Here is a 144,179-nt window from a genome sequence, read left to right on the forward strand (position 1 = left end):
TATATATATATATATGTATATATATATATATATATACATATGTAGCGCATTTTCCCCCACCCCCTGGGAGATATGATGGCTACGGTGTATGTGGTGCGTTACCTGCAGCTCACAGGAGACCTGGGCCTCCGCTGGTGGTAGCCTGGGGTGTGTCCAATCCGTCGGGTGACAAAGCCTCCACATGTATGGGATCCTACTATGTGGGATAACCCTGTTACTGGACCCCATGCAATAATAAACACACCGCTGAGTAACAGTTTTTACTGCATGCATAGAATAATAACGGTAACAGTCCCACCAACTAGGCCACGCACGACTGTACCCTCACACTGTCCTCCAACACAATGTCCACCCTGAATGGGTTTTCCCCCAAAGTACTGAGGGGTCCTTGGGCACCCAACCACCCTGGTGTCCACAATTAGCAACCCACCCAAGTGTGTGAGAGAGCGCTGCCCACAAATAACGTGTGTACAGTCGGTGCACTTGTTGGTACCTGCCGGGTACTCCAGCACCCGGTAACTCCACAACGGAATGATAGGATCCACTGATCCAGCGACTGTTGATGTCAACGACGACGTCCGCCTCCACATGGGGTGACCTCCTGTGTGGATAGTATCACTGTTGAAGATAGTCCCTCAATATGGTGGTCTGGTCCCAGCAGGGCCACCAACAGAAATCATGGGGCCCAGGACAAATGGAAGGAGCAGGGCCCACCCCCCAACCCATAGCGCACCATCCATGAAAAAAATTTTTTAGCGCGCAACTTTTACTTAACCACCCAATACATATAAAAAAATTCACCCCCAATACAAATAAAAATCAGACTTACCTGGTGGATAGGGGGCCGGTGGCTGCTACTGGGTGGGGCACCGGTGGCTGCTACTGGGGGGGGGGCGCCGGTGGCTGCTACTGGGGGGGGGGCGCCGGTGGCTGCAGGATGGCTGGGGGCGGGGGGAACGCGGCTAGGGTTGCCAGGTGGCTTCTCCAAAAATACTGGACACAATGCTAAAATATGCAAGACCCTCCCAATACATATAAAAAGTACCCGACACCCCCAATACATATAAAAAAATACCCCTACCCCCCCAATACGTATAAAAAAAATACCCCAACCCCCCCATTACATATATAAAATACCCCAGCACCCCCAATACATATATAAAATACCCCGACCCCCCCAATACATATATAAAATACCCCAACCCCCCCAATACATATATAAAATACCCAGACCCCGCCAATACATATAAAAAATACCCCAACCCCCCAATACATATAAAAAATACCCCAACCCCCCAATACTTATAAAAAATACCCCAACCCCCCTGCCCCCCCAAACATATACAAAAATCAGACTTACCTGGGGTATGGTCTCAGGTCAGGCTTGGTGGCTGGGGGGGCAGTGTGCCGGTGGCTGCAGAGGGCTAGTTGTTGGGGAGGGGGCAGTGATTGGTGGTACTGGGGGTTGGAGGGCCGGCGGAGCCCGTTGCTGCAGGGGGCCAGGCCAGTGGCTGGCGGTACTACAGGAGGGAGGGCGGCCACCGGGGATGGTGGTGCTGGGGGGGGGGGCCGGTAGCACCCTGGCAGCACTGCGTGGGCCCGGCGGCGCTGGAGAGTGGGCGCCACGGTGGTGACAGTGCTTCAGGGACAGCCTGGCGGCACTGTGGGGGCCTAGCGTGGCACCTAGCGGTGCTGGGGGGGGGGGGGAGCGCCACGGTGGTGACTGCTGCGGTGGCAGGAGCACCCTGGCAGAACTGCGGGGGCCCGGCAACGCTCGGGGAGTGGGGGGGGGGGGGGGTGACAGTGCTGTAACGGTGCTTTGCGACGCTGCGGGGGCCCGGCGGCAAGCACCTGTCCCACGAGGCTGCTCTTGCATGCACCAGGCCTCCGTCTCACGCTGGCGCACCGGAAGCTTACCCAGCTACTGACTTCCGGCGCTGCCAATAGGGAGACCCGGCACAGAGTGGTTTTTTTTACATTAACTGGCGAACTGGCGCCCGTCCGCTCAGGGGGCCCGTGCCGCCGGGCCTCCCTGACACACGGGGCCCGGGACACCAGTGCCCTTTGTCCCCCCCTCTTGGCGGGCCTGGGTCCCAGACCACCGGATCGCCAGGTTCATCGCTGGCTGTGTCCCTCTCTCTGGTACTTCAGGGGCCGTGTCCCTAAATTTATGCGCTGGTTTCTGCAGCAACCATAAACTGAGGGGAGTCGGGGCCTAGCTGGGGCCTAAGGGGGTCTCTGGCCTAGTGCAGGGGTCACTGACTCTCTGCACATGCACAACCTACCCCTTCCGCGTCCCAGCTCCAACTGGCGTGCTCCCAGTGTGCGAAATGTATCTATAGTACTCTGCAGGGGAATACTGCCCTATTGGCTGCAGTGTTGCATGTGAGCTGCAACCCCATGGGCTTCTGGGGCTTGTAGTCCCCACGGTGGATCTGTCCTGCTATTGTCGCCTCGCACCCTGTACTGCGCATGTGCGGCCGCATCCAAGATGGCGGCGTCCTGCAAGGGGAGCCTCCGGTAAACTCCAGTGATCGAGACGCCTGCCGCAGCCACCCCACAATCTCCCCCAACCTCCCTGACAGGCGCAGCTGCAGCCAGAGGTAGGGGGACTAGGGGGGCCCAGGCTATACTATATATATTATATATGTATGTATGTGTATGCACATACTGTTGGCTGTATTGTTCCATACAGGAACTCTGGTTTGTCTAGGTCCCTATTGTATAACAATAGAAAGTATTCACACTGTCATTATTGTAGCCCCTCTTCCCGGGGCCAATTGCAGATTGCCCCCCCCCCCCTCTGTACTAGGGTCTGGCTACATGTATATGGGTGGTGCATACCTGCTGGCAACAGGAGGGCATGAGTTTTCCGCGATGGTATGGGGGATGACAGGATCAGGTTTCTGGGGTGAATGCCTTCGTCTCATTTAATGGTGCAGCGCCTCCATCTCTGGTAAGCCCCAGGAACGCGGGGTGGAATCCTTCCAGAGAGTCCCCCACTCAGGGACGAGAGATTCCAGTCTCACACAGTCTTTCTTAAAAGCAGCAGCAACTCTATATTATCACAGCAGCAGGGATAGCAGCAGGATCACAGTCAGGTACAGATTCTCTCTCTCCTCCAAACTGCTCTCCCTCAGAATGGTATCTGTGTCCTTGCAACCACCCCAGGTCAAGGGCACCCAGGGTGGGGCTAGCTCTTCCCTCACCCCCTAAACAGGGTGAGAGGAATTGGTCCACCTAGCTACTATACTTCTAGCAGCTCTACTCAAAGGCCGCAGAATCTCCTTCACCAGCTGTGCACTCCATGCACTTCAAACTATTCACACTGAACTCTGACAGAACTGACTCACTAAATAGCTGTGCCCTGCTCTTTATGACTTTGGCAGGCCCCTCCCCTGTGTCTCTTGCCTTGACACTGGGTCAGGTGACCTACCTCCACCACTCAGTGCAGGGCTTGAAGTGGGGGAAACCCATGATAACTTTTGGCAGCCTGCCCTTAACAGGGCGTATACCAGAAGGAGGAAAGACCTATAGCCCAATTTCTTACCAGGGCTACATAATATCACACATTCTCTCAATATCCATTGTAATTTTATACCATCCCTACTACAACCATCTCTATCACTACCATACCGGATGAACAACCCTGTGAGGGACTACATCTTTTAATTTATCAATTGTGTTGGTCCAATAAAAGCTATCCTATTACGTTCTCCTTCTCAGTCTTCTACAGCACATGCTTTTATTTGCGGTTGATTACCTGCTTGACTAGCTGTTTCATTAGTTATGGACTTTTACCTTGCTAGTAAAAGAGCACTTTATTTATTTATTTATTTATAGGGCTATAGAGCAGTGATACACACTCTGATGGGTGAACGTGCCGAAATTCAGTTTGGAGGTTTTTTTTGTAAACTTTCTAAAATGTTAAAAAAAATAAAAAATATGTAAAATGTTTGATCAAACTTTTAAACTGAAAATTTCTCACAAAATGTTCCCATTTCACCAGTCAATCTGTTTATAAAAAATAACCAAAAACTGAAATAGGGCTTTTGCAGGAGAGCAGAGATGAGGAGACAGAGAACTATAAGGGGACTAGCCTAATTTAAATAATTTGAGTATATTTAGCATATTTAAATGAGCATATTTCCCAGGTATTTCAGGTGGATCACCAGGTATCTCACCCTCTAAATACAGTAGGTCTCTCTTTCTCATCATATCTGGAAAAGGTGGAATCCATACGTCAGAACATCCCCTCTGTTTCTTCCTCCCATCCTACACCTCTTCCTAACTCTCCTCCTGCCTTCCTTGACTCTTTTTCCACTGTCTCAGTGGAGGATGTGTCGCTGTTGATCGCCTCTTCTCCCTCTACCACTTGCCCTCTTGACCCCATTCCCTCCCATCTCCTAAAACCACGCACATTTTTAACTCCTCCCTCTGCTCTGGAACCTTTCCATCCTCCTTCAAACATGCAACAGTCATACCATTACTCAAAATCAGCAAGCTTGACCCTACCTGTCTTTCTAACTATCGGCCTGTCTCCCTCCTGCCTTTTGCCTCTAAACTCCTTGAACGTCTTGTATTCGCTCGCTTGCTCCATTTTCTCAACACCTATTCTCTCCTAGATCCTCTACAATCTGGCTTCCGCACTGCTCACTCCACGGAAACAGCCCTCACTAAAATAACTGACGACCTCCATGCTGCCAAAGACAGAGGTCATTACACTCTGCTCATATTACTCGACCTCTCTGCAGCATTTGACACCGTGGACCACCCTCTTCTCCTTCACATTCTCCATACTCTTGGCATTCGGAACAAAGCTCTATCCTGGGTCTCATCCTACCTCTCCCATCGTACTTTCAGTGTCTCTTCTGCTAACACCTCCTCCTCCTCTATTGATCTCTCTGTGGGGGTACCCCAGGGCTCTGTCCTGGGACCTCTTCTCTTTTCTCTGTATACACTCTCTCTAGGTGACCTAATAACATCTTTTGGGTTTAATTATCACCTCTATGCTGACGACACACAAATATATTTCTCAACACCCGACCTTACACCTGCTGTACAAACCAAAGTTTCTGAATGTCTCTCTGCTATATCATCCTGGATGGCCCTCCGCTGCTTTAAACTCAACATGGCTAAAACAAAGCTCCTCATACTTCCTACCAAACCTGGTCCTACTACCTCCTTCCACATTACTGTTGGAACTACGATAATTCACCCAGTAGCCCAAGCACGCTGCCTTGCGGTCACACTCGACTCCTCTCTCACATTTGCCCCTCACATTCAAAACATTTCTAAAACCTGTCGCTTTTTCCTCCGCAATATAACAAAGATACGCCCTTTCCTCTGTTGCTCGACTGCTCAAACTCTGATTCAGGCCCTCATTCTCTCCCGTCTTGATTACTGTAACCTCCTGCTGTCCGGCCTTCCTGCCTCTCACCTGTCTCCCCTACAATCTATCCTAAACGCTGCTGCCAGAATCACTCTACTCTTTCCTAGATCTGTCTCAGCATCTCCCCTCATGAAATCCCTCTCCTGGCTTCCGATCAAATCCCGCATCTCACACTCCATTCTTCTCCTCACTTTTAAAGCTTTACACTCTTCTGCCCCTCCTTACATCTCAGCCCTAATTTCTCGTTATGCACCATCCAGACTCTTGCGTTCTTCTCAAGGATGTCTTCTTTCTACCCCCTTTGTATCTAAAGCCCTCTCCCGCCTTAAACCTTTTTCATTGACTGCCCCTCACCTCTGGAATGCCCTTCCCCTCAGTACCCGACTAGCACCCTCTCTATCCACCTTTAAGACCCACCTTAAGACACACTTGCTTAAACAAGCATATGAATAGCACTGTGGATATTCTGAACACATGATACATAAAGCTTGGCCCCCTGCAGACGCACTTACCAGAACTCCCTCCTACTGTCTCTGTACGTTCTCCCTACCTACCAATTAGACTGTAAGCTCCTCGGAGCAGGGACTCCTCTTCCTTAATGTCTAAAGCACTTATTCCCATGATCTGTTATTTATATTATCTGTTATTTATTTGATTACCACATGTATTACTGCTGTGAAGCGCTATGTACATTAATGGCGCTATATAAATAAAGACATACAATACAATATCTCTCTCCCTCTCCCCCTCCTCCCTCTCCTCCTCTCCCCCTCTCCCCCTCCCCCGCTCTCCCCCTCTCCCCCTCTCCCCCTCCTCTGTGTCTGGATGGGAGTAATAACAGCTCTGACTGTGAGTTTCTGCCCAAAGTTCAGGAATGCTGTGGAAGTATAAAAACGTGCATTTACACATTTGAACTTTGAAACATTTGCCCATTTCTACTATTTGTAAGGAATTAAATTCAAAGCTAATTGGAAAAGGAACTTACAGTGTATGTGAATGATACAATGGTCCCTATTTAGTAAGAGATTAAGCCACCTCCACCCTGCTTGGGAAGATCTTCATTCAAATGATGGGAAGGTTTCAGCTCAATTTAAATTATTAGGGCCGAAATATTCCCAAGCAAGGAGAAGATGGCTTCGTAACCTATTGCATACTGGCTTTTGTACAGCACTGTGTATTCTGTCAACACTGAGTAAAAATGAATGAAAGGTATAGTGACTACCTGCACTAAAGAAAATGCGATCTAATTTTGTGGGCCAAGAGAACAAGGGCAGAAAATGACTTGCCCAAGGTCACAAGAAGGGGGCAATGTCATTAGAAACATGTTCCCCAGCTCCTTGGTGCTTGTCTTCTACTACAGCATTTTATTGTACATAGTGCTGTACATTAGATTCTGCAGGCACAAGTACCTGCCCTAAAGAGTATAGAAGTTTGGTGCCTGAGGCAACCTTACAATGTCTGATGTCAGCTACCATCAGGTTGTAATCAGTGGCTGCCAACCACATCTCAGCTCAGGTTCCATTTATGATGTCCCAATCCCAACGTCACATTTATGATGTTGTAGTTGCCAATCACTAGCTCTTAGAGCAGGGTCATTTCCCCTCTATCTTGGTGAAGTGAAACACTTAATAAACTTTGAGATTTGTGTATTTCTGAATGTCTGGTTACACAGCCGAGCATGTGTCCTTCTATATACTACAACAATGTTTTCTCAATATGTCTTGGAAATACTGTAGCTGTTAATAGGCGGTGTCATTGATATTATAATTAGTAACACACTTCATGTCTTGTCATCCAAGATTTGAAGAGCGCACAATGTGATTGGCAAAAAGAACACCATGTTATGAGGTTTTTTTTTTTGTGTTGAGTTTAATCATCCATAAATAAGTGTCATTACTTCTTTGAACTGTATACATGGGAACAAACTGTTCCTTGTTAGCGAGAGAGAGCCTAACACTGCACGCAGAACATTTTTCATCCCAATTATTATTGTATTTGATGCACAGACTATCCGTACAAACATATTTTTTTTAACCACAGAACATATTGGTTCATATTACACCAGAATGTGTACTGTTTCCTATTACCATTATATGCCAATATTCTTTTAAAGCACATTCCCCTCAGAAATTCATCCAGGGGGAAAGTTCCTATTACCTATATGAACATGTATATTACTGTATGATGCATAACAATCATCATCTCTTTTTATTTTATTTTTTAATTCCTCAAGTTGGCAGAGCAATTTAATTATTATTTTTTTTGGCTTCTGGTGTTTCCAGGGCAATCCCTGGTCATCATTTTAATCTGTCTGGGGGTCATATTTTTGGGGACTCATTATCTCGGGTTTATAAAATGGTGCAAGATACAAAAATCAGAGTTTAAGAGTTGTATCCCAATTTTAAAAGGAATCAAAGGAAACCTCAACATTAGAGAAGAACAGTTGCTGATACCGGACTGATGATTTTTTCTATCCAGCTAATAAAGATGATAGTACTAGATACTGTATTCCTCCGCTCTTGTGCTCCCTACTCCCCCTGCTATATTCCTGTCCACATTTCCAAATTCAGACCATGTGAGATAGCCAGCAGCTGTAGAGCAATGCCAGGATGGATGACATATCACACCATGTCTAACCCTCCCAACATAGTTATACTGGTACTCTGGCATATGGGTGCTTTCCATGACTATTTTGGGAACCCCTCCCTCGAAAACCAAGGTGGTACAAACTAAGGGCCCCTACCAGTAATGCTAATAACAGTAGTAATAATAATAATACATAGAATAGTAAATAATGTAACCGTACAGTCCTCATCAGCCTATTAACCTCGACAGAGCTCACGGCTCTATCTGCGTTGCATGCCCTAATATTACTGATGTTCTCTATTGAGAATCGAAATGTTTTTTTTTATCCTCTTGCTGTGATATATATATATATATCTTCAGTATTAGATGATACCTTTTTTATTGGACTAACAATTTGTCATAGGACAAGCTTTCGAGAGTTCTCCTCTCTTCTTGAGGTCAGCAATACTTGCTTGACCTGAAGAAGTGCAAAGAATTCATGGATGGCGGTGCATCTGCGTGGAAAAAATAGCGTGGGACCAAACTTGCAGGAACTGGGTACAAAAGAAATTTATTGGCACATAAAAAACAGCAACAGCAACTCTGACGCGTTTCAGCTGCACCGGGCCTTTGTCGGCTGAAACGCGTCAGAGTTGCTGTTGCTGTTTTTTATGTGCCAATAAATTTCTTTTGTACCCAGTTCCTGCAAGTTTGGTCCCACGCTATTTTTTCCAGGTAGATGCACCGCCATCCACGAATTCTTTGCATTGCATACCACTTCGGTAGGAGCACGCCCCACAGCACCTGGATCTTCAGTGATTTGTGAGTTATCCCTGCTTTATTCACTTTGTACCAGTGTACCTCAGCCAGTGACACCCATACAAAATCTACCTCTTACAAAGGTTAGTGGGAGTCCACACAGAGTGGCTTGAAATAGGTTTGGTTATGGATTACAACGCTGTGTGTATTTGGAAAGACATTTGATTATACATTATTGATATATGGACGTTCCTTGTGAGCATTACATAGGAGTTTGAACTCCTATTCTTTCACCTTGACCTGAAGAAGAGAGGAGAACTCTCGAAAGCTTGTCCTATGACATAAATTGTTAGTCCAATAAAAAAGGTATCACCTAATACTGAAGAACTAATTTATTCTGCACTATCGCAACTGGACTAACACGGCTATTTTCTGCTATATATATATATATATATATATATATATATATATATATATATATATATATATATATATATATATATATATATATATATATATATATATATATATATATATATATATATGAATAAAATATATAATATGTTTTCACTATTCTGATACACATGCACACGTTTTAGTATTATAGTATTGTATGTCACTTTTTGGATTTGCACAAATATATATGCTATGCTCTATAAATAATCGCCTGTGACAATGTCAACACAAAAAGGTTCTGGGCTGCTCACGCCCTCACTCAGCTATGTATGAGGACGGTACAGATGCTATGGACATTAAAGTAGGTCTGTGCCCACCTTTTGAATGTAAATATGAATTAAACATGGATTTTAGCTGCATGATATCTTTCTTATTAAGACTCTTATTTGGGAACATTTACAATCAGTGGTGAAGGTTTTTCCTTAACAAGATCGATGAGAGCAAAGGAGCACTGCAGGTAAGAGAATCCACAAGAAAAATTCTTATAGAAAAAATAAAGGGCACAACTGCATGACTAAAACTGAGGGTAGTTTATTCCATGAATACACAGGGACAGAGACACAGCCCACGCACCAACGCGTTTCGTCCCGTGGGACTTTATCAAGGTGTAACATGTATACTAACCTTCTAACATTTATAAGCCCCGTTTCGCGCCAAAAGGTCCGTGAAGACACACTGTGCATGCGCGCCAGTGACGCATTGCAACACTGTGACGCCAGCTCATAAACCAGCAATCAGCTAAATCCCTGAGGTGACGTCACTCGTGTGCGCCCGCTTCCAGCCTGGAACGCATGGCACTGCTACTCCCACCGGGCTAGAGGCGGAGGGAAGTTAAAAGTATTTTTTCTTCAACAACTTTATTAGTACTCAAGAAAACGGACAAACTAACATACCTATCCGAAAATCAATATAATACACAAAAAGAACTTAGACTGAGAATACGACGAAATAAAAACACAAAAGATTGAAAAAAACCTTACTTGATAAATAAAAAATACATCATAATGCAAGAAAATGTTAAAAAATGTTAAAACAATCACAAAACCCAAAATTGACTGTAGTAATCAGATATTTAAATAACATAATGTTCACTATATGAAATATTTATATACACATATTAAATACACATTAATTTAAGTAATAATTGAGCTCAGACCCCATAAAGGATAACACAGACTAGGTATAAGTGATTGCCATGGACATAGTACATCATATGGAGAAAATATATACGTATACACTATCATATATAATATTTAATATAATATAATATTATTACACCAATATTAAACTCCATATATGGATGAAACAGATAGACACCATTGAATGAAATATATCAATAATCAATATCATAAACAATTTAATTGAATTCCCAAAAGCATGGAACATAACTGTAATAAAGAACCCTTGCCCACGATAAAAAGTGGGAAAGGTCCCAATCAATATTTATGCCGTGAGGCACTCTGGTCCTTAAAGTAAAGATCCAGAATGCCTCACGTTGGTCCAATTTTTTGATCCTATCACCCCATCTGGGCAGTGGTAAAATAAACTCAATACCTTGAAAATTGACATTTTTTAATCCCCCTTGGGGACAGTTGGTGAAATGTTTGGGGACTGGATGATCCAAATTCCCTTTTGAGATCAATCGCACATGCTCCATAATGCGCACTTTCAAATTCCTAATGGTTCTTCCAACATATCGGCTACCACAACCACAAGTGATGAGGTAGACAATATATATCGATTTGCAATTAATAAATGATCTGATAGTATGAGATCTTCCAGTTTGACTGGATACAAAACTATTGGATTTTTTCATATAACCGCAAATCTTGCAATTACTGCAAGGGAAAGAACCATTAGGAAATACATTAATCTGTTTACTTTGTGATGAGAAAAGACTTGGGGACAAAGAGTTCGCTACCGTTTTAGCTTTCCTATACACTACATTCGGACCTGAAGTTATATATTTTTGCAGAATAGGGTCCAGAGAAAGTATCGACCAATGTTTCCTCAAGATACATTTTACCTGTTCGGCCTGAGCACTAAACGAGGTAATAAACAGTGGTGTTTCATTTAATCTTAAACCCTTCTTTGAGCGATGAAACAAATCCGATCTTTTGATAGTGGAGACTTCTCGAATGCTTTTACATAAATCCTCTGGATCATAACCACGTTGCACAAAACGATTAAACAGATCTTTAACCCGTACATCATAATCTTCATCATTTGAACAATTTCGTTGAAGACGATTAAGTTGACCTTTAGGGATTCCTTTAATAAGGGCCCTTGGGTGACAGCTGTTAGCACGTAAAAACGTGTTCCGAGAATTGGGTTTACGATAAATATCAGATTGGATAGATGAATGAATATCAATATATAGATATAAATCTAAATAGTGAATGTGATGGTGATTAAACGTATAAATGAAATTTAAATTATAAACATTATTATTCAAAGTGTTGATAAAAGATATAAGTGAAGTGACATCACCCTCCCAGATAAAAATAAGGTCATCTATAAAACGTTTGTAAAAGAAAATGTGCTCCCTAAACATGTTCCCATCTCCAAACATGTGGACAGACCCCAACCACCCCATGAAGAGGTTGGCGTAGGAAGGAGCAAAGCTCGTTCCAATGGCTGTACCACGTGTTTGGAGATAATGAACCCCATCAAAAAGAAAATAATTGGGAGTTAACAGAAAGTGAATAGAATCTAATAAAAATGTGGTTTGTGCAGGTGAAATATCTGTGCGGGAATGAAAGTGACCAACAGCTGCCAGACCATGCTGGTGTGTAATCATAGTGTACAGGGATGTCACATCTAATGTGACCCAAATCATATTAGGTTTCCATATAATTTGATCAATATATGTCAGGAGGTCTCCACTATCAAAAATGAAGGATGGCTAAGATCTGACAAGGGGCTGTAGAAACCGATCAACGTAGCGTGAAACACCATCCCCCAAAGACCCAATGCTAGATATAATGGGTCTCCCAGGAGGGGAGACCAGCGTTTTGTGGATCTTTGGGAGATGGTGAAACACTGCCGTGGTCGGTGTCGCATTAAACAAGAATTCTCTATCGTTTTCATTAAGAACACATAACATAGTTCCCTCCTCGAGAAGTAGCTTTAATTCACCCTGAAATCTATTAGTGGGGTCGGTAGGCAGTACAGCATAGGAACTGGTGTCACAGAGCTGCCGAAGGGCCTCCCTTTGATAGTCATCCCTATGCTGCACTACGACCGCTCCCCCTTTATCAGCATTCTTGATAATTAGATTTTTATTTCTTTTCAACTCATTGAGTGCAACAATTTCACCCCTTGTTAGATTATCCTTGTAATGGGCATGATTGGTGGTTTATGAGCTGGCGTCACAGTGTTGCGACGCGTCACTGGCGCGCATGCGCAGTGTGTCTTCACGGACCTTTTGGCGTGAAACGGGGCTTATAAATGTTAGAAGGTTAGTATACATGTTACACCTTGATAAAGTCCCACGGGATGAAACGCGTTGGTGCGTGGGCTGTGTCTCTGTCCCTGTGTATTCATGGAATAAACTACCCTCAGTTTTAGTCATGGAGTTGTGCCCTTTATTTTTTCTATAAGAATTTTTCTTGTGGATTCTCTTACCAGCAGTGCTCCTTTGCTCTCATCGATCTTGTTATATACCCTACCAGGATTGCACGCAAGTGGAACTTACCTACTAGATGATCTTTGGACTTCAAAGTACCCCCGTGGTCAGGTAATGGGCAATAGCCCTTATACTTTTACCTTGAAGCCTATATGGGGAAGTGTGGTTATTAAGGGGGGTGTGCGGTTGGATCATATCTGCGGCAGTCTGGCTGACTGACCGCTTGGTCCTTTATTTTTGCCCCCCCCCCTTAAATTGTTATTACATACATGAGGATATGGATTCATGAATAGTTCCGTCTACTTTTATGTCTACAGCATTTCTGTGAGTCTAAACACTTATATTGAGCGTCAGTCTCTATATCAATATACAAAGGTTTTTCCTTTGAAAGATTAAATCCCCTCTCAAAGTTTACTTTACATTTGATTCCTGTGAAAAATGAATATGTTTTCCTTGTCATTAATTAATTCTTAGGAGACACTTCTTGTTCTTCACTATCTTTTTTTGGCTAACGATGGAAGCATAATTACTTTGCAAACAAAGAATAATAGGAACACCCTTAGAAATGGCAATTTACTTATAGATTCCCATGTCCACAATCTGTGTTATCACACAAGAGATTAGATAAAGATAGCAAACCCCGCTCCCCCAAAGAATTTGGTTACCATGAAACCGTTAAATGTTTAAAATATATATTTAATACTTGTCTGATATTTTTTTCTGAAAGGTGCCAAATTAACTACAGTTAACCTATTACGTGCGTCACTGCCATTAACTTTTGCTCTTGGTGGGACTGCTCCTTTAAGAATGTGATCCTCTGGACTTTTTGGCTATCCACTGTAAGTGGGTTCTTCTTGTGCCTAGAACAACCTCATCTGACTAATGGTTTTGAGTGCTGAAAGCTTTGAACAGCCTGGAATGAGATTAGCAGTATGGTCCAGTGGGACAGCTATAACCATACATGGGGACTTTATCATCAAGTCAAATTCATTGTTTATTGGTTTTTCTGTCTGATGGCAGCAAGCAGGACTGCCTCTTATTATTTTTTAAGGTCACTTTGGGATGTGTGTTTTATTTGTGTAATGTATTTCAATGGTAATTAACTGGCCATTTGTATTTGCGGTTCCAGTCATTACTTTTCCTCATCCTACCTCAGTGTAAAAATGTTAAGCCCATGGTAATGTCTCCAAAGAATCATAACAGGTATCACAAAGGTCTTTTGGAAGTGCATCCGTTGGGTTTCTAAAGGAACTTTGTTTGCCTGCCAAACCCTACTAACTTGTTCGGCCTTGCTCTCCTTTGGGGAGAAACCACATATATTAGCGGGTCTTTGGAGGGAATAATAAGTAAAGGATATGTGTCTTGAAAAAGCCAGGAACAACATTAAAAAAAAAAAAGGCCTTGGAAAGAAATCATTGTTTATGTAACTGAATGCAGTTGTACTTTGCATGTATAGTGCTTTTTCTTTTACATGGCCCTGGTTTGCTTAAAATGCTTTTTTTGTTTTGTTCTAAAACTCTCAGGGGGATAGTGGTGAACTTAACTCAAGACAAGACTGGGGGCAGTAGAAGTTTATGGCTGTCTGGAACAGCAGTTATAAACATAATGTGCTATATGTGCACCAGTTAAACACTAGCCTTTTGTATTGCTGTATTCTCACTGACACATTAGTGGGTTTGTCTAGGAAACCTACTGCACAGGGAAAGACTTGGTACCAAGCAGAGCTTTTCCTGCTCTCAACAACATGGTTTCATTTTTGGCAACAAAATTGCCTAATTGGCTTTTTTTTACATAGTGCATTGGAGTTGTAGAATAATTTTAAATGCTGCAATCTGATTATTAAGCAAAAATATTCAGCTATTAGTTAAAGCGGCATTTCAGCCTGGAGTTGTGGTCGAGAGGAGGGTTATTGCCCCAGGTAGGAAGCAGGAGGTCCCGGGAGCTGAACCGTACTAATTTCAGCTCTGGGGACCCTCTGCTTCCTGAGATACTTACTTCGGAAGGGGCTGCCAGTAGCAGTCCCAGCCGGGCATGCAATATGGCTATTTTAAGGTCCCAAGTTACGCAGGCCAACAGGAAGCCACGTCATCCCTTGCGGCTTCCTATTGGCTTAGTGATGAGAGACATTGAAACCTGCATTAGATACCAGCATGACCTTTAGGCCTCGTCCAGGGTAAAAGTAAGCACGTTGGTGCTCGAGCGCCGTGACGTCGCGCTCATGTTGCTCGGGCGATTCCTGGCCAGCTAGTTGAGCGCATAGGGGTAGTGCAGTGGGGCGTGCCCATGACATCACGTGAGCGGTTCGCCCTCATTGGCTGAACCGCGCATCTGACCAGGGCAAGCGAGACAAATACAAGCATCGCGCCTCCCATGCTCACGTGAACATGCAGTATGGACGGGGGGATTGAGTTTCATTGTTTTGATCTCGAGCGATCGCGCTCTCACCCTGGCCAAGGCATTAGAGATCTGTATCTCAGAGAGCAGGGGATCTCCGTAGCTGAATTTAACACAGTTCAGGTCCGGAGACTTCCTGCTCCCCAGCTAAGGAAGAATATCTAATAGAAAACAAAATTATTAGCAATAGTCAGCATGGACTTATGAAGGATAGATCATGCCAAACTAACCTTATTAGTTTATATGAGGAGGTAAGTAGGAATTTAGACCAGGGTAATGAAGTTGATGTGGTCTACTTAGATTTTGCAAAGGCTTTTGATCCGGTTCCACACAAGAGGTTAGTGTACAAAATAAAGCAAATTAGACTCAGTAAAAATATTTGCACATGGATTGAAAACTGGTTAACGGACAGACAACAGAGGGTTGTCATAAATGGATCTTTTTCAGGTTGGGCTAAAGTTGTGAGTGGAGTATCTCTGGGATCAGTACTGGGACCCCTGCTTTTTAACTTGTTTATTAATAACATTGAGGTTGGCATAAGGAGCAAAGTGTCCATGTTTGCTGATGACACTAAATTGTGTAAGGTAGTAGAATCAGACCAGGATGTAATTTCTCTCCAGAAGGACTTGGTTAGAGTGGGAACTTGGGCAGATAAATGGCAGATGAGGTTTAATACAGATGTAAATGTAAGGTTATGCATGTGGGAAACAAGAATTAACAGGCAATTTACAAATTAAATGGGGATAAATTAGGAGAATCCTTGATGGAGAATGATTTAAGAGTGCTTGTAGACAGCAGGCTTTAGCAATAGTGCCCAAAGTCATGCAGTAGCTGCAATGGCAAACAAGATCTTATCTTGGATTAAAGGGGGGAATGGATGGAAGGGAAGTAAACATAATTATGCCCCTCTATAAAGCATTAGTAAGACCACACCTTGAATACTCAGTACAGTTTGACTTAGTACAGTTTGGGGCACCACTTAATAAAAAATACATTATGGAACTAGAAAAAGTGCAGAAAAGAGCCACCAAATGAATAAAGGGGATGAATACTGTAATCTGATTTATGAGGACAGGCTAGCTAATTTAGATTTATTTACATTAGAAACGAGGAGTCTAATAGGGGATATGATAACTATATACAAATATATTTGGGGACAATACCAGGAGCTTTCAAAAGAACTATTCATCCCAAGGGCAGTGCGAACGACACAGGGTCCTCCTTTAAGGTTGGAGGAAAGGAGCTTTCACCAGTAACAAATGAAAGGGTTCTTTACAGTAAGGGCAGTTAAAATGTGGAATTCATTACCTATGGAGACTGTGTGATGGCAGATACAATAGAGATCTTCAAAAAAAGGCTGGATGTCTTTTTAGAAAGGAATGTTATCCAGGGATATACCAAATAAGGAAACATGGGAAGGAAGGATGTTGATCCAGGGAGTAATCTGATTGTCAATACAGTATTTGGAATCCAGATTAAATGTATTTTTCATTTATGAGATGTCATTAGATATTTCACTGGAGTTTTTTGTTTGCCTTTCTCTGGATCAATATACTATAAATACAAATATAGAATAAAGTATCTGTCATCTAAATTTAGCATACAGTGTAGGTCGAACTTGATGAACATATGTCTTTTTTCAATCTCATGCACTATGTAACTACTAGGATGGGGGCCAGAGTCCACCTCCCCTGTATTGGAATGAAAGTGGTCAGACAAGATAAGACGACACGTGTCTTTTGGGGCAACAATACTTTAAAGGACTATAAATGTGAAGTCACACAATCAGTGTGACTTGGCTCTGAGGACCCAGATAATCGACAAATGGTATTATACACACATAGGAGCCTGACACAAGTAACTATCGCTGTGCTAGTGTCTGACAATGTCACAGATACAATCCCTGTGCTGGCACGGCGGTGGAGCTTGTTGATGTAGTAAGGAGAGTTATATTTGCAGGCCTGTACTTTGTAAAGGTATAGCTGGCATGGGATGTGTGCATGCATATAGGGTACCACCGTGTGGTAGGGTGGACCCCTGTACTTTTATACGTTCGGAGTACTCACTGTATCAGGCCCCCTTGCTTGATGGGATATCACTACCACACTCCCCACTCGGGACCTCTGGCTTTTCCTCAATCTGGAGGCAGCTCTGCTTGGGACGGGGACTTCCTCAGTGTTTCTCCTCTACAGCAGCTTTGCCTCATCCGTTCACATCCTGCCCTGTATCGTCCTCTTGGCTCCACCTCTTGTGTGTCACCCTTCTCTATTACCCAATCACATAAAACCCTGAAAGGGTTCACAGTCATTGGCCAGAGGGCCTGTCCATAATTGCCCCAGTTATCCCTGAAAGAGGGGTTAAACTCTCCCCCCTACTGAAAGTATTGATGTCTGTATAAATCTCGCCATGGTATATATTTTGTAAATAACTGAATATAACACAACATTTCTAAACTAACCCGATTCCTCTCTAGGTACAGATTAGTACAGGCACAGTTGAGGTCATACAATTACAATTTCCACATAATGAGGCATTTTTGCACCACAAAGCAATACACTTTACACAACAAAAACAGCTTGCTCCTATAGGGAGCTATGACTAACATCGGTCTTTAGTCACTATCTGAGGGTTGGGGAGCTAGGCCTCTTACCAACGACAAAGTACAATACTTCAAGGTTGAGGTCAGTTACCTTTGGGCCACAGCATTCTCCAATCTGGCTAGGAGGGGGGGTAGGGAGAGGGAGGGAGAAGAGTCCCAGTACAGGTTTCTCTCCACAGCAGTCCAGGGTCCAGTACTTTCCTGGATTAGAGAGATGTAGTCCTTGCATTATCTGTTCAGCAGTCCAGGGAGACTAGAGATCCTCTTAGGACTGAGAGCTTCAGACTTTTTAAAGGACTAACGAGCCAGATGAGCAGGTTAATTAGGACAGTCTGCTCTAATTAACCTTCTCAGGTCTGGGCTCAAGCTCACAACACAGGTTTCCTAGCAAAGCTATTTAGATAGGGAAGGCACCCTGTTACATGGTTATATTCACGAGAGGGGTGGCTCTCCTAGGGAGTGTCTTCCTTGGCACACATCGACCACAATTCTTACAATACTCTTCAATGTCCCTAGCCATATGGGGCCAGTAGAAGCGGTCTCTGACCAGTCCCAGAGTTTTATCGACTCCCAGGTGACCATGGTTATCATGAAAGGAGTTACATACCACTTGACAGTATTTGAGGGGTTACCAACAGCTTGGTGACTACATGCTGAAACTTCTTGGCAATTCTGAATAACACCCCACTCTTCATTATCCGATTATGCTATTGTCTTACTAGCAGATGAACATCAGGGCGCACCTTCCTAATGGACGATACAGGTTTCTTTTGATTAAAGGATGACCACACTAACCTATGCCAGGATCAATCTGCTGCTCTTTACTGAAATCCTGTCGGTTTAGTTTGGGCTGACCGGAGATGGTTAACTCCGCCAGATAAGTGTATGTGTTGAGTATAGCGGAGTCGGGTATCCCCAAACTATCTGCTATTCGGTTTATATTTGCTTTCATCACCCATCTGACAGCTTCGATCAGTTTACACCGAGTCCATACTCCTGTGGCCGTAATCTCTTCCCACTGACCATCAGATTTCAGGATATCCCGGAGGATCCTGGACAATGCATCAGTGTGAATATTCTGCTTTCCCAGTCTATATTTCAGACTGAAATTGCACATGGCCAATGCAGCTAGCCACCTGTGACCAGTGGCGTCCAGCTTAGTGGAAGACAGTATATAGGTGAATGGATTGTTATCCGTGTGTACCACAAACGATGCCCCATATAGGTAGTCATGCAGTTTGTTGACCGCCGCCCATTTTAATGCCAGAAACTCAAGTTTGTGTATTGGGTAGTATATTTCCAAAGAGGCTAGCTGCCGACTCACAAATGCCACAGGCCGGAGTCCATCCGAAAGTTCCTGATACAGTAAAGCTCCCAGTCCTTCCAGGCTGGCGTCTACATGTAGGACTTCTGTGGATCAGCAAAAGCAAATACTGGTGCACTGGTGAGATAGGCCTTTGTGATTTTAAATGCATCCTCACACTTGGGGGTCAATCTGTCTTTGATTGGCTCATTTGTTTTAATATAGTCCTGGCTGCTGGCACCCAGGGCCATAATGCGTCCTCGAACCGAGGAATAAACTTTAGTCAGTATGTTCATGTCTGTACTATGGCCGAGAAATTGTACACAAATCTCAGGTATTACCCACAGAACCCAAGAACAATCGTAGTTCAGTTAACTGCCTAGGCCGTGGCCAAGAGGCGATTGCTTCCAGTTTTGACAGGTTACATAACTAATCTTTACAACATTTAATCTTTGATTTTTATAGTGTAGCACATTATAGATATAACTGGCTATTTACAGTACTAAGCTCTTGCTGTTTTAGTAAAGCTAGGAGAGGCATTGTGAATGTGAATCTCAGCAAAATGCATCATCTTAGTTTGCTAATATATATATATTTTATATCTTTAGAGAGTTTATAAATTCACAAATTATCATGATTTCCTGTAAGTTGTGATATCTTTTGTCAGGTTAACTAGAGCTCTTCATACACTACTGTAGGACATGTACCCCCACCCTCTGGAAGATACGGTTGCGGCTACAAGTGTCAGTGGTGCGCATACCTGTGAGGGTCCAGGAGAGCTGAGCTGTCTGCGTTGTAGTGTAGACCAGGATAGGCTTTTGGTGTCATCCAATGTTCTTTATCTGGTGATCAGCGCCTCCAGCCTCAGTGGACTCCAGGGTTTCTGGAGGCAGTCCCCACCGAAGCAATAATATACACCCCTGCCCAACAGTCTGGAACTCAGGCAGGAGTATGTAGAATAGAAAGGATTTATGAAGCAGTCACTGCAGATGGTTCAATACAGCGGATGCAGTGTCGCAGAGGATTCTAGGCCTCTGGATGGTGCAGGCTCATCCGTAATGCAAGGCCTATGATCTTCCTGTAGCTAGCCATGAGGGCATGGCCGGCCTCTCTCTCCCAGCAGGGAGGAGACGGCCCACACACCTCCACACTCTTGGAAGGGTGGGAGACAACTCACTAAATTTGGCACTAACTCCCTGAGGAACCAGAAGGGGAGGGCTCAAGGTCTGTACCCTGATAGGCTACACACAGACCACGAGTCACCATCACCACTGCTGTCACTCAGAGAGGAGCATGAGGGGGATTAATTACCCACAGAATAGCCTGTCACAGCTTAGGCTGCTAAGGACTTATGTGACAGGGGGAAAGAGAGGCAGGGTGGACTAACCATGTTACATTGCATTAAAAAATAAAGAAATAAGACAATGTCTTAATAAACACCACTATATTCTCTTTTAGACTTCTAGTGATTGTTAAAAGTGATTGACTTTATTTGTTGAACTGTGGTTCATTCACTGTACAGTATGATTCTACTGTATGCATGAAGCAGAAAGAGCATCAGGACCATGATGGGGCATTTGTAACATATTTATTACATTTCCTTTGAAAGATTCAATCACCCTTAAAGTAACTGTCTTATTTATTTATGATATCTTGTGCTCAATGAATATGAATGAGTTCTTGTAGGGAACACTGAAGCCAAGCCTGAATCAGTCTCAAAGTCTATCTGTTTGACTAATGATGGCACAATGATTACTTTGTAAACAAAAGAACTAAGCGATGTTAATGACTGTATAATTTCTTTTGGTAATCAGATAATTTGCCAAACGTAAAAACCATTTGTTTACCATGGAAATGTTGAAGGTTGTCAAATTAATATGTTTAAATACTTACACTTGCTCATTTACAATTTTTTTTTAAAGGTGTCTTTTAACTACATCTAACTTATGTAAACCTGTCCTCGGTTCAATTTCATCCTAGGTTGAACTGCCCCTTTAACTGTGGAGAAACAGACCTGATAAATATTTGCATGATGGAGTGTGTATATCTGCATATACAAATGAATACAAATGTTATGTGTGCATTGTTAAATACATATGTTGTGGGGCCTCTATAGCAGGAGTGCGCAAACTGGGGGGCGTGCAAGATTTTCCAGGGGGGCGCGAGCGGTTGCAGAGGCCCCGTGCTCTTCCCCAAGGCATTTAAAGTAAATGCCAGGGGATAGCATGAGGCCTCTGCAACTTCTGTTACCTTGCCTCCTTGATGCCAGAGACAAGGTAAGGAGGGGGTGGGGGGGGAGGGGGGGACAGCAGGCAGGGGGGCGCAGGGGGAAATGTTTGCGCGCCCCTGCAAAAAGGACCAAGCTGCTTATAAGCATCTCCAGCCTGTGTCATGCAATGTGTGTGTCTCACGCATTAGAGCTGTGTCTCAAAGTCTCACGCAGCATGAGGTAAATCTTATGGTGTTCGGAGACCCCGAGGGCCGAGACATAGTCCTAACCCTGCCCCCATATGTTGTGACCCCAACCCCTTACAGACCCAGCTCCCGTACATCATTACCCTGCCTCCAACATCACAGACCCCTTCCCCCGGCAGATGCTCCCCACCTCTCTCTGCAGTCACGAATCTCCTGATGCAGGGATGAAGAAGGGTCTCACTCAAATCTCACGTATGTGTGAGTTCCAGTCTTATGCTGGGGAGGGGGGGAGAGGGGAGAGGGGGGGGGACCCTGCACCTCCACCTCCATTCTGCACTGAGATCGTGTAACTAATTCAAGTGTTACGTTTCTCCATTCACTGGCCACCACTGACCCACCTCTTAGGGCTCGTTCAGGGAGCCAGCTGAGGACTCGGAGGGAGGGCGTGAGGGAGGCAGTGCTGGGAGTTTGCTGGGCGACATGTGATTATCCCCCAGCAGACTTTTCAGCGTTGGGGAGGGGGCGGGGCTACAGACGGCAGGGTAAGTATCCAAGTTGCAGTCATGAAATCATTCTGAAGAATGATTTCATTGGCTGCCTTGGTCCCTGTGACGCTGCTTCAGCTCCAAGAAACGAAATTTTCGTTTACTGAAGCTGTCGTCAGCGGCAACTCCTGGCTTCGGAGGCAGGGCAGTTGCTACCCTGACAACAAGTATTCAAATTGAATACTTTGTTGCTCACGGCAGCACGCACGTCAGCACGCCCGCCCTCCGAAGCCAGCACCTTGAACGAGGCCTTACCTTTTCGAAGAATGGAGAAGCAACTTCAAGTGGCCTTGAATGGTTGCCTCTTAAAATGAACGTCAAGTGTACTGTATTATTTCTACCCAACCACTTGTCAGTTTTCCCTTGACAAAATAGAAAGTGAAACGGGGGGAAAAAAAGTAAAGATCAAAACTGCAACGAGAGAAAGCTTTGAAATTCTTTCATAATAACCTTCTTGTTTTGTGACTCTGAAGCTCTGTGAGCCTTCCACATAAGACAATGAGACCAGTCAACTGGAAATATGTGCTGGATACTGAAAGACATTATTCTTCCAGGAGTAGAGCAAATAAAATTAAATGTTTAAGTAACAATTATAATTCTGGGACTTAAATTGCTTCTCAGAATCCCAGTGGAGAAGTTGCATATAATTTTCCACATTTTGCCTTAATTGGCACAGGTAATTCTGTAGAAGGGTTCACGTCCAGGTCACCCATCATCACCCAACAGGATGCTGCACAGCCGCGCTTAACTAACCAACGTTTGGATGATTTGTGACTATGATGCCAATTAGGAAGATGCGGTGTACATTTTTAACAGTTTCCATAAATTATATTGTGCCCATAAATGCAACACACAATATCCCTAAGACCAAGGTGAGTTTTTGTTTTTCATTTCTTCATTGTGTTCACTTCTTATTGCTTTTCTATGCGCATAGGTTTTACGTTTGTCTTATACTTTCGCATGATTTTTTAGGGCAGGTTTGTAGCTCTCATACGTTGACATGCTAGATAGTGCAGTAATACCTTTTTATTTATTTTTTAATTAAATATATATTTTTAATGTTGATAAAATATTTTTTTTGTGAATGGTTCTGGTTTTCAGCTTTTTCGATTTGTTATATGTGCACCAGCTAATAGCGCCCATCTTGCTAATCCTAGTGGACAGCGTAGCGCCTGCTTTTTCTATATTTATTGTTTTTTACGCATATTTTTAACTTTTTTTTAGTTTAATACAGAAAATAAAATCCTAAGTTTGATAAGTAATTTGTTCTTGTTGAAATCATTAGAGCAATTGCACCTTTAAAGAGAGAGATCATAAACATAAAGTCCCCAGTTAAATATAGTGAGAAGCAGGGTAAGGCACAGTTAGTGATACATTCATTTGTATTCAGTTGATAAATAATAGTGTGGAGTGTGAGGGCAACTAATGTCTGTAAATAAGGCCGTTATAAGTACTAATTTGCAGATCCTCATAATGGCCAACGTAAAAACTCCTATCAGGGGGATTTGGGGCCCAAATGCGTGAGGTTTCTAATATTTCTATTGATTTACATTAGATGTGGGAAATATTTTTAGGGATAAATAAATATATAACTTTTCAGCTGAAAATCATGGTGTCTTCCTGACAGATAGGGGCAGTTGTGCTCTATACCTGAATTAACTTTTTTACAGGAGGTTACCATCACTTTTTCTATGATGCTCTTTATATTTTCTATGCCCTTCACATTTTGCTTCAGCTGCATAGCAAATGATTATCCTGGAGAATAAAGTGACCCCCAAATTTTGACAGCCATGGACCAGCACAGACGTTCTGAATTCTATATTTCTGGGCCCAATAGATTTTCACTAGGCTGAGAAACGACACTAAATACAAACTTATCAACTCTCGCTGATTTCTGCGAGTCTTTTTGGGGTCAGTCGCACTAATTTGTACTGATTCCACGATTATAGATTTCAATGAAGCCTCATTGTTCTAAGTATCTTTTTTTCCATTAAAATGCCATTTTTTTGTTTACATCCCCCAAATCGCACCAATTTGCATCTTTGGAGGTTGCCATCTGTGCACATTCAAAATTGACTATAGCTGCCCCCACTGCCCCTCTAGCGGGAGTAGGAACCAGAAGGAAGTAGGAGCAGGAATCAGTAGGAACTTCAGATAAGGACCAACTCTAATATCATCCTAGCCCCTGTCACTAGTTTCAAATATCTGGGCACATGGTTTGACTCCCATTTAACATTTGAGTTGCACAACTGACACCCTGACTGCCAAAAACCTATGCCAAACTAGGTGTATTTTATAGGAACAAATCCTCCCTTAGACTGCTGGTCAGAAAGCACATAGCACAGCAGATGCTAATACCAATGATAGACTATGGGGACATAATATATAGCACAGCACCCTAAACACTCCTTAGCAAACCAGACACCTTCTACAATTCCATATGCTGCTGTGTCCTCCAATGTAACTACAACCCACATCACTATGAAATGCTCAAATAACTAGATTGGCCATCACTTGAGTCTAAACGCAAAGTTCATCTTTCCTGTCTTCCCTTCAAATACTTCTTGGTCAAGCTACCCGTTTCTAAACAAGCTCCTCACCCCTACCATACGCAGGCACTTATCACCTCAGATCAGACTCCAACGGACTTTTCACGGTCCCAAGGATCAACAATGTATCCGCCCGCTCCGCCTTCTCTTACCGTGCACCTCACAACTGGAACAATCTACCCAAGACTCTCACAGCCACCGCCAGTCTAAATTCTTTCAAAACTAAAGCTGTCTCACATTTTAATCTGGTCCGTAACTGTTCCATACGCCTATAACATATATTATATTTAACTGTGTGTAACGGTGCTTCCCCCACCCTCTGGGAGATTCTACCATTGCTGGTCGTGTGGTGCATGATACCTGCTGGTAATAGGAGGGCTGAGCTGTCCGCCAATGGTAGTGGAGACACAGGACAGGTTTCTGGGGTAGATTACCCACATGGTTCTCTAGCAGTGCAGCGCCTCCATCTGTTGTAGGCTCCAGGTAGGTGGAGATGATCTCCTACAGTAGAACTATCACCTCTCCCCCCAGTAAGATCACACACTAGGCGGGATTATAACAACAGGAACGGTTTATTGTTTCTCTCTGTGCAGCACAGTACACGGCAGAGTTCTGCCCAATGCAGCAACTATCAGCTACTCACTGAAGGATGGTCCCTGGAACTTCACTACAGCCCAAGGGCACCCGCAGCAGTCCCAGCTCTTCCCTGCCCCTCTAGAAGGGACAGAGGTATGGTACACACTCACTCTCCCCCGAGGGGAGAGGACCGGAGAAGGCCCAATAGTCAGGCTCTTGGCTGTGTGATCTGCCTCTCTCAAGGAGATAGAGGCACTGCTAAATTTAGGGTGGTACAGCCCTTAAGTACAGCTATGAGGAGGGCACTAGATCCGTTCAATTATTGGACATGCTCAGGCCGGATGTCACCGCCTCCCACTGTCACTCAAGTGCAGCTCCAGTGAGTGGGGAAACCCCATATTAACTACTGGCAGCCTGATTCTAGCAGGACTTTCTGCCAGGAGTAGGGCAGGTTATTAGCCAAAGGTGGCATGGCTACACGTGCATGCAATGTTTTTTTTAATATAATGTTTAATCCTTTTCATTTAATGTAACCATGTATTGTCCTCATAACTCTGTGCCCTGCCCGGGACATACTTGAAAACGAGAAGTAACTCTCAATGTATTACTTCCAGGTAAAACATTTTATAAATAAATAAAGTATTCCAAGACATGCTGCTACCAGCACCGTTTAACAAATCAGCCCCTTTACTGCCAGATTACATGCTGTCTATTAATGAGGGAGACTCCCCGAATGTTATCCGTAAAGCTTCTCATGTTTCTGATGTGTCCCTAAAAATAATTCCCTTGTCCCAATGCAAGCCAGTGCAGGTTTTACAAATCTCCCTGAAAATAGCTTTGAGATGTCGGCCAGTGTCCCAGATCCTGAGATGCTTTGCAATGTGTTTATTGCCCCACAAAGGGTTATCAAATCAAAACTGCAAGGAAGCCAAGGGGTCATTCAACCAATTTAAAAACTAACAATTATACCAGATAAGTGTTTTTCCAGCAGTAAAGCTTTTGAGCTCACTTTTACGAGTCTGATAAGAGTTGACCAACTTTATTGCTCTTATAAAATTCTCAAAAGGTTGCAGAGGTTCAGTTAATGCTCAAACAGTCTTCCTTCTTTAATGAATAACATTGTCTGTTGTTAAAATAATATTATCAGTTGTAAGTATAGCTACTGTAAGCTTATGTAACCCTGCTTCCCCCCCTCCCCCAGACTCTACGGTGGTGTCTAGGGTGCATGAGGGCAGATTACATGCGGTGTGGTGCGTACCTGTGAGGAACAGGAGGGCCTGAGCTTCCCGCGAGGTTGTGGGGGAGCCAGGACCGGGCTTCTGGGGTGGTAGCCTCCATGATCTCTTAGTGGTGCAGCGCCTCCATCTTCTATACTCCCAGGAATATGGGACAGGACCGGTGTAGAAGAACCCTTTGGATCCCAGGGTATTACTTTCCAATTCACACACAGTCTTTACAGATGAAGAATAGTCTCTTTATTTGACAAAGCAACAATATTCCAACGATAAGGGCGTCCAACAGCCGCAACACAATAGCCAGGACGGGTTATACACCGCTCGCCTTCGCCCAGATAATTCCTCCTCTCCTTCCCTCCAAGTCACTCTTCCGGCAGGATGGTCTGAGCTAGGGCTTCAATACCTTGTGGCCCACCCCCGAGGTTAGCCTCGCGGTGGGTCTTGGATTTTCCCCATCACCCCTGGCAGTGGGGTGAGGGCATTGGTCCACCAAGTCTATAACTCTATCAGCTCTACTAAAGGACGCTGATTCTTTCCGCTCTGCTTTCACCTGCACTCTGCGCAGGGGAACTTGTAGGCCCCTCCAAATCCTCGGACCGATCCGCAGGATTTATTGACTCATGGCCTGTTAGCGGCACTGCATACTCCCGGCATAACTAACCGGCAACTCCAGACTCTGACTACTCTCGAACGAAGAACTCCTACTCACCGGAGTTGGCTGCTAAATATAGAACTAGCCCCACCCCTCATGATGTCAACAGGACCTCCCGTCGTGCTCACGCCTGCAGCAGAGTCCAGGCCTGCGTCTATCATTCAGGATAGGGCTATTAAGGGGGAAAACCCAGGATGATTACTGGTGCCTGACTTAACAGGACTTACCACAGCAGAAGGAAGATATATATAGCCTGTGCTGTTTACAGGGGGTTACACTCTCCCTATGGTGGAATCCAATGGTCCCCACTTGGACCTATCTTTAGCAGAACCATCCTGCGGCGAACCACCTGAGAAACAGCACACATAACATTGTCATAATACATGCATAATGAGGTAGGTTAATACAAGTACACCCAGGTACTCCCGACATGGAGAACCTTACAGATAATGCCTTGGATCAGGCTTTCTTACCTGTCGTCCATTAGGATCAGTGACAGTCACAGCGAACGACTGAACCGGCCCATGCTCAGGCCTGTATGTAACACCGTGCATGTAAATACACCTACCGATGCTCCATATGCGTACTAGCTCACTAATCTTATCCTCATTGTGATACCCCGCCCGACCGAACTTGGTCCGAAGGTACTTTTGGACTGCCTCCCTAAGCCAACTGTCTCGGTTCTCTTCAATCTCTCTCATGATGGGCTCCGGCACGTAGGGATATTCATACCTGTGTGACTGCCGGTATCTAGCGACTATGGCCCGGTCAGCTCGACTTAGCTTGGTAAGTGTGCGGTGCCCTGCCCTGCCCTGCTTGGCAGTACCCAAAATACAGGCTCCTCTGGAGCTACCTCGTCATACAATATACTGGGGCCTTGAGGTACAATACGTTTCTGTTCTATCTCCCTAAACCGGTGATCTAACTCATCCTCCATCTCCTGTGGAGTGAAAGAACCAGCCGCCCACCAATGATCTACTACATCGTTCTTAATTAACAAGAACTGCGTACGGTCCATCCCCTCGTGGTATCCGGTGAACAAAGGCGCCCACCATTTGTCACGGTGTTCGTACTCTGCGGCCTGACTAGTGCGTTCTACATCAGACTCTACCTGTGATGATACACCGGACGTACCCGCATCAGTAGATAGCGAGCAATCTCTCCTTCCCTTGGCATTATAATACCTAGTGGGGTTCATTTTGTGCACCACTATGCTGGTAGACCCAGCCTCTACTGGAGTGTGAGACCCACGGTCCCTCCCTCTAGCTGCAGGAGAAAACGGCACAGGGTTACTGTAAGTACAGGCATAACACTTGAATACGGTATCTCCCCCTCAGACCCTTCTTCACTCAACTCCCAGTCCCACAAGTCATTAGCGTATTTTGGGGGATTTACATAATTTATCCCTGGTAGGTCCCGGTGGCACCACTTGTGACGGGGCAGTGGCCGGGGCAGTGGAGCTATGGGCCGGGGCTGGGGAAACGTCCAGAGCATTGTCCAGCAAACGGGTGACACCACGCCCAATGAACTTTTTCTTAGCGGCACTCCCCCTCATACTTTGGGCTTCTCGGGTGGGGTCTCGATTCTGTAGGTTAGCCCTGGCCATGACAGAGGCTATGTGTTGAGGGGAGAATATCCCTCCCAGACTTGTCTTCTTCCCAGTGGAACTGGAACCGATGTTGTCCGAATCGCCTGCAGAGTCCCCATCCGGTACACGGTTGAACAAGTAGGCCTCAAGCCTCTCTTTCTCGTTCACCGTGAGTGCGGTCTGTGCCTGGCGGGAGTAAGGGGGTGGTGGGGTCTCCTTACCACTCCGCTGCTTTTTGATGACATCGGGCTCCTCTAGGATCGTCTCGGTCTCCGTAAAAGTTCCTGGAGAGGCACCCCACGGCGTTTCGAACAAATCCCGCGGCTCGGTTGGCCAAAGGTAAAACGTGCCACATTTAGGGCATCGGGCCTTGGTGCTTGGTACCGCGCCCGGTAGCCCGCAGTGCACACACAAACACCGAACGTATGCGTGCTCAGCTACCTCCGCTACCAGTAGGCCTCCCGGTACTTGGTGAATGGAAGTACTCATCTTGGACATGGTTCGCTCAGAGTGAAGACAGCTCAGTGTTCCAGCTCCTTGCTCATCGAATGCCAGACAAAAGTGACGCTCTTCGCTCAGGTCTCGGTCCCTCCCTTCGCGGGGAAAGACTCTCCTGATTGGCTCTCCTTGGGCCCCCTCCGTCTGGTGGAATCCAGAAGCGGGATCTTTTCCTTGTCAGCATGACATGGCCGGGCTTTTCGACCATTCACTACACAGGTGGGTGGGCTTTCGGCTTTCGCGCCGCTCCGCTCCACTTGCCAAGAATCGGGGTTTGGCGCCAAATTGTTACACATGTCCCGCCACATTCTCCTGATTGTCTCTGTGCACAGCGCACGTGCTTGCTCCAGGCTTGGCGGGAACCGCCATCTTAGATCACTGTCCTTGCTCCACGGAGTGCATGTGGAGATGGCCGCCATTTTGGACGATTCCTCCAAATGTTCATGTGCCCTATCGTCAATGTCTAACGGGTATCTCGTATCTAAAATACACTGACGGACTGTCACTTGTGTGCTCTGCATTCTGTTTCTCACTAAATTGAGGTGGCTTGTACCCCAGGCTCAGCGGAAATCCACTCCTTCATGCACTATACTCGATGTTTACCATGCAAGTGTTCTGTGGTGCGTGTATGTGGGTGGTAGCTATGGTACCTCTTGCCTAGGTACGGGCATCTCCTGTTTTTGGCCACTCATAGCGCGGACCCTGGGCCATGGTCCCTGGACTGGTTAACAGGCTGACCCCCCCCCAGTTGCCTCACGCTACCTGCCTCAAGGGACTTGGTCAGCTCTAACTATCCACCCTTCCTACGCCACCTCCCATGGGCGCCCAAGGCGTACTGTGCGAGAGTCTACGCTCCTCCTGACTACCCTCGGCATATGCAATTGCGCCCATCCTTCTCCAACACTTGCGTGGAGAGTGCTTCTCACTCTGCCTGTTCCGCCTTGCTATAAGCCGGTCCTGTTCTGACATATATCTCAGCAGCACCTCCAAATGTAACCCTGCTTCCCCCCCTCTCCCAGACTCTGGTGGTGTCTAGGGTGCATGAGGGCAGATTACATGCGGTGTGGTGCGTACCTGTGAGGAACAGGAGGGCCTGAGCTTCCCGCAATGTTGTGGGGGAGCCAGGACTGGGCTTCTGGGGTGGTAGCCTCCATGATCTCTTAGTGGTGCAGCGCCTCCATCTTCTATACTCCCAGGAATATGGGACAGGACCGGTATAGAAGAACCCTTTGGGTCCCAGGGTAGTACTTTCCAATTCACACACAGTCTTTACGGATGAAGAATAGTCTCTTTATTTGACAAAGCAACAATATTCCAACGATAAGGGCGTCCAACAGCCGCAACACAATAGCCAGGACGGGTTATACACCGCTCGCCTTCGCCCAGATAATTCCTCCTCTCCTTCCCTCCAAGTCACTCTTCCGGCAGGATGGTCTGAGCTAGGGCTTCAATACCTTGTGGCCCACCCCCGAGGTTAGCCTCGCGGTGGGTCTTGGATTTTCCCCATCACCCCTGGCAGTGGGGTGAGGGCATTGGTCCACCAAGTCTATAACTCTATCAGCTCTACTAAAGGACGCTGATTCTTTCCGCTCTGCTTTCACCTGCACTCTGCGCAGGGGAACTTGTAGGCCCCTCCAAATCCTCGGACCGATCCGCAGGATTTCTTGACTCATGGCCTGTTAGCGGCACTGCATACTCCCGGCATAACAAACCGGCAACTCCAGACTCTGACTACTCTCGAACGAAGAACTCCTACTCACCGGAGTTGGCTGCTAAATATAGAACTAGCCCCGCCCCTCGTGATGTCAACAGGACCTCCCCTCGTGCTCACGCCTGCAGCAGAGTCCAGGCCTGCGTCTATCATTCAGGATAGGGCTATTAAGGGGGAAAACCCAGGATGATTACTGGTGCCTGACTTAACAGGACTTACCACAGCAGAAGGAAGATAGATATAGCCTGTGCTGTTTACAGGGGGCTACACTCTCCCTATGGTGGAATCCAATGGTCCCCACTTGGACCTATCTTTAGCAGAACCATCCTGCGGCGAACCACCTGAGAAACAGCACACATAACATTGTCATAATACATGCATAATGAGGTAGGTTAATACAAGTACACCCAGGTACTCCCGACATGGAGAACCTTACAGATAATGCCTTGGATCAGGCTTTCTTACCTGTCGTCCATTAGGATCAGTGACAGTCACAGCGAACGACTGAACCGGCCCATGCTCAGGCCTGTATGTAACACCGTGCATGTAAATACACCTACCGATGCTCCATATGCGTACTAGCTCACTAATCTTATCCTCATTGTGATACCCCGCCCGTCCGAACTTGGTCCGAAGGTACTTTTGGACTGCCTCCCTAAGCCAACTGTCTCGGTTCTCTTCAATCTCTCTCATGATGGGCTCCGGCACGTAGGGATATTCATACCTGTGTGACTGCCGGTATCTAGCGACTATGGCCCGGTCAGCTCGACTTAGCTTGGTAAGTGTGCGGTGCCCTGCCCTGCCCTGCTTGGCAGTACCCAAAATACAGGCTCCTCTGGAGCTACCTCGTCATACAATATACTGGGGCCTTGAGGTACAATACGTTTCTGTTCTATCTCCCTAAACCGGTGATCTAACTCATCCTCCATCTCCTGTGGAGTGAAAGAACCAGCCGCCCACCAATGATCTACTACATCGTTCTTAATTAACAAGAACTGCGTACGGTCCATCCCCTCGTGGTATCCGGTGAACAAAGGCGCCCACCATTTGTCGCGGTGTTCGTACTCTGCGGCCTGACTAGTGCGTTCTACATCAGACTCTACCTGTGATGATACACCGGACGTACCCGCATCAGTAGATAGCGAGCAATCTCTCCTTCCCTTGGCATTATAATACCTAGTGGGGTTCATTTTGTGCACCACTATGCTGGTAGACCCAGCCTCTACTGGAGTGTGAGACCCACGGTCCCTCCCTCTAGCTGCAGGAGAAAACAGCACAGGGTTACTGTAAGTACAGGCATAACACTTGAATACGGTATCTCCCCCTCAGACCCTTCTTCACTCAACTCCCAGTCCCACAAGTCATTAGCGTATTTTGGGGGATTTACATAACTTATCCCTGGTAGGTCCCGGTGGCACCACTTGTGACGGGGCAGGGGCAGTGGCCGGGGCAGTGGAGCTATGGGCCGGGGCTGGGGAAACGTCCAGAGCATTGTCCAGCAAACGGGTGACACCACGCCCAATGAACTTTTTCTTAGCGGCACTCCCCCTCATACTTTGGGCTTCTCGGGTGGGGTCTCGATTCTGTAGGTTAGCCCTGGCCATGACAGAGGCTATGTGTTAAGGGGAGAATATCCCTCCCAGACTTGTCTTCTTCCCAGTGGAACTGGAACCGATGTTGTCCGAATCACCTGCAGAGTCCCCATCCGGTACACGGTTGAACAAGTAGGCCTCAAGCCTCTCTTTCTCGTTCACCGTGAGTGCGGTCTGTGCCTGGCGGGAGTAAGGGGGTGGTGGGGTCTCCTTACCACTCCGCTGCTTTTTGATGACATCGGGCTCCTCTAGGATCATCTCGGTCTCCGTAAAAGTTCCTGGAGAGGCACCCCACGGCGTTTCGAACAAATCCCGCGGCTCGGTTGGCCAAAGGTAAAACGTGCCACATTTAGGGCATCGGGCCTTGGTGCTTGGTACCGCGCCCGGTAGCCCGCAGTGCACACACAAACACCGAACGTATGCGTGCTCAGCTACCTCCGCTACCAGTAGGCCTCCCGGTACTTGGTGAATGGAAGTACTCATCTTGGACATGGTTCGCTCAGAGTGAAGACAGCTCAGTGTTCCAGCTCCTTGCTCATCGAATGCCAGACAAAAGTGACGCTCTTCGCTCAGGTCTCGGTCCCTCCCTTCGCGGGGAAAGACTCTCCTGATTGGCTCTCCTTGGGCCCCCTCCGTCTGGTGGAATCCAGAAGCGGGATCTTTTCCTTGTCAGCATGACATGGCCGGGCTTTTCGACCATTCACTACACAGGTGGGTGGGCTTTCGGCTTTCGCGCTGCTCCGCTCCACTTGCCAAGAATCGGGGTTTGGCGCCAAATTGTTACACATGTCCCGCCACATTCTCCTGATTGTCTCTGTGCACAGCGCACGTGCTTGCTCCAGGCTTGGCGGGAACCGCCATCTTAGATCACTGTCCTTGCTCCACGGAGTGCATGTGGAGATGGCCGCCATTTTGGACGATTCCTCCAAATGTTCATGTGCCCTATCGTCAATGTCTAACGGGTATCTCGTACCTAAAATACACTGACGGACTGTCACTTGTGTGCTCTGCATTCTCTTTCTCACTAAATTGAGGTGGCATGTACCCCAGGCTCAGCGGAAATCCACTCCTTCATGCACTATACTCGATGTTTACCATGCAAGTGTTCTGTGGTGCGTGTATGTGGGTGGTAGCTATGGTACCTCTTGCCTAGGTACGGGCGTCTCCTGTTTTTGGCCACTCATAGCGCGGGCCCTGGGCCATGGTCCCTGGACTGGTTAACAGGCTGACCCCCCCCAGTTGCCTCACGCTACCTGCCTCAAGGGACTTGGTCAGCTCTAACTATCCACCCTTCCTACGCCACCTCCCATGGGCGCCCAAGGCGTACTGTGCGAGAGTCTACGCTCCTCCTGACTACCCTCGGCATATGCAATTGCGCCCATCCTTCTCCAACACTTGCGTGGAGAGTGCTTCTCACTCTGCCTGTTCCGCCTTGCTATAAGCCGGTCCTGTTCTGACATATATCTCAGCAGCACCTCCAAATGTAACCCTGCTTCCCCCCCTCCCCCAGACTCTGGTGGTGTCTAGGGTGCATGAGGGCAGATTACATGCGGTGTGGTGCGTACCTGTGAGGAACAGGAGGGCCTGAGCTTCCCGCAATGTTGTGGGGGAGCCAGGACTGGGCTTCTGGGGTGGTAGCCTCCATGATCTCTTAGTTGTGCAGCGCCTCCATCTTCTATACTCCCAGGAATATGGGACAGGACCGGTATAGAAGAACCCTTTGGGTCCCAGGGTAGTACTTTCCAATTCACACACAGTCTTTACGGATGAAGAATAGTCTCTTTATTTGACAAAGCAACAATATTCCAACGATAAGGGCGTCCAACAGCCGCAACACAATAGCCAGGACGGGTTATACACCGCTCGCCTTCGCCCAGATAATTCCTCCTCTCCTTCCCTCCAAGTCACTCTTCCGGCAGGATGGTCTGAGCTAGGGCTTCAATACCCCGTGGCCCACCCCCGAGGTTAGCCTCGCGGTGGGTCTTGGATTTTCCCCATCACCCCTGGCAGTGGGGTGAGGGCATTGGTCCACCAAGTCTATAACTCTATCAGCTCTACTAAAGGACGCTGATTCTTTCCGCTCTGCTTTCACCTGCACTCTGCGCAGGGGAACTTGTAGGCCCCTCCAAATCCTCGGACCGATCCGCAGGATTTCTTGACTCATGGCCTGTTAGCGGCACTGCATACTCCCGGCATAACTAACCGGCAACTCCAGACTCTGACTACTCTCGAACGAAGAACTCCTACTCACCGGAGTTGGCTGCTAAATATAGAACTAGCCCCGCCCCTCGTGATGTCAACAGGACCTCCCCTCGTGCTCACGCCTGCAGCAGAGTCCAGGCCTGCGTCTATCATTCAGGATAGGGCTATTAAGGGGGAAAACCCAGGATGATTACTGGTGCCTGACTTAACAGGACTTACCACAGCAGAAGGAAGATAGATATAGCCTGTGCTGTTTACAGGGGGCTACACTCTCCCTATGGTGGAATCCAATGGTCCCCACTTGGACCTATCTTTAGCAGAACCATCCTGCGGCGAACCACCTGAGAAACAGCACACATAACATTGTCATAATACATGCATAATGAGGTAGGTTAATACAAGTACACCCAGGTACTCCCGATATGGAGAACCTTACAGATAATGCCTTGGATCAGGCTTTCTTACCTGTCGTCCATTAGGATCAGTGACAGTCACAGCGAACGACTGAACCGGCCCATGCTCAGGCCTGTATGTAACACCGTGCATGTAAATACACCTACCGATGCTCCATATGCGTACTAGCTCACTAATCTTATCCTCATTGTGATACCCCGCCCGTCCGAACTTGGTCCGAAGGTACTTTTGGACTGCCTCCCTAAGCCAACTGTCTCGGTTCTCTTCAATCTCTCTCATGATGGGCTCCGGCACGTAGGGATATTCATACCTGTGTGACTGCCGGTATCTAGCGACTATGGCCCGGTCAGCTCGACTTAGCTTGGTAAGTGTGCGGTGCCCTGCCCTGCCCTGCTTGGCAGTACCCAAAATACAGGCTCCTCTGGAGCTACCTCGTCATACAATATACTGGGGCCTTGAGGTACAATACGTTTCTGTTCTATCTCCCTAAACCGGTGATCTAACTCATCCTCCATCTCCTGTGGAGTGAAAGAACCAGCCGCCCACCAATGATCTACTACATCGTTCTTAATTAACAAGAACTGCGTACGGTCCATCCCCTCGTGGTATCCGGTGAACAAAGGCGCCCAAGATTTGTCGCGGTGTTCGTACTCTGCGGCCTGACTAGTGCGTTCTACATCAGACTCTACCTGTGATGATACACCGGACGTACCCGCATCAGTAGATCGCGAGCAATCTCTCCTTCCCTTGGCATTATAATACCTAGTGGGGTTCATTTTGTGCACCACTATGCTGGTAGACCCAGCCTCTACTGGAGTGTGAGACCCACGGTCCCTCCCTCTAGCTGCAGGAGAAAACAGCACAGGGTTACTGTAAGTACAGGCATAACACTTGAATACGGTATCTCCCCCTCAGACCCTTCTTCACTCAACTCCCAGTCCCACAAGTCATTAGCGTATTTTGGGGGATTTACATAACTTATCCCTGGTAGGTCCCGGTGGCACCACTTGTGACGGGGCAGGGGCAGTGGCCGGGGCAGTGGAGCTATGGGCCGGGGCTGGGGAAACGTCCAGAGCATTGTCCAGCAAACGGGTGACACCACGCCCAATGAACTTTTTCTTAGCGGCACTCCCCCTCATACTTTGGGCTTCTCGGGTGGGGTCTCGATTCTGTAGGTTAGCCCTGGCCATGACAGAGGCTATGTGTTAAGGGGAGAATATCCCTCCCAGACTTGTCTTCTTCCCAGTGGAACTGGAACCGATGTTGTCCGAATCGCCTGCAGAGTCCCCATCCGGTACACGGTTGAACAAGTAGGCCTCAAGCCTCTCTTTCTCGTTCACCGTGAGTGCGGTCTGTGCCTGGCGGGAGTAAGGGGGTGGTGGGGTCTCCTTACCACTCCGCTGCTTTTTGATGACATCGGGCTCCTCTAGGATCGTCTCGGTCTCCGTAAAAGTTCCTGGAGAGGCACCCCACGGCGTTTCGAACAAATCCCGCGGCTCGGTTGGCCAAAGGTAAAACGTGCCACATTTAGGGCATCGGGCCTTGGTGCTTGGTACCGCGCCCGGTAGCCCGCAGTGCACACACAAACACCGAACGTATGCGTGCTCAGCTACCTCCGCTACCAGTAGGCCTCCCGGTACTTGGTGAATGGAAGTACTCATCTTGGACATGGTTCGCTCAGAGTGAAGACAGCTCAGTGTTCCAGCTCCTTGCTCATCGAATGCCAGACAAAAGTGACGCTCTTCGCTCAGGTCTCGGTCCCTCCCTTCGCGGGGAAAGACTCTCCTGATTGGCTCTCCTTGGGCCCCCTCCGTCTGGTGGAATCCAGAAGCGGGATCTTTTCCTTGTCAGCATGACATGGCCGGGCTTTTCGACCATTCACTACACAGGTGGGTGGGCTTTCGGCTTTCGCGCCGCTCCGCTCCACTTGCCAAGAATCGGGGTTTGGCGCCAAATTGTTACACATGTCCCGCCACATTCTCCTGATTGTCTCTGTGCACAGCGCACGTGCTTGCTCCAGGCTTGGCGGGAACCGCCATCTTAGATCACTGTCCTTGCTCCACGGAGTGCATGTGGAGATGGCCGCCATTTTGGACGATTCCTCCAAATGTTCATGTGCCCTATCGTCAATGTCTAACGGGTATCTCGTACCTAAAATACACTGACGGACTGTCACTTGTGTGCTCTGCATTCTGTTTCTCACTAAATTGAGGTGGCTTGTACCCCAGGCTCAGCGGAAATCCACTCCTTCATGCACTATACTCGATGTTTACCATGCAAGTGTTCTGTGGTGCGTGTATGTGGGTGGTAGCTATGGTACCTCTTGCCTAGGTACGGGCGTCTCCTGTTTTTGGCCACTCATAGCGCGGGCCCTGGGCCATGGTCCCTGGACTGGTTAACAGGCTGACCCCCCCCAGTTGCCTCACGCTACCTGCCTCAAGGGACTTGGTCAGCTCTAACTATCCACCCTTCCTACGCCACCTCCCATGGGCGCCCAAGGCGTACTGTGCGAGAGTCTACGCTCCTCCTGACTACCCTCGGCATATGCAATTGCGCCCATCCTTCTCCAACACTTGCGTGGAGAGTGCTTCTCACTCTGCCTGTTCCGCCTTGCTATAAGCCGGTCCTGTTCTGACATATATCTCAGCAGCACCTCCAAATGTAACCCTGCTTCCCCCCCTCCCCCAGACTCTGGTGGTGTCTAGGGTGCATGAGGGCAGATTACATGCGGTGTGGTGCGTACCTGTGAGGAACAGGAGGGCCTGAGCTTCCCGCAATGTTGTGGGGGAGCCAGGACTGGGCTTCTGGGGTGGTAGCCTCCATGATCTCTTAGTGGTGCAGCGCCTCCATCTTCTATACTCCCAGGAATATGGGACAGGACCGGTATAGAAGAACCCTTTGGGTCCCAGGGTAGTACTTTCCAATTCACACACAGTCTTTACGGATGAAGAATAGTCTCTTTATTTGACAAAGCAACAATATTCCAACGATAAGGGCGTCCAACAGCCGCAACACAATAGCCAGGACGGGTTATACACCGCTCGCCTTCGCCCAGATAATTCCTCCTCTCCTTCCCTCCAAGTCACTCTTCCGGCAGGATGGTCTGAGCTAGGGCTTCAATACCCCGTGGCCCACCCCCGAGGTTAGCCTCGCGGTGGGTCTTGGATTTTCCCCATCACCCCTGGCAGTGGGGTGAGGGCATTGGTCCACCAAGTCTATAACTCTATCAGCTCTACTAAAGGACGCTGATTCTTTCCGCTCTGCTTTCACCTGCACTCTGCGCAGGGGAACTTGTAGGCCCCTCCAAATCCTCGGACCGATCCGCAGGATTTCTTGACTCATGGCCTGTTAGCGGCACTGCATACTCCCGGCATAACTAACCGGCAACTCCAGACTCTGACTACTCTCGAACGAAGAACTCCTACTCACCGGAGTTGGCTGCTAAATATAGAACTAGCCCCGCCCCTCATGATGTCAACAGGACCTCCCCTCGTGCTCACGCCTGCAGCAGAGTCCAGGCCTGCGTCTATCATTCAGGATAGGGCTATTAAGGGGGAAAACCCAGGATGATTACTGGTGCCTGACTTAACAGGACTTACCACAGCAGAAGGAAGATAGATATAGCCTGTGCTGTTTACAGGGGGCTACACTCTCCCTATGGTGGAATCCAATGGTCCCCACTTGGACCTATCTTTAGCAGAACCATCCTGCGGCGAACCACCTGAGAAACAGCACACATAACATTGTCATAATACATGCATAATGAGGTAGGTTAATACAAGTACACCCAGGTACTCCCGACATGGAGAACCTTACAGATAATGCCTTGGATCAGGCTTTCTTACCTGTCGTCCATTAGGATCAGTGACAGTCACAGCGAACGACTGAACCGGCCCATGCTCAGGCCTGTATGTAACACCGTGCATGTAAATACACCTACCGATGCTCCATATGCGTACTAGCTCACTAATCTTATCCTCATTGTGATACCCCGCCCGACCGAACTTGGTCCGAAGGTACTTTTGGACTGCCTCCCTAAGCCAACTGTCTCGGTTCTCTTCAATCTCTCTCATGATGGGCTCCGGCACGTAGGGATATTCATACCTGTGTGACTGCCGGTATCTAGCGACTATGGCCCGGTCAGCTCGACTTAGCTTGGTAAGTGTGCGGTGCCCTGCCCTGCCCTGCTTGGCAGTACCCAAAATACAGGCTCCTCTGGAGCTACCTCGTCATACAATATACTGGGGCCTTGAGGTACAATACATTTCTGTTCTATCTCCCTAAACTGGTGATCTAACTCATCCTCCATCTCCTGTGGAGTGAAAGAACCAGCCGCCCACCAATGATCTACTACATCGTTCTTAATTAACAAGAACTGCGTACGGTCCATCCCCTCGTGGTATCCGGTGAACAAAGGCGCCCACCATTTGTCGCGGTGTTCGTACTCTGCGGCCTGACTAGTGCGTTCTACATCAGACTCTACCTGTGATGATACACCGGACGTACCCGCATCAGTAGATCGCGAGCAATCTCTCCTTCCCTTGGCATTATAATACCTAGTGGGGTTCATTTTGTGCACCACTATGCTGGTAGACCCAGCCTCTACTGGAGTGTGAGACCCACGGTCCCTCCCTCTAGCTGCAGGAGAAAACGGCACAGGGTTACTGTAAGTACAGGCATAACACTTGAATACGGTATCTCCCCCTCAGACCCTTCTTCACTCAACTCCCAGTCCCACAAGTCATTAGCGTATTTTGGGGGATTTACATAACTTATCCCTGGTAGGTCCCGGTGGCACCACTTGTGACGGGGCCGGGGCAGTGGAGCTATGGGCCGGGGCTGGGGAAACGTCCAGAGCATTGTCCAGCAAACGGGTGACACCACGCCCAATTAACTTTTTCTTAGCGGCACTCCCCCTCATACTTTGGGCTTCTCGCGTGGGGTCTCGATTCTGTAGGTTAGCCCTGGCCATGACAGAGGCTATGTGTTGAGGGGAGAATATCCCTCCCAGACTTGTCTTCTTCCCAGTGGAACTGGAACCGATGTTGTCCGAATCGCCTGCAGAGTCCCCATCCGGTACACGGTTGAACAAGTAGGCCTCAAGCCTCTCTTTCTCGTTCACCGTGAGTGCGGTCTGTGCCTGGCGGGAGTAAGGGGGTGGTGGGGTCTCCTTACCACTCCGCTGCTTTTTGATGACATCGGGCTCCTCTAGGATCGTCTCGGTCTCCGTAAAAGTTCCTGGAGAGGCACCCCACGGCGTTTCGAACAAATCCCGCGGCTCGGTTGGCCAAAGGTAAAACGTGCCACATTTAGGGCATCGGGCCTTGGTGCTTGGTACCGCGCCCGGTAGCCCGCAGTGCACACACAAACACCGAACGTATGCGTGCTCAGCTACCTCCGCTACCAGTAGGCCTCCCGGTACTTGGTGAATGGAAGTACTCATCTTGGACATGGTTCGCTCAGAGTGAAGACAGCTCAGTGTTCCAGCTCCTTGCTCATCGAATGCCAGACAAAAGTGACGCTCTTCGCTCAGGTCTCGGTCCCTCCCTTCGCGGGGAAAGACTCTCCTGATTGGCTCTCCTTGGGCCCCCTCCATCTGGTGGAATCCAGAAGCGGGATCTTTTCCTTGTCAGCATGACATTGCCGGGCTTTTCGACCATTCACTACACAGGTGGGTGGGCTTTCGGCTTTCGTGCCGCTCCGCTCCACTTGCCAAGAATCGGGGTTTGGCGCCAAATTGTTACACATGTCCCGCCACATTCTCCTGATTGTCTCTGTGCACAGCGCACGTGCTTGCTCCAGGCTTGGCGGGAACCGCCATCTTAGATCACTGTCCTTGCTCCACGGAGTGCATGTGGAGATGGCCGCCATTTTGGACGATTCCTCCAAATGTTCATGTGCCCTATCGTCAATGTCTAACGGGTATCTCGTACCTAAAATACACTGACGGACTGTCACTTGTGTGCTCTGCATTCTGTTTCTCACTAAATTGAGGTGGCTTGTACCCCAGGCTCAGCGGAAATCCACTCCTTCATGCACTATACTCGATGTTTACCATGCAAGTGTTCTGTGGTGCGTGTATGTGGGTGGTAGCTATGGTACCTCTTGCCTAGGTACGGGCGTCTCCTGTTTTTGGCCACTCATAGCGCGGGCCCTGGGCCATGGTCCCTGGACTGGTTAACAGGCTGACCCCCCCCAGTTGCCTCACGCTACCTGCCTCAAGGGACTTGGTCAGCTCTAACTATCCACCCTTCCTACGCCACCTCCCATGGGCGCCCAAGGCGTACTGTGCGAGAGTCTACGCTCCTCCTGACCACCCTCGGCATATGCAATTGCGCCCATCCTTCTCCAACACTTGCGTGGAGAGTGCTTCTCACTCTGCCTGTTCCGCCTTGCTATAAGCCGGTCCTGTTCTGACATATATCTCAGCAGCACCTCCAAATGTAACCCTGCTTCCCCCCTCCCCCAGACTCTGGTGGTGTCTAGGGTGCATGAGGGCAGATTACATGCGGTGTGGTGCGTACCTGTGAGGAACAGGAGGGCCTGAGCTTCCCGCAATGTTGTGGGGGAGCCAGGACTGGGCTTCTGGGGTGGTAGCCTCCATGATCTCTTAGTGGTGCAGCGCCTCCATCTTCTATACTCCCAGGAATATGGGACAGGACCGGTATAGAAGAACCCTTTGGGTCCCAGGGTAGTACTTTCCAATTCACACACAGTCTTTACGGATGAAGAATAGTCTCTTTATTTGACAAAGCAACAATATTCCAACGATAAGGGCGTCCAACAGCCGCAACACAATAGCCAGGACGGGTTATACACCGCTTGCCTTCGCCCAGATAATTCCTCCTCTCCTTCCCTCCAAGTCACTCTTCCGGCAGGATGGTCTGAGCTAGGGCTTCAATACCCCGTGGCCCACCCCCGAGGTTAGCCTCGCGGTGGGTCTTGGATTCTCCCCATCACCCCTGGCAGTGGGGTGAGGGCATTGGTCCACCAAGTCTATAACTCTATCAGCTCTACTAAAGGACGCTGATACTTTCCGCTCTGCTTTCGCCTGCACTCTGCGCAGGGGAACTTGTAGGCCCCTCCAAATCCTCGGACCGATCCGCAGGATTTCTTGACTCATGGCCTGTTAGCGGCACTGCATACTCCCGGCATAACTAACCGGCAACCCAGACTCTGACTACTCTCGAACAAAGAACTCCTACTCACCGGAGTTGGCTGCTAAATATAGAGCTAGCCCCACCCCTCGTGATGTCAACAGGACCTTCCCTCGTGCTCACGCCTGCAGCAGAGTCCAGGCCTGCGTCTATCATTCAGGATAGGGCTATTAAGGGGGAAAACCCAGGATGATTACTGGTGCCTGATCTTAACAGGACTTACCACCGCAGAAGGAAGATAGGTATAGCCTGTGCTGTTTACAGGGGGCTACACTTATATGAATCCCCTTGATTGCAAACTCTCAGGAGTATGACGTTCATTACCTTCTGTATTTGTTTGCACTTGTCTGTCTTTACTTGTATGTCACTCAGTTTATGTAATTGATGTTACTCTGTACCTTGCACTAGAATATGTTGGCGTATTTAGGATAATAATAATGATCATCATCACCATCCATGTTAAAATGGACAAAAGGTGAAACACTGCGTGTGCGCATTTGCATGTCATTACCCAGAATCCCTTGCTGCAGTGGAAGCACTGTATGCAGGGTTGCAGACCTGTCTGAGATGTGAAAGTGCTCACAAGTGGTATTTTTATTTGCTTTAAGGATTTGGGAATTCTCTTTATAGAAAGGTTTGTTACTGCGGTATATTGAGGGCCCTTTTTTAACCTCAATGCATTTCATGCGTCGTTGGCAGCGAAGCAGAACATTGATTTGTAAAAATATTGACATAGTATAGAAAAAAGAAGTCATCATAAAATGTTTGGAGGTGTTTTGAGTTATACTTTATTTTATAATGCATGTTTTTGTTGCTGTAGCACTTAAGATATTTTATGCTTCCACAGGGATTCTTTCCTTTATTGTTATGCTATAACACACCAGAGATATCTGCATGTGTTTTATATGTTTTTTGAAACTGTACACGTGTGTATGCATATTTTTAATTTTTATCATGCTCAACAGGAACAAAGGGCATTCACAGAACAGACGTTGGAATACAGGGAGGTATGGTATCAAGTATCAATCCTGTATACATGAAATAAAAAAGAATGACTCCCTGAAGAACTTACATTCTAAGCAATGTGTAAAAGTCTGCCTTTTCTCTCATAAAGTAAATACATTTTTTTGCTTAAATGCATATTATTAATACGTAACATCTCCAGAACAATAATGCAATTCATTTTCAAAAGGGATTTGAGTTCCAATATTTTTTTCAATACTGGAATATACAGACAGGGGAGAGAGCTTGGAGAAGAGTCCTGGGCCTGGTGGCTCTGGGGGAGGGGGGGGGGGCCCAGATGGCCTAGACAGGAAGTTGGGCCAGAGTGGAAGTCAGGCATAACTTCCGCAAACGTCCCCACGACCCTGTGTGACGCCCCTTTCACCTCCGACGCCTGGGTTATCCTGCTCCCCCCCGAAACCTGTGTGGGGCCACCTCCCTCCAGCGAGCAGGTGGGCTCACTCATCTCTGGTACCAGGGGTGGGCACGCCTCCCTTCAGCACCCGTGTGTTTCCGCCTCCTTCCAATGCTTGGGTGGGCCCGCTCCCCTCTGCCGGCTCACCTCGGTCCACTCTGCAGGGCCAGAGATCTATCCCGCCGGTGGAATTGTAGTTACTTAGGCCCCCCCATCGCTCAAGAACCCGGGACCCTGGTCAGTATTCCTGTGCCGCGTAAATGCTGTCATCAGCCTGTATGCATCACCCATATGATCCACACTGTATTCCCAAAGTCCTTGTATCCAAAAGTCCCAAGAGTCCCGCAACCCCACCCACGTGTGGGACAGCGCTGCCCACTAAGATGAAATGTATAGATGGTGCACTTGGTGACTTGAATAATACCTGCCCGTCTCTCCTGCAACTGGGTACCGCAGAACTGTGGAAGAGGACCCGTCTGTGTCCAGCGCCGAAGCCTCAGCGATGGGGGTCTCTTCTGAGCAAGCTCACCGCTCAGACAGTTTTTGTCTCTGCTCTGCAGAGAATGATTCACAGCAACACTGACCTTTCTTTGCTCAGAGCACAAAGCACTGCAGCTGTGTCACTGACTAAACTCACACTCAGCTAAGGGCAGGGTCCCTACCTAAGGGGCCGTCCCTATGAACTTACCCACTAACCTAGTGGGAAGTGGTGCCTACCTGGGGCCTAGGGGTTTTCTGAGGCCTAGTACAGCAGAGCCCTGCTCTGTGTACACTACCTTCCCCAATCTCTTCCTGGATCCAACTGACTCGCATGGTCTGTGCGCAACAATGTATCCTTCTCCAGCAGGAGAAGCTGCAAAACTCTACTGGCTGTCTGTCTGCATGTGACAGGGATCATAGGGCAGTCCCCAGAGGCTGCTGGGAGCTATAGTCCGTTATGGCCCTCTTTAACATTGGGGCTGCGTGCGCGCTGTGTAATGACAGGCACCACTGCTAACTGCGCATGTGTGAACTGGGGGATGTCCCTGACTACGGAGCGCCTCTTCTCACTCCCTGTAATGACCGCCAATACTCTCCACTGAGCCGGCGCAACTGTGGGCAGATCCTGCGCTCCTAAAATGGCTGCCGCTAACGTTCTGCGCATGTGTGAGCCTCTGCACCTGTGGGAACGCGCACAAGATGGTGGCGCCCTGTTGCTGATGTTGCTGGGAACCCCCGGCGACGCGCTCACCAGCGCAGCAACACACACTAAAGGGGTAAAGGAACCGGCAGACAGGGGGACCGGAGGGACCATGGCTACCCTTACATACGGTGCAGCACCTCCACTGATGAGGGATCCCAGCGTGGTGGGAGTGGGCCCTCACAAGAACAATCATACAGTAATTCACACACTTGGATAAAACAGTATTTACTAAGCATCTTAATAACCATGGCATATCATCAACACATCATTGCATAACATTGCATCACCCTTAATGCGTACCGTCCCACCAACCCACATGTCCATCAGTACTTCACCCTTTGTCCTTGGTGTACTATGGTGCCAGTGCACTTAACCTCTGAGTGTCCACTAGCTATAAGGTGAATGTGAGGGATAGATAGCGCTTCCCTGTGTTGGGGCCCGTTGGTGCACTTATACTACCTCCCTGGTTATTGTCCTAACCAAGATAATCCTTGGAAGATAAGCAGCTCTGCAACGTGATCCCACGGTGCGACGCGCTGCTCCCTGCAGGAATGGATACACCATCTGACTCCCCAGGGGAGGGATCCCCAGCCGGATGATCCTTTAAGAATAGTCTCTGCTATAGAGTCAGATATCCTTTCAGCTATCAAGCTGCACTGGCATTCATGCAGTGTCCTGCAGCATCTCTCTCTCTATGAGCATAGTGAAGGAGTCCCTGTCTTAAGGCAGTTCCCTATACCATACAGCAATAATTTACAGTGTCTCAGGGGACTAACTGGGCCCTGGGGATTTACCTCTGGCCTAGTCCCTGGAGCACTGCTCCGTGGACCTAACCTGCACCTTCAGGTTCCTGGTCTTGACTCCTCACTTCCTCTCCCAGCAGGCAGTAGTCTTTCCTTCCTTTAGAAGCAATCCAGCCATCCCATTGGCTCTCGTGTGTCACCAGGCAGCTTTCTCCCTAAGCATCATGGGAGTTGTAGTCTCTGAGCTGCCTGATTAACATTGGGACCGTGTGCGCATAGGGCACTGAGCATGTGCAACTTTCATGGCCGCCGCAACATTGCCCTGCTATGCGCAACCTCCCAGCAACTCTGGTAGGTCCTCGCCGTTCCCACGCATGCGCAACTCTCGCGTGTGCGCACGCATACACCCAACATGGCAGCGCCCTACGGAGGGAACCCCCAGTGACTCTGTCACCCTACCGCACATCCCCACATGTCTGAGGGTAAGGAGGGGGAAAAACGGAGCCGGGGGAGACCGAAGGGGGTACCTGGCTACATCAGTATCAACGTTTTTGGTAAACTAAATGGACATGCCAAATGTCCTACTTTTTAAAGAAGTGCTGTTAGGGTGTGACCATGTACTAGCAAAAGAAAACAAAACCTGCACCCATCCTTTGGGAGCACACTATGTTCTTTCATGGGATGATGCATACAATCTGCAATCCATTATCATTAATTTCTTCTTATTTTAAATTCTGTATTACAGGGTACATACATGCTCTAAAAATCCTGCACTTCATGTTCACTAATTCTTAAATTGCCCTTAGTTCTAAAAAAAAAAAAAAAAAGGAACCTATACTTTTATGAACAAGTTCCACAGTAGGGAATATACTCTAGTCAAGGTGTGAGAGCTTAACTCCTCAAACATGAGCAAATATGGGCAGCAAATGAACACAGCGGAATTGAAATTCAGGCAGTCCATATCCTTCCAAATCGTAGCCCATGAGGGACTACTACAGGTGGATTATGATACCCTGTCGTCCAGGAGTCCTTAAACTTTAATGTGAACTACTTCAGCTTTTTTTACATGTGCATATAATTTGTTAACAAAATGCAACAAATAGAATACAACTCTTGATGCCATAATCCTGTACCCTTCAAACGTTGTGGGTGGGCAGGAACCTTTTTGGAGGTGGGCAGGAACCTTTTTGGAGGTGAGCAGGAAGAGAAGAGGAATAGGTAGACCACGAGGCAACCTACCTCGTTCCCTCCTCTTCTTCCCCTCACTCCTGCCCTCTCTCTCCAGGGCCACCCTGGCCAACGGCCATGTTATGCCTCCCCAGCTGCTCAGGGTTCTCTTCAGTTGCAAGAGGGAGTTGCCTGAAGATACTGTAACTTTGATACACTACGAGGATTGCCACTAATGTATTTGGGAACCTAAGTTTGAGATCCACTGTTTCACCACAAATAGATGAGCTCAATACTTACTACACAAGAAAATATAAAATGATATGAAAGACATTCCACTGTGCAGCGTGTAAAGCCACAAAGCGTTTTGGGAAATCAATATAGGTACTGTACCATTTCCGTTGCTTCTATGGGGCCTATTCAGGTGTCTTGGATGTTATCACTGCAACATCTTACGTGTTGGCATGTTCCTACCGAACTGTATGAATTTTGTGAAAAAACGGTATTCAGTAAGATATATCCCTTGGTAAATACCATTTGGTACAAAAATGACATACCAGGGCCACACAGACAGCTTTCCTGGGGCCAAGGACTATAGTTTTCACTGGGGCATAGATAACCACTTTGGCAACCACTGCCCGCCCTACAAGCTTAACCCACCCCCTCTATCACCAACAAACCAGTTACTGCTATTTAATCCCTTCATTGCCTTAGCGGTTTGCTGCTAAGGTAATGAAGCCAGGCGGTCATTTTATTTTTTATTACATTTACGATTAAAGCAGGGAGTCTCCGGAGCTTAAATGAATGCGGGCTAGCTCCGGAGACCCCTGGCTTCAATCCTATGTAGTAATAATAAAATATACTCCTTTCTATGCATATTGCGAACTCGATCTCACCACCATTTAGGTGGTGGAATCAAAATATACGTGTTTAATGTGTGATGTGCATATCGAAGCTACCTTAATAGCAGAAAATGTCATGCCCCCCTATTCTAGATCATACTGTGCATTTATTAAGGAACCACCATCCTGCTCATTTTGATTCAGTCTTGACTTATTTGTTGTTTACTCCTTCTAAAAGTATTAATTAAAAAATTGATAAGTATGTTTTCTATGCCAAACGTCCTACCAAGTGGGCTAAGATGTTGCAGTGTTATGGACCTAAAAAGACTGTCACCAAAAAATGTATTACTAAATATCCAAGAGTTTTTTCCTGATGTTTCAAAATGTTTTATATTGATAAAGTAATGCAATATTTTGTAGAGTAAAAGACAACTGACTGAGTGCAAAATCAGATGTGAGGTTGCAAGATTAGCAAATCAGAATAATTAATTTTGTCAAAGATCAATCTTGTCTAATCTCTAGTGTAGTCTCAGCATGTATATGAAGCAGTCTGATTGGTTTAGGTTGTTGTTATAAATACACTAACCTCATGTCAATCACCTGTCAAAACTGCTCTTTAGAAAGTTCCATTTATTTGTAATGTACAGTTAGGTCCGGAAATAATTGGACACGGATACAAGTTTTGTTATTTCGGCTGTGTACCAAAATACTTTCAAGTTAGAGTTAAATAATGAATATGCTCTTAAAGTGAAGTCTGTCAGCTTTCATTTGAGGTTATTCAATCCAAATTGGAGGAAGGGTTTAGGAAATACATCTCTTTAATATGTAGCCCCTCTTTTTCAAGGGACCAAAAGTAATTGGACAATTGACTCAAAAGCTGTTTCATGGACAGGTGTGGGCTATTCCTTCATTATTTCATCATCAATTAAGTAGGTAAAAGGTCTGGAGTTGATTCCAGTGTGGCATTCACATTTGGAAGCTGTTGCTGTGAACCCACAAAATGCAGTCAAAGGAGCTCTCAATGCAAGTGAAACAGGGCATCCTTAGGCTGCAAAAAGAAAAACAAAATCCATCAGAGAGATAGCAGGAACATTAGGAGTGGCCAAATCAACAGTTTGGTACATTCTGAGAAAACAAGAATGCACTGATGAGCTCTGCAACACAAAAAGGCCTGGACGTCCACGGAAGACAACAGTGGTTGATGACCATAGGATCATTTCCATGGTGAAGAAAAAACCCTTCACAACATCCAGCCAAGTGAAGAACACTCTCCAGGAGGTAGGCATATCATTATCCAAGTCTACCATAAAGAGAAGACTTCACGAGAGCAAATACAGAGGGTTCACCACAAGGTGCAAACCATTCATAAGCCTCAAGAATAGAAAGGCCAGATTAGACTTTGCCAAACAATATCTAAAAAAGTCAGCCCAGTTCTGGAACAGCATTCTTTGGACAGATGAAACTGAGATCAACCTGTACCAGAATGATGGGAAGAAAAAAGTGTGGAGAAGGCTTGCAACGGCTCATGATCCGAAGCATACCACATCATCTGTAAAACACGGTGGAGGCAGTGTGATGGCAGGGGCATGCATGGCTTACAATGGCACTGGGTCACTAGTGTTTATGGAGGATGTGACAGAAGACAGAAACAGCCGGATGAATTCTGAAGTGTATAGGGATATATTGTATGCTTAGATTCAGACAAAATCAGCAAAGTTGATTGGATGGTGCTTCACTTTACAGATGGACAATGACCCAAAACATACCGTGAAAGCAACACAGGAGTTTTTTAAAGCTGCAGTTCAGTCTTTTTTTTTATTTTTTTATTTATTTTTTTACTTCAATAGTTTCATGTGTGCAATCTCTAATTACCTAAAGAACTGTATAGCTGCAGGTCAATTCGTTCTCCATGTATTGATAGGCAAAATTTGGTGACATAATTAGTGAAGGGATCTGTTTTTCTTCTGCTTCTGTCTCTCAGTGGAAGCTCATGAATATTCATGAGCACTCCTGCACTGAAATGTGCTAGAGGGAGGGCAGGGCTGACAAAGGGGTGTGCCAGGGCTTGTGACAGGACATGAAGGGGCAGTGCCTTAGCAAATGGCTGTTAAAATAGAATACAAGAAAATTGGTCTTTCAAAGTTGTTTTTTTAAAAACAGAAAATGCTAAAAGTATTTTTTCTTACTACAGAACTGATTTATTAAAAAAAACACACATGCAGGATATTGACTGAACTGCAGCTTTAATTAAAGAAGTGGAATATTCTGCAATGTCTGAGTCAATTCCCTTGCTGAAGACAAAACTTAAGGCAGAAAGACACACGAACAAACAACAACTGAAGACAGCTGCAGTAAAGTCCTGGCAAAGTATCACAAAGGAGGAAACCCAACGTTTGGTGATGTCCATGCGTTCCAGACTTCAAGCAGTCATTGCCTGCAAAGGATTCTCGACAAAGTATTAAAAATGAACATTTTATTTATGATTGTGTTAATTTGTCCAATTACATTTGAGCCCCTGAAATAAGGGGACTGTGTATGAAAATGGTTGCAATTCCTTTACGGTTCATACAATATTTTTGTTCAACCCCTTGAATTAAAGCTGAAAGTCTGCACTTCTATTGCATCTCAGTTGTTTCATTTCAAATCCATTGTGGTGGCATGCAGAGGCAATATTATGAAAATTGTGTCAGTGTCCAATTATTTTCGGACCTAACTGTATATACAATACAGTTCAACTCCCAAATATGAATGTCAAATACACATGGTAATTGGTTAATTGGATCAGTGAGATCTAACTCTTACCGTGCATTATAATAGGCGTTTCATACTTGGCATTCTGGAAGTGTATGGTACACACTCTTAGCACAGATTGCACTTATATAATAGTAGGTTTACAAATTGGTGTAATGCTTCTGAAAGCTTGGTGTAGGTGGTAGCAAGGATGTTTATATTGTTGGTGGACTACCATGAAGACATACTTAGTAAAGAACATAGGCCCCTATTCACCAAGCTGTTATAGTGCCGATACGGCACTATCACACGGAAAGTCCCATTGAAGTCAATAGGGATTTTTGTCGTGTGTTGCATCAGTCCCAGGACAGCTAACTCACTAAGGGTCTTAAAATAGTGAAACAACTGTGTGGCCTACCAGGAGCAGTTGTCTGATGAATAAATGCTATGAGTGTTTTACTTATATATTGGATTATAAAAGGCAAACATAGACAGAAAGTACTGTACTGCCATTTTTGCCTGGGTATTATACATTTTGTTTGCTAATGTTTGAATATATTTTCCAAACGCCTTGGCAAGCATGTTCTCTTTCCTGAAGAGACTGTGCATTTTTAATTCTTCTTTCACCAGAACTTTGCTTTTGTTACTTGTGATTATTAAGATTATCATTTAGTCATCAAAACAAAACAACAAAAAAACGCTGCAACAGAAGCTTCATTGAATTTCAATGTGTTCTTTATTAATGAGTCTTGTACTGGATTTCAATCAGTGGTGAAGTAAATCATTGTACTGACGCTCTTTTGTAGGCAGAACAACATGTGACAACTATAATAATATCACATGTTTTATATTAAGTGGATGGGAAGTTTTCTCAGTGCTTTTAAGTCTATGTGGACCATTTGTTCACAAAACAGTTTTTGTTAACATTATTGACGTCCCAGTGGGAGTTTTCTCCAAGAGACAAAGACTTCCTAACACCTCCTCTTCCTCTATCGACCTCTCTGTGGGGGTACCCCAGGGCTCTGTCCTGGGACCTCTTCTCTTTTCTCTGTACACACTCTCTCTAGGTGACCTAATCACATCTATTGGGTTCAAATATCACCTCTATGCTGATGACACACACATTTACTTTTCGATCACTGACCTTACACATGCTGTACATACCAAGTTTCTGAATGTCTCTCTGCTATATTATCCTGGATGGCCCTCCGCCGACTTAAACTTAACATGGCAAAAACAGAGCTCCTCATACTTCCTCCCAAACCTGGCCCCACTACCTCCTTCCACATTACTGTTGGAAGTACTGTCATAAACCCAGTAGCGCAAGCACAATGCCTAGGCATCGCACTCGACTCCTCTCTCACTTTCTCCTCTAACATTCAAAACGTATCTAAAACCTGTTGCCTTTTCCTGCACAATATCACAAAGATAAGCCCTTTCCTCTGTTGCTCGACTGCTAAAATTCTGACTCGGGCCCTCATTCTCTCCCGTCTCGATTACTGTAACCTCCTGCAGTTCGGCCTTCTTGCCTCTCAGAATCACTCTACTCTTTCCTATATCTGTCTCACTGGCTCCCCTGCTGAAATCCCTCTCAAATCCCGTATCACACATTCAATTCTCCTCCTCACTCTTAAAGCTACACTCTTCTGCCCCTCCTTATATCTCAGCCCTAATTTCTCACTATACACCATCCCGACACTTGCTTTCCATTCAAGGATGTCATCTCTCTACCCCCTTTCTAGCTAAAGCCCTCTCCCGCCTTAAACTTTTTTCACTGACTGCCGCACACCTCTGGAATGCCCTTCCCCTCAATACCTGACTAGCACCCTCTCTATCCACCTTTAAGACCCACCTGCTTAACGAAGCATATGACTAGCTCTGTGGCTTATACTATACACCTGATACATAAAGCTTGGCCCCTTGCAGATGCAGTTACCGGAAAGCCCTCCTACTGTCTCTGTACGTTCTCCCCACCAATTAGATTGTAAGCTCTTCAGAGCAGGGACTCCTTTTCTTAAATGTTACTTTTATGTCGGAAGCACTTAATCCCATGATCTGTTATTTGTTTTATTTGTTATTTATGTGATTGTCACTTGTATTACAGCTGTGAAGCGCTATGTACATTAATGGCAATATATAAAGACATACATACAACTAAGCTATGAATGTGCACACAGTGGCACATTTCCTGTTAGGCCCAGGCCTAGGGCGGCAAAATTTGGCGGCAGGAAAAATCTTCACCCCTTTATACTTTTGCCGTGCTATGGGGCCTATCGGGCCTGATGAGAAATCACTTAGCTGTTGTGGCCGCCTCCTTACCTGCTGCCCTCCTCCTTCTGAACTGCAGCATCAAATGACGCAGTGGACGTCACCAACGTAATGTCACACGGCGTCTCGTTGCCATGGCAACGCGGCGTAGCAGCGTCCAATGACAACGTCGCATTACCATGGCAACGTGATGCAGTGTGACCGTCATTTCAAGCTGCGGTTCAGAAGGAGGAGGGTGGCGACAGGAAGGTGGTGGCCACCACATGTAAGTGCCATGGGGCGGCAGATTTTCAAATCTGCCGTTGTGTGCACAGATGTTGTCATTAAGTAATTTACCAATAACTCACTCAAATTACTCAGCACATATATCCACTCATACATTGCTCGTGTATAATGCTGAGCACACGTGTAACACCTCTTCCCCCGGCCAACAGAAGAGGGGCCACACCAAAGTCTTCCAATGTCTGTATGGGGGTGTATTAAAGCACCAGAGATGCTCAGAGGCTGTTGTTACCTTATTCTCTCAGGGGTTGGCATCCGTGCAGGCTGATGTGGTGAGCAATTAATGTAAGGTAAAGACAACATTCCCAAGGAGGCACAATCTTTCCTTTGCTGTCACTTCGTGGCAATACATTTGCCTTTGTGAATAGCCGCTCCCACCTCAAATGGAACCCATTGGCAGGGTGACCTCATGCCTGAGTCTAAACAGCTTATCCCCCTAACATAGCTTAGTGCTCCCCTCTTTTGAGGACAGCTTGAAATCTATCCCTCTGGCAGCTATGGGGTGATTTTCTAAGGCCCTATCACTAAGGAACCTATGATGGAGAACCTTGCCATCCCCTTTTGTGGGTAGGATGTGCCTGAGGGTCAAATAGGTTGATTCTAGAATTGGTTGTGACCCCTCCTCTGGTTCCTCCTGTGATCTGAAGGTGGAGTTGTTATCCCCGCCTACTTATGATCTTTCCCTACTACCCCTGTCTCTGGGTAGAAGAAGGGCGGGCTAAACCTATTCTACTCCTTCTACTAAACCTATTCTGAGTAACCCTAGATCAGGTGACCCATCCAGCACATTCTAGAAGCAAGGAGTTGCCAGGCACCTGCCTGATCACTTCACAACATAATTGCAACATACTATCTAATGGCCATTACTAGTATTTAACACTTTTTTTAACCCCTTAGATAAGTGAGGATCCCACAAGGGTGCAACGCATGCATGATGTAGAAATTAAAACAAGACTGCAACATTGGCTTTATAAGAGGAGGGGGTAATGTCTTGATACTTTACTTTAATAATTCACCAGAGCAATGAGCACCACTCTAACCGATGTGTCAGAAAGTCTGAATGGTGCCGTGTATATTTTAGTCATTTACCATAATAATTAGCACGGAGCAGGGAATTATGTGGCCAGTATACTTTGAAATGTTTGAATCAACACATAATATAGCATCGAGATTTAAATAGGCCAGGGTAATAATGTGTCAATTTTACACCAAAAAGTCTTAAAAGTCACACGATTATAAATCAGAATTTATATAAAAATTATTACATAACAACATGCCCTCCATATGACATTCAGTTTAACTTTTTTTTCCTGTTACCATATTGTTGACATGTTTTCCCTATTCCTATGTTTACCCTCTAACAACCCCACATAACTGTATAACTCATAATAAAAATGTGAAGTGAAAAAAATTATTACATAAATATTATACTAAAGTGGAATGAATTATTACAAATGTAGCCAGACTTACTGTTTTCCGTGCTGTCCAAAACCAAATGTAAATCCCAGGCATTTATTGGCATGTTGTGGTTCGCGCGACCGCGCCACCGATGCAAAAATTGAGTTTTGTGGCGACCCTAGAACTCTGCAGTAATGATAGGCTGTGCTAGAACTGTACCGTATGTCATTAATCTAAATACAATGTTACCCACCACTTATTCCCATAAAAAAGGACAAATTAGGTATTTTTAAAGTATGACATTTTTATTAGACTAAATTAGAGTTTAGAGATAAATAAGAAAGACTTTGTGAAATAATACAATCTTATTACAATAATACAATCTTCTTCAACCAACATCTTATTCTGACTATCTCTTGTACAGTTTCACCTGTAAAATAATTGTGAGATTGTTATTCATTAATAACCGAGAAGAAATAGATGCATGAATTACACTGTGTTCTTTGATTTTAATTTGTGCGCATGCGCATACTACCGGTATGTGAATTGAATGGAACGTATACGCGGTTCATTTGTGCGCATGCGCAGTACAGGTACTGTATAACCAATTGAATGGAACGTGTACATTACCTTAATTAGCCACTATGGCTGGATGTGTTTCCTACACAAACAAGGTATTGACATTGATCAGCCTGCCGAATCTGCTAAAAAGGATAGACAAGGATTAAACAATGACAAAAAAGTGAATTTCTGTATTAAAAAAACTGTATACATTAAAAAATGGCATGTTTTAGTCATCACTTTCATTCACTAATTAGTCCAGCCCACAGTCCACTGATGCTGTAAAAGTCCATTGATTGTGTCTATCACGGTCTTCAATTCTGAAGTAGTGCATTTATACTGCTTCCAAAGTTCATCTAAAATAGCTCTCTTCAAATTGTTAGGATTAGCCTTTTTACCCCAAGAGCTGTCAAAGTTAATGTTTGGCCCACTGGGCATAATGTTCAAACGTCACATGGTGTTGGAAGATTAGCTGGGCAAATCGACTTGCCTGTCCCTTGCTGTATGAAACATTGCTTTGCAAAGTTTCCCCTGGTATTATTGAAAGTGGGAAATCATCTGTTGGATCTCCACAGACATTGATACCGATGCGTCTTTGCCTCCGTGGTGCCTCAGGTGTGCTTTGGAAACAGGTACAGTCAACTGCTCCGGGTTGCTACTTTCCTGCATGTCAGTCACAGCACGGGGGCTCCTAGCCACAATTTCCTCATTGCTGTCTGGGTTGTTGTGTGTGGAGAGAAATTTAGAAAAAATTACATAACGGTCAGATCATTTATAAATAACATACCTGCAGTCATACTCTCACCCTCTGTCACCCCCCCCCCCATACTCTGTCACCCCCTATCCGATCATCCTCTCACCACCCTTCTCTCCCTCTAATTTTCTCTCACCCAAACCCCATCCCTCATTTTTTCTCCCCCCATCCCTTTCATTTTCTCTCCCCTCCCACAGAACCACACACACACAACAACTACACAGACTTGTACACACACACACACACACACACACACACACACACACACACACACACACACACACACACACACACACACACACACACACACACACACACACACACACACACTCAGCCACACCTCTGCTCCACACTATTTCACCACCTTGGCCCCACCCCCAGGATCTGACACCTCCTCCCCTTGATTGGCTGCATTACCCAGCAGTCGCCAACCAGGATGGAGGAAACTGCCCAGTCATAGCAACTCTCTCCCTATTAAGGGAAATCCCGCGGCCCCTCAAGCCGGTCAGGTTATTATCTCCAGAGAAGTAACACTGGGCATATACATGTATTACGTCTCTTTTACTGGACAGAGTGTCCAAATACAAGACAGTTCGGTTCAATACCGGACACCTGGCAACCCTACGCATTTCTCTTTCCCATCAGAGTAATGATACCCACACATATTCAGAGAAGTTTGACACATAAATAGACATCACTGGTGACAGTGCCACTTTTAGTCGTGAGAGGGAATTAATTGTTATATTTGTAATACTGATAGCTTTTCACATTTTATATTATGATCACCTTGTACTTTTGGTCATTTCACATTTTTACTTGGTATTATTATGGTTTGTACAAGATATGAGTAATCTTACATAATGTGAATCTGTAATGATAACTAATATAGGGTTGCCAGATGTCCTGTATATATGGGATTGTCGCATAATTGTCCTGTATTTTAGTGCCTTGAGGTGAAATGTCTGAACTTAAAATTACTTTAATGAAATCAGTCCTAAAAACATAATATTTGTACTTGAGTGTAATAGTTACATTTTCCAATAGATGTTACCTTAGTTAATTATTAAAATAATAAAGATAGGACACTGTCTGGTCATCTCATAATACCATGGCATCCACGCCTATAGCTGTTGCTCTTTCTCCTACCACTACCTGTTTGCTCAGTGAGCGTCCTGCCAAGTGCAGAAATGATAAAAACCAAAGAATATAGTGCTCAAGCAGGAGATACCATTCAGCTCGAAGCATTTCCACATCATTCATCACTCATTCGGACATCCGTTTCATACTGTTGGAGCAGGGTACCCACCCTTGCCTCCTCCCTGGCAGTGGTCCCGTCACGCGGGAGGGTTTAGTGGCTGTGTTGGCCATGTTGTGGTTGGCACAGTCGCATGTATATAGACTGTGTGTAAGGCAGCGACCATCTTGCCGGTCCAGCCAGAAGAAGAGGCTGGTCCAGCCAGAAGAAGAGGCTGGTCCATCTGGTCCAGCCAGAAGAAGAGGTCCTGTCGTTCAGGATTTCCTCCGCCAGCTAGAGACGGTGTGGTCAGTCCTGATGGAGCTGGCAAAGGGGGAGGTAGTGTCCAAAGAAATAGTCAAGCTTCCTGGTCTAGGCCAGGCCCATTCCCCATAGGCTCCAGGTAGTTTCCCCTACACGGTAGTGGATGTATTGTAGGGCCGGCCATAGTAAGGGACTTAGTATATCGACGACTCTGCGGAGCAGACGGAACCACAGCGGAGGATTCCCCAAACCTGGCGGAATCGCTCGCGCTGTGCTACCGGACGTAAGGTGAGAAGGGGATTGTGTTGGAGGCCCTGCATCGTGGGACCACGCTTGTCACATGACTACAAATCCCCTGGTGTACTCACGTAGCCAGGAAGGTACCACCACGTGCACCGACACCACACTGGGAGGGTAGCGCTGCCCTCACATATATCTGAGTGGGACTGTTTGGACGGACCATTGGGCTTAAGGTGCTCAGGGCACCCTCAGTACTTTGGGGGACAGTTATTGTGATTGTGTAAACTGTATTGATGAGACTGTGGGATCATAGTAAATAGGTTGTATATACTTTGTTGTGATTGTGGTTATTGGAAGTATACCGGTTCCCGTGAGGGGCTATCCCGCCAATGCAGGTATCGTCACGGGTGGAGGAGCTGCACCAGCCACCCCAGGCACCCCCAAGCACAGAGGCTCAGGCCTCTTGTGAGCCTAATAGGTAGCATCAATACACCCGTAACAAGCATATCTCCCTGAGGAGGAGGGAAGGGGTGTTACACTGGATTTTGGCGACCTGTATTATAAAAACTTAAATGTGGCAACTCTAAACTAATAGAGTGTCCCTTCTGTCACCTCTGGATTTGCTAGTCAGGGAAGGTCTCTGGAATTTACGATGCCCCTTGGACCTTGCCCTGGCAGAATAATATCTGTGGTATATCTGTAAACTGTCACGTGTCATATTAATGTAAGCATGGCTTTCCTGCCGTCTAAATCATGGACCCATGAAATTCCCTTGGTGAACCCCCCCAGAAACAGAAAAAATGTTTTTTTTAAAAGAAAAGGTAATTTCTTTGCTGTTGGACTTCTCCCATTCTTTAACCCTTGCATGGCTTTATCGTGACAACATCTAATTGCCATTGGTCATATATTTATTGTATGGATCTACTGTATCCACATTGATTTCAGATGTTCCAAAATTCAGTGACTCACCAGAAATGTATTCGATTTAAACAACACGTCCGGGATTAGGTATATAAATCACTTGCTAGAAAATGGATGATACTTCTGAATAAAGTGGATTACATATAGCATTGTCTATGAGCAATGGCAGACAAGATGTTCAGTACACCCTGCAAATTAAAGTTAAGAAGGCATAAATCAATGCTCAGTATTAGCTTTAGAAGAAGATTTCAGCTTTATCTGGAATTTAGGAGATGCCCTTGTTAAGGGTGTAAAGTAGGGGTTTTACAAGTGCTGAAGATTGGTTTGCGACATGCTGCTTTACAGATAGTGTCTATTGACTTTGCTTTTGTATCCTATTCTACTCATATATAATAAATAGATAATCAATAATTTAAAAAAAAATTAAAAAAACGTATTTTGCACCTCTAACCTGTTCCTTGTTGTATCCCGATTGACAGTTGCACCCGGGCAAATTATATCTTCAGCTGGAGTGTCGCCATCTATATGATATATATATATATCAGAGAAGAAGAAAAAAGAACCCCCTTGTGCAGCAGGGACTATTGTAGAAGGTGTGTTTGTTGTCCATGATTTCTTCTTTGCAGATTCATTTTTATGGGTGACTGCAAGCCCAAAGGCATGATATCCAACTGGGACTTGGGTAGAGAAAACAAGATAAGCGCATCGGAGGTACATATCAAGAAGGTGTATTCACATTAACAAAATATATCAAACACTTATAATCAAGTAAGTAAAGTAAAACATCATCAGTGGTGTGGCAGTGGATTAGATCATCCCTGATGGAAACAGAGAAGAGGATGGCTCAGTCATTTCCCCCGAACGATCATCACTCGCTGTGTTTCCATCACGGATGATCTAACCCACTGCAACACCATGCAAAATGTTTTCCTGCACTTACCTGATTGTAAGTATGTCAACAGGGGATTAAGCATGCGCTCTTCAGGGCAAAGAAAGCCTGCGTCGCCCTGAGGAACTACTCCACGAGGAATCATCCAGCAGAACTCTTCAGGATGGTGAGCCCCCTAGTTTATTCAGACTGTTCCTCCATTGTGGTTTGTCCAAGTGAGGAGCAATGTGGTGAATTGAATTGATTCTTTGATAAGATCGCACGCATCCGTGCTGCTATTCATCCCCAGATGAACCCAGTGGTCTGCCCCACCCCACAGGCAAAGCTTGTCTTGGAAGAGTTCAGGATTATCTCAATCTCGAATTTCCCTTCAATCATGACTGGGATTAACTGGACCACTTGTGACCTGGATCCCTGCCCATCATGAGTCCTGATTGAGACTATTGATGCAGTGGCTCTGTGGTTGGTGGAGATATTCAATAGATCCTTCACTGTGAGGGAGGTGCCGTGGCCTTGAAAAGGGTGCTGGTCAGTCCCCGTTGAAGAAAGTGGGTCTAGATGTTGATAGTGTACTGCAGTAGGTTAGAAGAGCACACACTCCTTTGATGGTGCAGATTATTTTATTTTAATAGTTAAAAGTAAAAACTGAAAACATTCCCTCTCATATTATTGGGTGCTTTCAATAAGCACATGGACCCAGTATTTGCACCACAATTTGGATGTCTGTCTCTCTTGTTCTCCACTGCCTGTCTTCCTGGATGAGTCCCCTCACACTCCAGCTGCTCGCTGTATCATGTGCACGTGGCTATTCACTTCCGGGTTTGCCGGGCTGACTCTCCGTTGCAGGAGAAGATGCAGGGGGCTGCAGCAGCTGTTGAGTCCTTATGGTGCACTGGTCTATCTGGAAATCGCCCTAGATGTTGATGTTCTCACCAACTATCATCCAATCTCCAACCTTCCCATGGTAGGGAAGATTTTGGAGAGGGTAGTTTTTACCCAGCTGGAAGATTGTCTGGAAAGGGCTGGCTTCTTCACCCCACGCAGTCTGGCTTTAGAGCCGGTCATGGAACGGAGTCAACCATGGTCTGTGTGGCCGATGAGTTATTGATGGCCAAGGACAAGGGCTGTATTTCTGCCCTTGTCATGTTGGACCTTTAAGTGGCCTTTGACAATTGATCATGGGGTGCTGCTGCACTGCCTGAGGGACCTAGCTGATGTCAGTGGGCCCGCATTGCAACGGATTGCCTCATTCCTGCAGGGCCGGACTCAGCAGGTGGCTATGGGGTCCCATGTGCCACTGGTGGGACCTGTCCCTTTTGAGGTCCCTCAAAGATTGGTGTTGTCAACGCTCCTGTTGAACATGTATGTAAGACCGCTGGGCAATATTATCCAGAAGCATGGTCTGAAGTATGCTGGTAACACCTAGATCTGTTTCTTTCCAGGGCTGCCCATGGATGGCTGCTGCTACACTGATGGCACGTCTAGATGAGGTGGCAGCATGGATGGAGATGAATTGGCTGAAGCTCAATCCTGGCAAAACTGAAATAATGCTTATGGGTTTGGAAAGACGCCTGGAGTATGGGACAGGGTGTGTGCGAGCTTCCCCTAATCAATGGTCTACAGCCGCTGCCCATGTACCAGGTTCGTAACCTTGGCATCCTCTTTGACCAGACTCTAAACATACGAGCCCAAGTGACCTCAATTGTTATCTGTGTTGTTTATCTGAGGCTGCTTCCGAGCATGCGTCCAGTCCTGTAATATGTGGACCTTGAGTCACTGGTCGATGCCTTTGGGTCTACGCAGTTGGACTATGGGAATGCCTTACATGCAAGACAACCGGTGTGCCTGATATGAAGGCTCCAGCTTGCGTAAAACGCTGCAGCTCGGATGCTGAGATATTTCTTGCTTTGAGTATATCACTCCTATCTCATGTGATCTGCACTGGCTTCCGGGTGCGGTTCAAGTTGTCTGTAATGGCATTTAAACCCTTGCAAGGTCAAGAGCCTGCCTATCTGCAGTCTCGTTTGAAGCCGATGAGGGATACTGGCTTTGATCTTAGGTCATCAGGGGGAATCTGCCTCTCCATGCCAAGGGTATTGCACCCTACACTGTGTGGGCGAGCCTTCCTGTGTACAGCTTCAGAGGTCTGGGACTTGCTCAGTTGTATATCTACTTTACCACTGTTTTGGGCTCGGTGTAAGACTTACTTTGTCCTTCTGGCTTTTCCTAACAAAACAATTTTATATCATTTTAATTTGTTTAACTGTAAAGTATTGCGATGCCCCCTTAAATGTAGGCGTCTTTTTACTCAAAAAATAAATGATGATGATTATGAAGTGTTTGATATCTTTTGTTATTGTGAATACACCTTCTTGATATTTACCTCCAGTGCGCTTATCTTGTTCTTGCTCTCACTTTCTCAGTGTATCTCTCGTTCTCTCGCTACTATATAATCTATATACACAAGGAACAGGACAGGCACTCCCAAATTCAAAAAGGCCATGTTTAATACTGAACGTTTCTTGAAAAAGACTCCATTGGGAGATGAAACTAGTATTAAATATCAGCTGTTTGAATTTTGCAGTGCCTGTCCTTCTGTTAGTTGATTGTGTATGTTACAATGCATGGACGGTATGCACCCTAGAAGACACCTACTGCGTATTGTGCAAATGGTCTGTTTCGGCCATAAATAAATATATATTTTTATTTATTTAAAGAACTGCAGCCCCAAAATATGGATTCCTCTAGACTAGTGATTTTAAACCGGGTTCTGCGGGTATCCCTCAAGGATTCCGTGGCAGACAGGGGGGGGGAAAGCTGGGACAACTGTCCCTGGCCAAGCGTTGGCCCAGCGGCTGCCCAGCGGTGGCGGCGGCGGCCCATGGCAGGAGAATGTCCCAGCATTCACTGCAATCCCCTCCCTCCTGGTCGGCGCTGGAAGTCAGGTCCAACTTTCGCCAGACCAGAGGAGGGAGCTGTGGACCGGCGCAGCACCAGATGCCTCCTAGCCCCAAAGTAGTATTGTTTTTGGTGTACGAGGAGAAGAGATACAGTGTAAGAGGGGAAGAGAGAGACAGGCGGGGGGGGGAGGGGGAGAATGACACCGGGGGAAAAAAAGGGGGGGGGGGAATGAGACAGGGGAAAAGAAGATGGAGGTTCCCCAGAATTTCATTCTAGAGTTCCTCAACCAAAAAAGGTTGAAAACATTCACTTGCAAGCTTGAATCATATGGGTTTTTTTTAATTTGGAAAGAAATTAGCTAAATTTCCCCTGCATCCAAATTCATTAAAAAAACATGAGGATGAGTGCTAAACTGTTACAGACTATAATATAAATTAATGTTATTCTATTTAATTTTAAATACATTTTCAGTTATCCTGGAGAAAAAAAAAGCAATGCATCTGCTTTTTAATTTGTGATTGAGAGATAAGTGTGAACATTTTGTAAATATTTTGAACTGGCAACGGGTTCACATATCACTTCTTCCAAACTTGGGGTGACCATTCGTCCCGGTTTTGCCGGGATAGTCCCGTTTTTCATTCCTGTCCCGGTTGCCGGTCCGTCCTGGTTTTTGGCCCTGGTTCCGGTTCTTGTAGCAGGATGCAGTGGCGCGCGATGAGGGGGCGCTGCGCGATGCGGCGGGGGCAATGCACGGGCGGTGAGGAAAACATGCGGTAGCATGTGAGGATTTGCAGAATGCCGGGGGGTTGGACTTTTGGAGAATGCCGGCTGGGCCACAGGGGATTGGTAGAAGGATGCCGGGGCGGGTCTTTGTAGGATGCCGGGCCGCAGGGGATTGGTTGGAGGATGGAGGAAGCCGGGGCAGGGCTTTGCAGGATGCCGGGCCGCAGGGGACTGGTTTGAGGACAGAGCACACTGAGCTGCTTCCTTCTCAGAGCAGGTAGAGGTGTGTGTGTGTGGCTGTGTGTGTGTGGCTGTGTGTGTGTGTGTGGCTGTGTGTGTGTGGCTCTGTGTGTGTGTGGCTCTGTGTGTGTGGCTCTGTGTGTGTGGCTCTGTGTGTGTGTGTGTGTGTGTGTGTGTGTGGCTCTTTGTGTGTGTGTGTGTGTGTGTGTGGCTCTGTGTGTGTGGCTCTGTGTGTGTGTGGCTCTGTGTGTGTGTGTGTGTGTGTGGGTGTGGCTCTGTGTGTGTGTGTGTGGCTCTGTGTGTGTGTGGCTCTGTGTGTGTGGCTCTGTGTGTGTGGCTCTGTGTGTGTGTGTGGCTGTGTGTGTGGGTGTGGCTCTGTGTGTGTGGCTCTGTGTGTGTGTGTGGCTCTGTGTGTGTGTGGCTCTGTGTGTGGCTCTGTGTGTGTGTGCGTGTGTGTGTGTGTGTGCATGTGTGTGTGTGTGTGTGTGTGACTCTGTGTGTGTGTCTGTGTGTGTGGCTCTGTGTGTGTGTCTCTGTGTGTATGTGTCTCTGTGTGTGTGGCTCTGTGTGTGTGTGGCTCTGTGTGTGTGTGTGTGGGGGGGGGGGTGGCTCTGTGTGTGTGTGGCTCTGTGTGTGGCTCTGTGTGTGTGTGCGCGTGTGTGTGTGTGTGTGTGTGCGTGTGTGTGTGTGTGTGTGTGACTCTGTGTGTGTGTGTGTGTGTGGCCATGTGTGTGTGGCTCTGTGTGTGTGTGGCTCTGTGTGTGTGTGTGGCTCTGTGTGTGGCTCTGTGTGTGTGTGTGGCTCTGTGTGTGTGTGGCTCTGTGTGTGTGTGTGTGTGTGTGTGTGGCTCTGTGTGTGTGGCTGTGTGTGTGTGTGTGTGGCTGTGTGTGGCTGTGTGTGGCTCTGTGTGTGTGGTTCTGTGTGTGTGGCTCTGTGTGTGTGGTTATGTGTGTGTGACTGTGTGTGTGTGTGTGGCTCTGTGTGTGTGTGGCTCTGTGTGTGGCTTTGTGTGTGTGTGTGTGTGTGTGGCTCTGTGTGTGTGTGTGTGTCTCTGTGTGTGTGGCTCTGTGTGTGGCTCTGTGTGTGGCTTTGTGTGTGTGTGTGTGTGTGTGCGTGTGTGTGTGTGTGGCTCTGTGTGTGTGTGTGTGGCTCTGTGTGTGTGTGGCTCTGTGTGTGTGTGTGTGTGTGTGTGTGTGTGTGTGTGGCTCTGTGTGTGTGTGTGTGTGTGTGTGTGACTCTGTGTGTGTGTGTCTCTCTGTGTGTGTGTGTCTCTGTGTGTGTGTGTCTCTCTGTGTGTGTGTGTCTCTGTGTGTGTGGCTCTGTGTGTGTCTCTGTGTGTGCGCGTGGCTCTGTGTGCGCGTGGCTCTGTGTGCGTGTGTGTGGCTCTGTGTGTGTGTGGCTCTTTGTGTGTGTGACTCTGTGTGTGGGGGTCAATGGCTCTGTGTGTGTGGCTCTGTGTGTGTGTGTGTGTGTGTGGCTCTGTGTGTGGCTCTGTGTGTGGCTTTGTGTGTGTGTGTGTGTGTGCGTGTGTGTGTGTGTGGCTCTGTGTGTGTGTGTGTGGCTCTGTGTGTGTGTGGCTCTGTGTGTGTGTGTGTGTGTGGCTCTGTGTGTGTGTGTGTGTGTGGCTCTGTGTGTGTGTGTGTGTGTGTGTGACTCTGTGTGTGTGTGTCTCTCTGTGTGTGTGTGTCTCTGTGTGTGTGGCTCTGTGTGTGTCTCTGTGTGTGCGTGTGGCTCTGTGTGCGCGTGGCTCTGTGTGCGTGTGTGTGGCTCTGTGTGTGTGTGGCTCTTTGTGTGTGTGACTCTGTGTGTGTGTGGGGGTCAATGGCTCTGTGTGTGTGGCTCTGTGTGCGTGTGTGTGGCTCTGTGTGTGTGTGTCTCTGTGTGTGTGTCTGTGTGTGTGTCTCTGTGTGTGCGTGTGGCTCTGTGTGTGCGTGGCTCTGTGTGCGTGTGTGTGGCTCTGTGTGTGTGCGCGTGGCTCTGTGTGCGTGTGTGTGGCTCTGTGTGTGTGTGGCTCTTTGTGTGTGTGACTCTGTGTGTGTGTGGGGGTCAATGGCTCTGTGTGTGTGGCTCTGTGTGCGTGTGTGTGGCTCTGTGTGTGTGTGTCTCTGTGTGTGTGTCTCTGTGTGTGTCTCTGTGTGTGCGTGTGGCTCTGTGTGTGCGTGGCTCTGTGTGCGTGTGTGTGGCTCTGTGTGTGTGTGCGTGGCTCTGTGTGCGTGTGTGTGGCTCTGTGTGTGTGTGGCTCTGTGTGTGTGTGGGGGGGTCAATGGCTCTTTGTGTGTGTAGCTCTGTGTGCGGGTCAGTGGCTCTGTGTGTGGGTCAGTGGCTCTGGGTGTGTGGGTCATGACAACGGGACGCATTATGGCGCCGAGGCATCACGTGATGCCACATTGTCATGGCAAGCGGGGGGGGGGGGGGGCGTCACGTGATGTAATTTGTTTTATAAATAATTTTTTAATGTGTCCCGGTTTTTCATTTTGAAAATTTGGTCACCCTATCCAAACCGCCAGTCTGCCACAGTTGTGTTCATTCATGACAAATTAATAAACAAGCCCTTCCCCATAGTGGTAGATACTGTTTTGAAGCCGTTAAAGGTCTGCGGTCCTTCCGCGATATAAGCGATCAAATTTTATACTGGTACACTTCACAATTTACTTATTTTAAGTATTGTTCTGTCAATCATCTATTATAATGGTGTGGGGTCTTTTAAATCTCAGAGACAAGCGACAAGAACAATTTGATTGCTTATTCTCAGAGAGACCTAAAGACCATTCAGAGGAGGAGGATGATAATTTGTCATTAGAAGGGCACTTTAAAATCCTAGAAAACCTTCTGCTGAAGGATAACAAGCTTTGGTTAGAAAAAACCACTTTGCAGAAATATATTGACTGTAAAAGAATACCCAGGGGGTTACGTGTTCAAAAGCCACCTACGTTTGGGAAGGAGAATGAGCATTTCATGAAAGAGTGGAACCGTATATTAGATGAGTGTTCTATAGACCTGATGCGTTTAATTATTTTTGAACGCACAAAGTCCATTACACTCATCGAAAAAGAAATACTCAAAGAGATAAAAACCTTAGAACCAATAGTGATTGACAAGGATTGTTCTAAAATTGAAGTAGAACTTCTTGCCAAATTAGAAAGCACAGGAGAAGAGATAGTCAAAAATAAACACGAGAAATTTCTAAGAGATAAAGCTGATTATGACAATGGGAGAGAAAGAGACTGGGCCAAAAAAGGTGAAAGAGGTAGAGTAATAGATAAAATCTATATCCCTAATCACGGTGCCAGGAAGGACCAACATACATCTGGTAATAGAGGCTCCGGTAGGAGAGGCCCCCCCAGACACCGTGGTTGGTCCAATTATAGGAAACAAGATCATCATCAAAATAGATCTAGAGACAGAAAAGATGATCAAAAATATGCCAACCATAACACCTATGGCAGACAAAGTAATACAGAAAAATATAGGGAACAGAATCCTATACCTCTTTCCCCCAGAGACAGATCAGAACCAAAGAAACATGATAAAGTAATGACCAATAAGCCTACTAATGAGTCCCCCTCAGGTTCTCGTTTTTTAGAATTACTGAAGAGCAGATTCTCCCCGCTGAAAGAGAAAAAGAAGGAGAAGAAACAGGAACAACTAATAAGTCCAACGAAAAAAAACAAAGTAAAAAGATCACTACCAGACGAGGAACGAGAGCAGGATCCAAGGTCAAAGAGAAGGGACTCAAATGTAGACCTGGGATCTCCTTAGACAAAGGCATTTTCAATTTATCTACAGTAATTCTGACAAAAGATCAGAAAACTGTGCTGAATAGGGGCCTTAATTTCTCCAGGTCAAGTGGTCCTAATGGTTTCCAACTATACACTGACCTACACAAATTTGTGAGAAATATGACCCTGAAACGGCATTTTATTAAAAACAAAAACGAAACTCCACAAGTGACAAATGTAACTGAGTGTACACCAGCTCCAAATGATATAGAAAATGAAAGTCTGGTTTGTAAACACACCACCTTTAAGACAAGGTCAAAATTTTACTCTGCACAATCTAAAGGGCACCACATTGACACTTTTTTCAATATGGTGCATAATGATTTTTATAGATTGGTAAAAGATTTTAATATGGGAGATCTCAAACATAATTTGAATTCAAAAGAGAACTTAGCTTTGAAATGTTTAAAAAACAATAAAGATCTGATAATCAGACAGGCTGATAAGGGAGACGGAGTGGTCCTCCAAAATCGTAACGATTACGAAAAGGAGGCCCACCGCCTCCTTTATGATTTATCCTTTTATAAAATATTGGATAAATATCCTACAAATGAGTATATCACCCTTTAAAAAGGTTGTTGGATGAAGCCTGTAATAATACTGCTATAACTAAAGCTGAATTTGATTTTTTATACAGAGATTCCCCTAAAATCCCAATTTTTTTATCATTTGCCCAAAGTTCATAAGAACAGAACTAACCCACCAGGTCGTCCCATTATTTCGGGAATAGATTCCCTTACTGCGAATCTTTTGCAATACGTAGATTTCTTCTTGCAAACATATGTAAGCCAATTGCCATCCTATTTGAAAGATACTTCTTCCGTTCTCCTGACGTTTCAGGATTTTGAATGGAAAAGTACTTACAAATGGATTACATGTGATGTGCAAGCATTATACACTCACATTCCACATGATAAAGGTCTACAAGCAATTCAATACTATTTAGAGTCAGATAACACATTGCATCACCTCAATATTGAATTTATTTTGAAATCAATTGAGTTTATACTGACCCATAATTATTTTTTGTTTTTATCTCAATTCTTTTTACAGGTTTGCGGAACTGCAATGGGAACAAGATTCGCCCCCAGCTTCGCAAACCTGTATATGGGTCAGTGGGAGGATCAGAACATCTGGAACAACAACCCCTTCAACAGACAAGTAATCGTCTGGCGTCGCTATATCGACGATATACTATGTGTATGGGAGGGGGATGATTCTTCCATTTGTACCTTCCTGACATATTTGAATTCCAACGATAGGAACTTAATCTTTACACTTGTGTCTAATCCACTTAGTATCAACTTTTTAGATCTACAATTGACTGCATTGGACAATGGGAATGTTTCCACCAAGGTCTTTTTCAAAGAAATTGATGCCAACAATCTATTAATGGCAAGCAGCAACCACAAAAAATCGTGGATTGCGAACATTCCCAAAGGCCAATTTATTCGCATCAAAAGAAACTGTAGTGGAGACAATGATTTTGAGACACAATCAAAAATACTTTTTGATAAGTTCCTTGAGAGGGGATATTCAAATGCAAATCTGACTAGAGACCTCAATATAGTCCGAAATATGGATAGGCAACTTATGTTAAAACCAAAAGTTAAAAAAGAAGTAAGTCATTCCCAAGATAACCTAATTGAAGTGCCCTTTATTACAACCTACAATTCAATGAATAAAAAAATTGAACGAATTGTACAACGGCACTGGGCAATTTTATGCACTGACCCGATTTTAAATGACCAAATTACAAAAGTTCCTAAGTTTATATACAGAAGGGCCAAAAATCTCAAAAATACATTAGCCCCCAGTGATGTGGGTCATACCCATGCAAAGCCACTAACTTGGCTCGGAGATAAACCCATAGGTAACTATCAGTGTGGGAAATGTTCCATATGCAAATTTCTCCATCCAGAGAGAAAAACATTCAAATCATTTGTCACCGGTGAGAGTTTCGTGATTGATACTTTTATCAATTGCAATTCCACACATGTGGTATACATGATAAATTGTGATTGCGGTCTGCAATATATTGGCCGCACAAAACGATGCCTGAAACTTAGAATCCAGGAACACATCAGGAATATTAAAATAGGTTATAACAAACATAGTCTTTCCCGTCACTATGCACTTTATCATAATAAAGATCCCTCTAGTTTGCAATTTAAGGGAGTAAAAGTGGTCCCCAAAGAAAGAAGGGGAGGTGACAGGATTAAAAGTCTCTCATAACAAGAGACTTTTTGGATATATAAGATGAATTCATTGAGCCCTAAGGGGTTAAATGAGGACATTGATATCTGGTCACTTTATTAGTCTCTGTAATATCTGTGTGTTTAAAATAACATCCATTCCTTTTTATAGATTGCTATTGCTTTGTATCTAATTATGGCTTTTTCTTTTCCAGAAGCTCTACTTTTCATGCGCCGATTATGTACTTGAATTAAATCTGTTTTAGACTAAATGAATTTTATACAATGTTTGTTAATATGTTCTGTGAGACAGAGTAACACAAATCAAGAGCTATATGCTGCACCTGTAATTAATGATGTGGCAATTAGACACCGCATTTGTGATTGGGTGAAGTGTAGTATATATATGTACATGCCCCTTCACTATGCATTCATTCCCTGAAGAAGTAACCTAGTGTTACGAAACGCGTTGGATTAGAGGTGTCTATGCTCTTCTCCCCCCATCCTTTGTGAATCTGGACACTGTTTGGACACTGTTTATTAGTCATTTGCCTGGCGAAACATCTCTCCCCGCTGCCTTACAACTCTGGACTGACACGCACGCCGTGCGTTCCATGAGAAGCATTGCGGAAGTTGAGGTGCGACTAGTGACGTCACTGCTGAGCGCCCAACAAGGAGTGGCGGCAAATGCTGCAGTGTTCCATGGATGCTGAATCCTACGGCTTCTTTACCTACCTGTGAGCTGTATGCTGTGGGGCTCTCTCTACAAAGGACCCATCCATCTACCATCCCCTAACAGAGGACGCTGGAAGAGACTGATGAGACGACTGCAGACCCAGTGCATGCTGCGATCCATCTGAGGGTGTCGCACAGTGTCTACTCCTGGTGTGGTAAACCAATATACCAACTGCTTGTTTATTTCCTATTTGATGTACGCAGAACTATTTATTTTTAACCTTACAGGACCTGGCAACCTTGCAGTCATTGAGTCAAACATGAACTCCGCTGTATACCAAAGTATTCTAGAGTCAAATGTGAGGCCATCTGTCTGACTGAAATGCTGTGGCTGGACCTTAAGAGAGCTGTGCATAAACAAATGCCCACAAACCTCAATGAACTGAAGCAACGTTGTAAAGAAGAGTGGGCCAAAATTCCTCCACAACGATGTGAGAGACTGATAAAGTCATACAGAAAACGATTACTTCAAGTTATTGCAGCTAAAGGTGGTTCTACAAGCTATTGAATCATAAGGTGTGCTTAGTTTTTCAAACATGGCTTCTCCATTTTGGCTTTATTTTTGTTAAATAAATCACGACACGGTGTAATATGTCATGTGTTTTTGTTTATCTGAGGTTGTATTTACCTAATTTTTAGACTTGTTAAGGAACAGAGATGATTGTTATTATGTCCTGATATGTAAAACTATACAATTCAAAGAGGGTGTACTTTCTTTTTCACACCACCGTAGGTTTCTGCCTAATCACCCTGTACAATGTGATGGGAGAGGGGAGTTACACTTAACTACAGAGTTTATTTATTTATAAAATGTTTTACCAAGAAGTAATACATTGAGAGTTACCTCTTATTTTCAAGTATGACCTGGGCATAGAGTTATGATGACAAATAATACATGGTTACAAATACATTAACAGTTAACCATTTCATGCCCTTAACATTTAGTAGTCCCTAAAAGGGGGGCTACAATTCTAAACGAAAATAATGTCTGTTTAAAACAGGACGTATCCAGCAAGAAACAGGCCACTATTCAACATGGGTGGAAGCCACTAATGCATATAATTAACCATGTAGTAACTTTATTTCAAGTAAGTGGAAGTTAGCACATATGTGTCAGCAGCGGCAGTGCTGTCAGCAGCTTCACACTACAATGAACAGGCAGGAGGACTACCTTAGCAATGTTATGTCAGCAATGGTAGCATTAGAATGAATTATGCAATCCTAATTTATAATGTTCTGACTGTAAAATAAGTAATTAATATAAAAACATGATGAAAGTTAGTAATGAAACAAAAATGGCAAGCAAAACACCTGCCAGTAATGACGTTTTCCTTTAAATTGAAGATAATAAATAATAAGGAAACAGTTTATTCCATTAACAGTAAAAAAAAAAAGCCCATTAATCTGTTTACTGTTGGAGTAGCCTGTTGCAATACATACTGGAATGTAGTAAATGCCCCTCAGCCGCCCATAAAGGAACTTTAATCAACAAATAACTCACGGCTGCATGCGGTAGCAGGGACTTTCCCTGTAGCCCTCAACATTCTCTCTCCCCAGTCCCTTCCATCCTTCCTCATTTCATCGTGTAGCTGTAGCGGGAGCGCACAGGGGCAGAGCTACAAACAGAGCAGGGAATAACAGGGAGTGTGAGAGGTGAGGTGGAGATCAACATACAGATAGAGAGGTGGAATGATATCAGCACAGAGAGAGAGGGGGGAGATAGATCAGCACATAGAGAGAGAGGGAGATACCTTATAGGCCGCGGGCATGGTCAGCGCTTAGGTGCTGACCCGTGCTGAGCTGCGCTCACGCTCGCCAGTGAGCCCCTGCAGCCGCAATGAGAGTGGCTTTAGCAGGGGCTCGCGCACGCTTCCGCAGGCGTGCGGAAACGTAGCAGACAAGTCAATTTTAGTTTCGGCGTTCACGGGAGCGCAGGGCCGGTCGCCAATGAGGGCGAATCAGCTCCGTGACGTCACTGGCTCGCCCCCGACACGCCCCCGGACGGCGCGCAAACTAAGGCCATCAGCCTCAGCGCGCCTCTGCACGGCTAAAGTCACTATGGACTTAGCCATACACTGTAAACAGTTTTGGTGACCTGCCTGAGACTGCTCTTAAGTATTCTTTATCATTTTAATATTGCTTTCTGATAGCATTCAATTATGGCCATTGAAATGGCACTAAAGCTTTTATCAAAACTGACCTCCATTAGTCAAGTAGTTTTCTAGGCATATATATGAACTTAGCTTTCTTTGTCACATTGTATTTTCACTTCCTAATCTCCACTGTTAAACCAGCAGGCTTTTAATACTACATGCCTTGTTTTACTCACTTCTAAATCAGCCTATTATCGCACAATGTCAAAAGGATGCCAAACTATTTTGGCTTCACAATTTAATCTTTTCATGAAGATATGGAGGCTAATAAAATTGTAGAAGGTGTGCATATTTTATTTTTCCACTCTTGTCCCCTGAGAGCAGAGGGTTAATGATTCTCCATGCCAAAAAAAAAACCAGGCACAGCTCCCACTGACCACAGCTGTGAGCATACTTGACCAGAGGCTTAGACAATGTGCTCATTATGTATTACAAGCACACTTTGTTAATGAAATGACTGTTCTGAGATTAAATAATTATAGACAACCTACATACAAGGAACTCTATTACAAGGCTCATTCACAAATTAGTATATCATAGACATAGAGTATTATCTCTATAACCAAACAAATAATATTCTGTATATGATTATAAGCTAAATATTTTGCACCTAGTAAAGATGTGTGCCATGTTATTTAGTGAGTGACCATTACCACTGGTAACCAGCAAGAGACAAACTCCTAGATACATTAATCATATTTTTTTTTTTTTACATCAAACTTTGACATCCATTATGAAATATGGTTGAACATCTACGCTTATATTGAGGGACGTGTTATTAATGAGGCTGTATGTGTGAGAGCTATTGGTCACCTTATATTGTCACGTGTAATAAATCCTCTCCCATTTTCCATTTTACGGTTATTGTTTGGATGTTTTGTTTTAGGCTTTCAGTTTTGTTACAATGGCTGCCGTTCTTTGCATAGGATCCACCTTGGGCATGGGCACGGCATGGGCACGGCATGGTTCTATTGGCCTCTGGCAAGAGGCACAACCTAGTTCAGTCTTTTTCAACAGGGGTTCCCAGGAAACCGATGGTCCAACGGGCATCCCTAAAGGGGTCCCTGCAATTTTTAGGTCATTTCCATGTCAAAAGGGATTTGCAGCAAACGATGACACTAGTGCCAGATTAATACCCTCTGGGGCCCGTATGCATCAAGACTTTGGGGGCCCTCTACTGCAGCATCGCAGCACTATGACAAGGCGACGCTTCAGGAGGAGGGACGTGCCGCAGAAGGTAAGAGACCCCTAATGGGAAGATTTATCAATATGAGAGACCCTGCTCTCACAGTTTACACGCTTTTTTTTTTTTAAACTTTGAGCTAGATATATATATATTTTTAAATGATTGTGTCTCCTGCACTGTAGAATCTACATTGTTCCTGCAAAAAGTGTGTGTCGGAGAGTTAGACAGAGGGGCAGTGGGTGAAGGAAGGAGGGAGAGTGAGGAAGCGGATACAGGAGGAAGAAACAGGGGAAGTAAGGTGGGCAGGAGGGGGAGAGAGAGGGAAGCAGTGAGTGCAGGAGGAAGGTAGGGTGTGCAGGAGAGAGGAGGGCAGGGGGTAAAGGCCCTTCCTCCCTATAAGAACTAGTACATCTCTGGGAGCCTCTGTGCTGACTGGCTGGTGCCTGTCATGTGATCTCTTCTTTCTGGGGGTTACACAAGGGATTGTGGGATTTGTGGTCCTGCTGTCTTACGCTGTTCAAACATTGGATCTAGAGCTGGACTTCAACTCCCAGAATCCCCTGCACATGTAGCGGGGACCTGAAAACGCAGAGCCCGCTGTAAGGCCTCGTCCCCACTGTTCGTGGCTGCACGCGCTACTGAGTGCGTGTCACGCACAAGAACTAGCCTTCTATGGGGCCGGGCCCAGCAGGTACCTGCGTGCGACTGCAGAAAGTGCAATGCACGACCACATTTTTTAAAAGATAAGAATTTTGTCTTTTCATGCGACGACGGCATCACGTGATTTCCTGTAACCAATGAGAGTGCAGAAGAGGATGTGACATCATGGCCACGCCCCCCTCGTCTCGCGTCCCATCGCAGAAGTCAGTGAGTAGATGCACATGCTCACTGGGGCCGTAGTCTAAGGAAGCCATTAGCATAACGACCTGCCTTCGGCCAAGGACAGTTCCCCTGGTGCTCCCCCTATTGGCAGCCCCTAGGCATGTGCCTACTGGGTAATCTGGCCCTTGGTGACACTGTGCTCATTTACATGTCATTTCCCAGAATCCCTTGCTGCAGTGGTAGCACTGTATGGTAGGAGATTATGGTGAAAAGAAGGGCTACAGACCTGTCTGAGACATGTGAATTTGCTCGTTAGTGATATTTTCATTTGCTGCAGGTCATTTAAATTTTTTACCTAATACAGAAGCGTTTACAATACATCTGATCTGAGACGTGCTATTAGAGAGGGTTGGGATTCCTTACTATGCATCTGATCACAGACGCGCTATTAGGGAGGGTTGGGGTTCCTTACAATGTATCTGATCTCAAACGCGCTATTAAAGAGGGTTGGGGTTCCTTACAATGCATCTGATCACAGACGCGCTATTAGGGAGGGTTGGGGTACCTTACAATGTATCTGATCTCAGACGCACTATTAGAGAGGGTTGGGGTTCCTTACAATGCATCTGATCACAGACACGCTGTTAGAGAGGGATGGGGTTCCTTACAATGCATGTGATCTCAGACACGCTATTAGAGAGTGTTCGTTAGAATTTCACAATATAATTATAGGGTTTCTTAACATAAAAAAAGGTTGAAAACCACTGACCTAGTTACTGCATTTACTTTTGAAAAGTAACCCAAAACAAGTACCCTACAACTCCATTACTGAATATTATTTACACACACTTTAGTGTGACCTTTTGTAGGAAACATTATTTACTAAATGGATATGGTATCTAGGCTACTGCTTTTCTACCTGACACATTTGTGTACATCTGTTTTTTATGTATGTGTAACAGATGTAGCCAGGTTCCCCCCTGTCATGGCTGACCCCCTCCTCCCTTTCGGCAGACGCTGTGTGCGAGGGAGTGAGGGGGGGCCGCGCGCGCGAAGGAGCGATCCCTGGTAGCTAGGGACGCGAGCGGCGAGCAGGCCGGTTGCCGGGGACACGATCGGGCCGTCGCTAAGGCCGCGATCGCGTTGCTACCGGCCCGGCGGCTCGGGAAGCAGGGCGCCGCCATGTTAGGGCTGTTGCGCATGCGCAGTGCCCCAACCCAGCGCGGGAGGACCAAATAGTTCGCGCATGCGCGAGATGAGCATGCCAGCCCCCAGGGTGCATAGGGGCAGAGACACCTGATGCCAGGGAACCAATAGGGCTGAGGGATTTGCCTGGGGAGAGATTGCTACATTTCGCGGGGTTTTGCAGCCACGCAGGCATTCAGGATCCGGACCAGCTAGGGGTAGGAGGTGGATGCAGGGGTGAGTGACCCTCTGCATTAGGCCAGCAGCCCCCAAGGTCCCAGTTAGGTCCTGAGCCATCTATTAGCTTGTGGAGCTTAGGGACAGGCCCTAGATAGGGACACTGCCCCATTTATTGGTTGAATAGACAGGGACACAGTGTTGAAGCCGTGCGGCCCTGTGAGGTGGGTTCTGGGCTCAGAACACCACCCAAGACCCTGCGACAAGGAGTGACATTGTCGCGCTGGACTTTCAACCCACGCGGTGTGGAGGACCCCGTCGGATCGTGTGGATTTATATCGCGGTACCCGTGGCTGGAGCCCGGGCAGGTAACCTGCATCTCACGTGCACCAACCAGGCCTATCACCAAACATAGTGGCTGCGCAGTCACACACACACATGTACAGTGGTATTTGACTTCGAGGACACGAGACATTTGGGTGGGGGTTACTGGACACAGGGTGGGGTCACATTGTGGGTGGATAGCGTCCGCCGTGACGCCTAGAGGTGATAGCGTCCGCCGTGACGCCTAAAGGTGGTAGCGTCCGCCGTGACGCATAGTGTGGTTAGCGTCCGCCGTGGCGCATGATGCTGTTATGCTGTTTTGATGTTATGCTGTTACGTGATTTGTGTGTTTCCATGCAGTAAAGCCCGTCCTGTTTTATATTCGGTAGTGTTGTGTGGTTGTTCCTGTGAGGGCCTCCTCCCACTCCGTTGGGATCCCTCCCAGGTGAAGGCGTTGCACCTAGAGATGTATGATAAAGATGTACCCCAGGTTCCCCAAGCGGAGGCTTAGGCTCCTGAGAGCCACACAGGTTGCACAGCACGTAGTAGCGGCGGTAGTCATAGGGAAGACCCGTTACATTTGGAGGCGCTGCTGAGATTGAGACCTGGGGTGCCCGAACTCAGTAAAAATGTCGTTAGGTTACACGTTACCTTCCCGCCAAGAGGTGTACACGTGGGCGGTAAAAAGGCAAGTCCCGCCCTCACAAACCCTTGCTGTAGGACAAGTTCCCGCCAATGCCTCATCCTATGAACTATGTTTAATCCTAATGCAGTACCCAGGCTTAGAAGATGCCAGAATCTTGGGTCGCAGCTCCGACCCCGACGGGTCATGGTGCACCGTATTAATCACTGGGGGATGTGACTTGTCGCCACAGCAAGGCCCATCCAACTTGCATTTCCACGGGGCCCTCAGCTCAGGGTGTCCTGTTATATATCCTGAAATGCCGATAAAACCCGAACCCTGTAGCCCCAGAACAGACCTGCTAGAGACTAGTATGCGCATGTCCCTGTCCCCACCAGAAAGTGTATGCGGGGATGAGGCCAGTGTATTATCCTGTGCTAATTGTCGCTCAAGCAGACGGAGCTCCAGCCCCAGTAGAATGGGAGAAATCCAATTACTAGCCCAGGCCATCCAACAACTGGGTAGGCCCAAGCACGAATCCCCTTCCCCTCAGCCATACCGCAAGTTAAAGCTCTTTTCAGGGGTAAACCCTACTCCCACTGGTGAAGATGCTTTTGATGTTTGGAAGGAATATGCTTCACAGGTACTGGAAGAGTGGACCTGTCCTGATGAGGTGAAAAGACAACGAATCATGGAGTGCCTGCGCCCGCCTGCGTCCACTACCATCAAGATGTATAAAGATCAGCATACTGAGGTTACCGCACATCAGATGATGGAGTCGCTTACCCGGGCATATGGTAAGGAAGATGATGTGAGTGAGCTATGGACTAAGTATTACAATCTCCGCCAGAAAGAGGTGGAAGACCTATCCGAGTTCATACAACGGATCCAATTGCTCTTGTGGGAGCTACGTTCCCGCCAAGTCATCAAGGCCTCAGAAGTAAATGAGTATAGGCGCACTCAATTCCTGCGGGGAGCCATACCCACGCACCATATCGTGATAATGCTCAGATGCACGCTACAGAAGGGAGACCCCCCTACTCTAGAAGACCTACTGGATGAGGTGAAGGGTCATGAGGCCTATACTAGGTTACATACGCCCAAGAAGGCCAAAGACCCGCGCAAGGATGAGACCAAGGAAGCAACAGTGCCCAAAGCAAAGGGGAGCAAGAGCGGTAAGGATACGGCCACCCCGGAGGTGCCTAGGTCCGCTCCTAGGTCACTTGACGGTCCGGGTCCCCGCCCAGACTTCCGTTGCTTCAACTGTGGCGAGCAGGGCCATGTTGCAAGGAACTGTTCAAACCCCACTAAGGCCCAGACCTACACCGTGACCGTGCGGAAGGCAAGCTCGTCCCTATCAACCATACCCGAAGATGTTGCCGAGGAGTCGGGGAGGCCTTCCACGGAGGAGACGCCCCCGGCCGATGCTTACTGCCGAGTAGGGCCCACCGCTGTAATAAGAGTCGTCGTGGAGGGGATATACTCTTCAGCACTTCTGGACACTGGATCACAAGTGACCATCATCTACCGTCCATTCTACGACCAGCACCTCAGCCATCTTCCCTTGCAGTCAGCCGAAAAGATGAAGTTATGGGGACTGAGTAAAGATGATTATCCCATAGACGGAATAGTAGCGGTCAAGCTGGATATCTTGCAGTTGAACACTAACAAGTCGCATCCCATGCTGGTGGAAGCTTTGGTCTGTCCAGAGGCTCGAGAACATCCCAGTGCCCCCATCATACTAGGCACGAATGCCGATATTGTGAGGTCGGTGATTCGCTCATTCCTACAAGAAGCCGGTGAGCTACCGTTGTCATCCCTGAATATAGCCCCTTGCCTGCGGGAAGAATGCTATAGGGTGGCGTATGAGGAACAGTATGGTGAAATCTTTAATCAAGAGCGAGGGTTATTGCAGATTCCACCAGGGGGAGTGAGGCACGTGACAGCGCTGATCAAGTACCCCAGTCGGCACGAACACGACCGATACTTCTCGCTAGAGACCCTCCCCGAGTCTGAGAATCAGTGGGGATACCGAATGATACCTGAAGTACGGGATTGGCCATCTACCGTCCCCAGGAAGATTACTGTGTCTATCCAGAACATGTCTCTCCATACTGTGCCGCTAGAAGTAGGACAAAGGTTGGGTAGAATTTATCCTGTGGATCCTGTAGACGACCCAGTGACCGTTCACACTGCCAGTGTGGGAGAAGAGGCCGAGGCACTACAATTCGACTTCGGAGAGTCTCCCCTGGAAGAAGCATGGAAAGAGAAGCTATGTGCTCAGTTGAGAGAGAGACGAGATGTGTTCTCTACTAGTGAGATGGACGTGGGATGCAGCAGAAGCGCTCAGCACACGATTCGTCTGAATGATGACACGCCATTTAGGGAAAGGTCGCGCCGCTTAGCTCCCAGAGATGTGGAGGATGTGCGGGGTGTCCTGAACGAGATGGAAACGGCCGGCATAGTGACCGGATCTCGAAGTCCCTATGCCTCACCGATTGTGGTGGTACGAAAGAAGAATGGGTCTGTTCGATTGTGCGTGGACTACAGAACATTGAACAGACGTACTGTGCCTGACCAATACACGCTACCCCGAATAGAGGAGATTCTCAGCGCACTGTCCGGAAGCCAGTGGTTTAGCGTGTTGGACCTTCGATCTGGGTATTACCAGGTTCCGATGAGCCCTACTGATCAAGAAAAGACGGCGTTCGTCTGTCCCCTGGGATTTTATCAGTTCACTCGGATGCCCCAAGGTATCTGTGGCGCTCCAGCCACTTTCCAACGGCTTATGGAAAAGACGATTGGAGATATGTGTCCGCGTGAGTGTTTGGTCTATCTAGACGACATAATCGTGTTCGGAGCCACCCTTGAAGAACACGAAACTAGGCTGATGAAAGTATTGGATCACTTAGGGAAAGAAGGCCTGAAGCTCTCATTGGATAAGTGCCGTTTCTGTCGAACATCGGTCACTTATGTGGGTCATATCGTGTCCGCAGACGGAGTGGCCACCGACCCGGCCAAGGTGGAGGCGGTGGTGAATTGGCCAAGACCCGAGAATGTGATGGAGCTGAGGTCATTTCTCGGGTTCTGTGGATATTATAGAAGATTCGTGGATGGATACTCCAAGAAGGCAGCTGTGCTGAACGATCTGCTGAAGGTCTATCCAGAGGAACCCAAGCAGAAGAGGACCCCCCCAAGGACCCCCTTCGGGGATCGGTGGACGCCGGCTTGTGAGGAAGCATTTAAGAGGCTGAAGAATAGTTTAACAGAGGCTCCCGTTCTAGCATATGCTGACCCGGAGAAGCCTTACATTCTGCACGTGGATGCCAGCCTCAACGGATTGGGAGCTGTGCTACACCAGAAGTACCCCACGGGACTTCGTCCTGTGGCATATGCAAGTAGAAGTTTGACTCCCAGTGAAAAGAATTATCCAGTTCACAAATTGGAGTTCCTCGCCCTCAAATGGGCCATATCTGACAAACTACATGATTACCTATATGGGGTCACCTTCGAGGTCCGAACAGACAACAATCCGCTGACCTATGTACAAACCACGGCCAAGTTAGATGCGACCGGTCACAGATGGTTGGCCACCCTCGCCAATTACCAGTTTTCTATGAAATATAAGCCTGGACCTCTCAATATAGGAGCCGATGCTCTATCTAGGAGATCGGGACTGGGCGAGACCGCCGACGATGGCCCTTGGGAAGAAATTCCAGGACCAGGAATGAGAGCTATGTGTTCCACTGCTGCTATTGTAAACGACCGAGTGGCATTCTCCGAGCTACGAGTAGTGGATTCTTTAGGGTGTCGACCTCAAGCCCTTCCAGAAGCTTACTGCCACCCTGATGGCATGGGTCTAACACAAGACGTCATCTTCACGGTGAAGGAACTGGTACTAGCACAGACACATGATCCTGCGGCTAAGGCTGTCCGAGAGGCCCTTCACAAAAATGACTCTGCACTGGTGAAACGGGCTCCTCGCGAGGATGTGGGTCTTCTCATGAGAGAATGGGATAAGTTTGAGATGGATAACGGCCTACTCTATAGGGTTGTTCAATTCCACAATCATCCTGACCGTCGACAACTATTTCTACCTCGGCGTATGCAAGGTCTCGTTTTAAGATCACTACATGATGATCATGGACATTTGGGGGTGGATAAGACCTTGGGTTTAGTGCGAGACCGGTTCTCTGGCCTAGGATGCGGGAGTCAATTGAACAACACTGCAGAAAATGTCTACGGTGCATTCATAGGAAGACCCTTCCCACCCGTGCTGCTCCAATGGGCCATCTCAAAAGTGCTGGGCCTATGGATTTAGTTTGTATGGACTTTTTGTGCATAGAGCCAGATTCAAAGGGTATAGGAAATGTGCTAGTAGTGACAGATCACTACACTCGATACGCTCAAGCCTTCCCCACGAAGGACCAGAAGGCTACCACAGTGGCTAAAGTGCTGTGGGAGAAGTATTTTGTGCATTATGGTCTGCCCAGCAGGATGCACTCTGACCAGGGACGGGATTTTGAGAGCAAGCTGATCAAAGAGTTGCTAACACTGTTGAACATTCAAAAGTCCAGGACTACTCCCTACCACCCGGAGGGAGATGCGCTCCCTGAAAGATTTAATCGGACATTGCTGGACATGCTAGGCACTCTGAAAAATTCCCAAAAAGGAGAATGGAGTAAACATGTTGAGGCCTTGGTGCATGCCTACAATTGCACTAGGCACGAGTCCACCGGATACACCCCATACTTCATGATGTTCGGGAGAGAAGCCAGACTGCCAATCGACATCCGCCTACGGGTATCTACCGACGGGATACCCAACATGGCTCATTATCGATATGTGCAGAGACTCCAGGACAGTCTGCACCGTGCCTATCAGTTAGCTGAAAGAGCCACCGCTCGACTGAATGCCAATAATAAAAGACGGTACGACCACAAAGTACGCTATAGAGCGCTCCAACCAGGAGACGCAGTTCTCCTACGCAACTTAGGGATTCCAGGCAAGCACAAGTTAGCTGATCGCTGGAGGGAGGGGCCTTTTCAAGTAGAGTCCCAAATGCCGGGCCTCCCTGTTTATCGCATACGTGATGTGAATGGCAAAGTAAAAGTTTGGCACCGAAACCACTTGTTACCTATCTCCCAACTGGGAGAGAGTGAACCTGAAACAGAAACAGTAATGAACGACAGTGAGCCTGAAGAGGGTATTGCGAATCCCGGCCCCATAGATGAGACCATTCAGGATCCTTTGGAGGGAACATCCAACAGGGACTGGTGGGCACCTCCCGAAGGCGCAACAAGTAAGGGGCCAGCTGACAAAGTACCTCCATTGGAATTTTCACCAAGTAATCAATCACTAGATCCTACCACTCCGAGTTTTGTGCCTCAAAGAGACAATGTTCAGTTGCAAAGAGACTTTCCTCAAACTGGTTCACCCTCTGCCAGAGAGTCTAGGCCTCAAGCCTACGATGGTCTGTCTCAAGAGGAAGAAATGGAGACTGAGACTCGCAGGAGTCAGAGAGTGAGACGCCCTCCCACTAGAGTGGCTTATGATTCATTAGGGGCACCTCACTATGAGTCTCAGCAGCAAGCTAAAGCCAAGCTAGCCTCAGTTATAAATATGTTTGTTGAACTGTACAATCTCGTTTAGAGTAAATCGTTAAGTTGTACTTTAACACTGCATTTTTATTATATAATTTTTGTACACTGTTGGAAGGTTATGTGGTTCAAGCGAGGACGTTGGAGTTCTCACCAGGGGGAGGATGTAGCCAGGTTCCCCCCTGTCATGGCTGACCCCCTCCTCCCTTTCGGCAGACGCTGTGTGCGAGGGAGTGAGGGGGGGCCGCGCGCGCGAAGGAGCGATCCCTGGTAGCTAGGGACGCGAGCGGCGAGCAGGCCGGTTGCCGGGGACACGATCGGGCCGTCGCTAAGGCCGCGATCGTGTTGCTACCGGCCCGGCGGCTCGGGAAGCAGGGCGCCGCCATGTTAGGGCTGTTGCGCATGCGCAGTGCCCCAACCCAGCGCGGGAGGACCAGATAGTTCGCGCATGCGCGAGATGAGCATGCCAGCCCCCAGGGTGCATAGGGGCAGAGACACCTGACGCCAGGGAACCAATAGGGCTGAGGGATTTGCCTGGGGAGAGATTGCTACATTTCGCGGGGTTTTGCAGCCACGCAGGCATTCAGGATCCGGACCAGCTAGGGGTAGGAGGTGGATGCAGGGGTGAGTGACCCTCTGCATTAGGCCAGCAGCCCCCAAGGTCCCAGTTAGGTCCTGAGCCATCTATTAGCTTGTGGAGCTTAGGGACAGGCCCTAGATAGGGACACTGCCCCATTTATTGGTTGAATAGACAGGGACACAGTGTTGAAGCCGTGCGGCCCTGTGAGGTGGGTTCTGGGCTCAGAACACCACCCAAGACCCTGCGACAAGGAGTGACATTGTCGCGCTGGACTTTCAACCCACGCGGTGTGGAGGACCCCGTCGGATCGTGTGGATTTATATCGCGGTACCCGTGGCTGGAGCCCGGGCAGGTAACCTGCATCTCACGTGCACCAACCAGGCCTATCACCAAACATAGTGGCTGCGCAGTCACACACACACATGTACAGTGGTATTTGACTTCGAGGACACGAGACATTTGGGTGGGGGTTACTGGACACAGGGTGGGGTCACATTGTGGGTGGATAGCGTCCGCCGTGACGCCTAGAGGTGATAGCGTCCGCCGTGACGCCTAAAGGTGGTAGCGTCCGCCGTGACGCATAGTGTGGTTAGCGTCCGCCGTGGCGCATGATGCTGTTATGCTGTTTTGATGTTATGCTGTTACGTGATTTGTGTGTTTCCATGCAGTAAAGCCCGTCCTGTTTTATATTCGGTAGTGTTGTGTGGTTGTTCCTGTGAGGGCCTCCTCCCACTCCGTTGGGATCCCTCCCAGGTGGAGGCGTTGCACCTAGAGATGTATGATAAAGATGTACCCCAGGTTCCCCAAGCGGAGGCTTAGGCTCCTGAGAGCCACACAGGTTGCACAGCACGTAGTAGCGGCGGTAGTCATAGGGAAGACCCGTTACACACATTTTACATATTTTTTCCTACACAATGCTCACTTTGGGGGAGAGTTACAAAGCTCTGATAAGGGGTGTCAGAGCTTGATAATGTGTTTACTGACAGCTAGTTAATGGCAGAGCTTAGTGAATCCTGGCTTTAAAGTTGGGACACTAACTGAATCGCCTGGCACCATCTTGCACACTGCAGAGAGACGAAAATCCACCAACGACAACTTTGTTATCGATGGAAATCATCAATAAAACTGCATGAACAGAGGCCATATAAAACAATACAATGGAAATATAGTGAGCAACAGTCCATAGCAACGGCTGATCATGGATATCTGATCAAATATGAAAGATGACCATTCTAATGGAAGCAAATAGGAACCCTCTGGATGTTTAGGTGGTCATCATACATCATTAAAAACCAGGATCCTTGTTTCATGCCGGAAAATCGTCATTGTACGTTTCTAAAATTATTTGGCTGGTAGCATGGCCTTATGTCATAAATATTTTACAAAAAAACATATATTTTTGTATTTGTGTTATAAAATCCTTTATCTTCTTTATTTCTGTTTGTGAGATCAATTGTAAAAGACTGGAGATTTTATTAAATGCCTATATTTTTTTTTTTTATATTTTCTCGCAATTCAGTTTTAGCATTCAACTGCCAGTAATATGTTTTTTAGTTGGTAGAGTAACAGTGAAAAGACAAAAGAGGTCAGTTACCCATGTTCAGACATAGGGCCTCATGCAGAGAGCATAGAATTTTAAAAGTGGCGAATTTCATAAAAAGTAGCTTTTTTGGAGAGTTTTATTCTCCATATGCAGATAAGTGCGAATTCTGTTATGTTTAACATGGATGCGTGTGGCGAGTTTAAATTGGAGAGATGCGCGCTTCAGAAACGTGTAAAAACAAATTCGCGCCTTTTTTTCCCCCTTTACTATAGGCGGCGAGCGCCATCTTGCCATCTTTTCCTGGCGCGGCAAAAATGCGAGAATCGCGCCATTTTTTGGCGCGAACAGCCGCTACATGCCGTTCGCACCTCTCTGCATTCGGAGAGTTTTAAAAATGGCGAGATGGAGGTTCTCGCCAGCCGCGAGGCGAGTTTTAGACATAGGAAAAAAAAATTGGCGCGTTTTTCGTAACTCGCCATTTTCTGCCGTTTTCTGCGCGAAATTGAACAAAAAATGGCGAGTTTTGAAATAACGATGCTCTCTGCATGAGGCCCATAGTGTTATTGGAGACTAAAATGATAATTTTCTGATCAAAATGGACCCAAATTGTGCATGGTTGACGTTTATGTTATGTAGTAAAGTAAAACAGGCAATAGTGAAACTGGCAATGAGAGTAACATAATTACACGAGCTCCAAAAGACATATATTGATAAGACAGAAGTGTGGGGAGCTTGATTTTAGATATAGTGCTGTCATTTGGTAGCATTTCAGTGTCCCTCCAATGTCCTAAGAATGAGACATTTTAAAGTAGTCCATTAAGGGACAAGAACAGCTCTCAACAATATGTTACAGATAAAGACTTCATTATGATATCAAACGGCCTAAGTGTGTGACTAAATTTATCCTATACTTCCTATGCTGAGAGCATGTGAAAGCTTTGTAGACGTAATTCATGCTTCATTCTAGTCGCAATAGATTTACAAGTGTAACCCTCCTTACCCGGCTCTAAAGGAATTGACATAGAGTTGAACTATATACATGGCAGTGCTCGGTCTCTCTCATACCTGTTCAGGGTGCTCGGTCGGTGAAGGCTTGGCGTGGGAATGCAGACAGAATAAGGATGGGCGTTAGGAACTTTTATAGTACAAAAAGAGCTTTATTCACATCCCTTTATAGGGCTCGCCATACACGGACTCACTTCACGTTGGACATACTAACTGGTGGCAAATCATAAAGTTACTCTGTGCTTCTTCCCCTAGTAGCTCTTACTCCTACGCTGGGGAGGTATTTCTGCATGTTTCCCATAGTATTGGTTAGACTGGCAATCTCCTGCATAGCATCAATAGTGCCCCATCTCAAGTGGGCCCGGTAGGAGATGAGCGCAGAGTGTAAAACACCGGAGACGTTTTTAAGAGAAAATAAACAGAGGCCTTATTAGCCAGCAGCTTTAAAGAGAAAACAGCTTCATATCAGAAAAATTAGAGCAGAAAATAACAACCAGGCCTAACCCTATGTAGGGGACTGTCTAACACTTCAGCAGTCCCTCTCTGAAAGCTGGAAGGCTAGGCCTCTTACCAACCTTTGACACAAGTCCAAAGAGAGGTACCTGTAGGCAGGGGGCTTTTCACCAAAGTACAGGGTCTTTGGTGGTGTCTGTGGGCTGATCCCTCTGGCAGGTTACAGGGACCGTTGCTGTCTGGAACAGAGTCTATCTCCCCCTGGGATCTCTTTAGCAGCATATGCTCTCTCTGTGCTAGAGATTTCCTGCAGTCTGCAGCAGGCTTTAAAGCAGGCTTGATGAGCCAGGTGGAGACTGGTCAATTAACTCCTGCTGAAATTTACCAGCTCCTTGCTGGACTCATCAGCTAAAGACTGGCTTTATTTTTGAAGCCTTTTAAACATGGGAAAAGCCCTGTCACTGTATCCCCTTTCTGTGTACTGTATACTTCGTCCATGCATATTGGATCAGAAGTTTACTAAGGACCTGTCGGTGAGGCTGATCCGATTATGCTTTGGAGTTACAACTCTGAGAACTCCTGCAGAGCACATGCTTACTCCTCTTCCCGAATGAGAACAATCTTGGGCCATCACTATAGGCGCTAACTATATAGGGGACGTTTAACTGAAAACAATAAACAGGGACAGGACACTCTAAAAATACATATCTACACATTGACAGGACTCACGCCGAGGCCCTCTGCCAGAACTCAAAGGAACCTGTTTCTACAACATTGGGTGGAGTAAGGGGCGAAGACAGATTTTCCCAGGTCCCAGGACTAAAGTTACGACTGGAGCCCCCCCATGTCGGCGATCTTGCGAGCCCCCCCCCCCCCATTTCACACCTCATGAGCCCCCTCTATTCCCCCCTCTTCCTATGTATTTCTCTCCCCTCTTCCTCACTCACCACCTCTCTCCTGTCCTCTCACCCCCTCCATCAATTACCCCACTCTCACTCACTACTTTCCCCCCTGCATGAATTTCTCTCCCCTCCTTCTCACTCTTACACCCTCTTTTCTTCCAACCCCAAATACATATAAAAATAACACCCCCAAATACATATAACCCCCCACACCCCCAAATACATATATCCCCCAAATACATATATCCCCCAAATACATATATCCCCCAAATACATATAACCCCCTACCCCCCCCCCCCCCCCTCCATGGAAAACTTCTAGCTAGCAGAGAGCACGGCAGTGCTGCCTATACAACCAAGGGCGGTTGCTCAAGTTGGGAATGCGTATCGGGGCAAGTTTCCAGATGGCGGTCCCCGCACCTAGGGACTGGTTGTTCCCCCCCAGTTACTCCAGTTGGGTGAGTTTGTGTGTGTGTTTTACGTACTGGGAGTTTGTGGAAACTTTTTCCAATAAATGTACTTTTGTTCAAATCTGCAGTTCTGTCTAGTGTATTGATCCCTGGTGTAATTGTCCTGGTCTCCCGTGACAGGAACTATTCAAGGCAAAAAAATAAAAAATACAGATTGAATATAGGGTTGAAAAATTATAAAAGGTATATTTGTACAACTTTCTCCAACTTTCTCCACCTATAGTTTAAAATAATATTATACATGGTTGTAGTATTATAAGAAAAGCAATCCAGTCTTAATTTCTAAGACTAACTCTTTAAGCTAAGTCTTTAGTGCTGGCGCACGCGCCTGCTGCAGAGGTGATCCGTGGCCTGGGCATTGCTATGATGCGAGTGACGGGGAGGCGTGGCTGTGACGTCACAAGGCCGGTTCGCCCTCGTTGGCTGAACCACCCAAGTAACGCGGCCGTTGCTCGGCCGCTGCGCCAAAAGACAATGAACTATGGATGGCCTCAGAGGAGCCATCTCTTGTTCGCACTGCGCACTCCGTCATGCGCGTGGTCGCGATCTCACTATGGACGAGGCCTTAGACTGTACTCTCAGCTCTCATAACCCTCAGACTGGGCTCCTTCCTACCTTATTTCTTGTCTGCTTTTGTTCCTCCTCTCTTCTGTGATGCTCTGGCTATAGTTACAAGTAGATATCAATTACATTGCGCTGCAGTATACCTTCTATCCCATTTTATATCCCGTTGCCAGTATACATCACGTCTTTAGCTGGTAGTGACTAGGACTTGAAAATAATGAAAAAATCATCCCTGGTGTATTGGAAATCCTGTGTTTGAAATCAGGGATTTTTGTTCTTGGTCAAACATAACCCATGACTTCATTGCCAAAAGATGTATGAAATGCTGTTATCAATTTATACTGCTTGTTACTGAAATAGTACTTTTGTTCCCTAAAATTCTGTGATGTGTTGTTACGCATTGGAATTACAGTAGCTATATACAGTGTTCGACAAACATATACATTTGCACGCCCCGGGCGAGTGGATTTAACATCGTGGCGAGCTCCTATTGGCCCAAGCAGCACACGTGTGGTACTAGGTGGCGAGTAGATTTTTTTGTTCGGCGAGTAGATTTTTTGGTGATTTGTCGACCACTGGCTATATATATATAATCATCTTCAGCCCTTGTCGATCTACTGCTGGATGAAGGCCTCCCAAATGATTTTCTAGGTACTGCGTTTGCAAGCCCCTCTCCTACAATTTTTCTGATTTTATCCTCCCATCTTCCTTTTGGTCGTCGTCTTGGTATTTTGATATCCCTTGGAATCCAGTCGAGATGGTAATTCCTTCTTGCGATATGTCCGGACCACTGGTATTTTAATTTCTTTACCCTTGAGATGCTGTCACAGACTTTGGTTTGCTTTCAAACTCATTCATTCTTTTTCCTGTCTCTTGGGGTAATACCCAGCATACATCGATATGTACAGACTCCATACCTTTTTCAGTTGTCCGAATCTTCTGAATTGTTTTAGCATTTAAGGTCCAAGTTTCACATCCATATATGAGCACAGGCAAGATACACTGGTGGAACACATTTCTTTTGAGGCAGGGTGGCTTATGCACGGTCCATGATTCAAGATGATCTTGTTTCTTCCAAATGTGCACCATCCCATTTTATTCTGCTATTGATTTCATTTGAAAGTTTCCCATCCATTGATACTTGCTGGCCAAAGTACATAGTCATATACCTATTCTTTGACTTCTAGCTATCTTCCATTTATTTGCAGAGTTGACACATTAATTAAACATCCCTTTGGTCTTACTTGCTTTTGTTTTTGAAATATCATAGCATTTTTTCTTCAAGTGTACTGTGAGGTTTCGAAAGCTCTGTACACTATCATTTAATCCGTGAAGAACGTTAAGGCAGGGTCTTCTTAACAGCATTATAGGCCCCCGGGCACAGCAGTGCACTGGGCCCTGCCTACACAACCACTCACAGGAATAAAAATGTAAATTATCGATAAAATAAACTTATATTTATTGGTACCTCCAGAAATGCAATGCAGACATGCCAACTCTCCGCTACAGTCGTAATTTTTCTCCTTCTACCGAGTTAGCTGGAGATTTGAATGTTGAGGCGGGTGATCGGAAAATTAGTGTTAAATTCTGGTCTGTGCGTAGATTAGCATGGGGCCCCTATGCTCGTGTGGCCCTCGGGCAACTGCCAAGCGTGCCCATGCATAAAGACGGCACTGCGTTAAGGTTGGTCTGCTAAAGGTTATCACAACCTCCACCAAATCTGCTTTTCTCTAGGACCAATATGGCTGCTAGAACTTGAAACAACATCATTAATGCGGGGAAGTTGTTCAGTATGTTTATAGTTCCAATAGCTTTTGAGAAAACGAAGTACTGAACCTCTTTGCAAGCCCCTCATACAACGCTACTCATATTTTGCACATTTCAATATTATGAAGCAACAGCATTATTTCACATGAAAGGACACATCTGGCAGCGAAGGGGTTAACATTAATTTGGTGCTTTCATATGGAAACCATGGTGTGTGTGTGTGTGTGTGTGTGTGTGTGTGTGTGTGTGTGTGTGTGTGTGTGTGTGTGTGTGTGTGTGTGTGTGTGTGTGTGTGTGTGTGTGTGTGTGTGTGTGTGTAAGTATGTGTATATACAGTATATAACCATTATTTAATCACATTCAAGTCATCTGTTGTAAACAGCACAAACTGTAAATTCTTGGAAATTCCTGAAATGAAGATGAATGTGTTTGTCCACTAAAAAAGTCATCACATCATGTGACATCGTCTTCTTTTCTCTGGGGCCATTCTAACTACTAGAAAAAGAACAGATTTCTGAAACCAAATTATGTTTCCAGGATAGTTATTTTTTTCTCATTGTATAAAAAATATTGTGTCAACATTAACACACTATAATAACTGATAAAATAAGGTATTTCTTTTCAACTTAAAGTTAATCTTAACTCCAGTATTCCCCATAATGCTGTTGAATAGAAATAAATGTTGGATTGATTAAACTTCTCAAACTTTGACCTTAGTGACACTGTCCTGATTATGCTTATTTCAGTGGTTTACAAGCACTAGTGTAACCACTTTGATTTCATATGTCAGTGATCTTGCTGTCCCGTCTGTATAAGTTGAGCGTAGACACAATTGCAGTATATGTGTCTGCATCAATATCTCATATTTTAAAACCAGAGACAGAACATAAAACACAGACAAAGCTCAGTTTTTAGCACATCCAGTGAGACTCATACACGGTACAGTGCCTAAATATATATGTATAAATATCTAATAAGTAAAATGGTCTTTTAGTTTGACATTTTTGGCCAAAATTGTTGTAAGCCCCTGAGCCAGCGCCAAGGCAGACCACATATCAGGGGTCCCTAACGCTAATATAAATTCTTAATAACCTGTGTAATAACAGGAAGAATGATTTATAGTATCATTCTTCCTGTTATTACACAGGTTATTAAGAATTTATATTAGCGTTAGGGACCCCTGATATGTGGTCTGCCTTGGCGCTGGCTCAGGGGCTTACAACAATTTTGGCCAAAAATGTCAAACTAAAAGACCATTTTACTTATTAGATATTTATACATATATATTTAGGCACTGTACCGTGTATGAGTCTCACTGGATGTGCTAAAAACTGAGCTTTGTCTGTGTTTTTTGTTCTGTCTCTGGTTTTAAAATATATATTGCCATGCTCAGTAGCACTCCTCTGTGACACTCATATGCTTATATATATGTTGTGGTCATTTTGGGGGTTCAATAGGAGCTTGTTAGGTGTCCAGTATGCATCAATATCTCAATACATTTCTATCAAATGTGAAATGTTTTTCACTCATTGATATCAAATTGTTGTCATTGTCCCTCTGGAATGGTAGAAACACTGCATTGTGTGACAAGGTCCAGATGGCTTCCATTCTTCCATTCACATTGACATTCACATTCACATTGGAATGTAGGCAAAGTAATTCTGAGCACAGATAGAGAGATTTAACGCTTTCACTTCTACAGGGCTGCAATTGGCTGCTCTGGTAGTAGAAGGGTTACAAATAGTATCATAGAAAGATCTCTCTCTTCACCCTCCGGCTTTTGCACACACTAACCCGTAAGACTCAGAAGCAAATGCAGCAGATCACATGACCCATATATAGTTCGGTTTTTGCAAAATGTTGCATACTTCCGGCTATGTGACATTTCACTTTCCCGTTCTGCGAAACATATATGCTGCCACTCGGCATCGTTTCGCAGGTCCCTCTTGAATGTAAATGAACTAATGCTTGGAAGTTCAACACGAAAAAGGGAGCTAATTTTAATAATGTAAACAGATGAAGTCAAGCCATTCAAAGCTCAAAGTAAGAACAGAGTGATTATGAAAGTGATTTTGAAATATATTTGAAAACTTTATCCAATTTTAGTATACAATAATATTTTCACATGGTTGGTGGATTTGCAATAACATGGCTGCAGTTTAGGATCAAAATAAAAATAAAAATACTGAAGTAATTTCTAATACTGTGTAGTCATTTAATTATGCTAATCCTTCAAGAGGCAATCCAATATCCACCACCAGCTTAAATTCTTTCAAATCTAAGGCTGTCTCACACTTTAATCTGTAACTGTTTCATACGCTCATAATATATATTTTCTTTAACTGTGCACGCAATGTCTTGTATATAATGTATACCCTGTTCATTTATGTAGCTGTATTTGTAAACATGTATTATTTTGTTTTACTCTGTGCCCAGGACATACTTGAAAACGAGAGGTAACTCTCAATGTATTACTTCCTGGTAAAATATTTTATAAATAAATAAATAAACTGGCAAGCTGTTTTGCAAATGTTATTTTAACATTGGATTGGTGCGAGGGGTCTCCAGAGCTGAACCCCATTCATTTCATTTCTGGTGATCCCCAGCTTCTGGAGATACAGACCACCGAGCGGGTGCCGGTAGCAGCTTCGCTAGCGGGGATCACATAGTGCAGGCCTGCACAACTCCAATCCTCGAGGGCCGCAAACAGGCCAGGTTTTTAGGATATCCAGGAGTGAATTGCTGTCATGCGTTCTGGCTTGCGCTGAATGATGAACACACTTAATGAGTGTGAGTGGGCTGAAGGTAAGGCATATGGAGCATCATGGGGCCACTGGGGAGGTCGGGGCTCAGGGGCAAAGAAAGCAATCTTACCCCTGTCAGCTCATCCGTCCTGGGTCCTGTAGCGCCTCGGTAGCCCGTCCCGCAGCGTGCATCCGGCAAGGTGAGTGTGAGCAAATGAAGAGGAAAGATCCGGTGCGACAGCAAACAGCCAAATGACGTCAGATTCAAAGTTGAATGCAGTAGCTTTATTGGTATGGACACACACAGGTAAAAACAGCAGGCTGCAGCACAGCCTCCTCCTCTACGGCTGAGTCCCCAGTCTTCACTGTGGCACGCGCACCCGGCGGGGGGGCGGCGCAAGCACAGCGCTACACCGCGATCTGCTGTCTGGGGGGAGAGGGAAGGTTTGCGATGGGAGGGGGCGTGGCTGTGGTTTTGTGGGGGCGTGACCATGACGTCCCGTGGGTGGTTCGCCCTTATTGGCTGAACCGCCGGCGGGGGCGTGGCCACGCCTCCGTCGCAGATGTTGAGTTCAAATTCTCCTGCCTCCCTGAAAACCTTTCCCCAGCGGTGTGTGACAAGGTAGGGACTGTGACCGGCCGTACTGGGGGGGCGGGGCTTGATTGCACAGCGCACACCAAGCATTGCGCTGTGGCAGTGACTGGGACCGCAGCCTACGCGTTTCACGCTCTGCTGGCGCTTCGTCTGGGAGTGAGGAGAGTGACTGCAAGACCAACATTTAAAGTACAAACCCCGCGAACAGGGACTTAATTAAAACTATTTCAGCTGTGGACCTCCAGAGAAAACCAGTGTGTCTCAGTGATCACATAATTGGCATATATTGACCACATATGGCTAAACTACACAAAACAAATGTTATTCTATTTTTACATATGTTAAATTCAAAGAACATATGTTGGAAATCTCTGGATGGTACTGATTGCTGAAAAACATATAAAGAGTTAATAAACGTTGCAACATTGAAGGGTCACGTGAAAAATAGTTTTTGATTGATTGTACTCTGAAAATTGTATGGTATTATATTGCACAAGACTCCTAAAGAATCACGAAACCCTGGGAAGGGAGGGAGGGAGAGTGGGAGGGGAAGGGGGGGAGGGAGAAGGGGGAAGGGGAAGGGGGGGAAGGGGGGGGGGAAGGGAGGTGGGGGGGCCAGAGAGAGCAGAAGAACTCATGATCATAATAAACTGCATATTGTACATGGATACACAGTATGTATATAAACTAGGATATATGCAATCATAGAAAACATCTTAGGTCCCAATCAACATTCAGTCCATTGGGCTGCAGTGTATTAAGCGTAAAAATCAGTGTGCTTCTCTTTGATGGAGGATTGTAATCCTATCTCCACCCCGTATAGGTAAAGCAATTTGTTCTATTGCCACACACTGAAGTGACGCTGCAGAACCCAATGGACATGAATTAAGATGTCTGGACACAGGATGTAACATGTCAGGATTACGGATCAATCTAAGATGCTCTAAGATCCTAATCTTGAGGATACGACTTGTTAAGTCGACGTACTGTTTAGTACAACGGCAAGTCAATAGATATATCATGAAATCTGATCGACATGAGATGAAAGATTGAATCTTAAATCTACGTGTCCCATCTGAATTAGAGAAATATGTGGCTTGCAGCATGTTAGGACAAACTTTACATCTTCCACATTTATGTGAACCCATTAATTTGGGAAAGAACGACCTAGCGGACTTAATGGGTTTTAACACACTTGGTGACAGTTTGTTACCCAATGTGGGAGCCTTGCGGAAACACAACTCGTGGACCTGTACTAACGATTTTAGATATCAGGGGATCTAGTGTCAAGGTACCCCAATATTTATTAATGATAGATTTGATAGCAAGGGCCTGGTCGCTATAACTTGTGATAAAGAAAGGAACATCTGATCTATCAACAGGTCTGGAATTTTTTGGAATCGTGGAAATTAAGGAATCTCTTTCAGTATCTAGAAATAGCTCTCAGAGTTCTTTCTCAAGATAATCTTTTTTTTTTTTTTTTTATAACTTTGATTTTATTAGGTGAAATATTACATACATGGTAACACAACCCAATGTCTTCAGTATCATCACCTCTTTTTTAACGTTAATCCATAGAATTGACACACCGGACTCACAGGACAGACAGGGAGACATGACCAAAGGGTAAGAAAGGGAAGGAGAGAGGGGGGGAGGGGGGTGCGTGGAGGGATCCGTATCCTTGGTAGGGGGGGCCGACACTCTGGCTCCCTGCCGTCCAGCCGACTGGTCTCCTCTTTGGAGTCTCAGGATGATTATATGTGTGTGTACTTTTCTCCTAGGGTCTGTGAACCTCCTTACTTCTTTAACTCTCCCTCTTGGGACGTCCCACGTCTGCAGGGATCCCACCCACCCCCCAGTCCCTCTGTCTCTATATGGTCATGGATCCGTTTTGTCACCGGAGAACGCATTTTTAACTATCATTGTAATATTGTGGTACTATCTAGTCCCGGGATGTCCGTCTGTGCCAGCCAAGGCGCCCAGACTTTTAGAAAATTTGTACCGGTGTCGTTAACCATACTTGTTAACTGTTCCATCCGGCAGACATAACAAATTCTGTTCCTGATCTTGGGAATAATTGGGATATCTGGTTGTTTCCATAATGCTGCGATCTCGCACCTGGTGGCAGTTGCCAAATGTGTGATCAACTTGTGTGAAGCGTTCGAGATCCCCTTGACCCGCCTGCCCAATAGGAACAGCCACGGGTCCAGGGGGATCTTCACCTCAAGCAATCGTTGGAGCCATTCCCTAATTTCCGCCCAAATCGGGGCCACCCTCGCGCAAGACCACAGCATGTGGCATAAGTCCGCTCTGTCTCCGCACTGCTTGGGGCAGAGCGGAGAGTAGCCTTTGACAAATTTGGATAGTTTAGTGGGGGTATAGTACCACCGCATCAGGACTTTAAATGCGTTCTCCTTTAACGTGGTACAGATAGAGCTTTTGGCTGCTGCCTGTAGGATCCTGTCCCAGTCGTCGTCTTCTAACGTCTCCCCTAGGTCATCTTCCCACTGTCTCATGTAACTAAGTCTGGGTTTGTCATCCATCTCTGGGCAGACTACTTCCCTGTACATACTAGAGGTTAGTCCCCTTGAGTCCGTGTCTCTTGAACAGAGCTGCTCGAAATTTGTTCTTCGGGGCCGAATAGGAGCTTCGTTATAAAAAGCTCTGATCTGGAGGTATCTAAAGAATTCTGCGTTAGGAATATCCTGCTCCTCTTTGATATGATCAAAGGTTTTGATATATTGTCTACCCTCCAGATCGTTTAGACGAAGATACCCTGCTCAAATCCAATTTGAAAAATTAGAGCTATCCATTCCGGGAGCAAAGTCTGGATTCCCCCAAATGGGGGTCATCAGAGAGTTCGGGGATGTGAGAAAACATTTGAATTTGACCGCCTCCCAAGTTTTCAGGGAACTGACCATCGCCTGCAGCGGTGTCCGCATAGCGGACCGACTCCTTTTGGGCAACCAAATTAGATTCTGTATTTCTATCGGTGCGCAGCATTCTTTCTCTAATGATACCCACCTCCGAAGGCTCGGGTCTGTATGCCATTGTATAATCTGGCTCAGCTGGGCTGCTTCATAGTAGGCGAACAAGCATGGCACCCCCAACCCTCCTCTCGAGGTCGGCCTCCTCAAGATTTCTTTTTTAATTCGCGGGCCCTTTTTATTCCAGATAAACTTTTTTATTATGGACTGTAGCGCGAGGATGTCGTCTTTTACTAGGGGCATCAGGAGGGCCTGGAAAAGGTACAGCACTCGTGGGAGGAGATTCGTTTTCACACTATGAATGCGACCTATCCACGAGATGCCACACTCCGCCCATCTCCTGAGATCTTCTCGCAAAGTCCGAAACAACCTGGAATAATTTGCTTTATATAAAGCTTTGTACTCCTTAGTGATATATACCCCTAGGTATTTGATCATAGAGGGTTGCCACTTGAAGTTGAAATTTAGTCCAATTAGTTTTTCTACCGGCTTAGGTAAATTTGTATTGAGGGCTTCTGATTTGGCCTGATTAATTTTGAACCCTGAGATTTGTTTAAAGGTCCCCAGAATTGAAAAGACATTGGGCAGGGAGGTAAAGGGATTTGATAATGTCAGGATCACATCATCCGCGTATAGCGCCACTTTGTGTGACTGTTCTTTTTCAGATATTCCCGTAATATCCGGGTTGTTTCTCAAATGTGCCGCCAAGGGTTCTACGCATAGGGCGAACAGCAAGGGAGACAGCGGGCAGCCTTGTCGTGTGCCACTCCGAATCTGAAATTGATCTGATGGGAACCCTTGATGCCGTACCCTTGCCATTTGCCCCTCGTATAAAGCCATAATGGCCCCCAAGAGACGTCCCTTAAAACCAAATGCTTCCAGCGTCCCTCTCAGATAGGGCCGATCGATCCTATCAAAGGCTTTTTCGGCGTCCAGACTCAGTACCATAGACGGGATATTCTGCTTTTGTGCCAACTCAACCAAATCGACTATTCGTCTGGTATTGTCTGCCGCTTGCCTTCCCCCAATGAACCCTACCTGATCTGGATGAACCAATCTGGGAAGAACGGTACCCACTCGATTGGCTAAGAGTTTGGAGAAAATTTTAATATCCGTGTTTATCAACGAGATGGGCCGGTAGCTCTTACAGTCTGCCGGGTCCTTACCCGATTTATGGATCAGGGAGATGGACGCCTGAAGCATCTGGGCTGGAAACGAGGCCCCTTGCATGACCGAATTAAATAGTTTTAATAGATGCGGGGCTAGAATTTTCAAATATTTTTTATAGTATAGGTTGGAGAAGCCATCTGGGCCGGGCGCCTTGGCAGGCTTAAGCGACTTTACAACTTCCGTTAACTCTTCTAAAGAAAAGTCCGTCTGTAACGCTTCCCCCTCCGTCCGGCTCAATGTCGGCAGTTTTGCTTCCCTTAAAAATTCCCTGAGATTGACCCTCGTGTTTTGATTGTGTATGACCTTACCTCTGTCGTAGAGCGTCTCGTAGTAGCTTTTGAATTCTGCTACGATCCGCTTAGGATTTGAAGTAAGATCTCCCCCTGCGTGCGGATGGCTTGTATGTGATAGTTTGGAATTTTGTTTCGGAGTCTATTAGCTAAAAGGGTGTCCAGCTTGTTCGCCTTCTCAAAGTACCTGCGCTTAGACCAGCTCATCTCCTTTTCCACCTGGGAGGCCAGTCGAACGTTTAACTGCTGTTTAGTATCTAAGAGTTCTCTCAAGGTGTCGTCGTTTTTGGATTTTTTGTGGGCCTCCGTTTGGGCAGCCAATTTCTCCTGCAAGATTTTTATTTGACGTTCCTGTTCTCTCCTGCACCTAGCTGCTAGGCACATGAGAGAACCCCTGAGGGTAGCCTTATGGGCCTCCCACAGTGTGGTGTGTGATGATACACTGCCCTCGTTCTCAGAGAAAAATTCCACGATCCTCTCTCCAATTTCTCTCTTAATGTCTGGGATTTTTAGCAACAATTCGTTTAATCTCCAATTTGCTCCCGGCCTGTCTAGTAAATTTAGTGTGCACTGCAGCTGAATGGGTGCGTGGTCTGACCACGAAATGTCGTGTATCCCCATGTGGGAGACCACTGGGACCAGTCTATTGGATACCAGGAAGTAGTCCAACCGACTATAGCGGTTGTGCGGGTGGGAGAAAAAGGTGTAATCTCTTCTCTGAGGTTGCTGCTCCCTCCAGATATCTACCAACTGGCAATCTCATAAACCATGAGTGATTTGTTGAACGTCTAGCTTAGGGGGGAGACTAGATGCAGTGCACCAATCCATCTTGGGGTTTAATGTCCTGTTAAGGTCCCCCGCTACAATCATATTTCCCTTGGCTTCCTTGTGCAATTTCCGGAAGAAAACGGAAAATAAGTCTGCTGCTGGTTCGCAAGGTGCGTATATTGATGCCAATGTGAGAGGCTTACCCTGAATAGATCCCACTAAGATAAGAAATCTACCCTCTCTGTCTGCTACTTTTTTCTCTACAGTGAAAGATATCCTGTTGTGGATTGCTACGGCCACTCCCCTCTTTTTCACCTGAGCGGACGCTAAATGTACTGTTTGAAATTCTTTATCTATAAACTTTGGGTAGCTATCTCTGGAGAAGTGGGTCTCTTGGAGAAAGAGAAAGTCAGCTTTATGTCTTTTGTAGTCCCTGAGGGCCAATTTACGCTTCGCGGGACTATTGAAGCCCTTGACATTATGAGAAATACACCGGACCTCGTTACTCATTTTGCTTTAATCGTGACCAGATTCCGTCGGTGTCCTCCTGGGCCATTCTGTCTCCGCCGGACGGCGTGGCGGTCCCGCCTTCAGCCTCTCCCGCATTGTTATTACCTTCCACTCTTGCACCGCCGGGGGGGGTGGTCATGGGGTGGGGGGGAGTGACACATAAGGGATGTACACGGGGGAAGACAACAAAGAAAAAACAGCATGAATACATATAACCAGAAAACACTATGTCGTCGGCTCCAGGACCTCCCTGTCCCATAGCCAAGTCCAGTGCCTTTGGGATGAAGGTTCTTGCGGATCCCCTTCCGCGCCCCATACCCATCTCCCAAAGGACTTCATCCGGTTCTGGCCCCCCACCCCCTCCCCGGCCCAGTTGAGACTCATGCCGACCCCGGGGTAATCCGCTCGGCTACCACCCCGTGTCCGTGCTCTATAAACACCCCTCCTTATTAACTATTTCAGACCCACAACTTGAATTTAGAACCGTCTGTGAGCCCGCCTGCTCTCTAGCCTGTCGTTACCTTTTGCTGCCTGCTTGACCTTATAAAAAATACAGTGCCCCCTGTGTTCTTCTGTCTATTCCACTGTGATAACACAGTGGCGGCTGCTCCCTCTCCCTCTCCCATCTTCCCCCTCTCGCCATCCACCTCCCTCGTTCTGTCTCTTGTCTCAACCTCTTACTAGGCCTGTCAGGCTACCGCACATTTACCACCCCTTCCTGTCTCTCCTTCTCAACCACCTCATCTTCTCCTCCCGATCTGCATCCCCTTCTTGTCATCCACCTCCGCTACCCTCAACTACATCCCCCCTCCTTCAGCTACTTCCTCTCACCCTCAGCCACATCCATCCTCCCTTGTCTTCTTAGCTCTTATCTCCTCCACTCCCCTCCCCCTTCCCCCCTCACTCTTGTTCCCCTCCCTTAACGTCCTCCGCCTTCCTCTCACTTATCTTCCCCTTCTACCTAACTTTCCCTTCCTCCTCCGCTTCCTATCGCAGCTTACATCTCCATCTCCTCGTCCTCCTCTCTTTCCCTCAGCTACCTCCCCCCTCCCTCGGCTACTTCCGTTCCCCCTCGTCCGTGTTCGTCCTTTCGTATCCTCGCGCCTTTCTCCTCACCCTCAACCTCCTCCACCTCCTTCCAGCTGCTTCTCACCTTGCTCACCTTACCCCTCCTTTACACCTCCCCCTCTTTAATCTCACCTCTCACTTCCCCTGGCCCTGCAAAGACCCTTCTCGTCTCCTTCCCCCTCCCCCTTTTGGCCACCCCCCTGTAATTGCCGCCCCCCTCCGCTACCGTCCGCTGCGTGTATGCCTCGTGGGATCGGCGCTGTCCATCTGGTGCCCTCCGGCGCTTTGTGGTGCCACCTGATGAGATCATCATCCGCCTCAATTGTCCCGGCTGCCCCCTCCAAGATGGCGTCTCTATCTGCGGCTCAGCCTGATGACGATATCCGGTTTCTGGTTTCCGGCGGCCGCCATTTTGGATTCCACCCTGCCACAAGGAGGATGGAGCGCGCCGGGTTCTGCGCTTCAAGCTGGCTCCCACCGCTCTCCCTTACCGCCGCCATCTTCTTCAGGGGTCCTATCCTGGAGGTGAAGGTAAGTCCCGCTCTTATCTTTCTGCAGGCGCTCTTGGCTATACGGGGGTCCACCGCAGCTTGCTTGGGGGCTTTTTTAACGGACAGTTCTGCAGGCGGCAATGGTGTAGAAGGCTCAGTACTTTTTCTTGGGGGGCTCCCCAGCACGACGGGCAGACATTTTAAAACCACACATCAACCAGTGTAACTTCTTCTGAGCGCAACAGTGCGCCTCTGTAAACACTAAAATATAACTTGTCAGCGCCTTTTTCCTTTGGTTTTGGGTGAGCCATTCCTTCCGCTCCATTCCGGCTCCAGAGCTTCAGCCTCCTCCACCACTTGTGCGGAAGCTTCCCTCAGGCCCAGCTTAGCCAGGAAATCAGGCCCTTCTGTGGGATCCCTCATTGTGATGGCCCTCCCGTTCCTCACTACCAACAACCCGAACGGGAAGGTCCATCTGTATCGCACATTTTGGTCGCGTAGGGCCTTCGTTATGGGGAACAAGTTGCGGCGTCTGAGCAACGTGGCAGGGGAAAGGTCTTGGAAGATGAGCATTCTACTGCCCTCAAATTCCACCGCTGGTAGAGGCCGCGTTTGCCGCAGTATAGCTTCCTTGGTGGTGAAGTAGTGCAGCCTTATTATAATATCGCGTGGCTGCTCATTCTGTACCGGGCGTGATCGGAGGGCTCTGTGGCACCGATCCATGGCCAGAGCTTCCTTGCTGTAGTCGGGGAGCAGGGACTCCAGCCACTTTGTGATAAACTCTGCACAGTCCCCGACCTCTTCAGAGACCCCCCGGATTCGAATATTGTTCCGTCTATCGCGATTCTCTGCGTCCTCCTGCCTCTCCCGCAGCTCGTCAATGTGTCGTTGTAGGTCCCCTGTTTTTTTATCCGTTTTCTTGACGACTTTAATAGTTTGGTCAACTTTCTTCTCCAAGTCATCTGTTCATGAACCTAGCTTCGCGACGTCCCTTTTCACCTCTCTTATTTCGGCCTGCAGAAGTGTCTTTAAATAATTTTACAGTCTTTCAAAGTCACATCGCCTAACGGGCAGTAGTGCCTGACTGCTGAGGCCTTCCTCCTCTCCCTCCAGTTCAGTATCTGTATCTGGGTTTGAAGACGGCGCCATTTCCTCTGTGCCCTCACTCGCGCCAGCTCCTCCGAAATAAGCCCTGACATCGGCTGATTTTGGCTTCTTTTGGGTGCCTGTTTTTTTCAGAGCCATCCTGAGATGTTTATGTAGGAAGCCTTAATTTTGTGAAGTGGATCTTTCACTTTTCGGGTGTTTTTAATGTAATTTGCAGTAAGCGCGGCACGGAGCTAGACACTTAAGCTACCATTCCCGTGTCCTTCGCGCATGCGCCTCATGATCTTTTCTTTTTAATAATATGTCTTTGCTATTCATTGTTGTACATTACATTTTTGCACTGAAAATCGCCATCCAGCTTCCGCTTTACTTCCTGCTTCCGGAACGCACGAGGCACCTGTTGGTACGCTGTGCACCGCCATCTTTCCCTCTATCCAGGGTGATTTTCTACTTCACATATGTCGGGCTGAGAGCACGCTAGAACCAGAAGGACCGTATGTACAAGGGTCGTGAGTACTTTTCTTTGACACTGTATTTTATTCTTATGGTCTATCTCTAAGGGCTGTTAGATAGGGGTCAGGGTCGTATCGTATCGTATCGTATGTCTTTATTTATATAGCGCCATTAATGTACATAGCGCTTCACAGTAGTAATACGTGTGGTAATCAAATAAATAACAGATAATATAAATAACAGATCATGGGAATAAGTGTTTTAGACATAAAAGTAACATTTTGGAAGAGGAGTCCCTGCCCCGAGGAGCTTACAATCTAATTGGTAGGTAGGTAGAACGTACAGAGACAGTAGGAGGGAGTTCTGGTAAGTGCGTCTGCAGGGGGCCAAGCTTTATGTATCATGTGTTCAGAATATCCACAGTGCTATTCATATGCTTCTTTAAGCAAGTGTGTCTTAAGGTGGGTCTTAAAGGTGGATAGAGAGGGTGCTAGTCGGGTACTGAGGGGAAGGGCATTCCAGAGGTGTGGGGCAGTCAGTGAAAAAGGTTTAAGGCGGGAGAGGGCTTTAGATACAAAAGGGGTAGAAAGAAGACATCCTTGAGAAGAACGCAAGAGTCTGGATGGTGCATAATGAGAAATTAGGGATGAGATGTAAGGAGGGGCAGAAGAATGTAAAGCTTTAAAAGTGAGGAGAAGAAGAGTGTGAGATGCGGGAATTGATCGGAAGCCAGGAGAGGGATTTCATGAGGGGAGATGCTGAGACAGATCTAGGAAAGAGTAGAGTGATTCTGGCAGCAGCATTTAGGATAGATTGTAGGGGAGACAGGTGAGAGGCAGGAAGGCCGGATAGCAGGAGGTTACAGTAATCAAGACGGGAGAGAATGAGGGCCTGAGTCAGCGTTTTAGCAGTCGAGCAACAGAGGAAAGGGCGTATCTTTGTTATATTGCGGAGGAAAAAGCGACAAGTTTTAGAAATGTTTTGAATGTGAGGGGCGAATGTGAGAGAGGAGTCGAGTGTGACCCCTAGGCAGCGTGCTTGGGCTACTGGGTGAATGATGGTAGTTCCAACAGTAATGTGGAAGGAGGTAGTAGGGCCAGGTTTGGGAGGAAGTATGAGGAGCTCTGTTTTAGCCATGTTGAGTTTAAGGCGTCGGAGGGCCATCCAGGATGATATAGCAGAGAGACATTCAGAAACTTTGGTTTGTACAGCAGGTGTAAGGTCAGGTGTTGAAAAGTATATTTGTGTGTCGTCGGCATAGAGGTGATAATTAAACCCAAAAGATGTTATTAGGTCACCTAGAGAGAGTGTGTATAGAGAAAAGAGAAGAGGTCCCAAGACAGAGCCCTGGGGTAACCCCACAGAGAGATCAATAGAGGAGGAGGAGGTGTTAGCAGAAGAGACACTGAAAGTACGATGGGAGAGGTAGGATGAGATCCAGGATAGAGCTTTGTTCCGAATACCTAGAGTATGGAGAATGTGGAGGAGAAGAGGGTGGTCCACTGTGTCAAATGCTGCAGAGAGGTCGAGTAATATGAGCAGAGTGTAATGACCTCTGTCTTTGGCAGCATGGAGGTCGTCAGTTATTTTAGTGAGGGCTGTTTCGGTGGAGTGAGCAGTGCGGAAGCCAGATTGTAGAGGGTCTAGGAGAGAATAGGTGTTGAGAAAATGGAGCAAGCGAGAGAATAAAAGACATTCAAGCAGTTTAGAGGCAAAAGGCAGGAGTGACAGTGTCACGGGAGACTCCTGTGGTGGGTAGGATCTCGGTGGCCGGAACAGCACGAGCGTAGTAGGGGTCACAAGCAGGGGTCCGAGGCAGGCGGCAGGTAGCTACGTCAGATAACAAGCAGGGGTCCGAGGCAGGCGGCAGGTAGCGAAGTTAGGTACAAGCAGAGGTCGGCAACGAGGAGACTGGAACAGGACAGGCGGGGCAGGACAGGGACTAAGAACAGGGAGCAGGGACTGAGACCGGGGAGCAGGGACTGAGACCGGGGAGCAGGAATAACCAGGGACAAGCCAGATTACTAGCAAGGGCTTTTACTATGAGCAGACTCAAATACAGGTACAGGTACAGGAAACAGGTCAGGATCAAAGACAGGCATGAGCATACTGTAGGAGTCTGACTAGCAAGCAAAGGCAAAAGCAACAGACAGGAAGCAAGCTATAAAGGACAGAGACAGGAGCAACAAGAAGACAGACAGACAGAGGAACCCAGAGCCAACAGAAGACAGCAGCACACCCAGTGGACAAGGAAGCTATGGCTAGGCAGGAGGTCTAGGCAATCCTGACATTACTCCCCCCTCTCAAGAGCGTTCTCCGGACGATCCTCCAGGCTCTTCCCGGAGGCCTTGATGAAATGGCGACTCAAGGTGACCCACCTCTGGTGGCTTGTCAGTGGGCAGAGGGTACTCCACAGGTACATTTGGTGCAGCAAGGAACCTCCAAATGGGTGCGTTCAACCCAAAAGCAGGGGCAGAGAAGCCAGTAGATCCTCCTGACAACCCTCCAGGTTTAGCAAGGTGTCCCTGATGGAAGGCCGACTCACGATGGCCTTCGAACAACACTCCAAGTTTTGCAGGAACATAGGGATCAGCAACAACTCCGGACAACCTTCCAGGCTCTTCAGGGAAATCTTGATGGAAGGCCAACTTAATGTGTACGTCAAGTGCTGATGGGAAATCTGTGAGAGGTGCATTTATCCTTATCGCAAGAGCGTTGGCATCAGCATCAAGAATATTAGGCATAGCAAGGAACTTCACCAGGGATCCGTCTAACGTCATAGCAGGGGCATCGGACACAGATACATCAGGCTCTTCACATGCGGCAGAGGGGACATATTCACTTTCCGTGGTCTCTTTTTGTGACCAATATATCTCTTTTAGTTTTGGAATCTGGAACTTCCCAATGGATACGTTCAACTCCATTGCAGAGGCATGGACATCAGGAATGTGGGCATCAATGACGGGTGCAGACTTTTCACATGTGTAAGTGGGAACATAGAATTCACGCTCCATGGTCTCCTTTTGTGACTGCCGTTTTGTGGTATCACCTAAAGTCTCATTAAGACCAGCTATTTGATTTTTCAGCTCTTGAAGCTGTCCTTCTGCACTTCTTTTCCCACTCAATGCAGTTGTCAGTTCGGCTTCTTTGAAGTTGAGTCGCGACTCCATATCTCCCAGCTGACTCAGAGTAAAGCTTAAATATGTTTCATCTTCTTCATTTCTGATCTGCAGCTGCCGGTACTCCTTCCGGGCATTGTCCAGCTCCAGCTGCAGCCGGACCTTATCACGGGCTGTGTGGTCCAATAATTTGCAGGCATCGGCCATTTTGACCTCATAGCGCTGTGTCAGGCCAGCCACTTGACAGACGGAAACCTTCTCTCTCTCCTCCTTTTTGGCAAGCTGTGTCTTGAGCTCAGCGATCTGCGCCTGCAGCGCTGTGAGCTGCTGAGATGTGTGTTCAGCTGCTAGCTTTAGCTCTTCCTCCAGCGAGGCTCTGGTTATGCTCAGTGTGGCCTTCAGCTCCTCATGCTGTTCTTTGGGGACACACTGGGTACTCAAATAATCTTGCATCATACTTATTTTGTAGGCAGTCTGGAAACTTTCTTCCTGCAGAACTCGCTGCTTTTCTTCAGCATTTACCCATTTCTCTTTGGTGTCCCGCAGATGTGTACGCAGTTCTCGCAGCTGACTCTGCAGCATATTTTCTGCTTGTGTGCGCCGCTCCAGGGAGACACGTTCTTCTTGCAGCACTCTCTCTGCATTCTGCAGTGCTGTCTGCACGTCTAACTTTTCCTGGGCCAACTGTTTCTTCTCCTCTCCTAATTCATGGAACTTCTTATCTCCTTCACTGACTTGGACATAGAGATTCTTGCACTCCTGGGTTACCATTTCAAAACTGCTATTTAACCCTTCGAAGATCTCTCTCAAAGAACGTAGTTCTGTGTTGAAGTGGCAATTCTTCTCCTCAGAGGCTTCCAATTTTGTGCCAACTTGAGCCATGAAACTCTGGTACTGCGCATTATCAGCATAGGCCTTCTCCAGCTTACTTGACAGGATTACCCTGTCCCTCTCCAACTGCTCTCTTTCTTTCTCCTGGAGAACACACTTAGCAATTGCTGAAGATAGACAGCTTTGTAGTGCAGTCTTGGCCTCTTGCTCCTTATCTAAACGTTCATAAAGACAATCAATCGCTTTCTGTGCAGCTTGCAGCGTCTGAGTAGGGGCATCTTTCTTTTCTTCCACTATTCTTGGGATACGTCTGTGAGTTGCCTTAAGCTGCAGCATATCTCTTTCATCAAATGCAGACTCTGAGGTTAAATTTTCATTCTTAATTCCTTCTGCAACTTCCACAGTAATGCCTCCCTTCTTTTTCTTCTTCCTTGCTTTGAGAAGTTCTGAAGAATCAGTGGTACTGTGTTCACATTTACTGCTCAAGACTGTTTGAGTGGGAGCCATAATTAAACCACACTTCCTAAGACACCAGTAAAGAGGAAATGTGTTTTTAAAGCAGAAGCATTAGAATGAACAACAGGAATATTAGACACAGAGAGACACAAGATAGGAGAGCTGACCCTTTGAGACTTTAACATCAGTCACCGAGATTATAAATGCAAGGAAAAAACATAGACAGAGAAACCTGCAGTTATATCTGAATCTTTTAGGCATAAGGCGTAGGGATATCATACAGACAGAGAAAACCTGCAGTTACATCTAAATCTTTATGCATCAGGCGTAGGGATATCATATAGACAAAGAAAACCTGCAGTTACATCTAAATCTTTATGCGTCAGGCGTAGGGATATCATATAGACAAAGAAAACCTGCAGTTACATCTAAATCTTTATGCGTCAGGCGTAGGGATATCATATAGACAAAGAAAACCTGCAGTTGAATCTGAAACTTTTGATATCAGGCATAAAAATATCATAGACAGCAGGAAACTAATCCAGAGAAAACTTGTAGTTAGATCTGAAACTTTTGACATAGGAATATCAGACAGAGAACCCTGCAGTCAAATCTGAAACCTTTGATATCAGGCGTAGGGATATCATAAGTTGCAGAGAAACAAACTTTAGGGGAACTTGCAGGTAAACCTGAAACCTTAGAACCAATCATATGAAAAACTATAGATGCAAGAAAATCAAAGCATGTAGCAACAAAATAATGGGAGCACTTTTGTCTTTTGAAATGAAGACCCTGTGAACAGCAGTAAATCAAGGTAACCGTCTTAAATAGAAATGTGAGTCTGAAAATCTGCAGTGGCCCACCCACAATGCAGAGACAATTCTTGTCCAGGTAATGAAAGTCTGAAAATGGCAAAAACAGGTACTGCAGGGAGGGTTTTTTTTTTTTTTTTTGTTAAAAGGGAATTCTTCTCAGGGAGAAAGTGGCACAAAAAACCCTGCAGAAACCTTTGCAAAAATAAACATCTCAAAGAAAGCTGCAATAGTCGGTAGCAACAGTTCTAGTCTCAGAAAAAATGTTTTTTCGTTATGAACGCAATAATTCTTGCAGAACACTTAGCAGCAACAAAAAAAAACCTTTCAAAATCCCAACTTGGATTTCCAAAAAAGAAACGAAAGTACTTATCTTCAACCATGCGGATGTGGTCTGCTGCAGCAGGCAGGAAAGGGTGCAGGCAGAAGAAGAATCTGTTCCAGCGAGATCCAGAAGTGGCCTTTGCTTTCTGTCACGGGAGACTCCTGTGGCGGGTAGGATCTCGGTGGCCGGAACAGCACGAGCGTAGTAGGGGTCACAAGCAGGGGTCCGAGGCAGGCGGCAGGTAGCTACGTCAGATAACAAGCAGGGGTCCGAGGCAGGCGGCAGGTAGCGAAGTTAGGTACAAGCAGAGGTCGGCAACGAGGAGACTGGAACAGGACAGGCGGGGCAGGACAGGGACTAAGAACAGGGAGCAGGGACTGAGACCGGGGAGCAGGGACTGAGACCGGGGAGCAGGAATAACCAGGGACAAGCCAGATTACTAGCAAGGGCTTTTACTATGAGCAGACTCAAATACAGGTACAGGTACAGGAAACAGGTCAGGATCAAAGACAGGCATGAGCATACTGTAGGAGTCTGACTAGCAAGCAAAGGCAAAAGCAACAGACAGGAAGCAAGCTATAAAGGACAGAGACAGGAGCAACAAGAAGACAGACAGACAGAGGAACCCAGAGCCAACAGAAGACAGCAGCACACCCAGTGGACAAGGAAGCTATGGCTAGGCAGGAGGTCTAGGCAATCCTGACAGACAGGTCGATAGTTAGAAAGACAGGTAGGGTCAAGCTTGCTGTTTTTGAGTAATGGTATGACTGTTGCATGTTTGAAGGAGGATGGAAAGGTTCCAGAGCAGAGGGAGGAGTTAAAAATGTGTGTGAGCGTAGGGATTATAGTAGGAGCAAGAGGTTTTAGAAGATGGGAGGGAATGGGGTCAAGAGGGCAAGTGGTAGAGGGAGAAGAGGCGATCAACAGCGACACATCCTCCTCTGAGACAGTGGAAAAAGAGTCAAGGAAGGCAGGAGGAGAGTTAGGAAGAGGTGTAGGATGGGAGGAAGAAACAGAGGGGATATTCTGCCGTATGGATTCCACCTTTTCCTTAAAATAGTCAGCAAAGTCCTGAGCGGAGATGGAGGAAGGAGAGGCAGCTGAGGGTGGTTTGAGTAGAGTATCAAAGATAGAGAACAGTTGGCGTGGGTTAGACTTGTGCATGTTGATTAGTGAAGAAAAGTAGGCTTGTTTAGCTTGCGAGAGGGCAGAGTTGAAACAGGATAGCATAAATTTGTAGTGAAGGAAGTCTGCGAGAGTGTGAGACTTCCTCCAGAGGCGTTCAGAGGAACGAGTGGAGGAACGCAGCATGCGCGTGTGGGAATTTAGCCAGGGTCTAGGGTTAGAAGGGCGAGTGCGGCAGAGAGAAAGCGGGGCATGTAGATCAAGAGAGGAGGACAAGGCAGAGTTGTAGTTCCTGACCAGGTTGTCAGGGTCTGTAGCAGAGCTGAGAGAGGAGAGGGAGGAGAGGAGAGGGAGGAGCGTAAAGTGGACTCAAAGTCAGGTAAGTGAATAGAGCGCAGGTTTCTGCAGAACCGGGGGGTAGATGGAGGTGGAGAAGGGGAGAAGCGAGTTAGAGAGAATGAGATGAGGTGATGGTCAGAGAGAGGAAAAGGGGAAATGGAGAAATCAGAGAGAGAGAAGTTTTTAGTGAAAACCAGGTCTAAGTAGTGGCCATCCTTGTGGGTGCTGGCTGCAGGCCACTGTTTAAGGCCAAAAGAAGAGGTTAGAGAAAGAAAGCGGGAAGCCCAAGGAAGAGAGGGGTCATCAATGTGGCAATTGAAGTCCCCAAGGAGAAGAACAGGGGATTCTGAGGAGAGAAAGAAAGAGAGCCAGGATTCAAAGTGAGAGAGAAAGGCAGAAGGGGGATGAGTAGAGGTAGGTGGGCGATAGATAACCGCCACATGGACAGGGAGAGGAGAAAAGATCTGGACAGTGTGAGCCTCAAAGGAGGGAAAAGCAAGAGAGGGGGGAATAGGAAGGGTGCGGTAACGGCAGAGAGAGGAGAGCAAGAGCCCCACGCCTCCACCCCTGCCATCAGGGCGCGGAGTGTGGGAGAAGGAAAGGCCACCATAGGAGAGGGCAGCTTCCAGAGCAGAGTCAGTCTGAGTGAGCCAGGTCTCAGTTATAGCAAAGAGAAGCAGGGAGTGAGAGAGAAAGAAGTCATGTACAGAGAGGAACTTGTTAGAGAGGGAGCGAGCATTCCAAAGGGCACAGGAGAAAGGGAGAGAGGAGGGAGGGTGGCAGGGGATGGGTGTGAGGTTGGAGGGGTTGACACCAGAAGGAGTAGAGGATGCCATTGGCAGGCGAGGATGAGCGCATGTAGGAATAAGGCAGTTTATTTAGGTTCCCTTGACATCCCTTTTCTATGTGTTACCCACCCCCCCCCCCAATTTTGAGCATATTTGACCTTAATACAGTTTTACTCTCTATACATTTCCTGGATCCTCCTCCAACAACAAATGGTGCATTTGAAACGAATATTTAGGCTATATAGCTATTTAACCATTTCCTAAGAGAAGCAATTTATTCCACTTTGAGCACTGGCAGAGAAGACTCTTCTCTATCTATCCCTATACTACATTACCTACCAGTAGCTCAGTGCAATATTTGGAAGATATAATGGACTGTGTATGAAAATGAATTTACTGCTGGAATATTAGACACTTTGAACAGCAATTGACACTTGTTTTTTTTCTATGGATTATTACCATTCCGTTTTGTCTGCATACCGTTGATATCTTTCAAGTTTTTAAATAATGGATGACATCAGTGACTCTGATCTAACAAATCCCAGATATATTATTACCAACAGATACTTATGTTTCTACATGTGTAGATGATTCAATATGAGAAAAAAGAGCTTTCTTTGTTTTTGAAGATAACAAAGATTTACCTATATCTGAACATGCAGATCTACCCTTATATTTTTCTAAACTTGAACAGAATCTAGGTCTCAACATTCGTCTATGGTGGGATATAGTTACCTTAGAAAACTATCAACGAGTAAAAAGAACCCCTAGAGGGTTAAGGATAAAAAAACAGCCTTCCTTTGGATTTCAATCGAAAGATTTTGAAACCCAATGGATACAAATACTCAATGATTGTTCCTTCAGATTAATTCAATTGATTATTGATTCTAAGGTAGCAGAAAAATCATCACTCCAAAATACAATTAAAAATTTACAAGATGAATTACACAAATTTCATACTACACAAGAATTTATTATTAGTGACAAGAAACTTTTAGACCACATTACTTCTATGGAGAAAGACATTATGGCACAAAAACAAACAAAGTTTGAACGAGATAAAATGGACTATTTGCGTAATCAAATTTATATATGGCAGAGACCAAATCGTAAGCAGAGGACACCTAACCAGCACCAGAGAGATAATAAAGACACACAAGCAGGAAATTATCAAAGTTCTACACCCCGTAGATCTATCCTAAAGAAAAAGAAGAATCACAAAAATGCCTCAAGCACCTCGGAGGCTTCGGATAGTGATAATAGAGGAATGGGTGTTTCCTTCTCTAGTGACGAACCAACAGAGAGACGAGAGAACTGGAAGGAAAATGAACGGGAAGACTCCCTAGGACGCCAATCTTCCAAAGAAAAGATTCTTCCTCCTTCACTTTTTTTGCAACGAGAGGCAAAAAACTACAAAGGACAAGGCGCTCCAAAAGGAGAAAATCAAACCAACAAAAGAAAGAAGATTCAATAAATAATAATGTTATCAACTTATCTAAAGTACAACTTTCAGAAGGTGAAATAGTTTTTCTCAACAAGGGCCTTAAATTCGCCCCAACAGAAAATTTTCAATTATTTGAGACTACTATTGACTTTCAAAAATTTGTAAGAAAAATTGTTCTGAAAAAGTTTTTCAATTTAAATACTAAACAGCAAGCAGAAGTAGTACCTGCGGAATCTCTGGAGATTGAAAGCGTGAGCTCCTCTTTGGAGGATGAACCTCTTCCACCTCCACGAGATATATCCGGAGTCTATAAACTTTCTAGCTTTGCAGATTTTTGTCTTTTACAAGATATGAATGAATTATATGATCATAACAATGTTGAACATACATTAATTGATGACTGTTTCTCCCCTTCTTCTTTCCTAACAGGTTCCGTCGATTCTGGACTAAAGAGAAAATCTATATTTAATCCAACATATGTTATAGGTCCCCACGTCAGAACATTCGAACAACTGGTAGAAAAAGATTTATTGTTATTGGCACAGGGATTCAAATTCACATCACATACACATAACAATATGACTAACGATGAAATTTCAAAATTAAAAACTTTGAAAAGTAATAAGAATATTATTGTTAAGAGGGCTGACAAGGGCGGAGCAACAGTTATATTAGACATTAATGACTATAGAAATTAAGCCCTTTGTCAGCTCTCTGACAAAGATTCTTATTTCAAGTTATCTATAGATCCAACCAATGTATATCTATCACAGTTGAAAAAATTTCTGGATTTGGGTACTAATGATAAAGAAAGATCATTTTTGTATACAGACGATCCAGTTGTTCCTATCTTTCACCATCTCCCGAAGATCCACAAGTCTCTTGCCTGCCCTCCAGGCAGGCCGATCATTTCGAGCATTGGATCTTTGGGAGATGGTCTTTCAAGATATGTCGACTGTTTTTTACAGCCTCTGGTACACCAGTTACCATCTTATCTGAGGGACTCCACGGATCTACTCAATACACTTAAAACATTTTCTTGGTCACATTCTTACACATGGGTTACTTTAGACATCACCTCTCTTTACACTATCATTGATCACCAGCACGGCATTAAAGCCATCCAACACTTTTTAGATTTTTCTTGCATGTCACCTGCACAGAGCACTTTTATTATTGAATCTATTCTATTTCTTTTAACACATAACTATTTCTTGTTTAACAAATCTTATTATCTTCAACAACGGGGCACTGCTATGGGCATATCTTTTGCACCCTCTTATGCTAATCTTTTTATGGGATTTTGGGAACAACATTTCATTTACAGTGACACCAACATATATAGACACAATATTACATTTTATCGTAGATACATCGATGATCTGATTATGATTTGGGAGGGTGGCGCTGAACTGTTGAGTAGATTTGTGGACACCATAAATGACAACATTTATAATTTACATTTTACTTACATCGCACATACAGTACAGATTACTTATTTAGATATTCTTCTGTTTATTGATGTTAATAACACAATACAAAGCGACATATATCGCAAAGAAAACTCAAGGAATGTTCTCTTACAAGCAACAAGTAGTCACCCGAGGGCTCTAATTCGTGGAATACCCAAAGGTCAATTTTTAAGACTTAGAAGAATTTGTTCCAGTCTAGAAATGTTCATAGAACAATCTAAAGATCTAGCTTTAAGATTTGAACAGAGAGGCTATGATCGTAATTGCATTCAAAACGCTTTCAATTATGCATTCTCCACTTCTAGAGATAAACTATTGCAACCTGCTCTTAAATCTAATCCATCACATCATAGTGATAAAGCTCAATTTGATGGAGAAGGGCTGTTCTTTATTACCAAATTTAGTCGCCAATCTGAAGATATAAAATCTATCATAAATAAACATTGGCACATTTTGCAATTAGATACGGCCCTAAAACCATTAGTCCAGAATCGACCGAAATTTATATTTAGGAAAGCTAATACTTTATCTACACAACTCTCTCCGAATTTGTTCGTTCCTCCCTCGGTACATACGAAAGGCTTTCTTCCCCCTAGAGGTTTTCAAAAATGTGGTTACTGTTCTGTATGTAAATATGCCAAACCTAATAAATCAATTACATCTAAAGTCACCAAAGACACATATAGGATAAATCATCTGATCACATGTAATACTGATCACGTGATTTATTCTTTAAAATGTGGGTGCGGGAAAATATATATTGGGAGGACTATTAGACCTTTAAAAACTCGAGTTATGGAACATTTAAGATCCATCAAAAAAAGTGACCCAAGACTCCCAGTATCCAGACATTTTATGGAATGCCCAAAAGGCAACATAGACTCTTTTTCATTTAGTGGTCTGGAATTTATCCCAATACATCCTAGAAAAGGTAATAGGTGAAATACTCTTAATAAAAGAGAAATGTACTGGATCTTTACATTAAATGCTTTATACCCAGAAGGTATAAATACCGACTGGGAATTGAAGCATTTTTTGATATAGATTCCAGACATTAATTTCTACCTTCCTATGTATATTCATCTTGTACTTACCATCTTGTTGTATTATTTGATATATATTGACTGTTAATTTTGAGACTTTATAACATATTTTTATTCAATCAGTCTTATATTCTAAACACATGATTATTATGATGATTGTGATTCATGATATGTCGGTATGCAAACAATCAATTAGGAATAATATGGACACAATTGCTATGAATTATGAATGAATGATTTTTATTAATTATCTGATAATTAACTCATTGATCTGCACATTAATTCCATACATTTCAAAGACAATTCATAGGTTATATTCCCCTATTCATGAATACATGATTTTTCTTTACTATGGTTTATGACTTAAAATCAATTTACTATATATAAAGTTATTCACTACAACATTATCATTACGTATTAAATATTTTCCATTGAATGGGAGATTAATTTAATATGTCCATAGATTTATATGTCTTTATTAAAATATCATCTTTTTTTAACATAGTTTTTAATTATTCTCAAGCAGATTGTTGTCCTCATTGACATATATAGTTATTTATGTTATACATTGTTTATACATATATTTTAAACTCGTATCTATATGTGTTGAGTGGATGACAGCGACCTGTTTGATTTAATGTTTGTTGTTGTTTGATAAAGTTTTCCGTTTCATAAAGTTTTTTGCTTGATAAAGTTTTTTCTAAGTTTTTTTCAATGTTTGTATTTTAGCTTTAGGGTGTATAGACAATAGAAGAGCTCCATTCACCGCCAGCACTGCCACTCACCTCACCATGCTCCTCAATTGGTCATTACACCATCATGGAGGAACCAATGAGTGAGAGATAGGCGGGACTTCTGGTAGAGGATCTCCTTCAAAGGTCAGCACCCGAGAAAGGTTACTATGACTGAGCCACTAATTGAGCCAGCTGTGCTGATTTAGGGATATCCTGAAAACCTGGCCTGGTTGCGGCCCTCGAGGACTGGAGTTGTGCAGGCCTGACATAGTGGAAGAGTTTCAAAGCTCCTGCGTCCTGCGAGCCAATAGGAAGCCGTGATGTCATGATGCCCGTGTGACACAGGAACTTTAAACTTTGCCGAGATACAGCAAATCTCTGTAACAGGGAAGCAGGGCTCTGAATCTCTGTATCTCGGGAAGCAGGGGTCCCCCGTAGCTGAAATTAATGGGGTTCAGATCCGGAGACCCCCTTCTTCACACCTATGTTAAAAACAGTCATATCAATTGCTCCTTTTAAAACTGTATTCGGTTTTCACAACCCTTAGCTTGGGCTCCTTCCTTTTAGATCCTTCTTGACCTTATTTCTTGGCTGCTTTTGTTGCACCTCCCTTCTGTGATGATTTGCAGCTCTGGTTACAGTGACAAGTAGATATAAATGATGAATCAGCTGCCCTGCTGTATACCTTCTATCCCATTTGACATCGCATTGCTAGTTTGCATTACGACATGAAGCCGTAGCTGATAGTAACCAGGGATTGACTCAAATTTTTAACAAATCATCCCCGGTGTATTGGCAATCCTTTGTTTCTGAAATCTGGGGTTTTTTGTTCTTGGCCAAACATAAACATGATTTCATTGTTATGAAAGCTGTATAAAATACTGCTATCAATACATACTGCTCCGTGACCCTTATAATATGGCCAAATAGAGTTGCACTGTAATGATTTACTTCCAGGTATTTTGCAACAATGAATTAAAAATTTTACTTCCAGGTATTTTGCAACAATTAATTAAAAAGAAAACTAACATAAGTATATGCTAGATATGGACTCATAGCTCCTCAAAATATGTACTGCCTTTTTCCTTATTATTTATTTTCAATTACGTACTTTCTTTCCCTCAACTGCTATGATATATTATCACTCACTGTTGGAATTTGCAATCTACCTTCTGCGCACATATGATATTCATAGAACTTTTGTGCTGCATGGGTAGTTACATTGTTTGCTAATGTATGTTAAGAAGGTTGTATTCCAGTGGTGCATCTATAACCATTAAACTGTATACCTTGTACAGATATCAAGTGAAGATGCCTTAGTTGGCTGTAGAGTGGCATTTTCATTGTTTACGCCAGCGGTGCGCAAACTGGGGGGCGCGAGATTTTTTTTGAGGGTTGCGGGCGGTTGCAGAGGTCCCGCGCTCTTCCCCGAGTCATTTAAATTAAATGCCGGGGGGCCGTGCGAGGCCTCTGCAACTTCTACTTAACGAGGTTCAGCCGGCTTCAGGACGCGCGGACATGGCAACGCGACGTCATGTGACGTCACGGTTGCCTTGGTAACGCAGCATCAAATGACGCCGCGGGTCATGTGACGTCACACAACTCGTGGCATCATTGACGCCACGCGAGGTAAGGGGGGGCGCAGGAACAGAGGGAGCAAGGCGGGGGGGGAGCGCAGCATAATAAGTTTGCGCGCCCCTGGTTTACGCTATTCATTACTTTATTTTATACCTAGTACAATGGTTTTTTTTTTTTAACTGTAGCTTACATGTATCCACTCCTGTGCTATACTTTTTGTAAAAATGTGGGAATTTACCACACATTTGCTATTTTTTATTTTGCTTTTTTAATTTTACCTCACATTGTTCATGAAGGCTTTATACCTTTTATATTATTATAAAATTATACCTTATTTAATATATATTTATGTAATTATCCAATTTGTGCCCCTAACTTCATGTTCCTGGCGGCCGTTTGCCATTTTTTAGGGTTGTTCTTCAGCTTACCTCCATTTTTGTGCTTTGCATTTTCAGTGTATGTTAGTCACTGATTATCGTAATGCTCTTGAGACACAGATGACCATATTAGGTCTGGCAAAGTGTAATTGTGTTTCAAAATGACAGCAGTTCTTAGCCAGATGTTTCTGACAGAAGTTTGCTACTATACAAATACCTTTAAGAACCATTATCTAATATAGCAATTAGCTTATTGTAGAGATTTTATGTGTATATTGTATTCTCTGTATTTTGTATTTCTTTCTTTTTGTTGTAGAAGTTTGTGTTATATTTAAGGTAATTTGTTAATGTTACCACATATTATGTAAATCACTGACATCACATGATTTTTTTTAATGCCTTTTCCTTTTCTCACCTCACTGTTATCTTGATAAAAGTCCCAATGGTGACTGAAACGTCACAAGTACTGTAAAAGCAATATAATTTGGCATGATCCAAGTGTGCTGAACTTCTTATAGTGTTTGGATATCTACTCTGTCCGTGACACTTTGGCTGCAAGTGCCTTACAACGCTGGTTATTTCTGAAGGACTCTCTGGGGGGCGAAACGCTGGGTTATAATGTGTTTTATTGGATAATAAGCACTATTTAGCCCTATTTTGTCTGGCCATTGCCGGTACTATGACTACTTCGGTGATCATGTACTGCTTTCTAACTTTCCTTTTTATATCGGTGAGTAATCCACTGCTTGGCCTGAATCTGTAGCAAGTTCCCATTTTTAATTTCCTCCTCCTTCCTGCCATAAACACTGTCCTTGAAGAAATGATCCTCCTCACGGGTACATAAAGGAAGAAGTCAAATAAAATGTTTCAATATTTTATTCTGAATAAAAATAGCGAATTCAAACTGTTCACCTACATTGAGGGAAATGAAAGAGAGGTCCCACAGAGATTCCGATCCCCTGTGCAAGGTGTTTAGAGTTGCATGTCTTGGAGCAGCATCACAACTCATCCGGGAATGTGATGACATCATCGCGATGGCAGAGTCAACGGGACATGGGGGAGGGGGAGGGGGGGGACTGGCATCTGGAGCGTTACACACGAGTTCAGTTTGTAACTCGGAGCGTGAAAATCTTTAAATGGTTGTAAATGCATTACTTTTCACTACTAAAATTAAAAAGAAGACCTATACTATGTACACTCTTGTTTTCTTGAGAGGAGTATAGAAAATCTGCAAAGGAAACCATGACTCCATGCCATACTGGTTCCTGTTCAAAGTCATAAGTTCCAGTTTACCATCGCTGTGGAGACAAAGAAAACAAAATGTGAATAGATTTCTTACAATTGGAGTGAGAGAACGTATTATCCTATTTTCTTATTTTCTCTCTTTTTTCCTCTTCTATTTTTTTTATCCTGCATCTGATTTTTTTTACATTTGTGGGGTTGAGGACCTTTTGGCAGCATTGACAGGGATAGTTTAGATTTTATAAGGACTTTACTTTGTCCTATTCGTGCACAATATTTTTTATAATATTGTTGCATAATAATAGTATTTTTGTTACGCTTTTCATTTAATTTCCATTTTATATTTTATATATATATATATATACCACACTTATTAAGGTTATGGTGGGTAAAAAAAAGTTTATAGTGTGTTGTTTTGTCACTGCTAATACATGTCTTTTTGCTATATCTGAGTGTTGCTGCTTTTGTGCCTTCTCTTATGGGAAGACAGGGTTTCTATATATATAAATATATATATATATATATATATATATATATATATATATACATACTAGAGGGCCCCAGGCATGCGGCGGGTTCCGTTCTAAGGGCCCACCGCAAAGCGAAAATCGTCGGAAAGCGGAACCAGAGTTTTGTGGCATGTGCACATGCACAGACCTGCAATTCTCCCTTTTACGCATGCACGACCTCCGTTCTATGCGTGCGCAACCTCCGTTCTACGCGTGCGCAACCTCGGCACCCCCCGTTCTGTGCATGCGCGGCCTCGGATTTCCCCCTTCTGCACATACGCAGACATAGCGGCCCCCTTCTCGGCGGATCACCGAGAAGTGGGGCCCTGCTGTATAGCAATGCAGAAGGAAGATCAAGCACACTTGGGGTTAACAATAAAATATTTTTTATTGCCGTGATCAAATATATATATATACATAAATATTTACATTTGTATATATATATATATATATATATATATATATGCAAATGTAAATACAACTGTATGCTCATCTGCATGTCTTAGGCAGGTCTGCAACCCCGCCTTTCCCCATTATCACCCAGCACACAGCACTTCCACTGCAGCAAGGGATTCTGGGAAATGACATGCAAATGAGCACACAGTGCCACTTTTTGCTTCAAAAAACATTTTTAACATGGTTCCCTATAGGCTTAAGCTTGCTGCATGGTCACAGCTTTGAGCACAGCCAGGGTTAAGGTGCATACCCAGAAAATCACCCACAGACAGCTGTTTCGACCTTAATGGGTCTCATCAGTGTGGGGTTGATTAACTGGGTATGCAAAGAAGCTAAAGGATGGGCCAACCATAATACTATATATATATATATATATATATACAGTCTTGTGAAAAAGAAAGTACACCCTCTTTGAATTCTATGGTTTCACATATCAGGACATAATAACAATCTGTTCCTTAGCAGGTCTTAAAATTAGGTAAATACAACCTCAGATGAACAACAGCACATGACATATTACACCGTGTCATGATTTATTTAACAAAAATAAAGCCAAAATGGAGATGCCATGTGTGAAAAACCAAGTACACCTTATGATTCAATAGCTTGTAGAACCACCTTTAGCAGCAATAACTTGAAGTAATCGTTTTCTGTATGACTTTATCAGTCTTTCACATCATTGTGGAGGAATTTTGGCCCACTTTTCTTTACAACGTTGCTTCAGTTCATTGAGGTTTGTGGGCATTTGTTTATGCACAGCTCTCTTAAGGTCCAGCCACAGCATTTCAATCGGGTTGAGGTCTGGACTTTGACTGGGCCATTGCAAAACCTTGATTCTTTTCTTTTTCAGCCATTCTGTTGTAGATTTGCTGGTGTGCTTGGGATCATTGTCCTGTTGCATGTCCCAATATTGGCCAAGCTTTAGCTGTCAGACAGATGGCCTCACATTTGACTCTAGAATACTTTGGTATACAAAGGAGTTCATGGTCGACTCAATGACTGCAAGGTTCCCAGGTCCTGTGGTTGCAAAAACAAGCCCAAATCATCACCCCTCCACCACCGTGCTTGACAGTTGGTATGAGGTGTTTGTGCTGATATGCTGTGTTTGGTTTTCGCTAAACGTGGTGCTGTGCATTATGGCCAAACATCTCCACTTTGGTCTCGTCTGTTCAAAGGAGAATGTTCCAGAAGTCTTGTGGTTTGTTCAGATGCAACTTTGCAAACCTAAGCCGTGCTGCCATGTTCTTTTTAGAGAGAAGAGGCTTTCTCCTGTCAACCCTTCCAAACAAACCATACTTGTTCAATCTTTTCTAATTGTACTGTCATGAACTTTAACATTTAACATGCTAACTGAGGCCTGTGGAGTCTGAGATGTAGTGGGCAAAACGTTCAGCCACCCACACAATGGGAATCCCATTAAGATACATGACTTTCAAAACTGCGAATCTAAATATGTGGTGTATTTTGTTAAGTGTCTCTGTGGCCTCTACTATGTAGGGAAAACCATGAGAATGCTAAAGGAACGTATCATGATGCACCACTCGACCATCAGGAAAGCCCTTCTGAGTCCAGATGCTGGAGAAGATTTTAAACATCTACCGGGTGCGGGACACTTTAAGGAGAAACAACACAGTCTCGCAACATTACGCTGTATGACGATTGCACAAGCCCACGCCCATACGAGGGGCAGGGATAGAAACAAACTTTTGTTGCAGCTAGAGGCCAGGATGATTTATAAGCTGAACAGAATGTCGCCAAGAGGTCTTAATGAGGACCTGAACCTGGGTTGTTTTTTGTGACGAGCTGTTGTCGTCGGACACTAACAATATACTTTATCTGTTGCTCCATACGGTGGCTTACGCTAGATCTTGTGCCCTTGTCATTGTGCTATTATGTATTGTGCTTAGATACATGCTGGGTCTAGCGCTTGTGTTATTGTGCTCTGTTGCTCATTACGTACCCCGCTTATTTACACGTTGGATCTAGTCCCTTTGCGATTGTGTCTTGTTAATTATCATATACTGTGCGTATATACATGACCTTATGGATTTTGCCCTCTTCGTTGGGTTACATACTGTCATCTCACGCTTAGAGTCTTGTTTAAGGCCACAGGCCCTATAGTCGCACAGGACAACGTCCGGTGGGTGTCTTTTTGACACGTGTATCTGGATGATCTGTTTTTTTGACAAGGTTGTAATGTCTTGCCCCAACATGTCCTACAACTCTGTTTATGTGGTGGAGCGTAGCAATCACTGTGGTAGTTGATATATACTATGCTTTACAGCATGGGTTATGTTGAAATGTATTTTAGCATCCAGTATGTATGGTCACCTCTGTCACATATTTGCTTAGGTCTCTTAGGTTTCATAGATGGCTTTTATGACGTCATGCCAAGTAATAATTATGTCACACATCTTTATTTTATTTATTTATTTATTTGTCCATATGCCTTGCTTATAATTGTGATCCGCTTATTACTGTGATCCACTTTATTTATTGTCCGTTCTTCCGTTATGCTGAATATTTCTTGCCCTCATTGTCTCACTTACCCTTCCCTCTCGTGCTATGATTGATCGGGTCTCGTATCAATCTTTGTTTATGTCCCTGTCATTATGCAAGTGAGGTGCGCCTGGCTAGTTATTCTCTGTGCCATGGTGACTAGTGGGGGTTTGACAGCTGCCTGCAGGGAGATCCCAGATGCGATTGCCGGTATACCGATGTCCGGATTCCAAGATGGCCGCCTGCAACTTAATTCATTGTCTGACAGCCAGCGGAGGTAGTTCACTGTGTTGCGCATGCACACAGCCCGTTGCTATGCCTACCAGGGATGCCATAAACAATATAGCTGGGCTCTAATCACAGACTCAGACAGCCCGCGAAGGAATAGCCAGCGTCAGTACGGCACTGCATTGCGCATGCATGCACCCCTCTGCCAGGCCCATCAGGGACGCTATAGACAACCAGCTAGGCTGCAATTATAGATACTCAGAGTCTGGACTGCCAAGGTACTGAATACTTGATTTTCCAATATGGCCTCTCGCTGGTGATTAGTGACCAATTATTCAGCATGAGTTACACAAGTCTTAGTTTGTCTTGATTATCTGTGGGTGTGGAGCTCTAGGTATCAGGTATATAAGCATTCACTTGTTTGGTAGCACTGTATACACATCCCCTTGATAAAGAGCCCTCTGTGGGTTAGAAACGTCGGTTTCATGTGATATTTTTGACAATATAGCTTTTTGAAAACCTTCATTCTGAGTGCTATCTCTACTTCGCCATTCATCTGGATGGTAACGTATTATTTACATATTATTAAGAGACTAGCAGCAGCCCATTCTGGATTTTCTACTAGGAGTGCTATCTCTTTTGTTACTATATGTGTGTGTGTATGTGTAACCCTCCCTGCCCGGCTTCTAGGGAGATCACATCGATGTACTGTGTTTGGCCAGTCAGCATGTGTTACCTTGACTCAGGATGCTGGATTCAGCTGACTGGGTGATGAGGTAGCAAGGATGTAACATAATGGGCACCAGAAACTTTTGTGATATAATAGTCTTTAATTCTGGTCCCCGGGCACGGGGGCTACTCACATTCAATTATGGACGTTGTACTACTTTATTATAAACATTAGTGACCACGCTTAACATTACAATGGAGGTGAATTGACTTAGTTCCTATCTTGTGTTGGAGCTGGTCCCCCTTATTGCTTTAGGATCATCTTCTTTATTACCCCGGTTACACTGGGCCCCTACGGAGAGACCAGGTGGGTGCTATGCAATTGGTCAAAAGACCTTCAGTCTGTATGGAAGTGGCAGTTCCCAAACAGACTAATCAGGAATATGAATGTGGACCTGCGGTTAGTGCCGGTCCACCGGCACCTGGGAGCTCTATTTCCTGAGGCCCTCTGTGGCATGCCGTCTTCTTTTCTGTAAGATCTGTAGAACTCCATATGCATTCTTCTGGGATCCTAACTTAGGGCTACTGTCCCTACCGTCAATACAATAAAAAAAAAAAAGAAGGCTTGGTCTGGATTATTATTTTAGGGAAATCGTTATCTCCTCTCTCTGAGGCTCCCCTCTTCTTGTTCCCCAGGAACCTCCCTTCTCAAAACTTCCCCTTCTCTAAAATACTCTCCATGATGTCATGATCCCCATGGCAACACAAGGTGGGGCCCAACGCACTCCAACCCTCTAGTAACCCCTGAGGAGGGGGGTCACATTTATATATATTACTTTGTTTTATCACATTCAAATTATCTGTTGTAAACAGCGCACACTGTAAATTCTTGGAAATTCCTGAAATTCGAATCAAGAAGGGATTTGTGAAGTGGGAAAAAAATTTTTATGTACTGTCTACACCTATGAAGATGAATATGTTTGTCCACTAAAAAAGTAATCACATCCTGTGACATCATCTTCTTTTCTCTGGGACCATTCTAGCTACTAGAAAAAGAACAGATTTCTGAAACAAAATGATGTTTCCAGGATAGTTATTTTGTTCTCATTATATAAAAATACTTTGTCAACATTAGCACACTATAATAACTGATAAAATAAGGTATTTCTTTTCAGTTTAAAGTTAATCTTAACTCCAGTATTCCCCATAATGCTGTTGAATAGAACAAAATGTTGGATTGATGAAACTTCTCAAACTTTGACCTTAGTGACACTCTCCTGCTTATTTCAGTGGTTTACAAGCACTAGTGTAACCACTTTGGTTTCAAATGTCAGTGATCTTGCTGCCCCTTCTGTATAAGTTGAGTGTAGACACATTACAATATATTTGTCTGCATCAATATCTCAATACATTTCTATCAAATGTTCAATATTTTTCACTCCTTGATATCAAATTGATGTCATTGTCCCTCTGGAATGGTAGCAATAGTGCATTGTGTGACAAGGTCCAGATGGCTTCCATTCACATTGGAATGTAGACAAAGTAATTGTGAGCACAGATAGAGGAGTTAACACTTCTGCTACCAGTGACTACACAGTGTGTTGCAGGCCCATCTAGCAGTGCAAGGGTGGAAATAGAAATATCATAGTAATAATATTGGCTCACATTCCTGTTCATGGATAAAGGAATATCCTTAAAGGTGCACGTCATTACACATACAGTATAATATAGATGTAATGTATGCATTTTAATTTTTCAATCCCTATGACATACTTCATTGGGAAATCCACCAGCTGTTTTGTATTTTGGAGGAATACTAATGTAAAACAGTTTTGGTATGGCCACGTAGAAAGTGGTCCTCACTGGGAATTTTATTAAATGTTTTTTTTTTAACTCGGTTGAACTTTTGGAACACTTTCCTCAGCTTGATATAAGAATCTATACAGGCATCTTATGAAGAAGGCTGTATATCATTCATTCTCAACCAGGATGTCCTGACACCCTGTTGTGGCACATGTGCTAGACAAGTGTGTCATGAAAAATGTATAGCTCATTAAAATTTAAGGGGGAAACACAATAATTCAGCTAAATCTAAAGACAGAAGATAAGAGCATTGCATCTGAATTCATAGTTTTTATGAGAAATAGTAGAATATAGATAAACAGTAAAAACATAATAATTGGTAGAGCTTGTATATGGGAAACCTTTGATGCAAAAGGAATATGTGTGTCACTAGCATTTAAAAGATCAGCTATGGGTTATCGCCATATAAAAAAAAAAGCTGTGTGTGCTGTGCACGCGCATAGTAAGTGAAACTTCTTTGACTTTTGTCACAGAAATTGTATTTGTGTTGGTGATGTTTTAATTAAAAATCAAAATACAATTTCATTGACAAAACGCAAATAAATTTGACTTAGAATGCGCATGCTCGGCACACATCCCCTGTATTAGCTATTTGCACTAAGTGTGAATGCCTCGTGTGTGTGTGTGTGTGTCAGTGTGTATGTGTGTGTGTGTGTGTGTGTGTCAGTCAGTGTGTGTGTGTGTGTATGTGTGTCAGTCAGTGTGTGTGTGTGTGTGTATGTGTGTCAGTCAGTGTGTGTGTGTGTGTGTGTGTGTGTGTGTGTGTGTGTGTGTGTGTATGTGTGTCAGTCAGTGTGTGTGTGTGTGTGTGTGTCAGTCAGTGTGTGTGTGTGTGTGTGTGTGTCAGTCAGTGTGTGTGTGTGTGTATGTGTGTCAGTCAGTGTGTGTGTGTGTGTGTGTGTCAGTCAGTGTGTGTGTGTGTGTGTGTGTGTGTGTGTGTGTGTCAGTCAGTGTGTGTGTGTGTGTGTGTGTGTGTGTGTGTGTGTATGTGTGTCAGTCAGTGTGTGTGTGTATGTGTGTCAGTCAGTGTGTGTGTGTATGTGTGTGTGTGTGTGTGTGTGTGTCAGTCAGTGTGTGTGTGTGTGTGTGTGTATGTGTGTCAGTCAGTGTGTGTGTGTGTATGTGTGTGTCAGTCAGTGTGTGTGTGTGTGTGTATGTGTGTCAGTCAGTGTGTGTGTGTGTGTGTGTGTGTGTGTGTGTGTGTGTGTGTGTGTGTCAGTCAGTGTGTGTGTGTGTGTGTATGTGTGTCAGTCAGTGTGTGTGTGTATGTGTGTGTCAGTCAGTGTGTGTGTGTATGTGTGTGTCAGTCAGTGTGTGTGTGTGTATGTGTGTCAGTCAGTGTGTGTGTGTGTGTGTCAGTCAGTGTGTGTGTGTGTGTGTGTGTGTGTGTTTGTATGTGTGTCAGTCATTGTGTGTGTGTCAGTCAATGTATGTCTGTCTGTGTCCTGCAACCCTCTCCCAGCACACTTGTCCTTTCTCTGCAGCACCCTTATCCTGCCCCCAGCAAATTTCCCTGTCCCCAGCACCTTTCAGCAGTCTCCCCCCCCAGCACACTTGTCCTCCCCCCAGCACCCTTATCCTTTCTCTGCAGCACCCTTATCCTGCCCCCAGCACATTTTCCTGTCCCCAGCACCTTTCAGCAATCTCCTCTTTCCCTCCACCCCATTTCTACCAGATCGCGGCATGGAGGCGGGGGGGGGAGTGGGGCAGCGCATCATAGTTAGCTGGAGCCGGCTCGGAGGGGAGCGCTGCAGCGATGCCCCATCTGATGGTGCTGCGCACTCAACCCCCCCCCCCCTTCCCGTTACCGGAGCGGTTACACTCGCTATGGAGTGACAGAGCCCGCCTTATTTTGCGTGACGTCACAGCCGTCCCCATGATGATGAGCGCTGCCCCCGGGTGAGGTGAGGACGCTTCTGAGGGCGTTATTCAGTCAGCGGGACACAGGGAAGGGGAAGCGGAGGGAGGAGAGATGCTGAGCAGCTGCTCACTGAGTCCACTTGGCCCACACCCGTGACTGATTTAAAATCCCCGCGCCTGCCTTCTTGCTACACCTTTCAGTCAAAAGCACCGGAAGCTCTGCGGCAGCCATCTTGCTACACCCATGGCAGCGGACGTATGGGGGTAACGGCGGCCGTTAGGAGCGGCGCCGGCGGCCATCGCCGCCGCCGCCGCATGTCACAGCGGGTGTGTGGGGGAAGCGGAGGCCGTTAGGAGCGGCGGCGGCGGCATGTCACAGCAGGCGTGTGGCGGCAGGGGGAGGGGGAGCCGTGACGTCACTTCCGTTTCACATTTCGCCCCCAACTCTCCCGTTTTACCCTATCAGAATAGGTGCCACTAAAGAAGTTTCACTTCAAAAAGGCTGAGAACTACTGATGTGTAATACAGCCCAACAGTGTTATTTTATGGAACTGTAATAGTGCTGTTTATGGAACTGTAATAGTGCTGTTTATGGAACTGTAATAGTGCTGTTTATGGAACTGTAATAGTGCTGTTTATGGAACTGTAATAGTGCTGTTTATGGAACTGTAATAGTGCTGTTTATGGAACTGTAATAGTGCTGTTTATGGAACTGTAATAGTGCTGTTTATGGAACTGTAATAGTGCTGTTTATGGAACTGTAATAGTGCTGTTTATGGAACTGTAATAGTGCTGTTTATGGAACTGTAATAGTGCTGTTTATGGAACTGTAATAGTGCTGTTTATGGAACTGTAATAGTGCTGTTTATGGAACTGTAATAGTGCTGTTTATGGAACTGTAATAGTGCTGTTTATGGAACTGTAATAGTGCTGTTTATGGAACTGTAATAGTGCTGTTTATGGAACTGTAATAGTGCTGTTTATGGAACTGTAATAGTGCTGTTTATGGAACTGTAATAGTGCTGTTTATGGAACTGTAGAAATGCTACAGAACGTAATGATATAATTGCAGGAATCAGTGTAAGTAAAAAAAACAGCAGAACCCGAACAACACACAACATTGTCCTACTGGATTTTTTTCAGGGAGATCTGTAATGAAAATGCGGGAGATTTCAGAAACTTCTATTGACTTGCATTGGCATGAGGTTTTTATTTTCAGGGAGGTGGAAGAAAAATTATGCATTTGTCAACTAAAGATCAGGGTCGCTCATAAATAGGGATGTTATTTGGGATACCTTTTAGCGGACTAACATTACAGTTCTTCATAAATTACATTGTAGTGTACAGAGCTTTCAGACCTCGTATGTTCCTTTCGTAGTTGTAATATACTGTACTGTGTGAAGAAGAAACCTGTCTGGTTTCAAAAGCTCTGTATTCCATCATTTCAGCTATGAAGAACTTTAATGTGGATCCACTAAAGCAGGGGTCTCAAACTCAGTCCTCAAGCTGCACAAATAGGCCGGCTTTTATGGATATCCCTGCTTCAGCACAGATGGCTCAATCAGTGACTCATTCAAAGACTGATTGAGTCACCTGTGCTGAAACAGGGATATCCATAAAACATGGCCTGTTGGTGGCCCTTGAGCATTGAGTTTGAGACCAATGCACTAAAGTGTATCACACCCTACATCAAATCTGCTTTTCTCCACCAATACGACTACTATAACTTTGAACTGTATCATTAATACTGGGGAGTTGGTCAGTATGTTTATAGCTCCAACACCTTTTCAGAAAATGAAGTTCTAAACCTCTTTGTTGGTGTATAATGTGTTGAAAGCCCCTCACACAACCTGACTTGTATTCTGCAAATGTCATCATTAAGCAACACAAACAAGCAGACAACGTTTCACCATCTTAACCCATTCACTGCTGTGTTTTAATGTTACAACTGCTTTTAATATCATTCAATAAGAAGAACATACTCAATTACATATATCGTTCCTGGCTTAACCACGACAAGTGCGGTGTCGGGGGGTTTCATTTCGCAATGTGTGGCTGGCTCTCCTCTGGCAGCGATGGGGTTAACATTCATACGGTGCTTTCATAGTGATAACTAAGGCAATGATAAAGGTCAGCAATGTGAAACTGGTATATTCCTCAGGGATTGCTAGTAACATAGCAGCACACATTACTCTGCCCTGTCTTTCTCTGCATTATTGTTCCCAGATGGTGGCTATCCAGCCCTGTCAGCCTCTTGTACACATTCTGAGTGTCACATCCGCATTCTTGGAATTTATTATGGACAAGGCCTCGCCTTCTCCATCCCTCGATGTCATAACATGTCAGTCCCTTCCAGTCTCACCCCAGTCTGTAGTACATTACCCCCCTTGAAGACTTTCCACTTAGGAAAAGCCACAGAATTACTGCTGTATAAATATTTTAATATACAACAGAACAGGGAAGCTTATCTGGTCTGAACCAGTCGCCACTAGAAAGATTCTCCATCCTGTCTTGGTATAGGACATTTATATTATATGCTTTAACCTATACAATGCTGCAGGAGCTGCATAGTGTTGTTTTGCTCTGCCTAAGAACAGCACAGAGAGCAAGATATTTGGTACAGCATCTGAGTATACTGACCAGCATGAAGAAGACTCCCAGCTCAAAGCTGTAGCACTTTTCAACATCCCTTTTGATATAAGTTCCTTCATACCAATGTCATTCAGTTGGCAGATTATAAAATGTCCTTATCATCCAGACAAGGGTCATAGAGAGGAGCTTTCTTATGTCAGCCAGAATACAGTACCCTTCTCCACAGGGATGAAAGATGGAGTCTCACAAACATCTTCACACAAAATTTAAATTTGCTAAGCACTTTTCATTCTGATTACCTAACTTCTGAAGACCTCCTACAGTTTTCCCTCTTGGAGAAATAGAAACGTAAACATGTTCTTGCTGGACTCCATTGTGTGTTTTCCAAGACTTGCTGCAGCATTATTTTTCCACTGAGTTATGACCCCAGAACAAAAGCAGTATGTATTGTATTGTACAGAGGCCACAATACGTGATCTGCAAGAACCACGCACGCATACGCAAGCTCTGCCTCACACTTACATGATTGGAAGCATACACAACGGAGGAGGATTGAAATATCTGCTTGTCCCGTCCCATCTACGGGTGCTACCTACGCAGACATACATAAAAGAGAGCGCAAATATATGTGGGGTGTAATTTTTAAAATTACCCACTTTATGTAAATTACGAACAATACATTCACTTACATTACAAATAATAAGATGGTACCACGCTGTCCACGATATCCCTGCCCGCCAACCCGTCAGATGAAAAAGCAAGCAGTCCCACTGGATGACAAATGACCCGATACGCCGAGACCACAGAAGGGTCTGCAGTGCAGAGTAAAGGTATGATGGCTGCCAAGCTCCAAACAACCTCCAAACACAAACAGGCAAAGCAGGGAACTGACGTTGACGTCCCACGTGGTACCAAAGTAACCAGTATCATCTCTACGTGTTTCGAGGTCACTACTCTTCCTCAGGGAGAGTAATCACTCGTTGGAAAGGACTGTAGGATATACCTAACAGTCCCACACTATTGGTTACCCTCTAATCTAGGTAATTAAAGTGCTCAGGTGCTAAGTTCTTAAGGTGCCATTCAAAACAAACTACAATAAACATAGACATACATACATAATCATAAACCCCATACCTATGACCAGTTTGCCACCTATACCGGATAGGTAGAATACAGGGTGAGCACACTTAAACCTTCTAGTGTTGTACCATATACTGTGGGCTATGCACCACCAAAACTCTTAAAGTGAGTGAAAGTGTCAATAGATATAGCAATGAAATGACAATATGCAAGGGGTTAATATATATACTATTTACTCACACGGCCTTGTGTGAGTACAGTGCCAGGATTGGTATCTTTCCCGGCTCTCTCACAAAAGTACAGCCTTTTTCTTTTCTCCTCTCTTGGCACAATGAGCTCTGTGTTAGGTACGTCAATACGTTCCCGTCATCTCTACCACATACGGGGGATCCCCAATCAAGGAAAAATACACACACAAGGTGTATGAAAAGGGGTATAACATAAATTTATTAAAAACACAAGTTAACTCACATCTAAGTTATGCTCGATGATCACTGTGGATGCCGGGTGCCTGAACATACGTGATTCTTCCAATTCATATGCACATGTGAGTGCTAGTCAGATTTATTTCTCACATATATTGTCTGTCCTAACCCCTGTTTCTTTCTTTATGCTCTTTCTCCTCACCCGTTCCATGTGTCAGAGGACGTCTTCCTTTCTCTACAGTATGTAATGTGTATTCAGGGCCACCGAGAAATTCCCAGGGGCCCTGGACTAGAATTTCGACCTTTCCTCTCACATGCTCTTCCCCCCTCCGCCATTACCGTACTTAATTACTCCTCCTCACTCAGTCCCACTCCCTCAATCATCCCTCCTCACACTCATTTCCCCCTACCCTATACCATACAATTCCCCACAAACACACACAAAATACAATACCCCCCCCCCCCAAATACATTACCCACACCCCCCCCCCCAAATACAATACCCTCCCCACAATACAAAAAAACACTCACTTGCCTTGCTGATGGTCTGAGGCCTCTGGTGACCTAGCTCACCCCAGCTTCTGCGGGCCTCTCTCTCATGCCCGGCCTCCTACCGGTCCTGCCTCTTCCTGCTGGTGCACACCGGAAGCTGGGCCCACCCGGAGGTCGGGCCGAGCGTCCGGCGCGCACTGGCGAAAGAGAGGGAGGACTGGTGTGGGAGAGAAACCCACAGGAGCTGTGGAGAGCCAAGGTCCGGCTACAATCAGAGGACAGGCAGACGGCTGGACAGACCCCCCGCAGCCACCGGACCCGGGACTCTTGTCCCGGCTCTACCCCTGTCGGCGGCCCAGTATGTATTGCAGGGATGGCCAACTCCAGTCCTCAAGGACCACCAACAGGTCAGGTTTTTAGGATATTCCTAGTTCAGTACAGGTGGCTCAATGAGTTGGCCACCCCTGGTGTATTGTGTATTGCAGAATATGTGTTGCCTTTCTTTTCACAATTAAGATGTCCAGCCTTGTTTTGCACACAAAAAAAGGTATTATTTATGTTACAAATCCTGACTGCCTTTATAATAATAGGTGATTTCACTGATTTGTAATTTAAACTCCAATATACGTTGGACAGAACCACTAAGTCACAGTATTTTTCCAGCCCGACAGATGTTTGGAAGCAATACATAATAACGGACCACAAATCACATAGTTGCGAAATACTGGGAACCCCACTGTGGAACAAGATATTTCCATTTATAATATCAAATACAATCTTCTTAGCCTTAACAAGAGGGAAGTAACACTTTCCTAAGCCAGATATATTCCCATGCAGAAGATACGTTTTTGCATTATAATTTTTTTTTATCAGTGACTAAGAAAATTGAACAGATAGGAAATGTTGTTATGTAGCATTAAGTGTGGAACACATTAACAGAGAACAGCACGTTCCTCATACCATATCTCAAAAAGACACAGAACACACATGATGTTAAACTGGAGCTGGTGTGTTTGCTATAAATATATGGAGTTATTTTTAGACGTTTTCTTGTGGACATATTGTGCTCATTAAGCCTTTTTGTTTACATTCTTTTGCCATTGCCTATTTTTTATTGAAAATGCATATTACAGCTCTTTAAACCCATTAAAAAATAGTTGGTAATACCTGTAACTGCACTGGTAAATATCTGGGGTACCAGGTGGTCCCCGGAGATGAAAATGACATGGCATGGTTTCCTTGTATATTTTTTCAAGACAATACAAGTCACAGCTGAGAATTCTTAGATATAAAAGTTAATAACAACATTGTTAGGGGACATGGGCCCATATTTACTAAACTGTCTGGTGCCATAAGACACCTATTACAGCCTATTGAATTGAATGTGCTTCCAACACCGGAAAGTGTCCTGTGGCAGAAGACAGGTATTACTAACTATTTTTTAATGGGGGTTTAAATAGCCGTCCAAAAGGAAGCCGCAACCGATGATGTTACAGCTTCCCATTGACCTAAGATTTGGCAGCCATTTTGTTTCCCGATGAGGGAGATTTGAACCTGGTAACTTCACCGTTAAGTGTTTCGAGAACCAGGTGGTCCCCGGAGCTAAACAAAAAAAAATAGAAATGTGTGTGTGTGCCGAGCACACACATTTTAAGTGAAACTTCTTTGTCTTTTGTCACTGTTTTGTCACAGAAATTGTATTTGTGATAATTTAATAAAAATCAAAACACAATTTCAGTGAGAAAACGCAAAGTAGTATTACTTAGAACCCCCTGTTTTAGCTATTTGCACGTCTATATTTATACTGACTGTGAATTCCTCGTGTTTGTGTGTGACAGTGTGTGTGTGTGTCTGTGTGTGTGTGTGTGTGTGTAGCTTTGGGAAGGGTTGTGCTGGTGACCTTTCTGTTGAAAAAGGAGGGGACACATCTGTGTAGCAGAGTTTTATGTGGGTATAGGAAGGGTCCAGGCAGCTGATCATGGAAGTTGCTGCCGAGCTATGGAGTCATGCGCATGCGCCGGGCAGTCATGTGCGCATGGTGGACAGTCAGAGAGGTGTGTGGCGTGTGGTGCCAGCTGGCATGGTGGGACTGCATTTCTCTTCTGCGCTGGCTCCAACCTCTGTGTGCATGAGGGAAGCACTTTGAGGTCTGCGCATGTGCGGGTGTGACAGGAGCGCGGGTGCGTGCGCACGCACAGTGCAGGCTGGAAGTGTGAGGAAAGCATTTTGAGGTCTGTGCATGCGCGGGTGTGACGGGAGCGGGAATACAGTGCAAGCTAGAAGTGTGAGGGAAGCATTTTGAGGTCTGTGCATGGGCGGGTGTGACGGGAGCGCGGGCACGCACAGTGCAGGCTGGAAGTGTGAGTGGAGCGTTTTGAGGTCTGCACATGTGCGGGTGTGACGGGAGCGCGGGCGCACTCACAGTGCGGGCTGGAAGTGTAAAGGAAGTGTTTTGAGGTCTGCGCATGCGTGTGTGAGGGGAGCGCGGCAACGCACAGTGCGGGCTGGAAGTGTGAGTGAAGCGTTTTGAGGTCTGCACATGTGCGGGTGTGACGGGAGCGCAGGCAAGCACAGTGCGGGCTGGACGTGTGAAGGAAGCGCTTTGAGGTCTGCGCATGCGTGGGTGTGACGGGAGCGGGGGCGCACTCACAGTGCGGGCTGGAAGTGTAAAGAAAGTGTTTTGAGGTCTGCGCATGCGTGTGTGAGGGGAGCGCGGCCACGCACAGTGCGGGCTGGAAGTGTGAGTGAAGCGTTTTGAGGTCTGCACATGTGCGGGTGTGACGGGAGCGCAGGCAAGCACAGTGCGGGCTGGACATGTGAAAGAAGCGCTTTTAGGCGTGCGCACGCACAGTGTGGGCTGGAAGTGTGAGGGAAGCAGTTTGAGGTCTGTTCATGTACGGACACGCGCACAGTAGTAGTGTGACGTCACTTCCGTCATGGATTTTTGTTACAACACAAGGGATTTTTCCTATCAAAACTAACTATGTGCCGGCAAAGAAGTTTCACTTCCAAAAATAACATTTAAAAAAGAGCATTTCAGATTTGGGTAAACCCAAAGTATTCCCCCCTTCCCGCGGGGTCTCATCCTTTAAACACAGGTAGGAGGAATTGATGCTTTCAGTTAATACTTTCACTGCTGGAGGGGGTCAGCTCTGCATTGCAGTGCAAACGGACAATGGCTAAAACAATAAGGCATAATGAGCACAATATGTTCACCACAAATAACTAAAAATAACTAAATGCAGTTGTTCAAACACCCCAGTGTCATGACTATAAAAATAGTTTCGCATCATGCATTTTCTGTGATACAAGGAACATACTGTACTCCTAATAAAAAATAATACAACGACTTTCTGCATTGAAAAGAGCTGGATTCGAATACTGTAACTTGTTATGGGTTAGGAGATTTGAAATGAACCCAAAAAAATTTGTTCCACATACAATTCCAATCATTTCGTAAGCACAAACATCTGTTGGGCTGAAAAAATACAAGTTCAAATTCACGAAACGGCCAATGGATGGAAGGGAAGTAAACATAATTATGCCCCTTTATAAGCATTAGTAAGACCACACCTTGAATATGGAGTACAATTTTGAGCACCACTCCATAAAAAGACATTATGGAACTGGAGAGAGTGCAGAGAAGAGCCACCAAATTAATAAAGAGGATGGACAATCTGACTTATGAGGAGAGGCTAGCTAAATTAGATTTATTTACATTAGAAAAGAGGCATCTAAGAGGGGATATGATAACTATATACAAATATATTCGGGGACAGTACAAGGAGCTTTCAAAAGAACTATTCATCCCAAGGACAGTACAAAGGACTCAGGGCCATCCCTTTAGTTCAGAGAAAAGGAGATTTCACCAGCAACAAAGAAAAGGGTTCTTTACAGTAAGGGCAGTTAAAATGTGTAATTCATAACCCATGGAGACTGATTGCAGATACAATAGATATCTTCAAAAAAGGTTGGACATCTTTTTGGAAAGGTATACAGGGATATACCAAATATGTAAAGATGGGAAGGATGTTGATCCAGGGAGTAATCTGATTGGCAATATTTGGAGTCAGGAAGGAATTTATTTTTCCCCTTATGAGATATCATTGGATGATATGTCACTGGGGTTTTTGGTTTGCCTTCCTCTGGATCAATAAGTAAGTATGGATATAGGATTAAGTATCAGTCGTCTAAACTTAGCATAGGTTGAACTCATCTACAAGGTAATTATGTAACGAATTAAAAGAATAGACCCTTACACAAATGTTCATTAGGAGAGCAGAGATACTTGCAATAAAGTAAAAGCAATAATCCATTAGTAACACTACACACAATTTTGCATGTCTTTCAGAATTTAATATTCAGAGTTTTAATAGTTGTGGAAATTGAATCCCAAAAGCGTAGCTGTTAAAGGAAATCAAAACACACTATACGACATGCAGTTTGTTGCTTTTGTTAGGGGTTCATACCTAGCCGGGGAAAGAGTGGAGCAGCAATCCCACGGTTAATGTTCCAGGTGTAAGCTATATAGCAATTGGTAGAAAAATTGTTTTTAAGTCTCTGCCCAAGCAATTTTTTTATGGCAAGAGTTTTGCCAAATCAAAAAGTAATGTGGAATTTCACACCAAAGCGCATGATCAGGATAACAAGCAAAAACAAAGGTACAATTTACCCGAAACAACCCTTTAGATCAACTAAGTGACACAGCATCTTTAAACCCTCTTTCGTAAGTGTTTTTTTTTTTTAAATTTGAATTTACACAACTCTAATAAAATTCTGATTTATTCATTATTTATGCCAGTGATTTCAATTATTTTTTCTTTCATTTGGGCCTTGTGAAAAAAAATCTGTAATTTTTTTATTTTTTAAAAAAAAGCCCCAGTCATTTTTAGATCCATTTGCAATTTCTGATTGACTGTCAAAAATGGTTTATCACCTGTTTTGTTTTTTGTTTTTAAATAAACAAAAGTTGCAGTGCACAATACGATAACATTTGGGATATTTTTGTTTGCAACAATGAAATGTATTTTTTAACGATAATTTAATGAAGCATTAAGAGGCCAATTTACTAAAGACTCCCAGCTGCCTAACTGGGGCAAAACAAGTGGGAAAAATCAGCCCCAAATTAGAGGAAACCCAAAGGAATCCCGTTAAAAGCAATTGGACTTTTCCCCATTGTCATGGTTTCCCACCCACATTTACAACTGGGAGACTGGGAGGAAAAAAATACCCTACTGTATGTCCTTGCCATGTTTTCAAACTAAGCTTAAAGTGAAAATATGGTGTGAATTTCATTACTTTCTGAAACCGCAGGCGTTATTTATTTTATACCACAATCTCACTAATGTCAAAACAGGGCCACGTAAAAGAGTAAAACTTCACACCGGAAGGTGCAGTATTTAAGATTGAGAAAACATAGTGAATAAATGTGTTTTATTTGTGTTGTTATTTTTTTTTCTGAGTTTGATGACTGTGATTTGTGCTTTTAGTACAACATACTATAGGTGCGAAAAATGAACCTCCGAAAATGCAGTTCTTTTGATTATAGCACTATCCAGTCTTTATCCTTCTTTCGAAACTAAACCTTTACTAGTCAATCAATAGTTAAATATTTTCGGGTGGCAAAGAGTTTGCTGTCCGGTTTCAGTAAGATAGAAGCCCTATTGTACTGTAGACATTGTGCTGACATGCACATTCCTTCAGGTGCAGCAGGGCAGCTGTATGAAGACCCAACTATTGTATGAAATGTGCAGGTGCACAAATCAGTACTGCAGGCTTAATTTACCAGACTGGTAGGATAATTCTGTTGCTACTTTACCCTTCTGTAGCTCAGTAACACACTTTGGATTAATTCAACATTTCATGTTATGGGTATTGGGTAGCTCCATGAGTACTTTCCAACACTTCAAAAATATCTATAAATACTTATGTACAACTAATAAAAATGACCATTTGTGGGTACATTTGCATGTCTCCAGGCAAGCCAGCAACCCTGTCTTTCCCCATTATCTCTTAGCAAACAGTGCTTCCACTGGAGCTTGGGATTCTGGGAAATGACATGCAAATGAGCAGTCACCTGTTGCTTCTTTTTTTTTTTTTTATTACTTAAGTTTTTATTGAGCATTTTCAAACATACAAAATAAGGTAAACAACATATTACACAAAAGAAAAGGGGGATACAGTAATACAAATAAACTGGAACAATAGAGAGGAGGGAGAACGGGGGAGGGGGGGAAGGGGTAGCATTTGTACCAATATCGCACTGTATTCAACAATTCAACAATTTAAATACCACATGTATCACTCTGTTCAAAGTATTCTAGTCTATATAAAATAAAGTTTAATGGATCAAAAACAAACAGACAATACAAAAGGTGTATTGTCTGTTTGTTTTTGATCCATTAAACTTTATTGTTTATCGTGGGAACGCACCTCTGTATTCTTTACAAGCTAGCAGTGGATTTAATGCTCTGTTTTTCCTCCTTCTCTACATCTGTTTTATACCAACGGAGGCACACTTTACCCCAGGATCTGTTCTATACCAACGGAGGCACACTTTACCCCAGGATCTGTTCTATACCAACGGAGGCACACTTTACCCCAGGATCTGTTCTATGCCAACGGAGGCACACTTTACCCCAGGATCTGTTCTATGCCAACGGAGGCACACTTTACCCCAGGATCTGTTCTATACCAACGGAGGCACACTTTACCCCAGGATCTGTTCTATGCCAACGGAGGCACACTTTACCCCAGGATCTGTTCTATGCCAACGGAGGCACACTTTACCCCAGGATCTGTTCTATACCAACGGAGGCACACTTTACCCCAGGATCTGTTCTATACCAACGGAGGCACACTTTACCCCAGGATCTGTTCTATACCAACGGAGGCACACTTTACCCCAGGATCTGTTCTATACCAACGGAGGCACACTTTACCCCAGGATCTGTTCTATACCAACGGAGGCACACTTTACCCCAGGATCTGTTCTATGCCAACGGAGGCACACTTTACCCCAAGATCTGTTCTATGTCAACGGAGGCACACTTTACCCCAGGATCTGTTCTATGTCAACGGAGGCACACTTTACCCCAGGATCTGTTCTATACCAACGGAGGCACACTTTACCCCAGGATCTGTTCTATACCAACGGAGGCACACTTTACCCCAGGATCTGTTCTATACCAACGGAGGCACACTTTACCCCAGGATCTGTTCTATGCCAACGGAGGCACACTTTACCCCAGGATCTGTTCTATACCAACGGAGGCACACTTTACCCCAGGACCTGTTCTATACCAACGGAGGCACACTTTACCCCAGGATCTGTTCTATGCCAACGGAGGCACACTTTACCCCAGGATCTTTTCTATGCCAACGGAGGCACACTTTACCCCAGGATCTGTTCTATACCAACGGAGGCACACTTTACCCCAGGATCTGTTCTATACCAATGGAGGCACACTTTACCCCAGGATCTGTTCTATGTCAACAGCACAGATTCCTCTTTTTTTAGGGGCAGAGGGGCCTTCCAGTTTGTGGGATACAAGTCAGAAACAACCACAGGCAGAGAAGGGGGCAAAGAGCAGCTCAAAAAGAGGAAGACTCTCAGAGGAAAGAGGGGTAGAAGAAAGCACAAGAGACCACAAAAGAAGTGTCTTTAATCTTAGCACCACATCTCTGACAGACATACACAAAAGTGTACTATCAAAGGGACTGTCGTTCGCACCTATGAAGACACATAGTAGCTTCAACCTCTATATAGATGCTAACCGTTTCCTTAGGAAACTCACTGTGAAACGTTATTTTTTGGGAAGACACATAGAGCACAATATTACTAGAGAAGTACCACCAGTAGTAGCAGAAGAGAAGAAATTTATCCACACTGGATTGAAACAAAAATCAAAATTTTTCCCACATTTTGCTACTGGCAATCATTTAGATGTCTTTTTTGATATGGTCACTAAGGACTTTGAGACTCTAAACTCTGACCTAACAGCAAAGGGTAATAAAAAAGTAGAAAATCTCACAAAAAATGAGAAAGATGCTCTTAAAGGAACTTATGGATAACCAAGATTTGGTCATCAAACAGGCTGATAAAGGGGGGGGAATAGTCCTTATGGATCGAGTAGATTACGAACGTGAGGCATCAAGATTATTGGGAGACACAAACACCTATATAAAACTATCGTCCAATCCCATTATCAAATACACTGAAGAACTCAAGACCTTGCTAGATAGAGGAAAGGAGACCGGCATACTTGATGAAAAAGAATATAATTTTCTGTTTCAAAATAAAGCCAAGATGCCGGTCTTCTATTTTCTACCGAAGATCCATAAGAGTGTAGTCAATCCCCCAGGTAGACCTATAGTCTCGGGGATTGACTCACTCACTGCTAACCTCTCCCTTTACATAGACACTTTACTACAACCGTATGTAGTTAAACAAAGGGCCTATTTGAAGGATACAGTGGACATACTTAATCTCTTAAATGGGATAAAATGGGAAAATCATTACATACTAGTAACTTGCGATGTTGCTTCGCTCTATACCATCATTGAGCACACACAGGGATGTGAAGCAGTTAGGAATGTTTTGCAGGAAGATGGTAGTTTACCAGAATCACAAATTGATTTTATGATTGATAGCATAAAATTCATACTAGAGCACAATTATTTTTGGTATGCACACACTTTTTATTTACAGAAATGTGGGACGGCGATGGGGACGAGATTTGCGCCAAGCTACGCCAATCTGTTTGTTTCAGATTGGGAAAAACATAACATCTGGGTAGAGAGCGAGCTTGGTGCAGATCTTGTCCTCTATCGCCGTTACATAGATGATATAATTTTTGTTTGGAGGGGTGGTGAAAACACTTTGTTAAAATTTATTGACAATATGAATGTCAATACCTACAATTTAAAATTCACGAGTGAATGGAGTCACCAACAAATTAATTTTCTAGATTTGAATATATATATCGAAGATGGGGTAATAAAAACAAAGACATATTTCAAAGAGATAGATAAGAACAATTTTATTAGAAGAGACAGCTGCCATTTACCAAGATGGATGGATAATGTTCCATCCAGTCAATTTACCAGAATCAGAAGAAATTGTACTGACATTGAACAATACCACACTCAATCAGAAAAAATTAAGGATAGATTTCTGGACAAACGATATTCTGAGGAGAAAATTGAATCAGCTAGGAAGAAGGCCGAGGGAGTTCACAGAGGCGATTTACTGATACCCAAACAAATAGATAGAGCCAGGAACACCAAATTTGACTATGCATTCCTGACAGGATACAGTAGAGATGCTGGGAAAATAAAAAAGATCATCACGAAACATTGGGAGATCCTTAAAAACGATCCTATCTTGGGCCCCAATATCCCAGATAAGCCCAAAGTAATTTTTACGAAAGCAAGCAACCTCAAGAACAAACTAGCTCCCAGTGCGCTCAGGGACAACAAATCTAAGGATAATGGGTGGCTGAACAAGAAAGGCTTTTTTGGTTGTTCCACCTGTAGGGCATGTAGGTTCAAATCACCAGAACAAACTAAATTCAGTTCTAATGTCACGGGTGAGGTCTTCAATATCAATTCTTCAATGACTTGCAGAACAGATCATGTAATTTACATGATAGAGTGTTCTTGCAAGTTACAATACATTGGCAAAACAATTAGACCCATAAGAACTAGGATCATCGAGCACCTTAGTGGCATTAGAAGGAAACTAACTAATCATAGTATCCCTAACCATTTTACTGAATTTCATGGTGGGGAACCAACATGCCTAACCTTCAAAACCATTGAACATGTATTACCCCATTGGAGGGGAGGTGATAGGGGTTTAGAACTTTTAAAACGGGAAACCTTTTGGATTCACCGTCTCAAAACACTAGCCCCAAGAGGACTAAATGCTGAGATAGATATCACCCCTTTTTTGAATTAAACATCTGTCAATGTAAAAGTTGTTTTTTGAATTAAACATCTGTCAATGTAAAAGTTGTTTTTTGCCTCTGCTCCCTCGTTGCTCTCACCTGCTTTTCGTTTCAGATCTACCTCCAGGAATGGCTATTAGTCTTCAAAATATGTCTCTGTTATTAGCTATATACTCATTCTATATGCACTATTATATGTAAATGATATGTCACTACTATGGTTTGCTCAATAGATCACCCCCACGCCACATTTATGACCACTGCAGCACATCCCTTTTCTATGTGTGTGATCAGTAAGCATAGTAACAACAGCCCTATCCCATATCAACTATAAATTAAATTTTAACAATATGAGCTAAGTATACACACTAATAAACACATATGAGTTAAGTATCCCTCAATGTGGCATAAAATGTCTAAGATTAATTTTTTGCCATTTTTTGATGAACCATGACATCTTTCGCAAAAACCTCATTGGTCTCTTTTTTGACCGTTTATCATATAAATATAGGCAAAATGATATGCCAACACTTCTGTTAATTACCAACAGAGCTCATGAACGTATTAACCTGTCATCAATTCCCTTAAATAAATAGGGCCAGTACTAGCATCTTTTGTAGTTTATATTCTCTTTTTACCTCCCATTCATATTATGAATTTTTCATTTTTTTGCATTGTGCATTCGTTATGCCTGCATTTGCCAAACATCAGTTATTATGAGCATCTACCTGGTGACATGTTATAAAACCCACTAAGGGTTGAATTGTTAATCTATATTGTCAAACACATTGTATGTAATCAATTGTGTGCAATTTCCCCATGTTCCAATGTTATGTATGTACCCATGTTTAGTACACCACTATAATCCTATCTGATTCCAATAATGACCCAACTAGTGCAATCAGGGCTAATTAATTAAGCCATTTTTAATTGAGAAAATATGTATAAATAGCCACCATTAGAACACAGATCATACTCCTGACGAAGCCGAGAAACAGTTTGGTAGCTGAGGCGAAACGCGTAGAGTTTACCAGTGGACCAATTTTGGTCTTGGAGACGATCCGTAGAACCAGCTCTGAATGCAGTGACGTCACATTTTGCAGACGGGCGCGCAGAGGGAAGCTCCGGTCCAGGACGCAGAGCGGTGGAAGCCAGCAGACTGACCTGTAGGAGGCGGTGAGCTGTTTCGGGAGATCCTCCATTCACACATTGTGATACATGCTTTTAAATTTTGTGAAATTTGTAAGTGCGCATTTTTTATTATGTTTTTTCCATATAAAATATCATATTGATCGCACTATGTAGTCTTCTCCCTCTCTCTATACATACACTGCCGACGGAGAATCGCTAGGGGGGTACAGCCCATAGACATCTTCAAGGGTGGCAACCCAATTTGCCAACTGCTCAGATTATCACCTTGCTCCTGTGAGTAGATTAACCATAAGAGCCAAGACATTGCATCTATATCCACACATCACTTGACGTCTGCACTTATATGTATATATTGTTCTCTTATCTTCCCACATGCTCCCCCTGGATGTTTTGAGCTATGTCAACGGAGGCACACTTTACCCCAGGATCTGTTCTATACCAACGGAGGCACACTTTACCCCAGGATCTGTTCTATACCAACGGAGGCACACTTTACCCCAGGATCTGTTCTATACCAACGGAGGCACACTTTACCCCAGGATCTGTTCTATGCCAACGGAGGCACACTTTACCCCAGGATCTGTTCTATGCCAACGGAGGCACACTTTACCCCAGGATCTGTTCTATACCAATGGAGGCACACTTTACCCCAGGACCTGTTCTATACCAACGGAGGCACACTTTACCCCAGGATCTGTGGATACCAACGGCTCTCCATTACAAGAAGTTCATTGCTGCATGTTAGTCTATTCCGTTCCATCATTGGCTACAAGTATATTTATTACTTATTTACCCCAATTTATTGTGATGTTTCATTAATGCTGGTCACCGGCGGGTGTGTGTTATCCTTACCTCAGTGCTACGTGGGATGCCATTTTCCAGCTATACATCTTGTGTTTGGGAGTAATTTATCCTAGCCTTATCGCCTACATTGGAGGGGTACTCCACTTAAGACTTTGCCTTTCAACTTGATACATTTACTGCTTTTTGTTTTTAGAGCACCATACAACCAATGTATACCCTATAAGATTATGCCTGCTGCATTACACAGCTTTTCAGCACAGCCGGGGTTAAAGAAGTATATAGCCAGTAAACCTACTCACAGACAGCTGTTTCGATCTCTTGGGTCTCATCAGTGCGAGGTTGGTTGCCGATTATGAAGCTGGTATGTGGCTATAACCAGGCATTAAATAGATAAATACTTGAGAATTTTACCATGTAGTATAAGATTGACCTCCCACCCCACCTGTTACACTCCACCCCTTTCCCTCCCCTCACACCCTCCTCTCCTCCTTCCCCCCTCCGCTCCTTCCCCCCTCCCATCACACCCTCCTCCCTCCCCCCTCGCCCCTCACACCCTCCTCCCTCCCCCGCTCCCCTTACACCTCCCCATCACCCCTCTCTCCCCTTACACCTCCCCCAACTACCCACCCCTATCTCCCCCACCCACCCCTCTCTCCTCTTACACCTCCTCCACACACCCTTCTCCCCTTACACTCCAACCCTCTCCCTCACCTCACACCCCACCTCCCGCGCTCCCCTTCCACCTCCCCCACCAACCCCTCTCTCCTCTTCCACCTCCCCCACCCACCCCTCTCTCTTATACCCTTCTCCCCTTCCACCTCCCCCACCCCAACCTACCCCTCTCTCCCCTTACACCCCACCCCTTTCTCCCCACCCCTCTCCCTCCCCCTTACACCGCACCCCTTACACTGCACCCCTCCCCTTACACCCACCCCTTTCTCCCCACCCCTCTCCCTCCCCCTAACACCACACCCCTTACATTGCACCCCTCCCCCGTACACCCCACCCCTTTCTCCCTTTACACCCCACTTCTCTTGATCCCCCTTACACCCCACCCCTCTCCTCCTTACACCCACTCTCTCCCTCCCCCCTTACACACCACCCCTTACACCCCACCCTCTCCCTTCCCCTTACACCCACCCTCTCCCTCTCCCCTTACACTCCCCCTCTCCCTCCCCCCTTACACCCCACCCCTTCACCCCTTACACCCCACCCTCTCCCTCCCCCTTACACTCCACCCCTCTCCTCCTTACACCCCACCCCTTCTCCCCATACACCCCACCCTCTCCCTCCCCCCTTAGACCCCACCCTCTCCCTCCCCCCTTAACCCCCACCCCTTACACCCCACCCTCTCCCTCCCCCTTACACTCCACCCCTCTCCTCCTTACACCCCACCCCATCTCCCCTTACACCCCACCCCTTCTCCCCTTACACCCCACCCCTCTCCTCCTTACACCCCACCCCTCTCCTCCTTACACCCCACCCCTCTCCACCTTACACCCATCTTCTCCCTCCCCCTTTAAACCCCAGCCCTCCCCTTCCCCCTTACACCCCTCTCCCCCCACCCCTCTCCTCCTTACACCCATCCTTTCCCCCTCCCTCTCTACCCCCTAACACCCCATCCCTCGCCTCCTTACATCCATTTTCTCCCTCCCCTTTAAACCCCACCCCTCTCCCTCCCCCTTTACACCTCACCCCTCTCCCTTCCCGCCCTTTCAGCCCACCCCCTTCCCGCCCTTTCAGCCCACCCCCTTCCCGCCCTTTCACCTCACCCCTCTCCCTCCCCCCTTTCACCTCACCCCTCTCCCTCCCCCCTTTCACCCCACCCCTCTCCCTCTCCCCTTTCACACTCCCCCTTACACCCCACCCCTCTCCCTTTAACCCCTCCCCCACCCCCCCCCTCCTTACACCCCACCCCTCCCCCTTACACCACACCCCCACATACACACTACCCCTCTCACCCAGAATACACACACAATACCACCCCTGACCCACAATACACACATGCACGAACAATACCCCAGCAGCAACTTCCAGCGCTCACTGAGCCCCCGCAGTTACTAGGCACAGGACTCCTGTCCCTGGTCTCCCCCTCTGGGCTCGCGTGCCGTATAGCGACACCTTGCGGGCCACATGCGGCCCACGAGTTTGACAGCCCTGTCATAGGGGAAAGATAAAATGATTATAACAGGCTCTAATGATCACATGTATCAAGCATAAGGCTGCGGCCCCGCTGCCGCTGAGCTCGCTCATGCTTGGAGAGCGGTGATGTCACCAGCTCTCAAGCATGAGCGATCGCTGTCCTGCAACACTTTTAGAGCAGGAGTGGGGGGCGTGGCTATTATGGGAGAGGGAGTGTCATTGGCTGAATAGGGGCTGTCTGTGTATCTCTCTCTCTCTCCCCCATCTCTCTCTCTCTCTCTCCCCCCCAATTTCTCTCTCTCCCCCCCATTTCTCTCTCTCCCCCCCATTGCTCTCTCTCTCTCCCCCCATTGCTCTCTCTCTCTCTCCCCCCCCCCATTGCTCTCTCCCCCCCATTGCGCTCTCTCTCTCTCCCCCCTGCACTCTCTCCCCTGCCCCCCCTGCGCTATCTCTCCCGGCCCCCCTCTCTCTCTCAGCCACGCCCCTTCTCTCCCCCCTTGCTTTCTCTCCCCACCTTGCTTTCTCTCTCTCTCTCCCCTCCC

The sequence above is a fragment of the Ascaphus truei genome, chromosome 1 (genome assembly GCF_040206685.1).
Source record: "Ascaphus truei isolate aAscTru1 chromosome 1, aAscTru1.hap1, whole genome shotgun sequence".
Classification (NCBI taxonomy): domain Eukaryota; kingdom Metazoa; phylum Chordata; class Amphibia; order Anura; family Ascaphidae; genus Ascaphus; species Ascaphus truei.